General features: G+C 37.8%; 2 protein-coding genes and 1 pseudogene across 2 annotated transcripts; 2 read left to right on the forward strand and 1 right to left on the reverse strand.

The window, feature by feature from the left end:
• The first annotated feature begins 5,641 nt into the window (after positions 1 to 5,641).
• LOC149184611 (mitotic checkpoint protein BUB3.1-like) lies at positions 5,642 to 84,138 on the forward strand. The gene is made up of 9 exons (XM_089417623.1): positions 5,642 to 5,966; positions 6,080 to 6,210; positions 52,750 to 52,832; positions 78,876 to 79,142; positions 80,200 to 80,275; positions 82,530 to 82,610; positions 82,720 to 82,798; positions 83,528 to 83,628; positions 83,850 to 84,138. The coding sequence occupies exons 1-9, from the start codon at positions 5,841 to 5,843 to the stop codon at positions 83,932 to 83,934; spliced, it is 1,029 nt and encodes a 342-aa protein (XP_089273749.1). The 5' UTR covers positions 5,642 to 5,840; the 3' UTR covers positions 83,935 to 84,138.
• Positions 53,034 to 71,960, reverse strand: LOC149184612 (uncharacterized). The gene is made up of 4 exons (XM_089417990.1): positions 71,954 to 71,960; positions 71,658 to 71,799; positions 71,287 to 71,548; positions 53,034 to 53,180 (listed from the first exon to the last, which is right to left on the reverse strand). Exons 1-4 carry the CDS (start codon positions 71,958 to 71,960, stop codon positions 53,034 to 53,036), a joined length of 558 nt encoding a protein of 185 aa, XP_089274116.1.
• Positions 84,139 to 91,623: 7,485 nt separating the features above from the next.
• Positions 91,624 to 93,995, forward strand: LOC149184613 (calcium-dependent protein kinase 16 pseudogene; annotated as a pseudogene).
• The last annotated feature ends 50,184 nt before the right edge of the window (positions 93,996 to 144,179 follow it).

Genomic DNA, 144,179 nt, shown 5'->3' on the forward strand with positions numbered 1-144,179 from the left:
AAGTATTAGATGCAAACTTGCAAGCACATACAGATATTTTGCATCTAGTACCCGAAAGGAGAGTGTACCCTAAAGGTAGGAAATGGATCCATGACATGGTCTATACAAAAAGTAGAACAGATGCACTCCTTGCAGAAGATGCCCTTAAAAGTGATTTCCACGACATCACTATGATCTGGTCCCATGGTGGAATTCAAAGAGGAATCTATAACAGATATATCAGTATAAATCGCACTAGAAATCTTTCCTGGCCAATAATGACACATAATGCAGCCTTATGGCCTGGAAATGATCCTAAGCTTATTTTTCCTGACACGGTCTATGACTTTGCAGGATATAAGAAGCTCTGGTGGGACATGCTAAATGTTGATGGAAAAGACGAAACCCACTACACCAAATTAAAATTTGGGACAACTGGGATCATGCAAAGAAATCAACAGTGTGAATGGTTCCAAAAATGGTGGACAGATTACGGGGTTAATAGAACAGCTATTGATCCAATGTACCATGAGGCATACATGAGGCTGGGTTGCAACATATGTTTTGAACATAATATTCCTGCTTGCTTTCACTCTCCCTATAACACTGTTAAAGATATAATGCCACTCTCTGATAATGAAATCTTAAGAGAATATATGGGAAGGCATTATGAATGGCTTGTCCTGACAAAAATAAAACATCAAGTTATTTTAAATAAACCCATGATTGTCAGGAGGATTTTTACTAAAGCATGGGATGAAAATCTATACAAAAGATTTCGGTTCCCCGAAATCATAGTCTTTTGAAGGTTCCCGTGGGCCTGTCCTTAAAAGGTTCCACTTTGTAATAATGATGTTCAGTCATGAGGACTATTCATGACCAATTTTCTCGTGGGCTTTTCTGTACAAAAGCATCCACCTTGTAAATATCTTGTTAGAATATTTTCCGTGGGATTTGATAAATCATCCACAGTGTATTCCAGTACAAAGATTCTTTAGTCATGAGACTCGGAGCACTTCTCCGACTTTTGGTGTGCTTTGAGCCACATCTCCATGACTGACAGAATATTGGTACAAAAGTTTGTCGGCCCAATGTCTGGATGTTTGTCCCCTCCTTTTTCTATATAAGAAAGGGGTAAGGCTCATTCAAGGCATTCGGAGTTTGAGAGTCTTAGAGATCTGAGAAGCCTGCGGATCAGTGTGCTCGACACTGGTAAGAATCTAAAGTGGCCAGATCTAGTGGAGTTTTAGAGTCTTGAGTCTGTATATCCTAAGACAGAGTTTATGTGTTGCCAGGAAGCCTTCGGTAGTGCTTTCTCCTCTATGAGAAGCCGAAAGTCCGATAAATGCAAACACAGTCAATCTCTGGAAGGGATACTTTTTAATCAGTTCCATTTTCAGAAATAATACAAGAAGAGTGTTATCCTTCATTCCGCATCTGAGTACTTGTGAGCTTACATAAATGTTCTGCTGTGTAGTAGTTGTTTTCTATTTATCTTTGCCTTGAAGTTCGCCAAAGGATAGAAGGGACGCCAGACCGTTAAAAGGTGAGGGAAGCCGTGTGAAAGGTCGACAGAGCGTGAAATATCCAAGTAGGTTCGTGTATGGGTTCACGTTGGGTTCATGTAAAGGAAGATAGTTGAAGACAAGCGAAGAGACACAACAAGGCCAACGGACAAGCAAGCTTGTGTGAGAAGCCCCTGCTACACTTATATTAATAATAAATTTTGTGATAAAGAAAATAAACAACAAAATCTTAGTATTTATACACTTATATTAATAATAAACTTTGTGATAAAGAAAATAAACAACAAAATCTTTTTTGTTCTCATGGAACATGGACGTAATAAATAAAATATAAAAAATACAATAACGCTTGGATATTGCCGAAGTGAGCTTATGAAATGGAAAAGAGTTGAAGGGAATGAAATATACCTTTATCTATATACACAAGTTTTCAAATACTATTTTTGAATATGTATTTTAAATCTATATCACACACATTAACTTTCTTCAAGATTATTTAGTGGTTACAAATTGTTATTTTCTCTATAACTAGAAAAGTGTTTGAACAATACTTTCCTTTTGAGTATTTATATTTTATCTATAATACATACATTAATTATTTTAGGGGTTTTTTAGTTTATGTATTGTGGAGGGGAATATTAAAGAGTTTTATCTCTCACACACAGATGGAATGAAAGTAAATGAAACAGGGAGTACTTCTCCACATTTCGTGGATGCTAAATTGGATAAATTATCGGCCTTGATTATAGAGCCTCGCCCCAAGGGAATTGAAGAGACTCAAACTAATAATCAACAACAACTATAAACAATATCAAGGCACTAACCCTCTCAAACTAGTAATCAACAACAACTATCAACAATGTCAAAGCATTAACCCTCTCAAACTAGTAATCAACAACAACTATCAACAATATCAAAGCACTAACCCTTGGGGCTAGTACTTATCTTACATATATACATAGGTTAAATATTTTCAGGTTTCTTTTTAGCTTATGCATTGATGAACAAGAAATATTCGAAAATTTAAAAATTAATAATACCAGAATCGATAGATATCATTCCAACATAAATCTTTCTAAAGTGAACAACGGAAAATTACTCATTTTTATTGCAATAAATGTTCTATTTATTATAACTAAAAGTAATAAATATAATTTCAAAAATAAAATAATTGTCTCTAACTGTTAAAGGATATGCACATATTTACTAGAAATATCAAATTTTATTTTCATGGAAATTTTATTTCTTACCACTAAAATTAACAAATAAAACTTGGAAAAAGGGGAAAAAACAAGGATCTCTAACACTTAAAAGTTTCATTCAAAATTATAGAAAATGTCAAATTAAGAAAGACAATATTATATATTAAAAATTATTTTAAATTATAATAAATATAAATATTAATACATTTTAAATTTTATTTCAAACAAATTCAACACCCATTACAATTAATTTTACTTTCTTATTACGAGCTATAATGGTTATATAGTATTTATATGCTTACATTAATCATAAAATTTGTGATTAAGAAGATAGACAACCATTTTTTTTGTTTTCATGGACGTAATAAATAGAATATCAAAAATGAAATAATGCTAGGCAAAATTAAAAGTTTCGTCATTGAATAAGAAAGAAAGAAATAAAATTATTTTAACGTCCACGAGGCTAAAGATAGCCTATTGGACAGATTACTTCTTCATCTGGTTGATGTATTCGGCCCTTTTCCCACGAAGCCTCACAATAAGCGCTCCCAACTTTTCGACAAACCCCTCACTAAATAAATTATCCCAAGAGCTAGTTGCCATAATATCTACATAACTTTCCCTGTTGTCTTTAAAGGCCTCACATTCTAAAATTTTATTTTATTTTATTTTTTTGCTTCAGAAGAACAAAAAATACACACTCTTTCCTCCCACACTTCTTTTGGCCTTTTCCAGCGCCTTGTTTCACAACGGAGTTGATGAGAATTAGTCCTTAATTGAGCAATAAGAATTTTGGCTCTCCAATGAATATTGACCTCTATGAACACTTTTTATCGATGACTATGAGTGAGATTAAACACTTCAATATAGTACTTTTTCTTTCTCCCCAACTCCTTATCCCAAGTACGCTTGTGGAACTTATCCATAACAAAAGCTTTTATCCTTTTACTGTTTATGGGACATGTGTTCAAGCAAATACCCCATTTACTAAACCATTTGTTATTTTGCTGCATCCAAGTCTTTTTTCTTTTGCACAATATGTCATTAAAGTCCACCTTGGGCCATCTTCCCTCTTCCATTTGCTCAATTTTTTTTAAATACCTTATGACTCGCACCATAGCAATTGCTTCAATAGGAGCAACCCTTGTTTCACTTAACAAGATAGCATAAGGAACTGGACTTTTAATTTTGAATTTGTTTGTAATCAAACACTTTTAAATTTTCTCAATTTGTTTCCACTGCATGTCAGATGTACTGTTAGCCCACCGTTCACAACCATAAAGAATCACCAGAATCACTAGAAGCCCAAAAAAGAGTTTGAGTGGTTTTCCAATCCCATAACTCTGCCTCTCTACACCTATTTTGAAAAACACAAAATGCTTTCCACCCCCCCAAAGTTTTTTCTTTCTACATCCATCCCAACTTAAATTTTTGTTGAAGTCAATTCCGAGGTATTTTTAATCCGCAACTTCTTCCAAAATGCTGCCTCCAAAGTATAACTTATGCTGGTTATGTTTTCTTTTTTAGAGAAAACCACTACAAATATTGACTTGCATCCCCACCCTTTTACAAAAATGATTAAGGGATAGTAAGTGCTCTTGTAAACCATGAGCAGATTTATCAATCATAATAAGGTCATTTGCATACAAAAGAAGCCTTATAACAAACTTGCCCAAATAGATACCATCACCCCCTTGCAAATTTAACCACTCCTAAAGCTTGTTGATATATAAACCAAAAAGGGTAGGAGACAGTGGGCAACCTTGCTTGACCCCGATATCGCTTCTAAAACTTTTAGAAATGCCTATTGAAGTTTTAATTTTGACTTTCACTTCTTCATACAACCTATGCACAGTTGCTCTCAAATGTTTAGGAACCCCAAGTTCCTCCATTTTGTGCCGAAGCTTATCCCTAGGAACCGTGTCAAACGCTTTTTCTGAAATCAACAAAGCAACAAAAGACTTCTTCCTTTTTCTCCCAAACATTTTCAATGATGTGTCTTAAGGTTATATAATGGTCAACTGTGGAATGTTTAGGTCTAAAACCTACTTGCCCTTTAGCACATTTATCTCTTTCTTCTACCCACTTGCTGATTTGATTTTCTGGCACGCTTCCACATAACTTTGCAAACAAAGGGTTTATCATTATGGTCCTATAATTAGAGGGATTATTGACGTCACTGCTCTTGAAAAGAGGTATTGCTAGAATAGTTGTCCAATCTATGGAAACCCCTGTTGTATGATGTTATTGTTTTTTTTTTGTTTTTTGTTTTTCCAGCATCCAACTTCTTGATACCCATCTCTACCTCTTGCACCATGAAAAGTTCAATATCAATGTTGACCAAGAGGAGAGGGTCAACCTTGGGATCCTCCTCATAGAGTTGTCTTGCATAGTCAAACCATTTCGAAGTTGTAATACTATTTTTAGTTTGCATCTTTCTTGGTTGGAGCTCATTCTAAAATAATTTGGGATTATTTTTCCAAAGGATGATTAGTTCTCCCTTCCTTGAAACCATGAAATTGACCTTTTTCTTTCTTAATATCTACTTATAAGCTTTGAGTTTTATGTTATCTTTATTTGGTTCTTTCCACATTCTCCTTGCCTTTTTGCATTCCTCATCAAACCAAGCATTCACCCGAAAACAATTTGTTTTAGACTTCTTAATTTTTACTCTTTACAAAATGCCAAGTTATAGAAATCTTTACCAAAATAAATGGTTATTATTATTTTTTAACTTTTTACACAAGATTTACATTTCACTAAATTCAATTGAAATTTGTTTCTTCACTCCACTTGATAATTTTTAAATTACAATACATTCAGATTGCTTTAAACCAAATCCTACCAAAATCTTAAACTCCTCTGGAAATAAAATAAATAAAATAAATATTTACATCGAAAACACATCATTCTGCTGGGTAATGGGGGGAAGTGGGTTCGTATTCAAATTGGTGAGCTAGCAGGCCCGCCATTTGTTGATACATGAGCAAGGTCCGAGGGTATCAAAACTGGAGCTACAGTGTTAAAAATCACTTTTTTAAATATTTAAAACAGTTCGGCTTATATTGGCCAGCGATCAAAGTCTGCGAGAAGAAGCGTCGATTTAACCTCAGGAGGAAAGGGGGAGGAAATCATGGCGGCAACGTCTCCCGTTGGTGCCGGCTCGGGACGGGAGCTCGCGAATCCTCCCACTGACGGCATTTCTAACTTGAGATTTTCCAATCACAGCGACCATTTGCTTGTCTCCTCATGGGACAGAGTGAGTAAATCGTTTTATTCTTCTTCTTCAATGGCTGCCTTCCCGCATTATCGGTACCTACAAGAAACTCACATTTTTATTATCATTAACCCTTTTATTTTTAAATTTGACAGAAGGTGCGATTATATGATGCAAGCGCGAATTCGTTAAAGGGTCAATTCGTACACGGAGGTCCGGTTTTAGATTGCTGTTTTCACGACGACGCATCGGGTTTCAGTGGAAGTGCTGACAACACTGTGAGAAGGTATGGCTATTCAGCTTCGTGTTGTTTCTTTCTCGTCCTCGAGGGATACTAGGGAAATTTCAGTGGGTACTTAGACACAAATACAATGCCCAGATTTAAATAAAGTTAGGGTATTTCAGCATGTTCCGCGAGGGTTTTAGCGAAGCTTAGGGTTTTTGAGCAATTCCGCTAAAGAATGTGCCGAAGTTCTTCAGGTTATCCTGGTGGCTGTACGTCTACCACAGAGCTTTAAGTACATTTAAGGCCCTTAGGTTCAAATTGAATTAAATTTTGGGTATTTTGGCAAGTGTCTTTGAAGGCTTATGTGAAGTTTAGGGTTTTTGGTAACATCCACTCGACAATTTGGCGATGTTTTCCTAGGTCATCTTGGTGATTGTATGTCTACCACAGAGCTTTAATTACCGAGCTCGGTTTGCTCATAGGCACGGCGTCGGTGTTTTCATCCAAGTTTAACCTGACAGCACTGTGTGCGTGTGTGTGTACGCGTCCGTGAGCACAATTCCTTGTGCAGTTTAAAATGCATCTGTTGGCAATGGCATAGTGTTGCTGTAATTATATTGGCAATTTCATCATCACTTAACTAGTTGACTACCATTTGCAGGCGAGTGGTAACTACTGCACGGAACTCAAACATTGTTAATTAAAATATAGTATAAGCCACGTAATTTATAGCTACAAATGTTCACTTTTCTTTTTCATTACAGCGTACAGCCTAATGACATTCTTTCTTTGTCAACCAGCACTGTTTTTCCACAATGTGACAAAACTAACTGCATTTGATTAATGAATAACTCAACTGCAGACAATTTTCTTGTTTCAGCATACTTCACTTCCAAATGCATGGGATTAAATGACGATCTATAACTACACTAATTCCTTGTAATGGCAGAAACTGAAGTCACGTTTGGAAATGGCCAGCCTAGCTGCTGTCCACTCCATCTTATGTCTAGAAGGGGAACGGATATGCTGTAACAGCTTCATTTCAGCTGGCTGCTCAATCTTTCATGTGCACGGACTATAAAACTAGTTCCACCTGTGTTGACAATATGCCATTCCATTTGTCTAACTAAACAGATAATTTGTGTGATTTGACATTTAACCATTGTATTCTTGTTAGAACACTTGTCTAATGCTCAAGAAGAGTATTTAGTGGCTCCTTCTCTAAGCAAGTATTCACATGTATACTAGGACACTCTTAGTTGAGAGCTTGTGCCTTTTACTATAATCATCAAGAGAGTTTGTGGTCACAAGCAGTTAATGCGAATACTTGTTCTGGCATTTTAGAATTGTTGCATTTTGTAGCAACGATTGAATTCTATGCAGCAAAAAACCCTCTGAATTGTATAGATTCCATCACACCAATAGTTTGCAGCATTCCAGTATTTCATCACCATAAGAAAAGGTGTTCTCTTTTTTTTCATAGCTCACTATATTGAAGTGTTAGACGTTTGCATAGGCACATTCTTTCAAATTTAAGTGTGTACAGAGTTAAACACGTGTTCTAATTAATGCGTGCCAAGAATTTTGTATAACAATATAGTGTCTGTAAAGTACAATAGACCTATGTTGCAGGAACTGCATCCTCGGTCCTCCCCCCACTCCCTCCCTCCCCCTGCCCGTCCTGGTTCTGGAGCCTGGAACCTCACTCTGGACAGAACCACTCTTGAGTCTGTGGTTCCAAATTTTGGGACCATGGTCCCTTGAAATTAAGACGCTCCCTGGTTCAGTATTGCAATGTTTAGGCTATGTTATGATCTGCAACATCTCATGATGCTAAAGGCAGGTGAACGACCTAATGTTTGGGGGAAACTGATTGCATTCTTAGCACCTAAACTCATCTGAAGTTTGACGTCCAGGTTCAAGTTTACTATTTCAGATCTGAGTTCATCACTATGGTTACTGGTATGATATTTCACCTTAACGCTGCACATAACACATGATCACATCATCTAGTGAAGCATTGAGTAACTTGACACACTGTTTCATCTGGTTTTGGGGTCTTAACTCTGTGACTGCATCATTTATGATGAACATGTGAATTCTGTTGTCATTTCTTTGGTCCTAACTTATGTAGAAATACACATGTTTTCATATATTGTGCAACTAGTTTGAAATTTTGGATGTTTTTTTTCCCGATTATATATATATATATATATAATGTTTTTGGAAAATGACATTTCCGATGCTTCTGTTCTCAAAAATATCCCCGCTCCATGCAACCTTGCAATAGACACCACTTCTGCAAATTATTGACTTGAATATGAAATGATAGCAAAAATAAACTCAAAAGAAATAAAAGAAGGAGATATTTATCTAATGCATTGATCCAGGTGGATATTGGTGGCCACTTGCCAATTCCACTTGGACCCCCACCATTACTTCTTTCAATTTTTTCAGTTTCCTTAATTGTAGCACAATTTACTATTTTTAGCAGTGTTTCGGGTCCTAAACTTCCGGAGCTGTTTTGAGGCCCTAAACGACGTTTTTTTGGAAATCTACCACCAACAATTTTTTGTCTAAAATCGTCTTTTCCGTCGTAGTCCTTGGAGAGATCTTTCCAACGGGCTATCATGCGCGTTAAACGAAGATAATATGACCAAGTTGCGACGCTGGGAAGTTGGTTGTCCAACTCACCCCAATAGGGCCCATAAACTCTTGGTGTTACATCTCCTCGGGTTAGGGTTTTGGTTGTTTAAGGTTTGCTCTTATTGTTCAATAATAAAAAGGTCCTTGAGCCTCATTGTAAGGCAGTTTAGAGGCATGTAGCTGCCACATCTCTTCTCAGAGATAAGCTACTATCGCCTTAGCTGGTTTATTTCCATTCCTGTTTGTAAGCATATTTCAGTATTTCACATTAATGAAATGAAGTATTATTTCCGCTGCATCTCTGTGTTTATGGTTATCTTTGTAATTTGTTGCGTTCTTGTTTAAATCCTAATCAGTGGTATCAGAGCGGTTTGCTTTTCTTCTATGTTTTTCTTTGCATGTCCTCAACGAGGTTGGGATATAAGGAGTCAGGGCTTGAACTGGTTGAACCTTTGTAAGACTAGCCTCACAAATCCTGACAGCGTCCCATGGTGGATGAAAAGAAAGACGAGGGGGCATGAGATCCTATCAAAATCATGCTCGAAGAAGCCCTTGAGCGACAAAGGAATGCGATGATGGACAACTTTGCCCAGATTCTTCAGCGGCTACCCAGGGGCGACGCATCGGCTTCCAACAGCTACTCTGGAAACACCACATTGTTTAAGGTACATGTTAATTTTGAAATCCCCATATTCGAGGGTCAGATAGACATAGATGCCGTCGATAAATGGTTAAATGTGCTAGAGGGTTATTTTTTTGTTCATGATTTTTCGAGTTGGGAAAAGATTATTTTCATTCTTTTCAAAACAGCCCCCATGTCAAGGACTGGTGGGAAACCTACTGCGAGTAGAAGGATGAAAGTACATGCTCACTATTTTCAGCTGCACCCACTTGGAATTCATTCTGGGATGCCATCAAGGAGCAATACTACCCTATCGGAAGCTATGAGGATCAATACATAAAGTGGACCACGCTGCAGCAGGGGAGGGACCAAGACGTGTCTGAGTTTGCGAATGTTTTCCATACCCTTCGCACAAAGATGGGTATTAAGGATTCAGAGCAGCATTTGGTACTCAAATACCGCGGCTGCTTGCACAAGTACATGTAGGAAGAAATAGAATTCCTGAACATCTCCTCGCTTGGCACGACATACTAATAGGCCGTCAAGGTCGAGCAAAAGTTTAAATAGAAGAAGTGAGACTTTGGATCTGCGAATCCGAAGTAAGGGAAAGGTGCCCCCAAACTGCAGAACAAGGACAAAGCCAAGGCGGGGCGGTCCAACATACTAGACACTCTTGGAGGGTCAGCATGTTCCAGATTTTCACCTCCAGGATGCCCTGTTATGCCACTAGTGTCACCTTTGTGTTCCTTCAAGCGAGCGTGCCAAGATGATTTGTGAAGCACACTTTAGTTGGGTTGCTGGGCATCTCGGGTTGAGAAAACGGTGGGAGTACTGCAGAAGTATTTCTATTGGCCAAATCTTTGACAGGATGTCGGGAAGTACATCAGATCATGCACTACCTGCACCATTGCCAAACCAACCATCAAAAAGCAAGGCCTTTATACCCCGCTGCCTACCCTTAGTCGACCTTGGGAATCCATCTCCATGGATTACATGTCAGGCCTTCTTTCCACTAAGCATGGGAATGACTGTGTTTTTGTGGTCGTCTATAGATTCTCGAAGATGGCCATTATGGCGGCCTGCAAGAAGAATATCACAGCAGAAGCCATAGCTAAACTCTTCTTTGAACGAGTGTGGGTACAATTTGGGATCCCATAGCCTATCATCTCAGATCGGGACAGCAGGTTCCTCAATACATTTGGGTCCTGTCTCTGGTCGATGTTGGACACCAAACTCATTAAGTCCACAGCCTTTCATCCTCAAATTGATGTCCAGACAAGGTTGTCAATAGGATGATCGTACACATTCTGCGCATGTACAACTCAAAGCATCCACGCACATGGGACGAGAGCCTCCCCTATGTTCAGCACAGCTACAACTGGGCTCTCCACAGCTCGACTGGCAACAACCCTTTTTAGGTGGGCTTGGGGTTCTAGCCACTATGTCCCATTGATGTGGCCATGCCATTTGCAGCTACTCACGTAGATTTAGCTCATGTCCAATCGGAAACAAATAAGGAAAACAACTTCATTGGGCACATCCAACATATTCGCCAGCAGGACCATGACATTCTGGAGAAATCAAATGCCAAGTACAAGCAGTGACATGATCAACATCGGGTGCCACACAAGTTTTAGGTGGGAAACAAAGTCTGGTTGCATTTGCAAAAGGAACGCCTTACTGGAGCCTATCGGAAACTCAGACCACTCCGATATGGTCCTTACACCATTACCAAGGCTGTGGGAGACAATGCATTTGAGCTCAGCATTCCCCCATTCCTTGGCTTGCACCCAGTGTTCAATGTGGACCGCCTTCGGCCATACTTTCCACCATTACTAGACACATCCGACATTGCAAAACAGCTCACACCCACAGAGTTAAATCCAGATTGCATGGAACAAGCTGCAACTGATCAGATCATGGACACACAGATCAAGCACACTTGCCAGCAGAATATCCAACTGTATCGAGTTGTCAAAGCAAGCCAACTCCTTCACCAGGGCAAGTGGCTCACCAGGGACCAAGTTCAGCAGAAGTTCCCTCCTCTCATGGAGGAACTCAACACAATGGGGACCATTGCTTTTTAAGAGGGGAGGAATGATCTAGGTGGATATTGGTGGCCACTCGCCAATTCCACTTGAACCCCCACCATTGCTTCTTTTAGTTTTTCAGTTTCCTTAATTGTAGCACAATTTACTATTTTTAGCAATTTTTCAGGTCCTAAACTTCCGGAGCCATTTTGAGGCCCTAAACGATGTTTTTTTGGAAATCTTCTGCCAATGTTTTTTTGTTTAAAATCGTCTTTTCTGTCGTAGTCCTCGGAGAGATCTTTCCAACGGGTTATCATGCGCGTCAAACGAAGATAATATGACCAAGTCGTGACCCCAATGGCTGTCCAACTCACCCCAATGGGGCCCATAAACTTTTGGTGTTACATCTCCTCGGGTTACGGTTTTGGTTGTTTAGGGTTTGCTCTTATTGTTCAATAATAAAAAGGCCCTTGAGCCTCATTGTAAGGCAGTTCAGAGGCATGTAACTGCCACATCTCTTCTCAGAGATAAGCTACCATCGCCCTAGCTGGTTTATTTCCATTCCTGTTTGTAAGCATATTTCAGTATTTTACATTAATGAAATGAAGTATTATTTCTGCTGCATCTCTGTGTTTATGGTTATCTTTGTAATTTGTTGCGTTCCTGTTTAAATTCGGATCATGCATACAAATTGCAGAAGGGTTGGGGGTACTTGCACATTGAAGTAGATTGCACTTGCAAATCCAAGTATTGGAGGCCGAGTTTTCTAAGAGATCTCAATGAAGAGTCAAAAGTAGATTTCATTGATTGATTGGTAGATAAAATCGAAACAATGAGGGGCAAATCCCAATACAAAATAGAGTGTTCAAGCCTTAACTTATGGCCCAAGCTACCTTTATGGGGCAATTAGTCCTTTGTTCTAAACAGATTAATTATCCATTCTTCAGAAAATAATCCATCAATTTTTTTTGCATCAATTTATACCATGCAAATTTTATAGAACTATAAAAGAATTAATGATTGTTAATTAAATTTGCCAATTTTTTTTTCATTTAACTCTCAATTTTTAGTTACTTTAAATAGTTTTCTTTTAGTATTGAAAAAATATCAAAACATGACAAAATAATTTTATGTTATTATAAATCCCTAAGTTGTATTCACTATTGCATCCCATGGCTTACCATTTTCTTGAGGATTTAACCATTTACTTGCAACTTGGTGACTTTGCTTGATGCCATGCTATTAAAGACTTTTGATACTGTTGCGGCCTGCAACCTTCATGCTTGAGCCTCGACTATTTGAGTTGCAGTTTGTGTTATGTGTGTTGTAGCCAACATGTGCCCAGTCCTCAACAAGGGGCACGATTATTCTAACTTTTGCAGGTTGCATGATTCATATGAGTTTGGACAAATTGTTTTGCACTTGACCCATGACTCTTTTGCAAGAAATAATCTCTTTCTGCCATTGGATTCTATCTTAAAGTTATATCATGTGTAGAATATCATATAAGGTTTCTTTTCAAACTTAGAAATTTTACCTCTTTAGAGGTTCCATGAATCCAATACCTGTGAGTTATCAGCCCATTGTCAACAAGTTTCAAGTTTCAACCCTTTAGGACAATCTTTTCATGTATAAGCCAAATCTGAAATCTCTGCAATTAATGCAGATTTACATCAGTAAATTTGTCCTATTATTGTTCAATATCAATGTTAAATTCTCTAACAATTTTAACCTTTGCTAATGTTACATCAACGAAACATACAAGTGTTGGAAATTACCAAACCATGAAGACAATGATAGCCAAAACTCAAATCTATGATAAGACAATTTGGACCGCTGAAAGCTTCATAAGAGATGAAGTTCAAATACATCCTCTTAGCTTGGGCTTTTAAATACATATTCTTAGCTTATCCCAAATTGGCATGGCCCTTCAAGCTCTCAAAACCCTAGCTAGGGAAAACTAAGAAAAACCCTAGTTTCGTTATAAATACTTCAACAAGCTAGAATCACCTACAACAAGTCCTCCTTGGCCTCATGTAAGGCATCTTGTTTTCTCTTCCTCAGCAAGGGTCTATCACCAAACTCTAACTCCAATGCCTTCTTAGGGATTAAAACCTAGCCCTAGACTTCAGATAAAGATTGTTAAAGTACAAATAAGATTTTGTGTGTGTGTGTGTGTGCGAGAGAGAGAGAGAGAGAGAGAGAGAGAGAGATTAATGATCCTCTTACATATCTAACCCAACTGTGAAAAATAATAACCATAAGTGAATGACTGCACATGATAAAGACTCTCTTTTTCCTCTATTTATACAAGAGGTAACGGATGTCTATAATGACAAGTGGATGTAGCCCACTACAAGCAACCAACATGTTACGAACAAAGTTCGTACTCACAAGTTAAATACTCCAGAACACTTGGAATATGAAGATGTCTGTTGAAGATATATATATATATATATATATGAGAATATGATGATGAGAGTGTCACAATGAGGGCCCGCTTATATACCTAGGCAAACACCCCTTCATGAATGGTCATGTCCTTATATATATATATATATATATATGAGAATATGATGATGAGAGTGTCACAATGAGGGCCCACTTATATACCTAGGCAAACACCCCTTCATGAATGGTCATGTCCTTAGAGACATGCCTCTTCTATACTAATCACTAATTAATCATTATTATGATTGTTTATTGTTATTTATATTTACATTATTTTTATATATATTATATTCATAACATTGCCTTCCTTTCTAGAAAACTTTGTCTTCAAAGCTTATTGCTGATAAGACTTGTCATTTGTTTCTTTGTCTTGTAATCTATTCACATTTTTCAGATTTTTTTGAGTTGTCATCTTCGATGATACAAGATGTGTTGAAAATGTAGCGAGCAAGGTCTTTTGGCGTGTGCCTTAGACAATGAAGACCTTGAATTGTCCTTAGGAGTTAGACTTCAATTACGATGAGTTCTTTCCAGCTTACTAGAATAATCATCAAGTGAACATGCATAGAGTTGGAGCTTTAGTTAAGTGGAGTCTTCATCAGTTTGTCTACAAAATGAGGTGGCAATTAAAAGTTCAGTTAAAACGAGTTAGTCTTCAGTCTTGATTGAAGGATGAGCGAGTTATATCTCCAGTGTTGATTGGAGGGAGCACAAGTTAACAACTGCAATGATTATTGGAAGGAGAGGGATTAACACTCTTAATTAACTTGCTATTAGAGCTTGAGTTCTAAATTTGAACTAGCCTAATTTAGCATGGATCAAATCTATAAAAGAAGGACGAAGACACAAGGAAAATACAATTGTTTTGTGCACGAAGGATTGTGACAAGACGACGCTCAGGAATTAGTGTGAGAGAGCCTTGATTGTGGAGCGCAAGAATTGTGTCCTAAAGAATAGGAACACAAGTGCACTAGAAAATAGGAGATTGATTGTGCACAAAGAAGAGGAGTCAGGTCCTAAGAATAAGAGGTAGGAAGTGCACAAGGATATAGGGATTTTCCTTATAGAATAGGAGTTGATCCGCGCTAGAGAATAGGGCACATGTGTGCTAGGAAATAGGGACCTAGTGCACAAGGATTAAGGAGCCTCTAGTGAACAAAGATCAAGTTGAAGAAAGTAGGATTTGCAAAGCAAGTCAAGGAGGCAATAAAGGAACAATTGTGTGCTAGAGGGCCGAGATCAAGTAGGATCAAGGCTAGCCAAATATTGTATCAACTGAGAATTGTGTGAGAAGCAGAATGCTCTCTCGAAGAGAGACAAATTGCTTTGTAATAGATTCAATTGCTCCAAGAACAAATCAATAAAATAATCACATCATGCAAGCAGGTTTTCCTGAGAAAAGTATGTCAATTTGTGTGATGTGTTTTTATCTCTGTGTTTTTATTCTGCTGCATATGAATTGCTAAGAAACTTTGTATCTTGGTGAAAGTTGACTAGTTTCAGTGTTACTTGGGAGCGGGAGCGGGAGCGGGGAGCGGGAGCGGAAGCGGGAGCGGGAGCGACCATTTTCAGAAGCTCCCGGTTTGGGAGCGAATCCCGGAGCGATTTTTTAAAAATATATATATTTTTTATATTTTTTAATTTTTGATACATATATGTCAACAAAAACATGTAGAATGATGAAATAGACATAAAAAACATAAAAAAACATAAATTGATCATTGAACCATATCACATCAATCATCTAGAAATTATAATCGTCATCAACCTTAGTAAAATAATAAATTAAAATAACATTCAATTCAATAACATTTATCATCATTGATCACCAAAGTAACAAGTTGTACTTGTAAGCCAAGTTTAACCATTACAAGAAGTAATATCGAAGATATTTCTAAGTCCTAACTTCTAACTGTTAACATGATATGAAATGTTAAAAATTTATAAAATGAAACATGAATAATGAGATGAAATGAAACAACTTTAGTCTTTCACAAAGCATCATATTCATAATTCACAATCATTACCAATGAGTTATAATTGCCAAGGCCCAACTTCAAACTTCAAATTTTCATTGTCACAGTGATATAATGTTTACAAAAAATATCATAATGTCATAATGATATGAAAGAGTCAAGAGTCAAGAGTCAAGGACTCAAAACTCAACACTGAACAGTTATGAAAACTAAAGTGACAAGTCTAATAGAAACTAAAAAAGACAAGTAAACTGTAAATCTACAAGTGGCCCTTGCCACGAGAGTCTCCAGGAGTAGAAGTAGGTCTTGGCGGTCTTCTAGGAGTCTCCCGCCCAGACCGACGACCAGAACTAGAGCCTCCACGCGAGGGTGTCGATGGAGGTGGTGACAGCAATGGAACAAGACTCGGGCCCCGAGAACTGCTACTGGATGGTGGAGGTGGAGGTGGCATGGCTGCTGCAGCTGCTTCAGCTTCATCTCGTACAAGCTCATCTTCTAGTTCTTCCATATGTACAATGCCATCCTCTAAATTGTCGTCCTCAGGGTGATTGTCCCAAATTTTATATGTGGGATCTTCATTAGCCCGATCACAGTAATGGCTCAACGACCTCAAATTGTAGTGCACATAAACCAAGCTTTCTGCTCGGTTTTCGTTGAGCCTGTTTCTTTTCACATTATGTATATAACTGTAGGTGCTCCAACACCTCTCTGCAGAAGAAGAATTTACAACCTGTGCAAGAACTTTCAATGCCAATTTTCGCAAAAGTCCGTCGCCGCCATATGTTTCCCACCATGTGAGAGAATCAAATTTATCTTTGTCGTCCATTGCATGGAAGTTACCATACAAACCACTGCCAGTGAAGTATCTGCCTATTTCAAGGCGCACAGCTACACATTCCTCCCTGTCAGGCACCAACTTTTCTAATGCATCCAGATATCCTTTAGTTACCTCTCGATCTAAATGGGGTTTGGTCCTAACACCACCCCCTGCTGCAGGTTTGCCCAACCAAGAATCTGAGTAGTATTTTGGCGTAAGGATATACGCCAAGCAATGTAGTGGAAGGTTAAGCCTTTTCCACCGTTCACACACACAATCGTGAATCAGATTGTACAAGTCGGGATCTCTGTTATTAACAATGTCTTTTATTTCCCCCAACATGGTATCCATTTGCTCATACACCTCGCCAATCACTGGTTTGTCTGTATCTGCAAACCGAATCATGTTATAAATTGGCTTGGTGAAATCCAATACCTGTCTCACAGCTGTCCAAAACTGCCCATCAAGAGCGGCCTCCTCCACCGTTTCAAAACCTGCAATGTCAGCTACATTTGTAGCCCTTTCCTTTAGCACCTGCCAATTTGGACTTGATACCATGCTAGCTAAACCCTCTCTTACCTTCAAAAGGCGCCTGAAGGTGAGGTAATAGCTACCAAATCTAGTCCTCGCAATCTTCAGCAACTCCAATCTCGAGTGACTGCGGAAAAGGCCATGGGTATTGCTATGATTTGTAATAAATTTTATCATTTTTTTTCCTCTCTTGTACAAATCCCCAATCCATTGGTATTGTTCATTTTTGTTTTTGACAATATCATGCAACAGAAGGTTCAATGTGTGAACCAAACATCCAGACCAAAATATGTTCGGGTATCTATCCTCAATAATTGCTCCCGCTGCCTTACAATTAGGAGCATTATCAGTGATGACTTGGATGACATTGTATGGGCCAATACGCTCAATTGTTTCAAGCAATGCTTCTGCAATGTTGAAAGCGGTCTTGAACTTGTCTGAGTAATCATGTGCAGCTAGAAAAATGGGACCACTTCGGGACACAGCAAGAACACTTATCAATGGCTTGCCTTTTACATTTGTCCATCCATCAGATACAATGGACACCCCATTGTCAGTCCAAGAACTTGTCATTTTATTCAAAGAATGTGATATTTTTGCTTTTTCATGATCAAGGCCAACTGTTCTTGCCTTGTCATACCCAGGGCTCTTGTATCCTTTAGGGGCATCATTTATGGCAGAAACCATTTCGTGCCAATAAGGTGAGCGTAGAACATTGAATGGTATCCCATTTGCATAGAGGAACCTGTAAATTTTTGAATCCACATCATTCCTACACCCCTCATCAAGGAAATCTGATATGGTTCTACGGCGTAAAGATGATGACCCTGAGCCTCCATGTCCATATCCACTACCTTGGGAGGATGCTGAAGGAGTTCTTTGTGAGCTTGGTTCAAAGAAACCCCTTGATCTTTTTGCTTTGTATTGGGCGTCCTCCTCTTCCTTTATGTATTTGGCTCTATCAACTGTTGACACCGCGTCGCAAGTTCTGATTCCTATTTGTTTCTCTCCATCCCATGCCCTTTTCCCGCAAAGGTGTCTTCTCAAACGGGTGTATGAGCCTGTGAAATCAGTGTTGCAATGGGGGCAATGAAATTCAGTGGTTCCACCCCCTCTCCCTGTTTCAGGCCTCTCAACATATTTCCACAATGGAGTTTGGTCTTGTTTAGTTTTTTGACCCTCATGTTCACCCTCCACATCCTCCTCACTGGGGTTTTCACCTATTTGACTTCCTCCGGCTTCTTCATCCACCTCTTCAGTTTCAGGCCCCCTCCGTTTCCTACTCTCCACCACCATAATAACCAGAAAGGGGACCAGGAAGAGGAAAATGCCAATAAAAATGCTCAGGTCCATCGTGTTTGATGTTGGTAGGGTTTGAGTCTTGAATCTGCAAATTAATTTAGTTTATTGGGATTAATTCATTTAATTTATTAATTTAATTTAAATTAATGATCTTTAAACTCAAACAGGTAAATGAAACTAACCAAATTAACTACCTAACCAGCTAAACTAACTAAATGATTAAGTTACTTACCTCTGCAAGCTTGCTCCTCGCTCCTTGGCACTTGCTCCTCGCTCCTCAGCTCTGGCTCCTTGCTCCTCAGCTCTTGCTCCTTGCTCCTTTGCTCTCAAACTCAAGCTCAATCTCATTGAAATGATTTTGTTTTGGCCCATTGGGCTTATAAATCCAAAAAAATTAGTTTAATTTTTTGTTTTTTTCGGGTCCGCGGAATTTTTTTCCGCCGAATCGCTCCCGGAATTTTAAAATTCGCTCCCGGAGCGTTTTTTAATGCCCGGGAGCGATCAGGGAGCGATCGCTCCCCGATCGCTCCCGGGCATTAAAAAGCGCTCCGGGAGCGCGGGAGCGATCGCTCCCTGAAGCGCTCCCTCACAGACCAGGGAGCGCAAATTTTTTTACGGGAGCGCGCTCTCGAAAATCGCTCCCGTCCGGGAGCGATTTGGGGAGGACGGGAGCGATTTTTGGGAGCGCGCTCCCGACCCGCTCCCGCCCGGAGCGCGCTTCGGGAGCGGGTTCGAAGGGGGGGGGGGGCGCTCCCCCGCATCACTGACTAGTTTCAATTTTCAGTTATTCATCTAAGTAGTTGCAGAGTTTCATGGAAATTTTAAGAAGATGATAGGATCCTCTGAGTGATAAACAAAATTGTCGCACTGAGAAGGGATTTGACCATCCTAAATCAATATTCTGTGGAACTTTGCAATTATTTGATAGCTGGGATAAATTGTTATAAGAAGAGTGGATTATGCAGACATCAGTGTTCTTTGGAACATAAGTTTGTTGTTTCTATTTTGAGGGACAACAAGTTAAATACTCCAGAACAGTTGGAATATGAAGATGTCCATTGAGGATATATATATATTGTATGAATGAGAATATGATGATGATATTGTTACAAAGAGGGCCCACTTATATACCTAGGCAGGTGCCCCTTCATGAATGGTCATGTCCTTAGAGACATGCTTCTTTTATACTAATCACCAATTAATCATTATTATGATTGTTTATTAGTATTTATATTTACATTATTTTTATATATACTATATTCATAACATAACAAGACCCAAGTAGGTCAATACATTAATGAATATGAATAAGTAAGGCTCCAAGGCATGAGTGCCACTCCCCAAGGTTCAACTCACTTCCTCTAAGGTTCTAAAGCTCCATGGATCTCCAAGATCATGTGCTTCCTTGGGGACCAACACACCTACATGTCCACTTCCTCAACCCAAGCATCCTCAAGTCTAGTGCAAGCCTCCATGCAAGAAGTCAAGCTACCCCATATTGTCTAGGGCCGAACTCTCACCTTTGGAATCCTTAACACTCCTCCAGTGAAAGGTGTTCTCCAAGTAGGTAACCTTCCTCCATGTGCCAGCAAAATAAAGAAGTCTTCAAACTACTTAAGTCTCCAACGTTCTTAGGAAAAATGTCATACAAGCATCCATAAAAGATCTAGCATCTAGCAACTCAAGGGTTAGCCACCTCCATTATATAATTCCATCATGAAACATCAAGGGTTAACCATACACTATGCACCCCGCCTCTCATGAAGTATCCCCAAACATGGTATAAACATGACTTTTAGAGTGACCTTTTTTTGTAAATAAGATAAGTTATATTACTGAATAGAAGAGGTATTTACAAAAGTTGGTTTGTGCGAGACTATCTCTCCAGCACAAGAACCAACGACCCTGGCGATTCTGACAGTTAAATTGACAGACATTGAGACTTAACAAAAAATAAGCTCTGTTTGCTTTGAGAATTATAGTGATTAGAACAAGGTAGACAAATAGAGACCAAAATTGTTGTTGACTCCAAAAAGAGACCAGCAGACTGAGTTGAGTCGAGACTGTTAGCACTAAGGGCCTTTATTTTCTGCTCTGTAGTCGCTGCCGCGTTCTTTGTTGTGACCTTGCATCTAAAAGGGAGACATATCAAAAAGGATCTTGCTGCACTCATTAGGGGTTGGGACTTTTAGAGTAACCTTGAATGGTAACAATATATGTTTTTAAAATTTGAAAGTTTTGAAATAGTTATCATGATGACCTTAATGACAATTTTTTTCATAGATTTTTCCATTATATATATATATATATATATATATGAATTTCGTTGTTATTGAATTTGAACATGTATGCAAACCCTTGTACAAATTTGTAATACATGTTAAGCACACAGTGCCCATGACCTATGACCCCGCATTAAAAATAATGAGCTTATTAACGATAGCTCATTTACATATGACTTTGTTTTAATAACAAAATTGGTGTTTTTGGAGACACAACATGCTCTTCCTCTTGGGAAATTTTGTTTCCAAAGGTCGAGTCTTTGGCCTTTTATTAGACAAGTTCACTTACATCAAATCTTAGGTTGGAAATTAAAGAAGCATCTTGTGAGTTAACGTGAAATGATGTTAGCTTGAAGGTTGATTTTCACTAAGAAGTTGAATAGGATGGTAATTTGCTCAATGTTGGAAATGTTCCACTTTTCCAAGTGGTTGTATGGATCTAGGTATGTCTTAGACATTTTGTTCAATAGGTCCGCATTACACATGTACTAGGATGCTTCAGATGAAGAGAAATACAACTCTTGTATTTTTCCACCTGAGAGCTCGATGTGCTACTATTCTTCGCCACCTGAGCCAACCATTGTGCACCCTTGCTCATCTGTTATGATTGTATGTTTGATAGTGGGCCATCCAACCCTGAAGGTACGATCTTCCATTATGTAATTGGGTGCTTATGTTTGCTTTTCTTGGGCACATTTGGGCATGGATTAGTGGGGGGATTCGGTGGAAAGAACAAACTTTGAATGTACTCTTATTCCTTACCTCCACCTGGGGGTTAATTTTGTATCCTAGTCCTGTGGGATCTCTTTTATTGGCTATTAGCTTTAGGAGTGGCATTACATGGGAAACCTTGATTTTGAATGGTCCTGCTTCTCGATACCATTACAAGCCCTTTTCACATTTTCCCCACCTGGGTCACAATTTGTCCATTGGGTCCACAAGGTGTTAGCCTCCTCTTCCCCTTGTCCACACTTTGAGTTGGGCTTGGAATGATGCCCCCAAAGGTTGATGCAGCTAAAATGAAAGATAAACGCATAATATGGTCACATACTACAAGAAATGTACCACAAAATGCAAAAGATGGCCGGGACAATAAAATTTAGCACGTGGACAAAAGCCAAACATGAGCTCTAGCCCTTATCATTATGGCCATCACCTTGGTTCCTAGGGCCCCTATGAGCGGTCCTTGTATCATTAAGGAACCCATCAATATCCCAACCCCTTGTGGGCGATGAACTGCCCTACCTTAAGGGGGTAATCGCCACTATACCTTACACATCATGCTCTCATCCCCTTGAGCCTCGAGCAGTAAAATGAAGAAAAATCAATAAAAGGCAAAAGGCAAATGAAGAAGGGTGTAAAAACAAAGGTCGAGGTAACTTATGCACCACGATTGCTCCCTCCTTGCCTTCATACACCCAAGGTGTGGGCCTCCTTCATCATAGTTACCCTTGAACCATGGCATGTGGCTTGGAGCCTCCCCTTTTGCCCCCACTTTGTTCCATCACTATTTCACATGACATTTGCCATTTGATGGATGTACCATGGACCTGTCACTCCCTTAGAGGTTGAAATCTCCTAATAGGGTCGTTCATTAACCATTCCTACCAGGACGGTAACATTAGTACGTGCTCAAAGCCCAAATTTGAAAGGGCATGCCACTATGAAGTGTACACTTTTGCCCTTGATTAACAAGATTATTTAATCGATTGCACTAGTGAATTGTGTTGGAGGGTGAGGAGACACATTGGATCTTATACAGGATTGCAGGTGGATTTTCTACCTGGACTTGGTCTCCCTATACGGGATCCAAGCCCTCCAGATGGGCATAATGGCACTTGTAGGGTGAAAGTTGAGAGCTAAGGTTCTCCAACCATGCATAGCATTGATTGACACACAATGGTCTTCTTTAGCACCACCACATTGCTTGTTCATGCCCTAGTTATACAGAGATGATGATGCACTTGGATTACGTTGCCTAGTCGACTACACATTGTACCCAGCATATGGCAACTAATCCAGGGCCTAGAGGAGGTTTGTCTTTTCTGGGGAGACATAGGAGGGCATGTGTTCTCTTCTAGCCCTCGTTGATTGAGCGTCGACTTGATTATGAGCCCTAGGAGACGCATTAGCCCATTGCTTTTGCCCTAGAGCCATTTGGAGCACCACATGATGTTTTGCTTGGAAATTAAGGGGCCACCCCCTTGATCATCATTCATGAAGCCCTTTTCTTCGTTATAGCACTTTGAGGACTTATTTAGGCTGTCCAACGACCCTCCTACCCCATTGTTTCATCATTGCGACTAGTTTTGGATGGCTTATCATTCACTTTTTGAGCTATTTGGTGGGCTTGTCACCAAAGAAATGTTATTTTTGCACACTAAAATAATATTAGGGGAATTCTTAGGTTGATTCTAACTTGAAGAGGCTCATATAAATAGAGCTAATCCTCATTCATTTGGATCATCATCACTTGAACTTAGATATCTCTTCTTGAGAATTCCACACTTCCTTTTTGGTTGTCTATTGGAGATCTCTTGATGCATTTCGATATTTTTGGAGTTGAAATTTCGTTCTCTTGGAACCATCTTCTTGATCTTGGATTGGATATATCTCTTGTTGTCTTGTAAGTAATCTTGTTGAAGATGTTTACATGAAAAATGTCTAATGTGTGGAAATTTTGTAACTAGCTCTTTCTCTTGTGTCCTAATAATTGAATATCATTGTAAAGGATTGTTAGATTGCAAATTTATACATGTTACTCGTTGATAACAAGTAGATGAATGTTCCTAGTGGAGTAGAACTTGTCTTCTTTCCATGAAAATCCGTTAATATTGGGTGGGTAAATGCTAGAAAGTGCTTGCTAGGGCATCATTTTCTTGCCTCCTTGAAGGCAATTTTGGCCAAATTTTGAATCACATAGACTCCATAGCCCAAGGACAAGGCACTAATCTAAGTAAATTTGGTGATCATCCCTTCTTCCCTTCTCTTTTTCTCCTCCAAATGTTTCTGTGTCCAAACCTTATGACCTAGCTAGGGCTTATTGCGAAATTCTTTATGGAAGGAATTTTTCACATCCACTTGGATAAAGTACTACGCTGGTGTCTCCCTTAGGATTCCTCAAGGTTTCATGAAATTTCCACAGTTCATTTGCAAGAAATCAGAAGCCATAGCTCTAACCTTGGAAACTCATCTTGAACGTTTTAGTGTGTTGGCTTTCTTGAGGGTTTTGGCGCATAGTAGTTGGTGGAATAAATCATTCAAACCCTTTCTTTCATCCCACCTTGACCTAGAGTGTGCTTTGAAGAGTCTTCTCCCAAGATTATACATAAGCCATAGGTTTCGTGTGGTCCTATTCTAGGTCCTTCTCAAGAATAGCGTAAGCTTATGTAAAGGGATATAACCATCTTACAAAGCTTCTTGAAAGGTCCCTATCATCTTTGGAGCCTTGAATTTAGGTCTTCTTCTCATCATTGAATATCATAAGCCCTAGGTCTAGGTCTCCTCATAGGTCTTTCTTGGAGAGCCCTTTTGCTTCTCTTGAAGCATTGAGGCTTTATTTGAACTTCTCCTATGAATGGGCCTTGGAAATCACATCATAATTTGTTATTGATTCTATCATTGTTGATGATTTCCATCATATCGGGACTCCTCCCATCAGTGAAAGTCTGTAAAGAGTAGGGGACACTGACTGAGGTGACAGTGGGTCTTTGTCTTGTTGTTGTCACTTGGCCTAGTAGTTGTCCCTTAGGTACCCCTCTTAAGGCCCTTGCTAGATTGTTTGGCAACAATGCCCTATCTACTTTGAGATCGAGTGATGGTTCTATTGCTTCTTTAGGGAGTCTTAGAGTTTGATTCTTACTTCATGGAGAGCCAAAACTGAAGTATATCTTCACTACCTTTTCTCTTTCTATTCCTTCCTTGCCCATGTGGGTTCCATGCTTGTGTGAGCTTAGCTCCTTGCTAATGTTTGTGCCGAAGGTTCTCCCTTACTTATGGATTCTCACCTCCTTGCACGTGCCTATGTGCCCTTCTGTGCATGGTTACTTGTACATCCTCCTTCTCTTGCTAACATGAACTTTTGCACGGTTCTTATGCAAGGATTCTCCTCACACTTGCATCTTCTTCTCACATTGCGCCCTCTTCTTCATAGCTTGACAATCCTCCCTCTATTTCTCTATGACTGCTTTCTCCCACTTGTCTTCTCCCCCTTCTTCCCTTCCCAATCCACGACCCTAACTCCCATGTCGCCTCGTCCCTTTCTCCTTTCTCCCACTCGTATCCTTATCCTTGTGCTTCATTCCCTGTCCTTCCTTATTTGCGCAAACCTCCCTTTCCTACTCATTATCTCTCGGATTCTCCTGATACAAAAGAGACTTAAGGACACAACAGGCAGACTGCCCACTGTCACCTTGGTAGCCTTGCCTCTCACTTTTAGGTCTTGAAAGATGGTTTCCTACCTAAGGGGGGTTCCCTAGACTAAATCCTAAGCCTACCATTTTAATACAAGTGAGTGAAGGTGGCTAATATTTGATTATATAAAGGGAGTTGACCTAAATATTTGTTAATTTGAATGCCTCAAATGGTAGTTTTCAATAGGTATGAGTAAAAAGATTAACCCTTAAGCACTATTTCCAAGGTCATGCATATTCAAGTACTTGTAAAATGAAGGTGCCTGGGCAATACGCAAGAGAAGAAAATGGCTTTCAGTCAAAAGGTTTGCCTGGTGCTACAACCCTCAAGTATATTGACATGGCATGAACAATAGTACTTGGCCCAATCTCTCAAAGCACCAAGCAAGGAGATTAGACCATACCCTTGGCCATACTAATATATCACCATGGTACGAGAGGGTAATCTTTTTGAGTGTTATTTTTGATGCACTATAATGGTTTGATGACTGAAGGGATAGTTTTAGAATACTTAGGGGAACTTTTGATGCACTCAAGTTATGTGGAAGCAATGTCTGTGTTTAGGTGTGTCTAATGCAATACTACTTGAAAAGGTACCAACAATGGTTACATGGACCTCTAATAAGGCTAGTCTTAACCTCAATGAGTAGCCTTCTAAAGTCTCTGTTATCCTTGCATGTGTGCTTCCCAAACTACAATTTTAAATGCTTAACAATAGATCTTGTTGTTATTTAGAGACATTAGAACATATCTTATAGCCTAAAATTAACTAATGAACTTGTCCAGGAAAATATTCATATCCATCACAACTTGCAGTGTAAAAGAAATGTTTACAGGTAAATTATCGGAAATTAAAGTGCATGAAAGGAAATTGTTGTTAATTGAAGTTAGAGATGGAAGGGTTTTGCTAAATTTAGTTGTGCGCTAAATTTGGCAGTGGAATCCACAAGTGAAGCTAAGGCGTAGTTATGAGGTTATTTTCAGCAGAGGAAAGGCCTTCCTTAGGCCCCTAAATTCTGGAGCCATGAAGTAGATTGGAGTTAGTGTGAAGAACCTCTACAAGTTACAGTGTGAGACAAAAGAAACTTTGAGTAGTACAAAGATTAGTGTGCATAGATCCGACCTTGGAGAACTTTGGCATAGGCATATGGGTCACTTACACCATGGAGCATTGAAGCTTTTGAGGGAGATTGCCACAGTACATCGTAGATCAACATGACGTGTGCAAGGGCTGAACACTAGGCAAGTATGCCAAGACATCCTTTTCTAGTAGAGACAGTAGGGCCAAGATCATCTTGGAGCTGGTACATTCAGATGTATGCAGACCATTTTCCTCTCCATCCATAATGGAGTATAGATACTATGTCGCCTTTATTGATGACCACTTGAGAAAAACATGGATCTTCTTCATGAAGAAGAAAGATTAGGTCTTCTTGAAGTTCATGGAGTTCAAGGCCTTGGTGGAGAACCAGACTGGTAGGAGGAGTCAGACAATGTTGGGGAGTACATCTCTAACTTCTTCAGAGACTTGTGTGCCAAGGAGGGCATCAGGAGAGCTCACGACACCTCATAACCCCCAACAGAATGGGGTGGTTGAGCGCGAGAACCAGAGCATTGTTGGAGTGACTAGGGCTATATTGCATGACCAAGGGCTACCTATGTTTCTTTGGGCAGAGGCATATAACATTGCAGTCTTTTTGTAGAACAAGAGTCCACACAGAGTGCTAGGCAAAATCCCTCTAGAGGAGGCTTTCACAGGCAAGAAGCTTGACGTGTCTCACTTTTGGTTCTTTTATAGCCTTTTTTACTGCCATGTGTCTTCTGATAACTGAAAGAAGCTGGAGCCACAAGAAAGAAGGGCATTTTTGTGAGCTACGATAAGTCATCTAAGGCATACAGGGTTTATATTCTGGCACTTAGGAATACAATGATAAGATATGATGTGAAGTTCAAGGAAGAGAGGGCTCTTAGGAAGTCCTTGGAGTGTGAGTAGGGTGCAACATAAGAGGAGGAGCGACATGCTCCCAAGAAGGATGCCCAACCAGGAGGATTTTCAAATGAATTTGGATGAATTGAAATTTGAATATTTGGATGATTGTGGCATATTAGTGATGTGGCAAGTTTGATGTGGATTTGACATAGTGGATGATGTGGTGTGACACAATCTACATGTTGATGACATGGATCTGACTTCAAGGATGATGCAGAGTCTGGGATCCAAAAATTTGGTATTTTATAGAAAGGGGACTTTTTGAGAGATCTCAAATTTGAAAGTCGACTATTGATTGAGCGCGAGCTTGGATTCAGAGGTATCCAGATTTTTGGAAATCCGGAATACCAGAGGTTCAAAACTTTTGTAAAAGGGGCCTAACATGGATTTGGATGTGACTTGGCAGCTCATGTGCTTGTCCTGTAGAGGTGGCATAATGTAGTGGTGACGCGGGTTCATGTAGACCACATGTCAAGATGATGACATGGCATAGTATGGAGTGACATGTAGGGAGGATTGCCACATGTCAACTTTATAGATGCTAATGTGGCATATAGTTTCAAATCTTTTGAGAGCCTAAATTTGTTACCAAAGCTTGAAATGATGCAATATTTATATTGTTCGAAAGTTATTCATTAGTAGTTGAGGACAATTATCTTAGAAAGAAGACTGGAGATGGTAAAAAAATACTTTTTTTTTACAGGCCACCTTCGTAAAATGTCCTTGGTGGTTAGGTATGCTACATGAGCCTTCTAGTTGTTCATTGGAGGAGAGGTTTGATATGTTGAAGAGGATGATGCTAAGATATATTCTAGAGTTGTTGATGGGAGTATTAAAGAATATAGAGCCAAGGATGATGGGTTTCAGGAGACCTTGTGAGTGTTAAAATTGACAAACAGGGAGAAATTCCCATTGAGCCCCTTCCTGCATTTGATCTGGAAATTTAATTAGTCCAAAGAAATATTGATGATGCTAAAGTCGACTCCAATTTTAAAAAGGAAACTTAAAAAAAGGGAATTTGAATTTCCCTCCACAAGTCGACTTTATAATGTCAGCTTGCTCCAAGGTACTTTTCCCTCTATATGAAGATCAACTATAAAATCTCCATTGATGTGCCTCATTTGAAGAAAAACAGTGGCATACATCTCTCTGTGATTCGTATGGCTCAATATAGTGTTGTGGAGGCTTGCATAATTTTCTGAGGCACGCACTGTTCTCTTTGTGGCTTGCTCATTAGTGACTCTCTTATTTTCTGAGCTCGCATGTACATCTAAGGTTCACATTTCTCTAAGGTAACATCTATCTATGGTTTGTTGTGGATCGAACACAGTGGCACGTAGAGCCCGTATACTCTGTTTTATGGCTCACTTTTATTTGTAGTGGCTCGTATAATCATTTTTGAAGCTTGAATAACTTTTGTGGGTCACAACTTTCTTGAAGCCTGCATTACATTTTCAGTGTTGGCTCACACATATTCTTGAGCTCGCATGACTAGTTCTGACTTGCTATATATATAATCTCTTTTGTACAATGATTCACTATTTTTGCTCTATGGTGCACACATATTGCATAACGTATGGGTTAGATCATTACAGGGACGAATAACTCAGATGATAGATCATTACAGTGACAGATCATTACAGTAACACATTACAATGACTTACAGTAACATATTACAGTGACAGATTATTACAGTGACAAATCATTACAGTGATTGATTATTACAATGATGTATGAGTCAGATCATTATAGTGATATGTGGCTTGTTCTATGGCTCGCATTACAGTGAATTAGTTCTATCATGCATATGGTTTGACTTGATTACATAGCTCGTTCTTTATTGCAAGTCAATTTTAGTTCAGGTATGAGACTCACATATATTTCTGTGGTTTGAGGTTCAATATATGTCCCTATGGACTCTTGATAACTATGTATCATGATATATGATATAATAAAACTAATGTTCTTGGTATTGCAGTCAATTTGTTACATAATAGTGATCTTATGAACAATGCGTCAGTGACCTAGTTGACAGTGTGACAATGACACCATAACTACAATGGTGATGTGTCAGTGATTTTGAATATGGTAGTGACCTATAGTAATAGACCCTTTGATGAACATAACAAAGATCTTCATGCATATGATACGATGACTTTGCTCTGTATCAATGATTGATGTAATACATGTAACATTGACCTTAGTGAGGTATGATATAATGATATGCTCTTATGAGATATGATGCCAACGCTCTTACTCTTGTGATTCATATGAAAATGTTCTTCGATACATATGACAAAGGTCTTTTATGTTTCATATGGCAGTGATTATGATATGACTCATGTGATAGTAACCTTGCACTTATATGATGGTAGTGACCTTGGACAATGCTCTTACTCCATGATAGATGATGACAATGCACAATGGTGATGTTACGTATGATGCCACTCTAGACAGTGATGTGATAACAATACTCTCTTGGACTTGTTTCGTCCAGTTCACAAATGAAGTTGTGAACTGACTTGGGTTGGCCTTAGGAGGCCTGATGTAGTTGATGAATCTTGTTATGGATGTACTATGTATCTCAGCTAAACAATTGATGAATATCTAATAAAAGAAGAATCTGGTTGGGTTTTCCCCCTTGTGGGGTTTTGTCCTCGTCTTTGACCTAACTCCCAGTGTCTCTATTTGTGTATGTTTTTCTTCTACTGTCCTTTATTGTTCCGCTGCATTGTTGATGTTATTGTTCTTTCTACATAATTGCTAATGATGTTAAGATGTTAGGGGTGAATGTGATAAGTAAATGAATAAAAAGTTTCAAATGTGATTATTTACAACAAAGAATAATCCAACCCTAAGAAAATTAACATGGGATCATAGTTGGGCTGAAGAAAAGTCCTTGAGAACACCCCCTTAAAGACACCGATGATGGAAGCAGATGAAGATGGCTGAGACCTAAAAGAATGCTAAGGTTTGAAGGAAACCCTAGGGAGACCTTTTGATCTTGCAATTACAGGCTAGGGTTTGGGAGAAACCCTAGGAGTGGCCTTCCTATGAAAGAGGCCTGGTATGATTCATAATTATTAATGATATGATATGAACTTTAAGATGCCATTCAATTATTCAAGTACTTGATAGACTCATAGAAACCCTAGTATGACATGATTAGTGAGAAGCCCATGATAGATTCATAGAAACCCTAAGAGAGGGTATGATGCAAATTCAATGGTCATCATATACATTGATAGTTGAGCTTGGTTGCCATTGTAAAAATCAAGGATACAAGTGAAGCATTTCTTCTTTTGCAGATGATATTGACACATGGATGATAGTCTGTGGTGCAGGATCAACAGGGAGTCGATAATCCTCATTAAAGATAAGTACTTTCAAGACATGTTATTTTTGCTCTTGTTTAGATTCATCATTTTAAACTATTGTTTATTCTTCTTGCATGATTATTTGAATGCTTCATTCACTAATCTATTGGATGAGATCAAGGAAAGTGGATCCCTCTCAAGAGCATTGTAGGAATTGTTAGCTCCAAGAGGGAGATGGTGCAGGAAGAGTAAACTTCAAATGGGGGTTGGTGCCGGAAAATGAAGGAGCCACTCTTTACATCTAGAAAAGAATGACAACCTTGCCTCATCACGAGGTACACTTTCATTATGATTATTTACTTTGCCATTATTGCTCGTGCTCTTGTTTTGGGGTCACAAGTACATTTAATGGACGTGAGGATCAAGCCCTCCATATTAAAGATTGAGGATGATATAGAGCCATCCCATGACTTATGAAATGGTCAAGAGCTCAAGACCTCAAAGGAAGGATTGTAGTCTCATTGGTTGATTGAAGAAGCTTCCTATTCAGAGGGAGTAGATTGAGGGCAACAATATGATATGATGTTGAGAGAAATATGTCCTTCATGAAAGTACTATTCTTGATATTTGAGATGTAGTAGTGTCTGATGCTTTTGCGATATGGTTCAAACTATGATAAGTAATATGCTCTCAGAGAAAGAAGGCTATCCTAGCTCCTATTGCGTGGTACCTTAGATATATATGTAAAGTGAGCTTCCTCTATGATGTACTTGTAGAACTTTAAGGTGCATGAGTAGAGGACTCACAATTGTAGATTGAGGAAACCCCCACCTAGACTCTAGCAAGTTCCTTGGGTGTGGCAGGCTAGAATGATGAACATTTGATGCGACCTTCGATCTCTCTTATTGAAGGTATGCATTTGATATTTGGTTTTATAAGCTAACAAATTATTTCTGATAGGATTAAGATTATTTCAGCATTTAGTGCCAAAGGGAGTTAACCCTTGATGATCCACTTCCTGACATTAGAAGCATAGCAAAGAGATGATAAGGACTTCCTTGTCAAAGGAAGCACACTGCCAAGGATGGTTTACACTTAAGCAGTTGAGAGAGCCTCCTCTTCAAATACAGTTTTGATGGAATCCCATGATGAGCCGACAACTAGATGGATTCTTGATTTCTAGTATGTTCTTTGAGCCATACAATGCATGGATATGTATATTGGAATGTTGCACAAATGGTATTTGGATACCTAGACAATGTAGTCTTTCATGAACTGGGACACACTAGCATATATGTGAGACTTTATGGATACATTGATGCTGAGAATGTTGTTGACCAGAAAAGCACATCTGAGTGTTGTCTTAGATCTGCCCTGGTTTCTTGGATGATTTCTCGATGTAGAAATTTGTTGCTTTGAGAGGCAGTGTGCACTGTTGCTAACATGGCTGATTGCGAGATAGTATGGTTGAGAAAGCTCTTTGGAGAGTTGTTTGAGCATATGCTGGGCACGACTATGATATATTGTGTCATATTATGAGATCCGACATTCAAAGAATCCTGTGTTCCATGACAGGTTCTAGCACATTGAGATCAGATATCACTATATCAGGGATATGGTGAAGAAAATAGCAATGAGACTTGACATTTTGATTAATGAGCAGGCAAACAATTGGATCCTTGTGTTGCAACATGTAAGCTTGTGGTTGACTTGATATTCTCTAGGTGTCATGCACTATGGCTAGGACTAGCAGCTGTAAGCCTAGTGAAGGCACTAATGAGAGGAAAGGGTCCCGACTAATCGAGAACACTGAGATATGCTCTTCCCCCTTGTTTGAGTTCCCAGGGAGATGAATTGGGCCTTATAATTCTTGGGGTTGAGGGAACTATGGATAATAGGATGGGGTGTGATCCTTACCTTGATGGTAGATAGATCTCACCTATTGTCATTGTAGGGCGTGTGTGTGATCCTTGTCATTAATGACAAGTGGGTATCTCCTCCTACAATCAAGTCTAGGACTTGGCAGAGTATACCCCGGTTGGCATCCTACCCTCAAGCTGGGCTTGTTGGGATTGTTCCTCCCCATCTAGCCAATGGGTTGAGGTTACTTGAGATAGGGTGTGATCCTTACCACTTATGGTAAGTAGTATCTCGCTCAAGTGATGGGATGCAGGTGTTCTACCACTTGACTCTTGAGGGTCTAGGTGGGAAGGATCAACAGGCAATAGGACAGAGTGTGATCACCTCTCATGGTAAGTAGATCTTGCCTATTGTCATAGGTCAATAGGATAGAGTGTGATCCTTACTTGTGTGATAAGTGGATCTCACCTATTGTCCTTGGATATAGGGTGGTAGCTGAATCTCACCTACGATGATTCTTCTTCTTTAGATCGAGACATCATTGTTCGACTGATGATTCAAGGAACCAAGTTATGTCGAGATATGATGAGATGGATGGCTTGTTGATATAGCTGAGATGAAGGTCATGAGATTTGACTTTGAGACTAGTAGGGTTTGAAGGATTGATGGACTACTCTTGTTCTATGAGATGAGACGAGATGAGTCGAGACATGTTGCTGTTGACTTGGACATTCGAGATAAAATTTATGATTCAGATGGAAATTCCTCCCTAGCTAAGAGGGAGTGTTGAAATCAACAGCCAGGGAGAAATTCCCATTGAGCCCCTTGGATATAGGGAGAAATTTCGTTCAGTTTAGAAACGAAGTTGTGAACTGGCTTGGGTTGGCCCTAGGTGAACTGATGTAGTTGATGAATCTTGTTATGGATGTACTTTGTATCTCAGCTAAACAATTGATGAATATCTAATAGAAGAAGAATCTAGTTGGGTTTTCCGTGTCTCTTGTGTATGCATTTCTTCTATTGTCCTTTATTGTTCCGCTGCATTGTTGGTGTTGTTTTTCTTTCTACATAATTGTTAATGATGTTAAGATGTTATGGGGTGAATGCGATAAGTAAATGATGAAAACGTTTAAAATGCAATTATCTACAACAAAGAACAATCTAGCCCTAAGAAAATTAAACAGGGAGGTGTTTTACCCCCTTCAACAAGACCCATTTGGAGCTATTTTCTCAGATCTTAGGATAGGGGTCATCCTTTCTATATATAACCATTTGATTCTAGACAATAGTAACAAGCCCCTTCCTCGAGACAATGAGACATTTAGTAGATTTGATTCTTCTTTTAGCACCTCTGGACAATCCTCTATTGGGTGTTTCTTCTTTTCGACCTTTGATGCTTTGAGAGATACATATACAAAGGTGGATAGCCTACAAAGCTAGGTTGGCTTCTTTTCTTTTATCGATAGGGTTAGGGGTGATTGATCTTCTTCTACCCTTCTTGACATCTCTCTAATGATTTTTTTTTTACCTTGAATCCTTATCAATTCTTGTATTTGTACAAATTTTCTAGTAGCATTTTTACCCTTGTTTATAGATTCGAGATCTTAGATTAAATTTGATTCTAGCTTTTATAAGAGTGACCTTAGACTCCTAATGTGTTGATACATTTGTACTTAGTAGATTGATTGGCCTATTTACGTTCATTTGTTAGACTTAAATAAAGTTTTCTTATCTTATTATTCTTCCATTGGATCCTTAATTTTTATGTGAACCACTCTTAGCTCTCTTTAAGGCATCAATGGGGACTACTTTTGTTCCCAAGGTGGCTTGATAAAGTTCCTTCCCAATGAAATCTCCATATTGGATTTTTAGGTGAAATAAATTATGTTTATAAAGAAAATCTCACTTGTTTTGGCCATTGTACAATTTGTAAATAATATGATTTTAAATTAGAAATTGATTGTCCAAATAAAAAGGGCTAGTAGAAAAGGTAAGCAAAAATAACTTTGGTACTGTGTTCGAAAAATAGGGCATATTCATACAGGTGGAATTTTGATGTTTGTAGCTCGAGCATGTACTTTTGCACAGGCCCAAGTGTCTAGGCATGTAGAATTTGTTGATTTGGGGTAGCATCAGATGCCCTCTAAGCCTCAAATTTTGCAGGGAGGCTTGGGCACAAGTATTCCAAAGAACCCAAAAAGCGTTTTGGGAAATTCCACTCAAAATGATTTTATTAAAATAATTAATATTTTTAATGGGGTTCCTAAGTCTAAACTTAGGAAAAATAAAATATTAATGGGTATTAATCTAATCAGGGGTGAAACTTCTAGAAAAAGCCATGGATTAAGTCAAAACAATCAGAGCCTTTGATTATGTTTTAATCTAGGCCGTTGGTTGTCCAACAGGAAGATATAAGAAGGGGCTTGAGGGTCATTTGGAAAACACACAGAGAGATTGAGAAAATCAATTTTCTGAAGTGAGAAGTTCTTAGGAGGAAAATCAATTGAGATCTTGTAGCAGAGGGGCAGTGAGAAACCGGGAGAAGGAATTTTTGGAGAGTACAAGGCAGAGAGAGGATAGAAAGATGTCCAGAGGAAGGCTAACGCTGGCCTACGCAGAGGCAGTGCAGTCAGTGAGGGGAAGTCAAGTTTCTGCTGAGGGAAGTCGAAGTTCAGTTGCTGGAAGCAAGGGTGTGAGTCTGGGAGGCAGGAAAGTTGATTTCTCAGCCAATAGAGGATCCAGAGCATAGAGGCAACATAATACCTAGGAGGGGTGACATAGAAGCTGCCCAGGGTAACGTAGTTTTGCGCAGAAGCCATGCAGAGGGTGACACAGAGCCTCTAGAGCTGAAGGATTAGTCACTGATTCTCCAATGACAGGGTGAGATCATTTCAATATTCTCTTTGTATTGGATTACTAGTTCAACATCCTAAGAATTGTACTTAGAATTTTCTCCTACATAATAAAAAACCCTCAGAGTTGTTGCATCGATTTTCCCGCATTGGGTTTTTCTGGGGATTATTTGTCCAAAAATAACTGTGTTCTGTGTTGTATTTTTTTTCTTGCTCAGTATTTTGTTCCGCGTATATGTAAATTAAGTGAAGGTTGTAGATGTATTTGCTTTGAAATTTACCGTAGAAGACGGTAAATAACTTGTTTGATTTAATCAAGTAGTAGAAGTAACATCAATTTGCTACAATAGGGATTCCAGCTTAGGATTTTTCACAGAAGTTGCCCAAAGTCTCCTTAGACACTTGCTCTAGTGTGAGCAAATTGCATTTGTAACTTGGCCTAAGTCTAAGTTAAGAGAAGCACGTCATTGTTAATCTTTACTTTAGTCATTATGTTTTTAATCTTTGCCCATGATCTCAAGTGAGGTGAGGTCTAATCTTGGCTGTGAATCACCTTGGAGATTAGGGTTAGGGATTTAGTTCAATGTAAAGTTGTAAAAGCAAAAGGTTAAGGAGAGGGAGAAGAGACACCATACAACAATACAAGTCTAAGAGAGGCATCTTAGTGAGGCATGTAATTCTCTAGTGTGTTGGGGGCGCAAAAGGGAGGAAACAAAGAGATCCAGACCAACCAAGGAAGGCTTTATTCCCTGGATTAGATCCAGTGTTGTACATGTATTTTTTCAGTTGGGCCATTATCTTAGGACTAGAGCCCATGTAGGTTCTGTATCAATTTAATGGTGAATTGATTTGATTGGGTAGAATAGGTTGTGTCATTTATTTTGTGGGATTGGTTCTGTTTTACTTCCTCTAATTAATGTTAGGAACCTAGCTATGCAATTCATTTAGTAGATTTGTAATCTACTAGGTTAATGGCTCTTCTGCTGTTTTGCTTCTGCTAATTAATGTTAGGAATGAATATTGAGGTGCTAGTGTTGTATAGGATCATTGGGGCTAGGATTGGTAATGATTGTACGGAGCAATTTTTTTTTAAAGGATGAAAGGATTTTGGTCACACAAATTCGTACCAATGTTTGAACACAAATTTGTTTTTTGCAGGCCAAGAAGGCCATATGAAGTATAATGTAGAAGCTTTAAGCAAAAGTCTAAAAATTAAAAAAAAAATGATTTGGCTTGTGTAAAAGTTCATTTAAACAAAAAGGTAAAGAAAAAAATATAAAGGGGGTTGGCGGCTATTAGGCTCGCCACTAGGCGACCCATCCTGGAGCCGCCAACCACGGTTGACTGACTCGGTGGACACTACAACATTACCTTACGAGAGCCCAAGTCAATGGATTAGACAACAAAATTTTAGAGCACAAAGACTACCCACAAGTGCGTTGGCCTGGTCAGAGAGAGTGCTAGCAGCTCATGTAGGTAGAAGTGAGCGGTTGAGTTGACATCTAGGATATCAGAAACGTTCCTCCCAATCCCCAGAAACATTGTTCAACGTTTTAGAAACAAATACTTGTACGATTCAACATTGAAATGTCAAAAATAGATTTCCTGGGCGTTTCATTTTTTTGGAAACGATAAATCTCTGTTTAGAAATGTTTCAGGCCATTCTTTAAGAATTTTGTATATGTTTTGGATACAAAAATAGTGATACATATCCGGATTTCCCGAAGCATATTTATGGAATTTCCGAAGTTGGAGCTCTTGAAGGTACCTAAACTTTAAAGTTTATTTCATAAATTCTAATCTCTATGACTCTAAATTCAAATATGTAAATTGGATTCTCAAATAAGTCATGATTCGTGAATTAGAATAGGTATTAAATCAATGATGATTTTTAATTTATTGAAACATAGGCACTTCAGGTCGTTGAGACTTGTTTTGCTTCTCACAACATAGTTTTAACAAGGCTTTTGCAGGTGAAAGAAGCAGTACAATCAATGGTATGCAATTCTCTTTGGAATCAATGGAGACAATCTCAAACTAGAAGAGCACAAGCAATGAAAGGTTGGGTTTTGAAGATGAATGGTGGGTAGGATAGAGTACAACGTGGCATTTACTAAGCCAATTGTGGATTTGCTACACATGTTTGACACATATATGCCTAATTTGGGAGAGGTGTATGAGGGCATTGACTGCATGATAGAGAAGATAAGGGTGGTTATAAATGCCAAGGGGAATGACCCAGAGGAAGTCTTTTACAAAGAAGTAAAAGATATATTGACCAAAAGGTGGAACAAGATGACCAACCCATTGCACCTTTTGGCCTATGCAATGAATCCAAAATATTATTTTGTAGAGTTGCTAAGTAATCTAGAAAGAACCTTACCAAACAAGACCTAGAAGTCTCACAAGGATTTAAGAAAGATTTTAGAAAGCTATTTGTAGATCCTAATATTGGGATTCAAATTTGTTTGGAGTTTGCTCATTTTGTGGGATCAGAGGGTTTGGGTGCAGATCTTGATTCTATGTGAGACAAGACCATATAAAGTCCAATTAATTGGTGGAACTACTATGGTGGGGAACTTACCCATATCCAAAAATTTTGGCCATAAGGATCTTGTCACAGGTTGCTAGGTCTTTTTCAGCAGAGAGAAATTGGAGTACATATGGCTTCATCCATTAGGTGAAGCGAAATTGATTGGGCTCCAAAAAGGTTGAGGAACTAGTGTATGCTCATTCGAACCTTCACCTTCTGTCACACAAGAGTGACAAATACAAATTTTCGCCCACCAAACTATGGGATGTGGAGTGAGAGCTGCCTGACTTGGATATGATATTGAATGCCATGTCCAATATGATTTTGTTTGATGAGGATGCACCAATAATTGCATCTTCAAGTGGACATGGCAACAATGCTCCCATTCTCGGAGAGGGTTCAAATGTTGATGTGGATCTTAATTACATGGATGAAGACATATTTGATGATATTTTAAACTTTTAAACAATGAACATTGAATACCATAATATGTCATATGACCGTAGATTGCCAATCATAGATCATTTTGTAATTTGTACAATGTAGTGTGCATTATTAATTTTGGTGATGATGTTGATGATTGAAATTTAAAACATAAATTTGATAATTGTTGAATGTTATAATAATCATTGATGATGATGACACTGTTTATGTTGAATTCATGATGATGATTATGTATTTTTTTTTTTTGGTAAAGTTAGTCATTCCCCATTCCATATTATGAAAACAGATTTACATCAAACTAAAGTTCAGGTGGCAAGTTTGCCCGAAGGAAACCAGACCGCCACCTATCGACCTTGTAGCCAGACCAAAATTTGAATTTTTTTTTCTCTTTCATCCTGTCATAACTATGCCTTTGACTACTTTTAACTATACTAGCTACAGAAGCAGTTCTTAACATACAGTTGGAGTCCTGTTTTAACAACATATTTAAACAAAATTTAAAGACACAGCTTAGTTAATCCTCGTCAGACGAGTTGACCGGGGCGGGCGTTGAGGCGCTGTTCCCAGGTTTTGCCGTCTTCTGCTCAATGGTCCATTTGAGTTCCAGCAGCATTTGTTCCATGTTCTTTAGCAGCAGGTGGTTTCTCACAGCCTGGACTTGGACGACAGCGAGCTCTTTCAGGAGGGAATTCTTCAGATTCTCTAATTCCTCTGTTATCTGACTTTTGAACTGTTCCTCTGCCTGCTTGCGTTCCTCTTCCTCTTCTTCGCGGACTGCGTGGTTCATCTCCATAGCCCGAGCAACCACATGTTTCATTATCCAGTATTGCTGGAGCGTTTTGTTGAATAGAGAGTTTCTGCTTCTAGTTTTTCCTGGGTTCGGGATCAAATCCTCCCATTCCTCGCGAGGGATTTCCTTGTTCTCGCTGATGGCCCTCAGCTCCCTCTCCCACCCATGGATTTGGGTGCGGGTCTCCGGGGTATTTCCTGCCATATACGCATTGATCATGTACATGCTCTTGTCTGAGTCCAACTTCCTGCCTCTTTTCCTTGGTTTGCTACTGGTGCTAGCTTCCCGAGCCTTGGTTGGTTTTTCTTTTTTCGGTGCCATCTTGTTGCGGTCTTGGGATCTCGTTTCTGTAGGGGCTTTACTAACTATTATAATAGCAAACCACAAGTTAGTTCCTTTTAAATGTGATTCAGCTGAAATCCTCACGCTTACTGCCCAAGATTTGGCAAGTCGGTCCCGGGGGAGGTTCCGACTTGCAATCCGGGGCCATAACACAACTTTACCAGCTAGGCAGCTCGTGTCACTCCGCCCTCTCTTTACAGTCCTGAAGGTTCCATGCTGACCAGCATGGCTGGGCACAACTGATCTATCCATCTGGTGGGGGGGGCAACCGGGAAGAGCATTACGGGAGATATCCTGAAAACTGACATGGGTTCGGCGCCAGTCTTGAAGTGCAACAGGGCTCAGCAAAGCGACCCTCCCTTCCCACCTCTCTGCTCGGGGCGTGGGCTGAGTCTCCCGATAGGAGCCCAGATTCTTGCCAGCCAAGTCCCTCTCAGCGCTTGAGGGAGAGAGGTATATTAATTTATTGCCGGTGTGGCCTCTGGCTATCCTACTATAGGGATACTGTTGACTGAAACGGGGCATTTTAGTGCAGGCATTGACAATTTGAATGCTATCATGAGAACAGGGACAAGAGAGAACATACCACCTTTCCTTGCCTGAGACGGGGACGAAGTCTGGTCGCTGAGTCGCGCTGCCACCTTTCCTCCTTCTTTCATGCTTCTCGCCAAACTGCATGAACTTTCCATCTGCCACCTTTGGTTGATGTTTGTTAACTTTCTGTTGTCCTTGCAGCCAGGCCTCCACTTGGCCATTTAATTCGCCGGCTATCATCCCCGCATCCCTACCTCGGGATGTGGCAAAACTTGTCCTTCCTTCTTTATGCTTCATTATTCCTATGTTCTCTCGGCTGCTCCTGCCGTATCCCTTCTGTACCCCTTATTCCACCTGTCGTCCTTTCTCTGCTGATTATCCCGACTTCCCAAACGAGCTCCAGATCTTTCCTTGATGACGTCTCGGTTCTCGCTTCTTCTCCGTCACCTCGGCCAGTCCTCTCTTGCCCCGTCATCTGGCCAGCGTCATCATTCCTATTACTCCTGTCCTTTCCCGCAGATGTGCTGTCCATTGCCACCCGTTGCAATCTTTCCCCACAGTTGCTTCGTGCCGCCTGATCCTGGCGGTTCACCTCGGGCATGCCAATATCACCCTTATCGACGTCCAGCAGCTGTTGAAGGTGGTTGTGCTCCTCCGGGAGTAGTTGAACCAGGCCTTCGCTATCGATCCCCTTACCTCTATTCCGACTGCCCTAGTTTGCCAGCCAGTCAGCCGGTTTATTTCCCAATCGCCTGACATGTGACGGGATTAGATATTCAATTGTGTATCAGTTTCCCTATTTCTCCGACGAGCCACGCCGTTCTCCAACTCTTACTGATTTTGTCTATTGGTTTTTGTTGTTGTAGTTTCCTTACCATGTCGACCACGAGCTTCGAGTCTCCCTCGATTTGGAGACTCTTGAATTTTACCTGTATCGCGATTTCTAGGCCTCGTTTTAGAGCATGTAGCTCCGCCTCGTTGTTGGTGGCCTCCCCGCAGTCCATTGCAAAGGTTCTCAGGGTTTTTCCATTGTCATCTTTGAAGATTCCCCCAATACCAGCGTCACCTGGGTTATGTTTAGCGGTGCCATCGAAATTGAGTTTTATGAACCCCTGCGGGGGGTGGCGATACCGGTTTCTTTCTGCCACCCCTCGGTCTTGGACTTTACTTTTGACACCCCCACTTACCATATTCTGGTTTACCCCTAGTGTTTTTAGAATTTCCTCCTCTGTTTGCGATGCCTGCCAGTCTTCATCCTTCCAGCTTTCCGTTAGGATCGTTTCTCTCAGGTTCCTGGTGGTTTGTTCCCATATATCTGCTGGAGTTCTGTTTTCTGTCTTGAAGATTACGCCATTCCGGGCCTTCCAGATGTTCCAGAGCAAGAAGCCGACGGAAAGCAGCCATGCACGATTGACCACCGGGTTTTGGTAAGGCTTCCTTGGCCAATTTTCTATGGTGTTGACGATGTTCTGATAATTTCTGTGGTGGCGCTCAAACAATTTGAAGTGGCTTTCCCACAGGGTATTGCTTACTGTGCATCGGTTCATCAAATGTTCCATGGTCTCCTCCTGTGAATTACAGAGCGCGCAGTGGGAAGGACCGTGGCGCCCCTTTCTCTGCATTTGGTCCCAGGTAAGCGCTCTGCCATGTAGCATAGTCCAGATAAAGAATGAAACTTTTGACCAGTGTTTGATTTTCCAAAGATTTCTCCATTTTTTTGTCTCCACCTGTTGATTCTATTTAGCTTTTTGGTAATAGGCTTCTGCTATTGAGAAATTGCCTTGAATTCGGTTGCCCCATCTTAGAATGTCAGACCCTGTTTTCCTTGCCACTTTACGGGATGCCATCTCTTTGTTGTATTCCTGCCATTGGTTTGATTTGGGGGCCCTTTCCCAGTCTTCTTTTTGTTTCCATTTGCGCTAGTATCCTCCTTCACTTGGTTTCCAGAATTTGCCGACAGTTGCCTCCTCAGCCTGGGTCGTGAATGCGCGGATGGCTTGGAGGTTTTCTTGATGGATAAGCCTTTCACGTTGCTGCCATGATTCTTCCCAGAATCTGGCTTTATCTCCTTCTCTTATCTCCCAGAAACTATGTTCTTTTTCTTTATTGCCTCTCACTAGGTTCCAGATTGCGGAACCTCTAGCCTCCATCTGGCTTCTCAATCTCCCTATGCATTCCTTTGCCGCCTCATATTTCCTTTCCCAGATCACCTTCCACAAATCATTGCCTCCCTGAGTCCACCTCCACCAGAGCTTCGCCCCCATTACTTGGTTAAGAACGAAGGGGTCGCGTAGTCCTAAACCTCCATCTTTGGAGAGCCTGCTTAGCCATTCCCATGAAATTAAGGCCCACTTTCTGGTCTTGTTGGTTCCTTGCCAGAGGAATTTCTTGAATAGGGCAACCAATTTTTGGCTTGTAGACTTAGGGATAGCTTGGCACGAGATTTGGTAGATTGGGATAGCCTGTAGAACAGCTCTCAGAAGAATTAACCGACTTGGGGCATTCAGCGAGCGAAAGGTCCAGTTTTCCATCTTGTTCCTGATTTTTTTAATTAAGGGTTCCCAATTAGCTGTCATGAATTGGTGCTCATGCAGCATAATACCTAGGTATTTTGATGGGAAGGTACCAATGCTAAAGCCCATAGTGCGCACCAAGAACCTTTGGGCGACCAACGAGGTGTTAAAGAAGAACACTTTAGATTTATCCTTATTAATCTCTGTCCTGAAAGCTTGGTTGAATTCTGATAGAGTTTTAATGACTCTTTGGGCCTCCTTCAGCATGGCTTGACCATATAACATCACGTCATCGACGAATTGCTGGTGCGTAACCGGGAGATCATTCCCACAGATTCGCAATCCCTTTAACTGGTCTCTGGAAACTTGGGCCTTGATCAACCTACCCAATCCTTCCATAGCTAGGATGAAGAGGAAAGGAGACAGGGGATCTCCCTGCCTTAGCCCTCTCGAGGGGTTGAAGGCTTCGGTGGGGGTGCCATTTAACAAAATTGACATCACTGGGGTGCCTACCATAGATAGGATCCATTTTATCCATCTTTGTTCGAAACCATGCGCTTTGAGAATGCCTTCCAAGTACCCCCAGCTAATTCGATCAAACGCCTTAGCCAAGTCTAGTTTGATAAGCATACCTGGGTTGCAGGAATTTTTCAGGGAGTGTATCACTTCCTGGGCCACAATAATTCCATCTGTAATCTGCCGCCCTTTGACGAAGCCTGTTTGCTCTGGTGCAATGAGATCTGGCAGGATCGGCTTGAGTCTGTTGACCATGACTGTTGCTAGAATTTTGTAAATTACATTACAAAGGGATATAGGCCTGAATCCCTACGGTTCGTCTGAGCTGCCATTCTTTGGGATCAGGGCCAAGAAGGTGGCATTCAGCCCCTGATGCATACGCTTGGAACACCTAGATTCCTCCACTAGGTCGAGCAAGTCATTTCCCATAAAACTCCACGCAGCTTGATAAAACTCGATTGTAAAGCCGTCGGGACTCGGGGCCTTATTTTTCGGCATTTTGTTGACCACTTCCTCAAGCTCTTCTTTGGTGATAACCCTGAGCAGAGCCAGATTTTGTTCTCGGGAGACTTTCTTAGGGATATGTTGGTAGATCTTGTCTATTTTCGCGGTTCTGTTGGCATTTGGCTCTGTGAGGATGTCTTCGAAATGTTCCACCAGGAGGCGTTCCATTTCTTTCTGCTGCGTTACTCTGTTTCCCTGACTGTCTTCCAAGGAGAAGATTCTGTTGTGGTGGTGGTGGTTCAACATGGCTTTGTGGAAGAATTTGGAATTCTTTTCCCCCTCTTTTAACCATTAGACACGAGATTTCTGTTTCCACAGGATTTCTTCCTGTTTTCGTCTTTCCTCCAGTTGATTGATTACCCTGCCTTCCTCCGCGGCCAGCTCCTCGTTTCGTCCATCCGTGATTATTTGTTGCTGGATTCCTTCCAATCTGGACTGAAGTTTTCCTTGCTCCTGCTGGATATTACCGAATTCTTCCCTATTCCATTTCTTGATTTTGCTTTTTATTTCTTTGAGTCTGAGCTGGAACGAGTGCATTTTGTTGCGGCCTTCCGTTCCCCTCTTGCTTTCCTGCCACCAGCTCCTTAGTTTATCTAAGAAGTCTGGAGCTCTAAGCCAAAAGGACTCAAATCGGAAGGGCCTCTTTTTATTTAGATCGTTCAAGGCTATTTCAAGCTTGATGGGCCAATGATCAGATCCTGTTGAGGGGAGGATAGAGGCTTCATAGAATATATCCAGCCCGATTATGTGCTCCGAGACCAGAAATCTATCCAATCTTGACGCAATTTGTTTGGACCCTCCTCTTCTATTGTTCCAGGTGTATTTCCCGTTTATAGTTGGGATGTCAACCATCCTTAATTCTGCTTGAACGTCTCTGAATCGTTCCATCTTTGGGGCTTCTTTGTTTATTCCGCCTTTTTCTCTTCTCTGGAGGTTATCAAGTTGAAGTCACCTGCCAGAATCCATCTCTGCTCCTGGTGCATACTTCTTAGCTTTTCTAGTTGGTTAAGGAACAAGCCTCTATCAGCATGGGTATGGGGCCCGTAGACAGCCGAGACTGCCACCCATTCGCTTTGCCCGATGAGCTTGAATTTTCTTGTCAGGGTTCTTGTCGTTCCTATCCACCAATCTGTTAGGACCTCTACCGGATTCCAAATAATTGCTATCCCTCCTGCACTTCCTCTGGCGTCTATGGTTACCTGTTCATATCTGGGTTTTATTTTATTGAGTATTTCCTCCATCCTTTGTCCTGATATTTTAGTTTCTTGGATAAGCATGATTTGCGGTTTATCCTTCCTCAGTCTTGCTGCCAAATATCTCTGTTTACCTTTGCTGTTTAAGCCTTTAATATTCAAAGATGTCAAAATCATTGGTTAACTTGGGATAGGTTGTGAAACACCGCTGACAGCGGGACCACTCTTCTTGTGTTGACCAGCATTTCTTCCATGAGTTGTATGGAGTCTTTGAGATTTTTCCTGCCTCTTTTTTTCTTTCCCCCCTTTCTTTGTCCTTGCTGATCAGTTTTGTTTTCCTTCTGGCTCTCTTGGGGTTCTTCTAGTGTGGCTTTTCCTTTTTCTAGTTTGGCTTTGTACTGCTGAAAGGTATCCGCATACAGCCTCTTTTGATCTTTTGGGATAAATCTCTCGTCTAAGTTTCTCCATTCGTGCAATAGCTTTCTTAAGACTTCTTCCTCTTGATTTAGATCTTCCCTGCTTGTCTCCAAGTCTGTCTCCATTTGTTCGGCTTCTTCGTTTTGTTCCTTGTTTTTCTCCGTTGGCTCACTCGGGGCTTTCCTTTTTGAGTGGGTTCTTTCGCTACTCTCACTATTGTCTGATCCCTTATCCTCTTGGTTTTCCATGGTTTGGTCCTCCTCTTCGCCCTCTTCCTGTAGTACTGCAAAGCTGTTTGATTTCTCTGGGGATGATTGTTTTTCCTTCCTGTTTTCCTGTGGGGGTTCCTTATTTGTTTTCCTTTTTCTTTTCACCTCTTGGTACCCTTCTTGGTCTGTTGGCTCTTTTTTTTGCAGGGGGCCCCTCCTTTCTTCTTCTTCCCTTGTAATCGGGCATTCCTTAGCCAGATGGCCATGGACATGGCACCTACGGCATCGAAACGGGATGTGCTCGTAGTCTAGGTTTTGTTGCCAAACTTCTTCATGATATTCTAGTTCCACAGAGTCTGGGATGGGGTTTGCTAGGTTCATATAAACACATATCCTAGCGTACAAGGTGTACCTTCCTTTCTTCGTGGTTTCAGCTATTTTCACAAAACTTCCTATTGAGTTTCCTATTCCTTCCAAAATTTCCGGGTCCCAGAAGTCTATAGGTAACCCAAATAGACGGACCCAGACAGGCGTTGCTAGAAATGTTTCTTTATTCGGGTCGTAACATTCCTCCTAGAAACGCATAAACAGACCAGCATTATAATAAAAATACGGGCCATTTTCAAATACCTTTTCCTTATCTTGCAGGTTTGAGAAAATCACTGTGAAGAAGCCTTTCGCTCCTAGCTTGAGCTCGATGTGGCCTTGGGGCTGCCATTTTTGCTGAATCCACTTGGTAAGATCTCTTTCTGACGGCCAGACTCCTACGAACATGCAGATAAGGGCATGATCCCTCATGTAGCATCTGTACTTCTCTAGTTTATTCGCTGGAATCACGAACCTGGGTCTCTCCACTGGACATGGCAGGCATTTTCCCCTGCGGCCTGCTTGCCAGGTTGCTCCCAGCACCGGTCCTGCGTTCTGATGTTCCTTTGTCATCTGGGTGTTCTAGCAGTCTTCTGTCACCGTATCCCGATAGGAGGGGATCTCTCCCCTCCTGACATCTTCTGTCATGCCTTTTGTCTCTTAGCTATATGCTGTTTCTTGCGGGTCCGATCTGTATTCTACCCCTGGCCTCTCCCTGCGTGCCTCCTGAGGGTTTTACTGCTTTGCTGCCATTAGGGTTTTAGTTGTAGAGCTCATCCCATAAAAACTCCCATTCGATGATTATGTATTTTTAAATATAGAATCTAGATTCTAAAAGATGAATGGCGATATGAAATTTTTGTCTTATATATATATATATATATAGTTTCTTAGGAACCTAGCTCTGCAATTAATGCAACAGATTTGTAATCTTCTATGTTAATGGTTTGCTGGGTTCTAGGTTCGTAGGAAAAACTAACATGGAACACACACACACACACAGACACACGTGTGCGTGTCTATATATATATATATATATATAGTCTCTTAGGAACCTAGCATTGCAATTAATTCAGTAGATTTGTAATCTTCTAGTTTAATGGTTTGTTGGGTTCTAGGGTCTTTGGAAAAACTAACATGGAACACATTTAGACAATTGTTCTTTGATTAGAGATAACTACATTAATGTTTTTATTTCTTAAAACCCTCAAAGAAGAAAATAGTCCATGGTCCCAATTAACAGAACCACCTGAGGCAATACCTTAATGCAAGAAAATGAATAAATTACATGAATATATCTTTATATGGATCAACAACAAATTACCCTCTATGCTCTTTAGACATATATTATGGACTAATTAGGTGCTAAGCTATGGGACAAGTGTTGCTAAGATTGAGGAGATGTTTGAATCATACTTTATCCTAACATTACATTAGACCAAGTTGACATTAACTATTTCCTAGTGTCTAGATATCCAAACAAAATGAGAGGGTTGACCTATTGCTCCTATTTGTATGTCCTAGTTGCAAATGCCCTTTGTTACCTCCATGATGCATAAAAAATGTATAGATGGGTAAGAGGAATTGCCTTACATGGCGGGGTGGTGTGGGGGCGAGAGGAGGGGGGGGGGTGTGGGGGAGGATATTGAACAACTATTTTGTAGATGGATTTTTTTACTCTCTTGAAGTTTCTCGAGTATTTGTTGTTGTGACACTAGATTTTTTGGATGTGTTTTGCTCTTTGGCTAGGGTTGTTGTGAGTGACTACAATTCAATTTTTTTGTAGATCATGATAGATGGGAAATTGGAATGGCTTAGTTTTCCTTGGGAGTGTATGAGGAATTTAGATATTGTTATATATCTTGCAATCTTATTTGGAGTTGATGTATCCCTTGGCTACATGTGGGAGTCGTGCCTCCAAAAGTTGCGCCAAGAGTGTTGAAAAAGGTACCAAGGAGAATACTAAAGTTTGTCAATTCGAAATTTGAGGAGAGATTCCTCATCTGGAAGCCCAAATTTTGGGGTGATATTAGCAGACCTGTGGCACACAGTTTGAGGAGAGATTCCTCATCTGACAACGCTGAAATCAAGGGGTTAGTCTGTTGAAGGTGACACGATTTTCTTAGCAGTAGAGGTTTGGCAATGGCACACAATTTGAAGTGTAGAGGTCATAACAAAGGCACCAGGCCCAATCGGCCCGGGGTGGCGAGGGGCCGATTGTCTGTTGAAGGTGACACGATTTTCTTAGCAGTAGAGGTTTGGCAATGACACACAATTTGAAGTGTAGAGGTCATAACAAAGGCACAAGGCCCAATTGGCCTGGGGTGGCGAGGGGCCGATTCCAGGAATCGAATCGGCCCCTCGCCACCTTGGGCCGATTGAGCCGCGGGGTGGGCGGGGAGCAAATTACTAGAAAGTTGACACAAACTTCAAGGGAGAGATAAGTACATGAAGTGTATTTAATGTTGTGTAAATTTCTTTGAGATCAAAAGCAATATAACTCCTCTTCAAATTGTTTTTCCCCACAGGGGTTTTTCTAGGGTCTGAGATTGACCAAAGTCAAGTGTTCATTTGTGTGCATGCTTGTGTTTCTTATGAGCTGAATGTGAAATGAAAGAGTAGTTGTAGCCTAGTAATGTTTTAGTTGCAATTTTATATTCATGTTTTAATGTGCAAATGAACCATGGGGTTGGGCATTAAACAATGATGTGTAAAACTAATTGAAATCAGAGGGGTTATAGGGACCTAACAATTTTCTACAAAAAGTTCAAAGGTGGAAGTACAAGTTTCTTCTATTTGTAGGGAAATAGTCACTAGTCAAACCCTTGGATTCTTTGTACTTGCTAGTTTGCGCCTTGGAAAGACTTCAAAGGGGGTTTTCATTGGCTATTGGTTTGATGGCGATAGATCACTTTTCATTGCCCCTTGGAGTGTCTATACTTTTCCAAAGCAGGATGGTTGCTTGGGCTTGACTGATCTTAGTCGACAAGGTCCTATCTTCACAGTGAAATGGATTGTTCAATGTTTTGTTGGTGATGAACTGTGTAAAGTGTTCATTAGGCATATAATTGTCCATGAGAGACATAAGCCTAGTATTTGAGGGCCATTTCAGATTTGCAATGCGATGAATACACTAGATGATTTTAAGATTGGATGCTCACCCTTTCTCAAAGTACTTGGCAAGCTTGGAAAATAACTATATCATATCTTTCTTGCTAGTGGTCTAGGCTTGAGTGGGTTGTTGATATCCCTTTTTATTTAGCAAGGGATTGGAAGGTTTAGAATTTTGTTGCTTCTCACGTCAATAGTTTCCTTCCTCAGATATTGTCTAGGAAGGGACTATTTTCTTGGAAGGATTTGTGGGATGATGGCTAGGAAGGACACTTTTCCTCTTGCTAATCATTTGTAACAACCCATGTATAAATACAAAGAACGCAAGCATAATAGCAGGTATACGGTACATGCATATGATCGCTACATATGCATGTGTCGCATACACCGCTCTAGTATTTTATACTAAATTGATTATAAGTGCTAAATACCATGACACTTCTTGGAATAGAAGTTCTACTCATTCATCAATATTGCGTAATGCATGGTTAGATCTTAAAAGAGGACTATACATATTATATGTTCCAGATTATTGATAAAACTATATTAATAAATTAATAAAATAAAGGTTAATTATTAATATAAATAATTAATTAAAAAAGGGTCCAAGTATAAAGTTTATAAATGTTATATTAAAACAAATATAAATAAAACAAAGTGTTATGTTAAAAATGTATATATCGTTATAAATGTTTTAATGGTACGTGTATATCCAAATGTCATGGTCATATTAAAAGAATTTAATATGAACATAAGGCATTTAAATTAAAGTAAACCCTAAATATAAATACACTTGTAAAGAATTATGACTCACGTTCATAAAGGAAAAGCTGTCACTACGATGGAAAACGGTGGGATCGCTGGTGAAGTGGGCGGTCACCGCCACGAAAAGCTACATATAGAGGTAGATAGAGTTTTTAGAAGGGGGTTGAACTGGGAGAAAATCCAGAAGGAAGAATTCGGAAGGGAAGGGAATCAGCCATTGGAAGAGCTTGAGAGTTCTGAGCTTCTGGGAACGGGGGAACGGTAAGCTTTTGTTGAGAAGCTTACTAGATTGAGCAGCAAGGCTCTGCTCAGTCTGGCTGGGAGGATTCAGTCTTTTAGTAATTGTAGCAGCATAACCGGAGGCATCTTCAACTGCAGCAGTTCAGGTAGGTACCTCAACAGTCCCGTTAATTGATTTTGTCAGGTCCAATGAAAATGTTATAGGTTCATGCTTTAAATTCCTTATTGTTTTTTGTACATCTGTTTATCTGTTCTTACCTACCTGAACTGCTGCAGTTGAAGATGCCTCTGGCTATGATGCTACAGTTACCGAGAGACCGAATCCTCCCAGCCAAACTGAGCAGAGCCTAGCTGCACAATCCAGTAAGCTTCTCAACAGAAGCTGACCAGTCCCCCGTGCCCAGAACCTTAGAACTCTCAAGCTCTTCCAATCGCTGATTCCCTTCCCTTCCGAATTCTTCCTTCTGGTTTTTCTCCCGGTTCAGCCTCCTTCTAAAAACTCCGTCTACCTCTATATGTAGCTTTCCTTGGCGGTGACCGCCCACTTCACCAGCGATCCCACCATTTTTCATCGTAGTGACAGCTTTTCCTTTATGAACGTGAGTCATAATTCTTTACAAGTGTATTTATCTTATACTTAGGGTTTACTTTAATTTAAATGCCTTAGGTTCATATTAAATTCTTTTAATATGACCATGACATTTGGATATACACGTAGCATTAGAACATTTATAACCGTATATATATTTTTAACATAACACTTTGTTTTATTTATATTTGTTTTAATATAACATTTATAAACTTTATACTTGGACCCTTTTTTAATTAATTATTTATATTAATAATTAACCTTTATTTTATTAATTTATTAATATAGTTTTATCAATAATCTGGAACATATAATATGTATAGTCCTCTTTTAAGATCTAACCATGCATTACGCAATATTGATGAATGAGTAGAACTTCTATTCCAAGAAGCGTCATGGTATTTAGCACTTATAATCAATTTAGTATAAAATACTAGAGCGATGTATGCGACACATGCATATGTAGCTATCATATGCATGTACCGTAGACCTGCTATTATGCTTGCGTTCTTTGTATTTATAGATGGGTCGTTACAACATTCTAGTTGGTTAAACATATGTTCTAATAATTGCACTTTATACTCCATTGGCTAGATTGGATATCGTTTTAGGATTAACCCATTTGGATTTACAACTCTCATAGATTGTATGAATCTCTTTGCATGAAATATGCCTTTAAAGGAACACTTAGCAAGAGATGGGGCCTTATAGATGAAAAAGCTAATTGGGTTGATTGTCTAGGGGCATTGTTATGTTTTAGATTCTCTTGTTGATTCAAGAGATTTTCATGTGTGTTGTTTTATTATGGACGACTCTCGAAGGAGAGACTGTTGAGTGCTAAGTTTATTGATCCTTCATGCTTGCATTTTGGGAGGATAGAAATGGTTTGCGACATTGTTTGGAATTGTAAGCATTCTTAATAGTGTTAGAATTTTGTATGGGCCACTTGGCAACATATCTTGTATAAGAATATTTTATAGAATGCTAGCTAGTTAGGTGTTATTGACTTTGTTGCTTCTTCTCACTTCCATCCATTGTGGCATTGGATTATATACACGACCTTATATCATATATGATATTTGAAAGATTAGGTGTGAAGTTGTATTTATAAGGTCTAACTTCTCTATTCTTTTGCTTAGAAAATGCTTTATTTTGATTACTTGGCTTAATATAGATGAGAGACATTCTTTCTCCTTAAGTTGTTTGAAGTACTTTTAGTTTATATTCTTTTGTTGTAATATGGTGTTTTCAATATATTAATATAAACAACATCTTCCCCCCAAAGAAACCTTGTAGTCTTTTGGGGATAAATCGAATTTCCCATAGATTCTCATATGTGGCTTGGAGGTGTAATTTTTTTTAGGCATGGACTACAATCAAGAATGGTTAGGCTTGCTAACTAAATATAAATGCTTAGAAAGAAAAGAAGGAAAAACTAAACCAAGAATGGATTGTGAACATAATCAACATTTTTGTAGAAAAGTCTTCTACATAATGGGAGAAAATTACAAAGGTGTTATGGCATACCCATTGATCACAGTTGACAATTGTGAGACTTGTATTAGGATCCTAAAAATTGGCCAAGCAAAAGCCCTTGGTAAAGGTTCCAAATTCCCCAGAAAAGTGAACCATTTGGATTTAATAGATCCTTCATGCATGTTGTAATCATGTTTTCATAGGAAATCATTCTTACAGAGTAATTGAGTAGGGTACATTGGGTTCGTTTAATTTGCGCAACTTTATATTTCTTAACACCTATGATGGTTGGAGGTTCAATGTGAGAGTGAAATTGATATCGTTTTGGCATATCTTGGGAATGAACTTTTTAGATTGGTTGGGGGTACTTTGAGAACCTACAACATCGCCATCATGAGTGTGAGCTCTATAGGTGATACTATTTGATAGGCAAGAGAAATTTGGGTTGCAAGCAAATCTTAATAATTATGAACTTTGGCTACAAGCATGCAACATTTTTTTCCAAAAATGGTTGTCACCAATCTTGAACATGATTGCAAATCTGATGGGTTAGCGTAAATGTGATAATAAGGGTAGTATTTTAAAGATAATATCTTAGATGATATTACTTTTATCAATGCATACTTTGAAAGCATTTCAGTTGTAGCATATTTGTTTCGCTTTCTGATTGTACTGCATACATCTGTTGTAGTGATTATGAATGGTTTTCCCTACTTGTATCTTCTCTCTTAGCATTTCAAGTTTGTCTTCTACAAGATTGTTGCTTACTATAGATTGTTTCTTTCTCTGGTGTACCTAACATACTTTACATTGTGTCACATATTTGGTGATGTCATGCATTTTCATTACCAGTAGGTTAGTACAATCATAGGAGCAAAGAGCAGAGATCAAAGAATCTAATTTTTATTTGATCTGAGTAGAATCTAACAGAATAAGAAGGTATTATTTGACATGCTGTTAAATGATCAGGTATGATTTCAGCACCAGGAAGGAGGATATATTGGGCAGGCATGAAGCTCCTGTTCGTTGTGTTGAGTATTCATATGCAGCAGGTAAGAAAAGCCCATGGCTTTACCTTGCTTCTACTTTAGATTTAAAGCTTGTTAAAAATATCATTTACATTCAAGTATGAAACGGTTGAATAAAGGCATGATTGAACTGGTATAAAGACTGAATATTCACTATTGAATGTAAATGATATCCTTAGACTTGCATTCTGATTTCAGATATGCAATTTTCTACTTTACAATTCCCTAAAACCAGTAAAACAAGTAAAACCAACAATGCAAAGAAGCAATTGTACAGTAGAACCCATCCATCACAAGCTCAATGCCCATTGGCAGCATCATATCAGTGTCTCCCTTGGAAATGTGAAGGGAAGTGACCCTTGATAGGTTAAACTGCAACACACAACCCATTCAAATTCTAAACTGCACAACTATAATCACAACCAACTTTTTGATTGTAATATCCTTGTACTTACTACTTATGAGTGACCACAAGTATAAGCCCACATATGCTTGCGTGCTTCAATTCTGGATCCGGAAATAAAATTTTTCTGTACGACAGCTTATGCTTTTTTCATATAATCTCATAGCAATCACAAGAAAAACACCTTAGCGCTTGCATCTTCATTAGAGAATTTTCGTTTTTATTGCTTCTGCTATTCAGGTGCAATAGTGTTACTGTTTTCTGGGCTGTAGGCCATCCCTTTATCAATGTCAATGAATACAGGGACCCATTTTTGTGTTCTTGTCATTGCTCGATGGCTTTGTTGTCCTTGCTCGACGGCTTTGTTGTCCTTGCTGACCGTGTTCTATTTTCTTTGAGTTGAATGTCTGAATGTGCTGGAATAGGTGTACCTGAATGAGTTGCTGCAGGACACTTCTCTGCTTCAAAATGTGTCAGCCATTTTCAGTAAAACAAGTAAAAGTTAAAACCAACATTTCAAAGAAGCAATTGTACAGTAGAACCCATCCATCAAAAGCTCAGTGTCCATTGGCAGCATCATATCAGGATCTCCCTTGGACATGTGAACGAAAGTGACCCTTGACAGGCTAAAGTGCAGCACACAACCCATTCAAATTCTAAAATGCACAACTATGATCACAACCAACTATTCTTGTGTGCTTTAAGCTCACATATGCTTGTGTGCTTTAATTCTGGATCCGGAAATAAAATTTCTCTGTATGACAGCTTATGCTCTTTTCAAATAATCTCACAGCAATCACAAGAAAAACACCTTAGCGCTTGCATCTTCATTAAAGATTTTTCTTTTGTATTGCTTGGGCTATTCAGGTGCAATAGTGTTACTGTTTTCTGGGCTGCAGGCCATCCCTTTATCAATGTCAATGAATAGAGGGAGCCATTTTTTGTGTTCTTGTCATTGCTCGACGTCTTTGTCGTCCTTGCTCACCGTGTTCTATTTTCTATGAGTTGAATGTCTGAATGTGCTGGAATAGGTGTACCTGAATGGGTTGCTGCAGCATACTTCTCTGCTTCAAAACAAGTAAAACCAACAATGCAAAGAAGCAATTGTACAGGAGAACCCTTCCATCACAAGCTCAGTGCCCATTGGCAGCATCATATCAGGATCTCCCTTGGACTTGTGAAGGAAAGTGACCCTTGACAGGCTAAACTGCAACACACAACCCATTCAAATTCTAAAATGCACAACTATGATCACAACCAACTAGTTGATTGTAATATCCTTGTACTTAACTATGATCTACTTATGAGTGACCGCAGGCATAAGGCCACATATGCTTGTGTGCTTTAATTCTGGATCCGGAAATAAAATTTCTCTGTATGACAGCTTATGCTCTTTTCATATAATCTCACAGCAATCACAAGAAAAACACCTTAGCTCTTGCATCTTCATTAAAGAATTTTCTTTTGTATTGCTTCTGCTATTCAGGTGCAATAGTGTTACTGTTTTCTGGGCTGCAGGCCATCCCTTTATCAATGTCAATGAATAGAGGGAGCCATCTTTTGTGTTCTTGTCATTGCTTGACGGCTTTGTCGTCCTTGCTCAGTGTTATATTTTCTACGAGTTGAATGTCTGAATGTGCTGGAATAGGCGTACCTGAATGGGTTGCTGCAGAACACTATTCTCTGCTAGAAGGTTCCCAAATTTCCTCATTTCTTTTTTCACTATCTCACCAAGACTGGGCAGGCATGATGTTGTGGGTTTTAATTACTATAGCACGAGTCAGTCATTGTCTATTTATTATAATCCTCTTCCTCTTCCAGAGTTGGCTAAGTTACAACTGCTAGCTCTCTGTCTTTGATACTCCTCTTCTGGTGTTGGGTAGGTGGCTTCTGCTGCTTCTCTGTCTTTGATGGCATCACAAATTCTTCCTTAGTCTTCAACATCTCTCTTTCTCTCTGCGATGGCAATGAGAATCCTTTTCCTTCTTTGTGATGTTTCAACTTTTCTCTTAATAAAAATCTTTAAAGTATATGGCTTCCTAAGATTTAAAAAACCGTTCTTCAATAGGTAAAAGTTTTTTTTTTTTCAAGATGATTGCCTTATGAATTCATGTCTCTTTGTGAACCTTAGTGTCACAATCACAATCATATTGAACTCAAGATCTTACTGTTGAAAGTTTATACCTCTCACAGAATGCTAAACTTTTGAGCATATAAGAAAAGCGGAAACGATCTAAGAAACAGACTTATGTAAAATATTTGCCTTTATTACAATGAAGTCAGCTGATACAATGGGATTGATCGTCCTTTATTTCTTTGGCTAGATAGTTGAACCCATATGATTAATTGATCTCTATTTTTTTAATTGGTCACTTGTGTTATTGTTACTGTTACATTAGATTGTCATTAGATTGGGCATACTGTTCGAGCATTGTACTCCAATCGGGCTGTAAGTCCCCGTGTCACTTTGACCTAATTAGGAAGAATGGTCCTGTGGACAAACATTTTCTTCTGTCATTGTATAGTGACCTGATTAGGGCTGTAGTCCCTGTGTCACTTTGACCTGTATAGGAAAATTGGTTCGGCTGAGGATAATCATTCTCTCTGTCATTGTATAGTGATCTGATTAGGGAGGTTATCCCTGTGTCGCTTTGACCGGATTAGAGAGAATGGTCCTAGAGGCTGTAGCCTCCCAGCATCGTGCTCTGATCTCTTTCTAGAGTAAGCTTGCTTATCAAATGATGCATTTGTGCCATACATCGGGGATACTGACTGGGTTATGGCAATGTGGTTGATGCCGTTGATGATATTGTGATGATGCTTATTGTAATCTTGATGATCCTTTCTTATGTAAGTCTTCAACTTGAGAACATCCTGATAGTCATTATGAATACCTCCCCAGTTAAGAGGGAGTGTTGAATTTTGAAACTAGGTTCAGTCTTCATAATGTATGATGTTGTAAAGAATAAAAAATAATTTATTTGAGATGTAAAAGAAAATGAAAAATTAATTTTTTTATGTACTTTTTGGTCAAATTCGAACTGCCAAGTCGGCCCTCCAGAGGACAAGTCGACTCAATCTTAAGAGACATCTTTTCAGACATGGAAACAACTATATATTGACATCTATTGTACGCCATTTGGAAACCAATTCAGTCTCTCTTCTGTGGAAAAGAATTCAGGCCTGTGGCATACAAATCTGAGGCACATTCTTTTGGTTAATGCGAGTTTTCTGTGGCACCTTCTCTCTATAATTATGCAAGCTTTGTGTGGCAGATCCTGAGAAACAGACCTGAGCTTTGAAGCTGGTATTTATGTGATGAAGTACAAAGTTCCTGAAACATATTCTCTGTGCTTGAGCGAAGTTCCTGAGGCACTCTGTTTCAGTGATATATTTCATCCTAATGACAGATTTGTGGACAGTCTAGTAAACAATATTATGGACAGATGGAGGGCTGACATGGCACTTGGGTTACTGGTTGGTTTGACTTGGATTTCTCTTGTTGACTAAAGATTCTATAAGAAAAAGATTGTTGGGTTTTCCCCTTGGGTTTTTCCCTAGCCTCCGGCCTAATTTTTGGTATCTTGTCTTTTTGTGCATTATAGCTGTACAATTGCTTGATGACCTAATGAATGAAATAAGTGCTAAATGAAAGACATAAAAATAGTCACAAGTAATTATCTTGATTAGAAATTCTAGTTTGCACTTGAATTTCAACAGGCCCAAGGGCTTAAGTATAGATTTTGCTAGAATGATTGGAGTCCGTGAAGAAAGGTTGTATAGACTCTTGAAACAACCAGCGTAAGCATTAGTGCATATTGACATCAATCCATGTGAACTTTGGCATATAAGATATGCACACCCCCACTATGAGCTTTTCTTGCTTCAAAACATATGGTTATAGGTGTTCCAGATTTGCAGGTAGAACATGAAGAAGTTTGTAAAGGTTGTGCACTGGGGATGAATGTTAAGAGCCCTTTCCAAGCGGCAAAAGTAGGACCAAGGAAATTTTAGATCTAGTTCATTTTGATGTGTGTGGACCAATGCTAGTGAAATCTCTTGGAGGCTCTTTGTACTATGTAACCTTTATTGATGACTTCTCTTGCAAGACATGGATTTACTTCATGAAGACAAAGGATGAAGTCTTCAACAAGTTTAAAAAATTTAAGGCTGAAGCGGAAAATTCGAAGGGAAAAAAAAATCAAGATCTTGAGATGTGATAATGGAGGAGAATATACATCCAAGGAGTTCATTGCCTTTTGTAAAGAAGTTGGGATTAAGAGGGAGTTGATAGTTCCTTAAGTCCACAGCGAAATGGAGTTGATGAAAGAAAGAACAAAACCATTGAATAATCTGTTAAGACAATGATGCATGATTAAGACTTGCCTATGTTTCTATGGAGTGAAGCATCTATGAAAACCGTCTATATTCAAAACATAAGTCGTCATTGAGTTTTGGAAAACAAGACTCCTAAAGAAGCGTTCATTGAATAGAAACCATAGGTTGGACATTTGAGAATATTTGGTTGTCTAGTTTATATTCACATACCCAAAGATATGAGAAACAAGCTAGAGCCTTTAGGAAAGAAAGGAATGTTAGTTGGATACAATGAGTCATCAAATCCCTATAGAAGCTATCGTGTAGGACAAAAATAAGTTGAAGTCAACAAGGATGTTATTTTTTATGAAAATGTTGCCTATTGGAAATCTAAAGAAGTTCCCATGGATTCTGATGAGGACAAAGAACATGAAGCCCCTAGGGAAGAAGGTTTTGGTCCATCCAATTCTTCAGAACATGCTGTAGATCATCAAGAAGAGCCAAAAGGGCCTAGTGATTCATTGGACCCAGTTGTTGTTCCTGAAATTAGGAAAAGGCCAACCTTGCTTAGATCCACTTTGCGGGAAGCAAAAGGACATGCAACACCCTGTGGCACCTTCAAGGAAAGCAAGAGACCAAAGAGGTATTCTAGATATGCAACGTTGATGACTAATCTCATTGATTCTAAACCTTCCACCTTTGAAGAAGCAAACTAGCCAACAATTTTGGAAGGATGCGATATTGGAAGAATACCAATCGTTTATGAAGAATGATGTATGGGGAATTGTGCCGAGACCTTGAGGGAACTTTTTGGTAACCTCCAATGCAGTGGATGGAAGTATTGACAAATACAAGGCGAGATTTGTGGCTAGAGAGTTCTCCCAGAAAGAGGGAGAATATTATGATGAGACCTTTGCTCCAGTTGCCAGGTACACTACCATTAGATCCATTATTTCTATTCCTTTTTCTATAGTTTGGAATTTACATTAGATGGATGTAAAGACTACTTTCCTCATTGGTGTGATTGAGGAAGAAGTGTACATAGAACAACCTAAAGGTTATGAGTTTCATGTGTTGATATGTGTAATCGTGTTTGGTCTTCATAATGTCTATTATAATCATGATTTTATTTATTTGATGAAAAGAGAAAAAGAAATTTATTATTTCATTCCCGATGCATGGGTTTCATGCTCAAGGTAAATTTATTTGTAGGTCAAGCACCCATTGAGTGCTTTTAGGTTTGTCATAGAACTACGAAGTCAAAAGAGTTATTGTCATACATGTAAGACCCCATTGGGCATCTTGTATTATGTAATTTTTTTTATTTGAGTCATAAAAGACCCTCCAAGACCTTGTCAACGAGCTACAACAAGTCGACCTACATGAAAGATAAAGTCTGCCTCATGGAGGCAATTCGTACCCCCGAAAAGCCTATATATAAGAAATAACTCCACCACATTTGGACACACAACAAGCAAATTTGATCTCTAGAAGAAAGAAGCAGCAAGACTAGAAGAAAAGGACGAAAATGAAGGATAAGAACAAAAGAAGCAAGATCGGAGTTCTGGACCTCTCTCCCTTGTGTTAGGGTTTGTAAAGTTGTTAGAAGTTTGATAGGCAAGGAAATTGTTGGAAGTTGTTGGGCAAGTCAAAGTTGTTGGAAGTTGTTGGGCAAGTCGAAATTGCTGGAAGTTGTTGGGCAAGTCAAAGTTGCTGGAAAAGTTGATCGGGTCGAAGTTGTTGGGGTCAAAGCTGTTGATGGAAAGGTCAAAGTTTGTTGCTGTAAGCTGTGTAAGGAAAGCTCGTCAAGAAGGAAGGTTGACTTGGTCTTGGAGGGGACTTTGTCAAGAGTCCTAGGTCTTGGAATTCATCATTTGGAGATTCGATAAGAATAGAAGAATTCTTGTGCGTTTTCTTCTCAAAAGGAGAGGTTTTGGACTTGGCTAGAAACCAACATTTTGTGTCCTCATCTCATTGATCTTCATTGTTTGGTAGTTGTTTGATGATAGAGAACACTATAATAATCAAGTGAAAGAAGAAGTTAATCAAGTTAAGTAAAAATACATCACAAATAGTTATCAAAGAAAGAGAAATCACCTAATCTCGTTGCCCCTAGATTTCTCAACATGGTATTAGAGCTAAATTGACAACAAGGAAAGGCAGTTTGAAGATCACATCATTGAAGAAGGATACATAAGGACCGAGCACAAGGAAATCATTAAGGAGGACTAAGAAGCACAAAGGAGAAGTACTCATCTCAAAGATCACATCGTCACAAGGAGAAGAAGACCTCAAGGACCCTACCTCCACTCAAAGAAAGAAGGACTGCACTTTTGAAGCATTTGAAGTCTCCATACTCTACATTTCTACATCCAAAGAAAGCAAGAGGAAGCATTGCCATCATCATCAAAGAAGTCAAGGTGATCTCCCTCTCATTGAAGAATGGGTCACATTTCAAGCATACTTGAAGGAAAACATCTTCATCAATAAGGCATCTTTTATTATCAACATCATCAAGAAGGCATCTAGTTGAAGATATCATCATCAAGGAGCATCTTCTCTTGACAAGTAAGTATCTTTATAATTATATCTGAATCTACTATCAAAATGACGTCATTCTGCAAGGAAAGCAATAAACTGGTTGGGTCATCAAATTTCCTTGCATGGATGAAGAGGATAGATTTGATCCTCATAGAGAATGAAGTTATTGAATATGTATAGGGCTCCATCACTAAACCTTCTCAAGAACAAGCTCAAGCATTATCGAAGTATATGAAAGGGGAAATAAGGGCTCAAAGAATCTTCATAGAATCAATAAAGGATTCACTCATCCCTTATGTAACATAGTTGGAGAAATCAAAGGATATCTATGGAAAGTTGGTAGAATTGTTTTCTATAAGCACTACAGGAGAAGTTATATTATTGAGAACCAATTTATGCAAGATGAAGGTATCAAAGGAAGAAGGGATATCCTCATACCTTATGAGGGTGTCACAAATAAGAGATCAACTACAAGAACTAGGAGAAATAATGTTTGATAAAGAGATAACGACTGTTGTGCTCAATGCACTACCTGATTTAATGGGGCAACTTTGTACCAAGTATATATGGAAAGAAGCAAGCCACTCTATTCAGTGAACTTTGGTCATTATGTAAGATTGAAGAAACTAGATTGAAGGCAAAGAGCGATGTTGGATCAAATGAACAAGTTCAAACATATGCTGCCATGACCAGGAGAAAAGGAAAGTTTGGAAAGTTTGGTCCTCATAAAAATAAGAAAATCGGTATGTCAAAGATATAATGCTATGAGTGTAATGAATATGGGCACTATAAAAGGAATTGTCGCAAACTCAAAAAGGACAACAAGAAGAGAAAGGAAAAAATGAAGCCCGTGTTACCGATGAAGTGGAAGAAATAGAAAAGAAGAAATCATGGAGGAAGTGAAAGATCTCTACTATGAATGAGATAATCTTCTTCACTTAGTTCTTTTCAGTTATAGAAGATGATAGAAAGCATCACAAGTATGATAGGGTGTATTATAGCAAGAAAGGGATGACATCATCATAGAAGCATGCAAGGATAGCTGAAGTAGAAAGTCTACATGGTTTAGCAGTCATCCTAATAGAAAGGAAGTAGCTCATGTCATCTCCATTGAAAGCATATAAGGACAACCGAACTAGAAGTACATATGGCTGGAAGAAAGTCATCTAGCAAGATGGAGGATAAAGAAAGGTCATCATCATCATTATTAGAAAGGAGCATTTGTAGAATGAGGATCATCGAGATCCTCCACTTGAATCTTTATGAGAAGGTTCACCTCTACTTGGAAGAAGCAAGTGTCTCGCTTATTGTCTACATTTCACCTTTTGCGGGATCCATTGTTTAGAAGAATGATGATATGGTGACATAGGAGTGCAGCATATCAAGTTGGTTGAAGAAATTTCATCTTCAAGCAAGAAAAGGAAGCTGCTAGAAGGAAGTCTAAATGACCAAAAGGAGGAAGAGGTATGTATATACTTAATAAATAAAGTCATGTCATCATATAGTTCCAGATAACATGATTGAATGCTTTATCTCATGAGCATGATCGAAGAAGAAGGATCTCTTCCATTAGAATGATGCATTAAGGCATATACACAAGGTACCTTGAACTCTTCATATCGATAAGATGAAATGAGCATAATATGACCTCATATGGAATATGAGGTGGTTGACAATCATGGTTCCTATGATGAAGATCCTAAGGTGAGCAATATGTGAAGAAAGGAAGGAGAGTTCATGAAAGATGCAACTATAGATGAGATAATTGATCAACATCCCAGAACAAAAAGAATTACCTATGACACCTGCATAGTAGAAGAAGGTATGAAGACCTTGATAGATATGTTGGAAAAAGAAAACCTTGGTAACATGTGTCTTGGAGATAGATTCATACGTGTGTAGGATGTTGATGTGGCAAGAAGCTGATGTCATGATGAAATGCCATCATAAAAAGGTAAGTTTGACTTGATGTTCATTTTGATTTTTTGAAAACATTTGGTTGGGTTGTTACATGGCTATCGAAAGAAGGTTGTAGAAGTCACCTACAACTAATACTCGTGATTGGATGGAAGATCCTGAAATAAGCATGACTTGGAAGAGGTAACTGTGTAAATAAAAGCTAGATGTGGACTAGAAGATCACTTTCCAATGAAGAGAAGGATGAAATGACTATTGGTTCAACACTATGGTTCATTGAAGGGAAAGTGATAAAAAAGATTGCCGTTTCCCTATGATAAAGTGATTCTGAAGAAGGCTCCATGATGAAGAAGATGAAGTTCATGACATGATGATGAAAGGAGGAGCCCTACAAGCAGATGATAGTACCATGATCTCCATCGAATAGAAGATAATTGTTGTTGGTAAGAAGTCCCCAGATAAGAGGGAGCTTGAGTATATTCCTTTTATAGGAATGATTAGATCCTCCTTGGTTGAGAGGGAGTGACGTATATGGCTCTCTACTTCATGTGTCATGCACTAGACCAAGACTAACAACCGTAAGTCTTAGTGAAGACCATGTGGAAGAGATTGACATCATTCTTGCCTTCATGTTATGAAGAAAGAATGGAGTATTGGGTAAGCATTTGGTTTCCGATACTCTTTGAGGATGTGGTAGGGCATCCAATAGGTAAGAGTAGTCGAAGAGGAAATTCCCTGAGGATGTGTTATTCTAAGACATGAATTGTTCTAGAAGGACATACCTTGTGAACATCTGGATGGGGTATGTGCTTTGAGAGATAATGATTATGGTGTCTATCAGTCATTTTCTCACCAGCATTGTGCTCGAATATTATGGAGAGATAGAGCTGTTAGTCAAGGCCTTGCTATGTGATAATTCTAGTTGGTATGATGAGATGCAATGAGATAAGTTGAAATAATAGCTTATGCGATGGCTTACCAATCTGACTCTTCTTATGAGAATTCATCAGTATGAGAATGTCCAAGTACCATGTATGGATTATGAATACCTCCCTAGTTAAGAGGGAGTGTTCAAATGTGTAACTAGGTTCGGTCTTCATAATGGCTATTATAATCATGATTTTATGTATTTGATGAAAAGAGAAAAATAAATTTATTATTTCCTTCTTGATGCACGAGTTTCATGCTCAAGTTAAATATATTTGTAGGTCAAGCACCCATTGAGTGCTTCTAGGTTTGTCATAGAATTATGAAGTCAAAAGAGTCATTGTCATACCTATAAGACCCCTTTGGGCATCTTGTATTATGTAAAAGAAATTTATTTGAGTCATAAAGGACCCTCCAAGACCTTGTCAACAAGTTGCAACAAATCAACCTACATGAAAGATCAAGTCAGCTTCATGGAGTCAATTCGTACCCTTGGAAAGCCTATATATAAGAAAGAACTCGACCTCATTTGGACACACAACAAGCAAGTTCGATCTCCAGAAGAAAGAAGTAGCAAGACCAAAAGAAAAGGACAAAGATGAAGGATAAGAAGAAAATAAGCAAGATCGAAGTTCTAGACCTCTCTCTCACTCTTGTGTTAGGGTTTCTAAAGTTGTTGGGCAAGTCGAAGTTGCTGTAAGTTTGTTGGGCAAGTCGAAGTTTTTGTAAGTTACTGGAAGTTTTTGGGTAAGTCGAAGTTGCTGGAAGTTGTTGAGCAAGTCAAAATTGTTGGGCAAGTCAAAGTTGCTGGAAAAGTTGTTAGGGTCTAAGCTGCTGGGGTCGAAGCTGTTGCTGGAAAGGTCAAAGTTTGTTGTTGTAAGTTGTGTAAGGAAAGCTCATCAAGAAGGAAGGTTGACTTGGCCTTGGAGGGGTATTTGTCAAGCGTCTTAGGTCATTTGAAGGTTCTATAAGAAGAGAAGAATTGTTGTGGGTTTTCCTCTCAAAAGGAGAGGTTTCGGCCTTGGCTAGCAACCTACATTTTGTGTCCTCTTGTCTCATTGATCTTCATTGTTTGGTAGCTATTTGTTGATAAAGAACACTAATAATAATCAAGTGAAAGAATACGTTAATCAAGTTAAGCAAAAATACATCATAAGCAGTTATCAAAGAAAGAGAAATCACCTAATCTAACTGCCCCTAGATTTCTCAACATTATGGAAGAGAATCTTATGTCTACAAATTGAAGAAAGCGTTGTATGGACTTAGGCAAGCACCTAGAGCTTGGTACTCTTGGTACCCAGAAGTGATGTCGATTCAAACTTATATATCAAGGTTGAGAAGAATGAACATGTGATTCTATTATTGTATGTTGATGACTTATTTTTGATAGGAGTGGAGCATCTCATTATTCGGTGTAAGAGGAGGTTGTCCTCTGAATTCGATATGAATAATCTTGGTTTGATGCACTATTATTTGAGGCTAGAAGTATGGCACAAGCTTGGCAAAATCTTCCTTGGTCAAGGAAAATATATTGGCAAGATCCTGCAGAAGATTGGGATGATGGACTGTAAATCGATGGCAACTCCCATGGTGACATATTTGAGAATGTAGACTCTAAGTCAGATTTGGTAGATCCATCCATGTACAGATAACTGATTGGTTCACTAATATATTTGGTTAATACCAAGCTGGATATTTGCTTTGCAATAGATACTCTAACCCAGTTCCTAGTGCAACCAAGACGTGATCATTGGATTGTAGCAAGGCATGTATTAAGATATTTGCGTGGTACAATTGGTTATGGTTTGAGATATGTCTCAAAAAATGGTGTACAATTGCAGGGTTATACATATGCAGATTGGGCAGGGAGTGTTTAAGACAGAAAGAGTACGTCCAGAGGTTGCTTCAGTTTGGGCTCTGTTATGCTTTTGTGGATGAGTATGAAACATACATTTATCACACTCAACACTACTAAGACAGAGTATATTGCAACCAAATTAGCAAGTTTTGAAGTAGTATGGTTTCAAAATTTACTCGCAAGACTATTTAATTAGGTGCTAGAACTGACCATGCTATATTGTGACAATCAAAATTGTGTGATGCTGACAAAGAATCTAGTTTTCCATGACAAGTTGAAGCACATCAAGATCAAATACCACTTCATCTGTGACATGGTGTAGAAGGGAGCAGTGAAGCTTTGGTATGTTTCTATTGATGAGCAAATCGCTAATATTCTTACAAAGCCTATGTGTAAAGCAAAGTTTGTATACTTCAGAGACAAGCTTGGACTTGTTTGCTTTGCAGAAAATACTTTAAGCTAGTTCTAGGTGGAACCAAGACATGATCATTGGATTGTAGCAAGGCATGTATTGAGATATTTACATGGTACAAATGGTTATGGTTTGAATGTCTCAAATGATGATATACAACTATAGGGTTATACAAATGCAGATTGGGCAGGGAGTGTTGAAGACGGAGAGAGTACATCCAGAGGTTGCTTCAGTTTGGGCTCCCCTATGATTTCATGGATGAATAAGAAACATACATTTATTGCACTCAACACTGCTGAGACAAATTATATTGAAGCCAATTTAACAAGTTTTGAAGTAGTATGGTTTCAAGTTTTACTCGCAAGACTATTTGATTAGGTGCTAGAACTGACCAAGATATATTGTGACAATCAAAGTTGTGTGAAGCTGACAAAGAATCTAGTTTTCCATGTCAGGTTGAAGCACATCAAGATCAAGTACCACTTCATCTGTGATATGGTGTAGAAGGGATCGGTGAAGCTTTGGTATGTTTCTATTGATGAACAAATAACAAATATTCTTACAAAGCCTCTGTCTAGAGCGAAATTTGTATACTTCAGGGACAAGCTTGGACTTGTTGAGAATGCCTCTCTTAGTGAGAGGGAGTGTTGATGAGATAGCATCATGGACTGACATTCTCCTTGTGTCAATTATATTGACCCGAATTAGGGAGAATGGATTGGTAGAGGACAATCATTCTTCCTGTGTCTAGTATGTTGACCCGAATGAGGAAGAATGGTCCTAGAGCATCAAGTTCATTTAGCATCATGCCTCAAATTACTCAGTTAGAGTGTGGCCTTTGGAGATTCACCATGTGTCAAAGATATTGACTTGAATGATGGTGAACTGAGAGTAGCCTGGATACCAAGTGTATGGTACTGACCCGTATTATGTTGACAAGTTGATGCTAAATTATGTACCATGTGTTTGAAGTATCGACTAAGACTATTGTGAGGATATACCATAGGTCGGTATTGACCTGAATTATGGTAACTTGTTGATGTTGTTGACTTACCATGTGTCAAAGTTGTTTTACCAGATTATGGTAATTGATTGATGCTACTGGTTTACCATGTGTCACATTTTTGTTGACTTGATTATGGTGATGATTTGTTATAACCTTTTCTTAGAGAATTTTGTCAACAAAAGAACAACTGCCTAGTCATTATGAATACTTCCCTATCTAAGCGACAGTGTTGAATTTTTGTAGCTATGGTCGGTCTTCATAATTTATATTTTAGCCCTTGGAATATATAATGTCATTGTAAGACATGTTTTTCATGTAATTTTCATTGATTAGCCCTTGAAATTTGTTAAGTCGGCCCTCCTTCAAGTCAAGTTTGCTACAGTCTAAGTCATTGCATTCGTGTTCGTGTTCGAGTTTGGTAACCTTGAAATTCGAATAAAGTTCAGCGCTTAAAATTTTGTTGATAAAATTCAGCATAAATTTCGACATATAAAATTTGAAATATTATATGCAATTTAAGTTTAAGCAGGCTGAAAAACACATTTAGCCATAGTTCTTCTCAAATAAATCATGTAGATTAACCCCATAAAAAGAAAAAATTCACCATTAACTTTCACTAAATCCATACAAACAATTACAATTTATTTCGCCGACAATACATCACAATGGAATTATATGCTGATTAACAAAACTATAAATTGACAAAAAAATAATTGTTGTTTTAGTTGGTGAATTCTATTAACTGAACTAGACAAAAATTCATTATTCATTTCGATGATTCAACCCTCTCAATGTGTTGGTTGACAAAAACATCAATGAAGAAGATTGATTATTGTTCCCATTAGAAAAGTTTGTTAATTGGATCAAAAACCTTTCTCGTTTTTTCAATGATTCAAAATGCCCCAGTGGCCCAGCGACCTAGTTATCCAACATCTCGGTGGCTAGTTATCCAACTGCCAAAGGCCTGATTATTTCAACGGTTGGTGGTGGGGTGAGCGAGTGTGACTGTGAGTGAGGTAGATTTTTGTGTGTCGCCAAGTTTTAGCCTCAAGTTCATTAGGGTTACCAAACTTACCATTTTTTTTAAATTATAAATGATGGAAAAATGTCGAACTGCAAAACCCTGAAATGAACTTCTTTTGGCAAATTTCAAGGAATTTGTTTGTGTTCATGTTCAACATAAAGTTCGTGTTCGTGTTTGGCATAAAGTTTGGCTAACATAAATGAATTTGTTTGAATTGTTTTTGAGGTTTGACAAATTTCGAATTCAAAGGATTAAATTCGCTGAACCCGGTGACTTAGGCTGCAGTGAAGAGACACATCCATTCAGACATGAAAAAACCATATATAGAGCATTCAACCTCCTCCATAAGACACCTTTCTACTTCACACAAGACAAGTAATATTTTAGGCATATTAGCGAAGAAGAAGGACGAAGGAGGACACATTCATCTCTCTCTCTCTCTCTTGACTTCAAACGTGTGACTTTCTGGGTAGTTTCTAGGACACAAGTCAAACTTTTGGGCAACATTTTCTGGGTAGTAGGGCCGAAATTCTGGGCATATTGTTTTGGGTAACAGGGCCAAAATTGAGTTGGACTCATGTCTGATGCATTTACTCCAACTACTTGACCAGGCAATATACACGTTGGGAAAGAGCTAGGGGAATCTGAACCACTGCAAATTTCATTATGGTCAAGACTATCCACTACACCCGCAACTTCATCCACATTAAGATCAACTTCATCTGGATTCTCATCTTGATTTGTATTCTTTTCATATTCATCCTTTTGATCAAAATCTTCTTCTCCTGCTTCACCTTGTTTCATTTCTTCACTATCACTATTATCTTCCTTACTATCGATTTCCTTCCGACATGATTTAACTTCTGCAAATGATTTTTTTAAACGCTGAAATGCTTCTTTAATTTTACTAAACTGCTCCATGAATTCAGGACGTGAATGTAATGGCATATTGTGTGGAGAACAATGTTCAAAGACTCGCATGATTATGTTGTGCGCCATGGCTTTGACACCACTGAAGCAACAAAACCTATAGCTTGTTGACTTAAACATAAAATACAAAAGAGGTGTATATATATACAAGTGATATAAAATGTTACAATGAGGATATGCATATATACCTAAGAAGGTGTCTTTTCGTGATTGGGCACGTCTTTTAGACATGCTTTTTCACTTAAGTAATCACTACTTAACATCATCATTACTTGATTATTTATTATTTACATTTTTTTAATTATTTTTATTTTTTGAATTGACCGGAGAATCCACAGTATAAACATTTTTGAACCAACGTTTCGAATCCCAAGTGGGATCCATCATCAGGGTTGAAGAATGATGATAAAAGAAGAGCAAACAGGAAGAATAAATACTAACGAGGAAGAAATTTTAAGGGAAGAACATACTGTCGGCTAGAATCCTAAATTTATATAATTTTTATTTTTATTATTTTTATTTCGAATTAATATTATTAATAATTATTATTTAAAATAAATTAATATAATAATAACTTATACATTAATTAATATAATATTAATATGATAATAATCAATTATTATATAATAAATAATCAATTATTATTAAATAATAATAATTAAATATTATAATAATAATTATTGATTAAATTAATATGTTTAAATCATATTATAAAAGATTAATATTTACAGCTAACTAATATAATAAATAACTAAATAATAAATTTAATTCATACTCACTAATTAATATATTAATTTAAATCATATTAGAAAATATAAATAATTAATAATTAAAATAGATAAATATAATAATTCATATATTAATTAATAAAATAACTAATATATAAATTAATATAAAATTAAAATAATAATAATCAACTATTTAATAATAATCAACTATTTAAATTCTAAATAAATTAAATTAATAAATATTTGATCTTATTAATTATTAACTATTAAAAATAATTACTTATTTATATTAATATAATAATTCATATATTAATAAAATAACTAATATATAATTTAATATTAATAATAATCAATTAATTTATAATAAATAATTAATTTTTATGGAATAATAATAATTAAATAATATGATAATAATCGATTAATTAATATAATAATTAATATATTAATTAAATATAATAACTATATAAAATAAATTAATATATTCATATTGGAAGTTATAAATGATTAATATATATAGTAAATTAATATAATAATTAATTATCTGAATAATATATTTAAATTATATTAACTTATTACTAAATTAAAATAACATTAAATTATATTATATTATATTTATACTTAAATTATATTAACTAATTAATAACTATAAATCAAATAAGTAAATATATAAATAATTAATATTTATAGGAAGCTAGAATAATAATACAAATGATAATTAATATAATAACTAATATATGGATAAATAAATAAATAAATAATTAAATAAGTAAATAAATATAATATTAATATAATAATAATAATCAATTATTATATAATAATTGATTAATTATTATTATATAATAATAAAAATTAAATATTATAATAATAATTAATTATAAAATAATATACTATTAATATATTAATTAATATAATAATTCTTATAATAATTATTATATAAAATAAATTAATATATTTATATATATATATATATATTTTATATATATTTATTTTTATATATTTATTAAATTATATTAGTAAACATAAATAGTTAATATCTAGTTAACTAATGTAATAATGAATGTATTAATTGATAGCTATATATAGAAAGAAATTAAATTATTATGGAATAACAGAGGACAACATACCTGAGGACGCATTACTTGGGGATGGGTTGGCGACTTTTAACTTCTTTGATCAAGGGCAGCCAGCTTCCGCTAATTTCCAAACCATTGTCTCTGTTCAGATTCTGAGGATACTTCATAATTTCAAGAGCTTCTCTGATCTTTCGTCTTTGATGGTGTTCCTTCATATTTTTATTTTTATTTTTATTTTTTATTTTTATTTTTTATGAACATAAATTATGTAAAAATAGATAATAAATAATAGTTATAATCATATAAATATAATAATAAATAATAAGTAAATTAACTAATGGTTAGTTAGTTAATAATGAAAAGGCATGTCTTAGAGACATGCCTATTCGTGAAAGAGTACTTACTTGGCTATATATACAAGACCCTCATTCTCAATTGTAATCATCCTACATCAATTTTTTAATACAATATATAATTTACACTTACTATCCTACGATGGATGTATTTGTATACGAAGTATTTTAATATTTCCACTGCGTATACAACTAGTGGTTGTTACATTGGTATCAGAGATGTTTGATCCTTTGGTCGCTCAACCGCTACACAACGCTGTGTTCTCCGATCCAAGTCTTTGACCGTACAAAAGGAAAAAAAAACGCAAGTAGAAATATATAAAAAGAATACAAAGGAGTTTTGAAGTATTAAGGATAATAGGAAATTGGATTAGAAGAGTTTTGAAGAATTATAGAAAAAAGATATATCAAAAATACACTTTTAAAGGAGGCTTGAAGCAATGTTGTGAAAATCGCAATCGGGATTAAATCGGCGTGGGGAACGAATCGGAAAAAAATCGGGAAAAAATCGTTTGGTACAAAAATATTCATTTTTTTTCAAATTTTTCAATATCTAAACCATCTACAACATAAAATAAATACATTGACACATAAATATGATAAAAAAACTAATATATAAGATGTTTAATATCATTTCTAGCGCTAAAATCACACATAACATTGAATCATGTCCTGAATAGTAAGTCCTGACTCCTGAGTCCCAACTCAGCCTCAAAATATCAACAAAAAATATGATAATGTATCTCATCATGTCATAATGTCATATACAATAAAATGAATGTCTAATCCTATTGATTTCCTCTGCCCCTCTTGCGAGAAAATGCCACAGCTTTCCCTTTCCCTCTAGGTGTAGATGTTGGTGCTCGTGCCGGTGGAAATGGCAGTGGAGTCTGATGTGCTCTAGAAGCTGAAGAAATAGAAGTAGGAGCTATAGGAGGTAGACCACGTCCTCTACTGGTGGCAGTGGTAGCCCGGGCAGGCGGTGTCACCTCCTCCTCTTGTTCCTCCTCCTCCTCCTCCACCTGCTCCTCCTCCTGCTCCTGCTCCTCCTCCCCCTCCACTACATCCTGCACTAACCAATCATCAGCAGAATCCATGAGAGGCCTCTCGGCCTCAACCCTCCATGCAGCAGTGGTGTCAATCCCATCCAATGAGATGGCATCCACATCAGGTGTCCTCTCAAGTTGCCTCACCCACAATCGAAGATTGTAGTAGACGTAGACCATGTCATTAAGTCGCTGGGACTCCAACCTGTACAAAGATCATGAAATAATAATTAATAATTATAAAAAAAATATTGTTTAATGAATTCAAAAATTTATTTGGAAATTTGCAATATTTTAAATGTTTAAGTGTTAACCTGTTGCGCTTCTTGTTGTGTATTTTTTCAAATACACTCCAGTTGCGCTCACATCCTGAGGAGCTGCATGTTTGGCTGAGGATGCGAATGGCAAGCTTTTGCAAAAGGGGTACCCTGCCACCATACATTTTCCACCATGCATCTACAACAAAATTACAAATAAAATTTTAAATAAACATAAGGAAAAAATGGAATTTGAAGAGACAATGAAATTTGAAACAAAGTTACAAACTAAAAAATACCTGGCATTTTAATCGTCCTATCAATGATAGCCATTTCAAAGCTAAATGTGCCACCTGCCATCTTATATGTCTCAATTTGTTTAGAGATATCTATACGTTGTTCTGGAGATCGCACCATCTTTTGGACACAGGATAAGAATCCATCCATGATCTCAGCATCAAAATCAAACCCACATGCATAAGAAAATGCAGGGTTCAGGAAAAGCCCAACAACATGAATGGGACGATGGAGTGTGTTGTTCTATCGCTCATCAATCACTCTCCATAGGAGTTGTTTCTGAAACCCATCATCTCCCTTATCGTCATAGTAGACCCGAATGGCTTCTTTGGCCCTATCCATGGCTTCATACAAATAGCCCATTGTGGGCTTCTCACCATCAACCAACTGAAGAACCTTTACCAAAGGTTCAGTAACGACGCACACCCCCTGCACTCCCGCCCACAAGTCTTCTTGGTATGAAACTAGTCTGCATACGGCTTCTCCTTCTGGTTTGCGGCTCATTGACAAAGCACGCCACTCCTCTGAAAGAAACATTCTCTTCACATCCCACATAGAATTCAAGAGGGATTGAAGAGATATGAAACTCGTGGCAAACCGTGTAATGGCTGGGCGCACCAACTCTTTGTTGTTGGTGAATCTTCTCATCAAGCTAAGCACAGATGTATGATTATATATAAATTTTATAATGCTTTTTGGTGAGTCAACAATATCTTTGACAAAGGGAATTTTCCCTATGTCCTCTAACATCAAATCAATACAATGGGTAGCACAAGGTGTCGAAAATAAAGTAGGATTCCTGTCCATAAGCATCTTATCAGCAACAACATAATTTGCAGCATTGTCCGTTATGACTTGGACAACATGTTGTTCACCCACCTCCAAAATAAACACATCCAGCAAATCACATAAAGTTCTTGCATCTTTGATTTGTGCAGATGCATCAACAGATTTGATAAACATAGTCCCCTTGGGATAACTAACCAAGAAGTTTATAAGGGTTCCCCCCTTTTGGTCAGTCCAACCATCTGACATAACAGTGCATCCTGTTTGTGCCCATGATGCCCTAAAATCCTCCAATCTTTGGGTGCAGTGATGCTTTTCATTTTGAAGAATCCGGCCTCTGAAATCATGATAAGAAGGGATTTTGTACCCTGGGCCAACACTGGCAATAACATCAATAGTAGGTTGGAAAAATGGATTATTCCTTACAATGCTGAAAGGAATATCACTCCAGAGGAGAAATTTTGCCATCAACCTGTCAGCTTGTTCTTTATCAGTTCTTTTTAGCATTGAACCAATAGATGGCTGTGAACCAGGTGTGGTTCGAGGAACAAAAGATGATGATGCAGCTACCGGATTAACTGATGCTGCAGTAGAACGAGTGCCACTTGGCCCCCTTCCTTCAGCTGACCTTTTTAGTTGCCTTTTGAGTTCTTCTTTGGCCTCTCTAGTATGCTCTAATTCTTCCAATGCTCTCATGGCTCTTTGGATAAGTTCAGCATTTGTATTTGTACAGGGCCCCACATCATGTCTAGGGATTTGTGCAAGGTGAAACTTCAACCTGTACACCCCCCCGTACATCTCCTTTCCACACAACTTGCAACTCAAGTTTTGTCTATCATTCGGAGCACGAGGTACAACATATTCCCAAAAAGGATCCAATTTCCTTGGCATGTTTGTTTTTGAACTTTGAAGTTGCAAACTTGAAGTCTTGAATGGTGTTTTGGTGCAGTTGTGAACCTATGGGAAAATAACTTAATAAGGATTAGGATTACAATTTAGCATTTACAAAATTACAAGTTACAAATTTACAAATTACAATTTAGTATTTTAATTTTTAATTTTTACATTGATGATTGAATGAAAATCCAAGTTACCCATAACCCAACCTAAAACAACCATTCCAAAGTTCAAAGTTTCAAACACAAATTACCCAACCATTCCAAACCCAAGTTACCCAACCAAATGGCAAAAACAATGAAAAATTAAAAAACATAAACAATGTTTAAAAAAAATGAAAAAAAAAAAATGGTTCCCATAGTCATACCAAGTTACCCAACCCAAAACAATGAAGAAATACAAAAAGTTCTTTAAAAACAATGAAAACAAAAGAAAAATGGTGCCCATACCAAGTTTCCTAACCAAAAACAATGAAAAACATACAAAAACAATGTTTTTAAACAATGAAAACAAAAAGAAATTAATCCTCATACCGTTTCTATGGAGAAATCGGTGGTCTCCTCTTGATTTTCTCCTCTAAGAACATAGATTTGGCTAAAAACCCTCTTCAGCTTTGTCTCCAACAATTCCTCCTCCTTCTGCGCGCGACCGTCCAAATGAGCGCATGAAAAACCCAAAAAAATGTTATAAAACCACGCTGCCGCGACCCCCCATGATTTTTTAAGAAAAAATCTCTATTTTTTTGTGTGTTTTTATCGCGATTTTTTCAAAAAATAGTGATTTTTCAGTAAAAATTGGCAAAAAGGATTATCGGCGATTTTTTCGTATAAAAATCGCGATTTGATGGGCAAAAAATAAAAATCGCGATTTTTTCATTAAATTGCGATTGGATCGCGATTTTCACAGCAATTGCTTGAAGTACAAAGTCCAAAGGAACTTTAAATATATACCTAAAGTCATCTCGACAAAACAAAATGGGATCAATCATTGAAAAAAATGATGGAGCTCAATTCTAAAGTGACGAAGGAAGAAAGGTTTTCCTATAATGGTCTTTCAATTACAAATCAAAGAGTAATTACATTAAAAGGAAGTATCCATGGAAGAGAAGTTAATGTCGCCAACATCAACTTGGCAAATCAACTATTAATTCTAGAGCTAACGAAAAAACTATATCAAAGAAGCAAAAAGAGCTTGAAGAAGTCATCTGCAGCAAAGACAGAGAAATTTCGTGCCTCAGAGATCACCAAGAAAAACTACTTGAACAAGTCAAGAAAGCTAAAACATCAAAGAAGGAACTCAAGGAGCATTTATTAGAACAAGATGAAAAAAATTTACTTTTAAAGAAGACTTAATCAAACATTAGTAGAACAAATCAAGTGTTTAAGAGACGAAAAGTGTGAAGGCCAAAATAAAGTTGACTCAGAGAATGAAGAATGCTTACGTCTCAAAAATCATGATCAAAATCTGCTCAAACAGATTAAAAAATTGAAGGACGAAAAGAAATCATTGACGAATAGGTGCAATGAACTTGTCGCAAAGGAAGTATCAAAATCTCCAGATGTAACAATCCAAACTGAAGAAACAAACATCAATAACACTAATCTCGTAGTTTAGGCAAATCCAAACCCTATTGAAGTAAAAATGTACTCAAAGGTTGTCGTTCAAACAGAGGAGACACCAAATAAGGATTCAGTAGTTAAGTCAACAACAACAATGCCTGATGGAAATCAGGAAACTTCCATAAAAATGTTTAAGGAAGTTCAAACAAGAAAAATTCGTTATCTACATCCGAATCACAAGAGTAGACACCTTAATCAATCTACAAAACTATATCATGCAGAACATAAACAAACTTATGTTCCAAAGAATATTGAAATGTGCTCAATTTGGTCATACGATAATTATTCACCACACATCTCCAAGGATCAGAAGATTCCCCAGAAGATTAATCTAGGATGGTCTGATCCGTTTTTAGTACGACAATTTTGTCGATCACTCAGAACATCATATCGTCTTGTATCAACAAAGATAAAAGCTCAGAAACAAGAAGATATAACGAAGACAGAAGGGATCCGATCCTTCATCAGTAAGCTTTGAGGACAAAGCTTTTTTGAAGGAGAAGGCAATGTTATGAACATAAATTATGTAAAAATAGATAATAAATAATAATCATAATAATATAAATATAATAATAAATAATAAGTAAATTAACTAATGGTTAGTTAATAATGAAAAGGCATGTCTTAGAGACATGCCTGTTCGTGAAAGGGTACTTACCTGGCTATATATACAAGACCTTCATTCTCAATTGTAATCATCCTACATCAATTCTTTAATACAATATACAATTTACACTTACTATCCTATGATGGATGTATTTGTCTTCGTAGTATTTTAATATTTCCACTGTGTATACGACTAGTGGTCGTTACAAAGTTCCAAGTGACCACCGAGATTATTGGTGAATTGGTCCAAGTGATGACTTGTTGAACATGATGCTAATGCAGGATGGTTTCCAAAGATAGTGGATTGACACATCAACATAGCTAGCTCATTCAACCTTTCCTTAGAGAATTTTTTCAACAAGAGAACATTTGTGGAAGTCATTAAGAATACCTCCCTAGCTAAGAGGGAGTGTTGGAGTTTTTGTAGCTTTGGTTGGTCTTCATAATTTGTATTAGCCCTCCAAAATTGACAAATACAAATGTACTTCAAGTCGGCTTCATAAGAAGAAAATTTGAATTTCAAAAACATGAATTTTGCCTCTAAAATGTAAAGTCGGCCCTAGTGAAGCGAAACACCCATTCAGGCTCTTGAAATGCCTATATATAGGCCATTTGTTATTCTCAACAGAGCAAGAATTCAGATCACTTTTGTGACAAAATTAAGACCAATTTGAGGCAGAATTTCGGGCTAATCTGAGGCTTAATCTAGGGTTGGAAAGAAGGACGAATCTGAGGCTTAATTTAGGAATGGAAAGAAGGACAAATTTTCTAAGGCTACTCTTATGTTGGTTGACCAAGTTGGACTTGGGGCTTGATTTTGATTATTCCTGTTTCTTATTTTGACTAGAAAGAATAGATGTATTCCTTTTTGAATGGACAAATTTCTTTACAGTAAAGGTTGTTTGGGTTCCCCCCATGTGGGTTTTCCCAGGGTAAATTTTGTGTCCTCTTGTTTGGCTCTCTTTTTGATCTTATCAGTGTTATTGTTTATTGTTGAAGATTTTCTACATGTAATTACTTAATGATGAATATGAGATAAATTAATGCATAAAATCGTTGGAAGTTATTATTAGTGTAGGAAATCTGGAAAATCAACAATAGTTATGTTTACATGATTCGCCATTAATGCAACCTCCACTAATGGTATAATATATGTCTAATAAATTTGATAAGTAGAAGTGAGCAAAGGAGCATGAAAAAATGATACTGCCAAGTGATCTCATAGTAATGTCACCTCGGTTGGCGAAGGGGTTAGTTAAACAATGGAGGTAACACAAAATAACATGTGCAATAACAAAGCCCCCTAGATCTATAACTGATTCATTGATTGAGATTGGAACACTATATAATTTTCCATCCACCTTGATGCTTTCAAAGTGGAAAAATTGAAGGAATCAATTTATGGGAGCAATTTTATTGGTGGGGCTGGTTTGGAGGTTTGGGGTTTGAAACCTTTTGGGGCCAGTTTGAGGCCTTAAACGACTTTTTTTGGGGGGTTAAAACTTTCCTGCTTAAGCATCAAACCTTCTGATGTTCTATATGTGAAGACCTTTCCAATGATGGAAGAATCATGTCAATCAGAGTTCAAATGGAAAAGCTATGCCTCATGGAAGCTGATCTATCGTGATTGACCACCATAATTTGAGAGGATACCATGTTAGCCCCTATTACTCGTGGAAAAGGGGCAAGCCATGTGGGTACTATGAAGAAGATTCTAGAAGGGTCAAGTTGGTTATTGAGTTGTGATATGTCAAGGTACTAGGAGGAAAAGGAATTCCGTTTTATGTGCTTGCATTTTTTCCCATAGTAAAGTAGAGTAGTTGAATGTAGATAAAGAGAGAGAGCATAATAGAGGGAGTTTGTGTTTTGTTGCAGTCCATGGGCCACAAGTCTCAGGAAACTCCATAGAGAATGCCTTCTCCTTTGTACTTGCATCATTTCCATTCTAGAAAGAGGAGAGTGGAGCAGCCTCACCTTATAGCTGGGTTTTCTCCCGTATGGATTTTCAAGAGCATATCGTGGTGTTCATTGTGGTTTGTGAGTCATCATGTTTACCTGTTTTATAAGCAAAACAACAAAATTGAAAACAGTAATAACAAATCTGGAATTATTCCTTGCATAGTATAGATTTCGGTTTATTTTAATAGATCTATTGTGATGAATTGTCCGATGGAATATCCATGGCAGTTTACATACCATTCATAGCAAGTTCATGGGTGTCATCTTGCAAGGTGTCATGAATTGGTCCTTGGACACCCACATATAATATGTGGTGTACAAACCAAAAAATGAAAATGGAAGGATATATACAATGGTACCTTGTATCCTCAGCATAAGAGCAACTAGGGAAACAATAAACTCAGATTAGGCTAAAGTATCTAATTCTTTCGCATTTTTAACCAAGGGATAGCCTTTGCCAAAAGTGACAAAAATATTGGGTTGAACTATCCTCATCAGAAAAAGCATACTTGCATCCTAGCTTCCAGATTGCAATAAGGCTGCAATCTGAAAACAGTGCCAGATGCCCATGAAGTGACTAAGGATACCTGAGTCACCAAAAAGAGTTGCGTGACAATGAAGTTGTCCCTGAAGCACTGAATGCTGATTCCGAACATATATCCGGTAGCATCTTCAGCTTTCCATAGCATTGTTAATGATTATCCATTTTTCTAGCTTATGGTCTAGGTTCTACACTTCATGTTTCCTTATACTCTGTTGTCCATTCTTGTATGGTTCTTGTAGATGTGCAGTGTGCACCCATTTTGTTTGACGGCTTTGTTATCCTTGGCATCATATTTTTGTTTATGTTGTCATCAATACCTGTAATTTTTACGTCTTGATTTATTCATTTTGTTGATGCTTGAGGTTCTCAAAGGGATTGATGCATTGAACATATGCTATCTAAACAATGGCTTCAAGTTCAAACTGTCTAACTTACACATTTTTGTTTGGAATTTTTTGAACATGTATGTTTGAAAATTGAAAACAAAGTGGGGAAATTGCTTCATTTTTTTTAACATTTTATGAATTGAAGGTTTTTAAATAATCTCAAAACTTGTATTTTTTCTAGGGCAAGTGATAACGGGGAGTTGGGACAAGACATTGAAATGCTGGGACCCTAGAGGTGCAAGTGGGCAGGAGAAGACTCTTGTTGGTACATATTCACAACCGGAGCGCGTGTATTCTATGTCACTAGTTGGTCACCGGTTGGTGGTAGCAACAGCTGGTAGGCATATAAATGTTTATGATCTCCGTAACATGTCACAACCTGAACAACGAAGGGAATCGTCCTTGAAGTATCAAACTAGATGTGTACGTTGCTATCCAAATGGAACAGGTAAATATAATTTGTATGGACTTCGATCTGTAAGAATCTCATCCTTTTCCTGGGTATAAGCCAAAATGATGTGGTTATGTTAATGTATTCGATATGGTTTTAAAAATAAATGTTTGAATATCTGAAGCAGTGTTCAAATTATGTGAAGTCTGTAAAATATCATGTTTGGATATTGCTTTATATTTAAATTTCAACTGGTATGGTGATACAGAATTCCCAACTTTACTGTCTTTCAAGCACATGCATAAAAACTTAAAATGAAACTATTAGAAGTTAGAATTTATCTTACATCTTTATTTAATAGTAGGTAGCCACATATCTGAGTTGATTTCTTGTGACATATTTATTAACTTCCATGATTTTGGTCTTAAAGATCATGCATGGATACTGGTTTTTATTGGACTTGTAGTTCATATGGTATTTTCTATTGTCTTTAACATCAAAGAAGTGGATGCAAGCAAAGTATTAAAAATTGTGCATTTACAGTATTTAGCAATGTTCAGATACAGATTTGAGTTTCTTTTGTCTTCCCATCAGTCTGAAATTTGAATATACATTCAATGATGATTTAAAATGAAAATTGCATGCTCGTTTGTGGTTCTTCTAGTAAGGCCATAAATAACACCTCATGGTTTCTTGAAAACGCTTTAAATTTCTAGCTGATTTAAGTATTAGTTGCTTCTATGTATGTATGTTTAATATATTCCTTGAGGACAAAGTATGAAGTTATGAACTGCATGCCTAGTATGAATAAAGCTCAAATAACAATGTTAATAAAAACATTTCTACATAAGTTTTTGTTCTTCCTTTGCATTATTTCGTTGTTCTACATATTATTCAATTGTGATTCTCATAGTTTCAGTAAAATGCCATCTAGAGTATAACCCCTTGCATCTGACCCCCCCTTCACTTCACAGTAAGAGGCTTGGTTACTGGGGATTTGTATATGGGCCTGTTTTGATCTTGGTGTTTAGTCTTTTTCAAGGATAAGTAAACAATATAAGTTTTGAATACTGGGTATCTCATAGAACACTAAACTGAAAGAACATTGTTACAGGTTTTGCCCTTAGTTCTGTGGAAGGTCGCGTGGCTATGGAGTTTTTTGATTTATCTGAAGCTGGTCAAGCTAAAAAGTAGGTATTTTTTTTTCCATATTTTACACGGTGTAAAGTTTATTTTTATTTTTTATTTTTTTAAAGAATGGTTACATTATTTTGCCATATTGGAAGCTTTGACGAGCTGTTGCCTTTTTAGTACTCTTTTGGAAAAATGGGAGTCTAAATTTGAATTGTCTTTTAAGTGCCATATTTAGAGTACTGCAGCATTTGACTCTGTTTTATTATGATTTGTTTTTATTTTTATTTTTAAATGAAACGGTTAGGTTTTTTCTATTAATTTCAATCTGGTTTCAAGGTCAGAACCTAACATCTGCAACAGTATCTTCATCTACTAAATTCAAAAACGTCCAAAAAAGACTTGCTTTCTTCCTACAATGTCTACATATAGCACTACTAAACTGATATTGCCTATAAACCCTACAAAAGACTCCTAAAATTAATACATATTTGCAATACATGAATTAACACAAAAGACAAACTAGCCTGCACTGTTTGAATCAGATTCATGGTTAAATTCTTCATTTTTCTCTTCAGACTGCCTTGGTTGCAATGGAGCAGGATCCTGGACCTCTTTTGCCACCTCAGCATCCCTCTTCAGCATACCTGCGACTATGACCTGCTGTGCCTCCAGTGCTACACTGCTGACCTCTTCCACTCCTACTGTAGCTGCACCATTTTGACAGGAGGGTTCCATTGTTGCCAAATGAAGCTCCAGTAGATCAGCTTCTGACTGCAGTCTGTCTATCTTGGTCTGTACCAGGCCAATTTTCTGATTTAGTGGAGCAAATTGAGCTTGAACCTCAACGGCCCCCATTTCCCCTTGCCTGGTTAACAAAGTCAAAATGTATTCCATTGTTTCTGTGTGATTGTCCAGGTGCCGACCGAAATCATCCTTTTCAGAGTCAGACAACCTTTTCATGTTGACGCCAATGCAACAATCCTCCTTCCCTGCAGAGACTTTGATGAACCAGACCCGAACTGCGGATGAAATGGTGTTGAATGCCTGCGACTTATAACCAGAGATGTCTGCCCCCACCATGTCATCAAATCTCTTGCCATCTTTAATGCAACTAACTGCCCTGTACATTTTCAGACTCAGACATCCGAATTCTGTTTTAAATTCATTGTAAATTCCTTCCATCACCATTAAAGCTCTGTACCCTGAGCATGCCCGCCTCTCCTTGGATTTGGAAACAACGCTCCTTCGCATCCTCCCACATTTATTGAAGTTTTGAGCAAACATCCATCTGCCCCAGGACTTGCATGTGATCTCACATGGACAGGCCAGGTGTACGAATGGACCCGGATCTCGTCAGCAAGGAGAGGCCGCCAATATGCCGAGGGAAGAGTTTGGAAATTCGAAATACATGGCTGTGGTCAGTCATAAGGCCATCAGACTGCCACCCAAATAATTCTCCCTTTTTTACTACTTGAAAAATTTAAAGCACCTAAACTCTGATTTATGCTTAGAATTTTCATGGTAACCATTTATACACAACACTTATATCGTCGTGAGCCAAGATCCCTTGTTCAAAGGAGGCTCCTTTATTTGCTAATGCATCCGCTTTTGAGCTGAGATGCCTCTTGACATGGTAGATCTCAACAGCCTCAAATTTTGCTATTTGTAAGCTTATTCCTTGCAGAATAGAGGATTGGACCTGGTGTTGATTCTCTTTGAGTTTACACACTTGTTGAACGACAATCATCGAGTCTCCATACACTGTTAACTGCCCAATTTTCCTTGAGATAGCAAATTCTAATCCCTGCCACAAAGCTAGAAATTCAGCTTGATTTAAGTAGCATTCCCCAAGCTGCATGCATATTGTATCTCTATTTCTTTATCAGGGCGATAGATAACCTTTCCTGCTCCCGCATCCGCTCTGTTATATAGTATGATTTGTTATAAACCTACTTTTAATAATTTTTTGTCCAAAATCATTGTCTTAGAGCCATTGGTATACATAAGTATTTACTGAAATAAATCTAACATCTATGGTAATGCAATTATGTAAAGCTCCGGAATGTGTATTACTGTTTTCAAATTTATGATAATATGTTTATATGATTGCCTCAGGTTCTATATAAGAGGTAAACAACATTGATTAAACATAACTTCAAGTCCTGGATAATCAGTGGCAAACATTAAACCTAGCATTATGGCTGTACGCCATTGAATATTGAAATGTTATTATTTTCCATCATAACCTATATAAGCCACTCAATTTCTTCATGTTAATTTACTGACAAGACATTGATGTGGAAATATCAGATATGCCTTTAAATGTCATCGCAAGTCAGAGGCTGGCAGAGATACTGTTTATCCAGTAAACGCAATTGCCTTTCATCCCATGTAAGTTGCTTAGTAGTTTTAGCTTCTCCCTCCCCTAATGCCTATTGCTTGCTTTTTTAGTTGTATTTTATTTTCTTGTAGGAATGTTAGTTTTATAATGTTTTTGCAGCTATGGTACTTTCGCCACTGGGGGCTGTGATGGCTATGTTAATGTATGGGATGGCAACAACAAAAAGAGGTTATACCAGGTAATTCTTTCTGTTTTGTTTTCTCTGTTTGGTGCCTATAAATTATTATGCCTTTATCAAATTGTATGTCCAATATATCTGTAACTTGTTATTTGACATTGACTGTTGTATATAAAAATGTCACTGGCACATATAGTTTTTGCTTTATCAACCTTTGATCCCGATGTTACAAATTTGATACAAGGTGTGATAGGATGTTACAAATGGTGTACATGCCGTAAACTAGATGATTTTTTTAGCATTTATACCTGTCAGATTCTGTAAATGGCTCCATTTCTTTAGGTTTTTGGCATTGGGGTCCATCCTTTGTAAAGAGGAAACATGCTGTCTGGTTAGTATTAGCCAGTGTACTATTGATTATGCAATCCAATTACTGTGTTTTTGCTTAAGGGTGTACTGAATTTTTTGAGATGCACATGGCCTAGAATAAAGACCCATCTGTATGCTTTATTAAAATATATCTTGAAGCCCCTTTATACTTATGATCTAGACAGGATTCATAAATTAGAAACCTCTTTTGCATCCATGGATATATGTATATTTACATTTAGGGTCAAAATGCACAATTCTTAAGACCCTATTCACACTTACGGGCTTTTACGTTATGTTTTCGTAGAGGAGAAGAGCTTTTATGGTTATGCTAAATATTATTTACATTTTTTTTGGAAATGTTTGTGAATTCACCAGGGTATTCAATCCAACTGACAGGTTTTTGATTGTTTTGATCAGTATTCAAAATATCCTACAAGCATTGCTGCTTTATCATTTAGTAGAGATGGTCGTTTGTTGGCTGTGGCATCAAGCTACACATTTGAGGAGGGTGAAAAACCGTAATTTCTACATCCCTTTATCTTTTAAATTTCACGTCAGATGGTTGATTTCTGTGGGAAATGTCTTGAACTACCCAGTCTAATAACTTTTTAAAGTTTCTTGTTACATTGCGCTTTTTTCTTCACTACTGAACTTCATTTTCTATATTTTTGTGACATGACTCACTGGAATAAGTGAGTTTCAACAAAGTTGTCTTACAGAATAAATTTCTATTTTGCAGGCATGAGCCAGATGCCGTTTTTGTACGAAGTGTAAATGAAGCTGAAGTGAAACCAAAGCCCAAAGTTTATGCTGCACCCCCATGAGGCCCGTCTACATTAATATTCTTTCATAGAGTATGCTTTCTAGTACATCTGTCCTTGTCTTCCTGATGTACTTGATTGTTACATTGTTACGTTACATTGTTACTGTGTTGGGTATATAAGATACGAGATTCTCTGCTTTTGTTGGCTGCTATGGTGTTTCTTTTATAATTTAATACTATGGATTAATCTCTTGATTCTAAACTACTACCTTGCGGACATGACTGAGCATCTCTCTAACAGCTTGTGTGGGATGCCTCACTTTTTTAGGGTTTTTGTTTGTACTAAATTGTACAGTTGAATTTTCTTACATTCAAGCGTCTTTTACATTTTAATAAATCCCAAGTGTCAGTCAAAGTTACCATTGAAATAAAAAGCTTGTGAATCAAGAGAGAGGCCTAATACTTATGGTTGGAAAGGTAACGCACATTTCTTTTTAGAAGGAGCATGCTGGTTTATCCGAAATCCTTATAAGATTATGGAAAATGAATTTATGGTGGCATTTTAGGGTTTAACAGCAAACGATGGCTAAATGACAGATTGTTGTAGAAAGCCGAGAAAGGTTTTAGCTTGCAGGGATTAGATGGGTCACATGGGGATTTAAATTGACAAGTTCAAATAGGGTAACAATGTCAAGGTAACCTTTATTTCAACCTAATACCGATTAAGTCTGCCTTGTTTTCTGTAGTGAAGTAAAGTGCTTTATTGTGATATAGGTTCATCTGCAAATCTGTTTTGTTTGATTAGTTTTCATAGCTACCTGTCTATTGGGTTCATTCTCTTTGAACACATGTCTTGATGTAAGGTGAACCAAAGCCTTGGAATAAGTCTAGCAGGCTGTTGCTGATGGAAATAATACATTCACTATCTGTGCAGATTCTACTAAAGTGTACACTAAACAATTGTGCAGCATGCTGGTGTTTTTGTATCATTCATCTCCTTTTCTATAGTGTGTGATTGCTAAGTCCCCTGACAAGGGGATTCGGGATTCAGGATTCGACGGATATAGGGATTCGAGTGTCGGATATGAACACATTGACCCCCCGGAACACGATAAGTTCGGATACGTTATATATATATATTAAAAATTAGATATTTCTTACACAAATTCTCATTCATGATACAAATTCATTGATTTCAACATAGATCTTCGTCTAGATGTAAGCTTTTGTTAAGTTTAGGTATGTTCTATGCTAGGGCAATTTATTTCAATTTTCACAGTTAGCTCAATATCTTTTCGAGATTAGCAATCACATCAGCGTTAAAGTAAACTGCAGATAGAACATAAATATAAATCGCAGAAGACAAGCCAAGACAAGAGGACACAAGATGTGGCGCTAGCCAGGGACAAACCCCAATGTTGGGAAACCCTTGATCAATTCTTCTTATATGTTGTTCAATAGTTCAGCACAGAGAGAGAGATAGTACATTTACAACAGAAGTCAACACTTTGACTTATCTAGACAAGAGCATAGATCATCTCCTAGGATGATGATACATGAGATCAGTTGAAGACATGCTGCTTCAACTGATTCTCCAAGGTGATCTTGTCATCATGCTGCATCCATCATCACAATGCTGGACCTCATGCTGCTGCTGTCCCAGTGTTTAACACTACTGTACATAGTGCCACTGCTGCACCATGCTTACTGCTGTCCATGCTTTACCGTGCTACTGCTGTCCATGATTCTTCATGCTTGTAGCTGTCCCATGTTGCAGCTGTCCCATGTACTATGCTGCTGTCCCATAATATGTCCAGCAACACTGAGTTATAGAGTCTACACCAACATGCCCAAATATTCTACAATTAGGCCACGCTGTCACCTACAGCAGTGTGGTATTATTACAGCAGCTAAAGTGACTGCAACTAGGTCTCTTTGGGCAGTGAATAAGAGTCTTTACAAGACTGATAATGGACCTCTCTTAACAGCGGATTGGGGCTGCCTTCAAACTGTATATAAAGCTTATATTCCACTGCTGATCAACCCTCCCTTTGCTGCGGATTATGGCTGCACTTTACAACCATCAAACTGACTCAACACATACAAGACTCATTCCAAGATGTGTGCACTAGCTCACTGTTCTAGGGTAATTAGGCTGCTGCAATTCTGGACTGGTTAGGGCAACCAACCACAGTCCTCAACAACCCGCAAGCTAACCCATAATTGCTTCCTCTTGCTGCGGCTGTCCTTAAATAGGATTCTGCCCTTCACGCTGCACCTTTTAGGGCAGTTCCAAGCTCAACGTATGGACTTGTCACCCCAAAATAGTTGTTGCACCCTCCAGCAAACCCTCCTTGCCTTGGCCTCCAAGAACAGTCACTTTGTCCTCTAAACGGACCCCTGAAATAGCCCTCAAATGACCTCGCTGTCCAGACTTCTCCTTGCTGTGGCTAGGGCTTGCTTTAGCTGCAGTTAAGGGCTTCTTCTACCTTTCCTCTTGCGGCAGATGTGGCCTTTCCTTGCTATGGAATTATGGCCTCCTTTTTGACAGCGAATAGGGCCTCTTGACAGCTGATAGATGACCTTAGATTAGGTCTCTCTAGACTGCATTTTAGGCCTCCTTTAGACAGTGGATTAGGACTCCTTTTGGCTGCGAATTGGAGCTCCCTTTGACTGCAGCTAGGGCTGCCTTCTTTGACTGCGGCTAGGGCTAGATCTCCAATCTAGGATTGCGGTCAGATCCTCCTCTTCATCTGCGGCTAGGTCTCCTTCCTTTAGGACTGCGGCTAGGGCTCTTTCCTTTCTAGACCTCTCTTTCCACCTAAACCCAAACGAGTGGAGAGAGATCACAAGAGATGAGTGTGTGAAATGACTCTCAAGTCATCTCCTTTTATACTAAAACGTTGAGCACTTGTGGGGTTTATTTGGTTGCTGGCCGACCTTGACGATTTGTCCAATAACACAAATAAATTCAAGTCTCCATGAATACTTATCGGAATCGGATGATCTTTAGATCAATCCTACAACTCTCGATGAGAGGGATCCAAGAAAAATATGAGCTGATATAAATAAGATGACCCACATGGAGTTTGGCCCTAGTTGCCAATTTTAACAGTTTTACAAAGTAACATTATGGATATAAAATTACAAATACAATTGTGACATAAATGATAAATGATAAATTATAAATTTATAATACATATTCAATTCATCAATGATCCAATAGGAGAAAGACAAGATAGTAAGATAAAGATATTTGTAGTTTTCTCATTAAGTCATCAAAATCAAAATGTGTTACTGTTTACATAGGTAGTGCAATGCCAATGGCAAATAGCAATAGCAAATACAAAACAACCACAACTACAAGTCTACAAGCCTCAAGGTAGTAGGTAGCTCGTGACTCATGAGTCATCAATCCTCATTGTCATCATCAAAATCAGCATCACTGTCCTCATCATCATGGTCATCACTGCTCTTCTCTGCTGCATCCTCCTCCTCTGTATCCAAAGTCAACTCTGCATCTACTGGTGTGGAGGATGACCCCTCTATACTATCACCATCACCAAATCTGATAGGATCTAGCACGCACTTGTTGCTTGAGTCTACTTGAAAATGGTCCCACACCCTTTGCTCCTTGCTCCCAAACACCCACAACAAACCCACAACAAACTAAACAAGTGAATGTGCAAATAGAATGGGGAAATACGCCTTTATAAGCTGCATGGGTTCTTGATTTCCAAATTCTTGTTCGAAAATCAGGGCATGTTCCAGATTCGAAGTGTCCTGAGCGGGACACGTTCCGGATTCGAAGTGTCCTGATCGGACACGACGTGTCTTGATTTTCGGACACGAATCTGCCCGATCCGTGTCTGATTCACTAGATTCGGGACACGTAGGGCCTGGGGAACGAATCTGGTTTCATAGTGTGATTGTAATAATTTAAATCTGTTTTATTAAAGAAAAAATAAAAACAGAGACATTCGGGGGTAGCGTCAATGTTTATGGGATTTATTTTTGGATATGTTGTATTTATTTTTTAAATTCAACATTTCAGTCTAGTGTGCCATCATTAAGTATGATTCTTGAAAAGAAAATCCAGTGAAAGTTTGTAATAATATGTGATTAACTAGAATTTTCATCTATAATGAAAGTTGGATTAATTAAATTTTCTAAACTCAAGGTTGGGTTAATTAATGGTTTTTTATTTTTATCTTAAATTTTAAGTTTAGCTTTGATTTTAATTTTAATTTTTACATGTAGTAATAATAATAATATGTATTTTTAAAACTTTTATTATTATTATTTTAAAAATTATATTCATAATTATAATTTCACATTACAATTATGATACCTAATATGACTCACTTGCATGGTGTAATGTTGGAATATAGTATTTGTTGCTTTTTCAGCAAGTATAATGGTACATGTTATGTTATTGGGATGTTTTTCAATCTCAATAGCCTTTCTAGATTTACATTTCGAGTAGTGTTGATGTTGGCTAAGACCTTGGTATCTTCAATGTAAATTGGTACATGGTCTTGTTTGAGTGTTAGTCAAGGTTGAAGCATGATCATGGTTGTGATTAATGCTGATCATGTGATTTTTTTACTTTGATGTTGATGGAATAACCCATTCCATCAATATAGTGTGAATCACATGGACAAGAAAAATGTAAACACCTTTTGTTTTGTCAGAATGATGGAATCCTTAACAAACTTGAGGAAACGGAAATTCCTTATTGTTGTTAGAGGTTTAAGAGTATTCACAATAATATTCTTTTAAAAAACCGAGGTTTAAGAGTATTCACAATAATATTCTTTTAAAAGACCGAGGTTCAAGAGTATTCACAATAATATTCTTGTAAAAAACTTAGACAATCATATGAGTAGTCTCTTAAATGGAGTATAAAAACACTACAAAGGTGCCTTCAAGTTCAATTTTTACTAGATGCGTTTTACATGCATTTTGGATAGCTTTCATTACTTGATGTTCTTTGTAACTATTATCCTTGGAAATCTTAAGATGGATTTCCTTTTTGTATAAATGCTCATCATTTGAGATTTATGTGCTCTTGTAGTTGTTGAGGACCCTTTGTTTCTATGATGGATGATGATTGGAATTGACATGAAGGACATCATGTCCATGAACACAACTATTAGCATTTGTGTTTGATGGTGATTGGATTTTGGCATGAACAATATGTTCATGGACATTGCCATTGTATTTTTACAATTGTGCAATAGTGTCTTGTAATGAAGTAATAAAAGGATTATGAATAGGTTGAGTTTAAGAAGCATAGCTATAAATGACTTTTATCATCTTCTTTATAATGATTTTATCGTTGAATTGTTAAAGTAAGTTCCTTGATTTATCATTGTTGTATAATTAATGACAATGTAACAAAAATAATGTTTTGTGATAATGACAATGTTGTCAATTTGGACCCAAAAGAGGGGTTAATATGACCTAAATTCATTGTATTAACCAAAAGAAAAACAAAAACAATGTAATACAATAGATTATGTAATATGTCAATAAACGATGCCATTGTTGATTATGGGGGGGATTTGAGGGATTAGGGATTTCATTCATTCTCGATGTAAAATGAAAGGTTAAGGTTCAAATAAATAGGGGCAAGTTTTAGAGTGTGTGTAAGTTGTTTTTATTTTAAAATAGAGGTTTATAGTTTATGAGAGATTTTTCGGCGTAAATCACATGATATTTCATTTGTCGACGCGTTTCGATCCAACCAGTGTGGTTCATCGTCAGGACAAGTTGAAGAATCAGATCAAGCATTGCATGTTAAATAGTCTGAGCAGAACCTCCAACGGCTACAATTCTTGACTAGGGAACGACTATATTGACTAACGACTAAATATGATTGGGGAACAATCAGACGGACCATGGGCATAAAAATAAGTTAATTTCATTGCTAGTTAGTTATATTATTATTAAATTAAATGTCAAAGGGACATATGAATTTTCTTAGGGGTTTTATATATATATATATATATATTAAATTAATTTTAAATGATTATTAAGTTAATAGTTAGTTATAAAAAGTATTAACTATTTAATAAAAATATATAAATAAAAATATTAGAATAAGTCAAGTGTTAGAAAAAATAATAACTTGATATGGATCACAAAAGCCTCAATTCAACAAGAGGTTTATAGTGTTATGTATCAAATTCTTTTAAGATAAATTACAAATAATTATTTAAAGGGAAAATGCTCATGGTAAAGACTTGCTCAAACGAAAAGGGCGGGGGGCGAGGAAGGTGTTAGTGGATAATGAGGTTAAGGTTCAAATAAATAGGGGCAAGTTTTAGAGTGTGTGTTTTTAAGTTATTTTTCTTTTAAAATAGAGGTTTATAGTGTTATGTATCAAATTCTCCTAAGATAAATTACAAATAATTATTATAAGGGAAAATGCTCATCTCAAAAGAAAAGGGCGGGGGCGAGGAAGGTGTTAGTGGAGGATGAAACAATAATAGTGGAAGATAATGACATGAAATAATGTACATGAGTGGAACATGTTTGTCATTTTCCACTTGTGTGGTAGTTGGTAAGGGTAACAAACAAAGAGTGGGGGGTAATGACATTAATAAAGGAAGATAGTGGCATGAAATGATGTACACGAGTAAAATTTGTTTGTCATTTTCCACTTGTGTGGTAATGGGTAAGAGTGACAAAAGTATGCAATATTTTTGTGTCCATGATTGTTGAGTTAGATGAGCTCTCATAATATCATAAACTTGTGTTTTTAATTGAGTGTAGTTGGTGGGAAAATGGGACATATTAGATTTGTACTTCTAAGCTGTTGTTCTTTTAGCTAGTGGAGTTCCCATGTTATTCTTTAATGTGGATACTATTTAATCATTGCATGTTAAAACAATAATAGGTGAAGATAATGGCATGAAATTATGTACATGAGTGGAACATGCTTGTCATTTTCCACAAGTGTCAGTGGGTAAGGATGACAAAATGATGCATGGGGATGGAGAAAGGAGAGGTTAGAGGAGGGTGACTAGTGTAGAAGGGAAGGCTATAATTATGTAATTAGGGCAAGGAGAAAGGAGGATTATGGAAATATATACATAGAAATTTTCATTAATAGAATTTGTTCTAGTTTGTTCAATCACATAGAAATTGTAGTCCAATTTTTTTAGTTACATTGTCTGGTATCAAAGTAGGAAGATGGTTGGGAGAGGAAGAATAAGTCTTGCTTAGGTGCGTAGAGATATGCATAATCTCTGGTGACGAGTAGTAGGTATTACAAACATGTTGGCAAATCAAGGAATGATTCCAAGAGGAGATGCATCTAATGAATAGATAAACCACAAATATGTAGATGAACTTGCAAAACTTGAAGAAGAACAGTTAGAGCGCTTGCCCTTTCAAGAGAGATTACTCGAGGCTCCAGAAGGAAAAGGTGATAGGATCTAAATGGAAGTTTGAGAGTATGCATGTAGTCTTAAACTAGAGGAGTTAATAGATTTGTTGAACAACACGGGATTTTTCTTTTGAAAGGAAACCTATGACAAATGAAAAGAATGTAAAATTCGCATGCACCAAGTTGAAAGCTCATGTAATGATCTGGATATGGAAAGAAAGAACAAAAAAGGTAAAAGACAAAATTAGGATATGGAATAAGATGGAGAATAAGTTGAAATAGAAATTTCTTCCTCGGGACCATGCACAAACCCTGTTTTGTAGAATTCAAAATTTGAAGTAAAACGATCCTGCCATGGAAGATCTTAAGAAGTTGTTTTATGAATTGTCCATTCGTGTGGATCACCAAGAAATTGATGGGCAATTGGTTGCAAGGTATGTGAACTTTCTAATTTTTTCTATCCAAGATGAATTGAGCATGCACAAGTTAGGAACATGGAAGAGGAATACTAGTTAGCCTTAAAGGTTGAGGAAAAACAAAACTGACAATAATTTCAAAGGAATAGAGGAGCAAGGAGGGGTACATCATCTCTGTTGCGAGGTGGGTTCAAACTATATTAAAGGAGAACCATCTCAAGGAGTAGAGAAATCAAAAGATGCTCGATAAAATAACCCAAATCAACAAAGAGGAAGAGTATTTCGAAGGGGTGGAGGTTACAATGGTGGAAAAGGATTGGGAAACCAACAAAGACACTTTGTTTCTTTTAGGTGTGGTGAAGAGGGTCATATAGCATGTGAATGCCCAAATTATAACATGCAAGAGCATGAACAAGGAAAGCAACCAAGATTGAACTTGGCCCAAGTTGAGAATGAAGGAGGAGTTGAATGTCAAGTTCCACCAGACGTGGGGGAGAATCTCATGATGAGGAGAGCAAGGGTGGTTCCAGAAAAGGAATAATGACAGGCTGGCAGCAATGGACATTCTTGTCTTCAGATGAATATCTTTCCAACTAGGTGCACTTCGAGGGAAAGGTATGTCAAGTTATTGTTGATAGTGGTAGTTGTGAGAAGATGGTTTCTAGAGAGATGGTAGATAAATTGAACCTACACTGTGATAAACTTCCCCATCCTTATCGAATTTCACGATTTAAAAAAGGGAATGGATTCATTGTTGACAAAAGTTGTTTGGTCAGGTTTTCTATATAGCATGATGTCATCCCAATGGATGCATGCCATATGTTGTTGGGAAGGCCATGACAATATGAGAGAAGAGTCATGCATGATGGTGAGCAAAATACAAATACATTTTGGAAGGATGGATCTAAAGTCATTTTATTGCCCCTTAAGGATGAAGGGAAAGTTAAGAATATGTTGTTTGAAAGACAACTTGTTAAGGAAGTGAAGGTAATAGGATTTTGTTGTGTTAATTGTGCAAACGGAGAAGAAGAAGGAGAAAGTGAAGGAGAAGGTGAATAATAATGGTCGGATTGCCTTGCTGCGGAAGCAAACCTATTTTGGTTATGAGAGGGATTTTGAGAGCAAATATTAGATTGGGAAATTGCTTGGGCATGGTTAATTTAGCTACATTTATGTCGCTATAGACAAGGCTACAAACGAAATAGTTACAATTGTAAGAGAATTGAAAATTAAAAGATGGGTTTTCCCATTACTATTGAAGATGTTAAGAGAGAGGTGAAGCCTATTGCAAGCCTTGATTGGGCATGAGAATATTGTTTAGTTTTACAATGCATTTGAGAATGGTGATTTTGTTTACATTGTAATGGAGTTATGTGAGGGAGGGGAACTCCTAGATCATATATTGTTATTGAAGGATAGTAGGTAGAGTGGAAAAGATGCAACAAGAGTTGTATGATAAATGCTAAAAGTTTTCGCTCAATATCAATTATATGTCGTCCATTAGGACATGAAACCTCAAATTGTTCTTTCTAAGGATACACAAAAAGATTCACCTCTTAGATTTTATAAAACTAGGCACAAAATTTCAGGACATTGTAGGTAATGTGTATTATGTTGCATTAGAAGTTCTAAAACACAAACCTAGGCTTGAATGTGTTGTTTGGAGTATTGGTGTCATAACATACATTTCACTTTGTGGGAGGCGTCCATTTTGGGACAAGATAGAGGATGACATATTTAAAGAGATTCTAAGGAAGAAATCTGAATTTCGTGGAAAGCCATGGAAAAATTTAGCAATAGCGCTAAGGATTTTGTCAAGAAATTGTTGTAAAGGATCCTCGTGCTAGGCTTGCTGCAACTCAAGCACTATCACATCCATGGGTGAGAGGAGGATTTGCTTTAGAAATCCCACTAGATATATCCATGTGCCAAATGTGTGGTTTTGTTAAATACATCCACCTAAAGCAGCTTGCACCCATGGCATTGGCATTTACACTAGCACAAGAAGAGCTTGCAGGTCTTTGAGATCAGTTTGATGCAATTGATATAGACAAGAGTGCATCAATAACTTTGGGAGAAATCAATCTTACACTTGCAAAAGATCAACCTCAGACCTTAAAGGAGTCGCGTGCCCTTGAGATTCTTCAAGTGATGGACAACAACATAGATGGCCTTGTAGATTTAAATGAATTTGTAGCTGCCACACTTCATGTGCATCAACTTGAGGAACATGACTATGAAAAATGGCAGTAGCTATCTCGAGTTGCTTTTGATAAATTTGATTTTGACAAGGATGGATATATCACTTAGTTTGAGGACAACAACTTGCAGGAGCTACGATCTTTTCAACAAGAGGAGAATGAGGCATGGGTACGGGGAAACGAGATGTCAGAGGAGGAGGGTGACAAGGGCAGAAGGGAAGGCCATCATCATTGTGTAATCATGCCAAGGAGAAAGGAGGATTACGTAAATGTATACACATAAATTTTGATTAATAGAATTTGTTCAAGTACGTTTAATCCAATAGAAATTGCAGTTCACTTTTTTTTTGGTAACATCACAAAAGAAGGGGGGGATAATGAAATAGTAATAGGAGATAATGGCATGAAATGATGTAAGTGAAACATGTTTGTCATTTTCCACTTGTGTGGTAACGGGTAAGGGTGAAAAAAGTATGCATTATTTTTGTGTCATGATTGTTAAGTTAGATGAGCTCTAATAATATCATTGACTTATGTTTTTCACTGAGTGTAGTTGGTGGAAAAGTGGGACATATCATATTTGTACTTCTAAGTTATGGTTCTTTTAGCTAGTGGAGTTCCTATGTTATTCTCCTAATATGGATACTATTTAATCCTTGTCCTTTGCGCTTTCATTTCCTTTAAAGAGAGGAGGTCTTCCATCACTCTTTATGTATGTTTGTGCCTGTGTTGTATTCGTATTCATGGATGTTACCATTTGTATGTTGATATTATGTTGTACCATGTGTTTTATGTTGAGAGAATTTTGGTTGGAGTATGATGTCTTAGAGGAATAGAGATTTTTAAGTTTGGGAAGGATGGTTATGCAAAGTGAATCATAACTACGTTGGGCTGCAAGAGAGCCAAAATTTGTTGGATTTGCGAATGGTTTTCTTTTTTGAGAAACTCCAATAGTTGTATCAATAGACAACCATCTTTGATGTAATTATTTGTGCATAATAACCTTCCTGCTTGAACTACTAACTGGGTAAATGCGGGATTCTAGAGGGAGCATCAATATAATATGGGTTCCTTGAGGTTTAGAGAATGGTTGAGAGGAAGGTGTCGTGATGTGTAGATGCATGAAGATTCATAGCGGATATTCAATTTTCATTGAACTTTGTAGCATTGTGTGTGGGTTTGGGTTGAGGTAGATAGTTGTTGGTAGATTTCTTACTTTCCATTTCATATCTTGGCTTGTGGGTAGTCTCTTAATTGATATCTATGTTTGGGTGTTGGATTATTCATTTCTAATGGGTCACCACCTATATATATATATATATATATATATTTTATTGTATACAAGTATCATCGTTTTTTTATCCATTGTGTAAAATTTTCAATATAATTCTATTTATAGATTCCTTGTGTTGTCTTTTTAAATTTTTGAGTAAGTCTTCACAAAGTTTATATAAATTATAATTGCATTTCCCTAAGTATTTGTTGAAAATGGTTAAAAACACCAAATTGGATTGTGTTTAGACTTAGATTGTATTTGAATGAATCATGATCAATTTTAAACCTACCCAGTTGAGCACAACAAATAATATTTGATCGATTGGTAATTCCAATTAATGTTAAATTTTGTTGATGTTCAGGGTGTACTCTTTAATATGTAAATGGAATATAATTTAAGTCACGTAGACGATATATTAGAATGGTATCTTGAAAACATGTTGAATATGGTTTCTACAATTTGGTTTAGGATTTTGAATGGTGGAAGGAGGAAAATACAATATTCTTTATGTTTTGTAAGATGTTTGAAGTCATTTGGTGTTAGTAGATTTCACATTTACAAATAAAATATTTTTCAAAAGTATAATACCCCTAGTTAGTAATCTTTTGGAAGTTTAGAAGTGATGTTTAAAAAAAAATTTCAAAATTGTAAATCTAACTATATATTGAGCTCTAGAAGTAAGATATTGTCTTTTATTATAGGAAAGGAATTTTATTGATATGTTATATAGAGATAATTTTATGACCACATTTTTTACATACTATTTTTAAAACATTTTGACAATTTTTGTTAAATAAGATGTAAAAACACAACTTCAATTCATTATTATTATTATTATTATATATTTACGTTTTATTCCTTATTCATCTTTTTGTTAATATAAACTTGAGCACATCAGTTGTGTGAGATTATGTTCACTTATGTAAGTGATAGATACACACATAGGAATCACTTATGTATGAGTGATAGATACACACATAGGAAACATTTAGTTGCACGAGTGTGTAAATGCGTTGCTTATACATGCACGAGAGTTGGTCATGTTATTGATCATATTAACAATGTTGTCAAGGTCGAAGCAGCTTTGCTAGATCGACACACATAGGGCAAGGGCCCACCATTACCTCACGCCAAGCTCTTGCTATTCAGGGCCAACATCTTCTAAACATAAGTGATCATAGACTTCGACAATTATTCATATTGTTGGAGATTTCCGGAGGAGAAATTCGTAATTGATTTAGTCCATCCAAAGTTTCAGATGGTACTCTATCCATCATCAAGGACCAAAGGGCTTGTGAATGAACGAGTGTTGAGGAACCTTTTTATAGGAGATAGAGAACCAAGAATCTGTTAGAGAATCAACATGGTCAGGGTCAAAATGGTAACAAATTAGCACAAATAATTATTCAGTACACTGATTTTTGACTTAATTGATATTTAAGCAACTAAAGAAATATATTAAAATGACAGTTTAAGTTATAATTTGACCAAAATCATAAAAGAATGTTAATTAATTTCGAAAATATGAAATATGAATTAATTAAAAATAATAATTAATAATAATTCAAGGAATAATAAAAAAAATTGGATTAAGAGTTAAAAATCAAATAATATTTAAGGAACTAAAGGAATAAATTAAATTCATAGTTTAAGTTTGAAATTTCTGATTTTGCTCAAATTCAAACTTAAACTGTCAACTTAATTTATTCATTTAATTTCTTAAATATTATTTGATTATTAATTATTAATTCATTTTTTTTGATTATTCCTTAAATTATTATTAGTAATTATTTTTAATTAATTCTTATTCCATATTTTCTAAACGATTATTTTCACTAATTTATTACGATTTTGACCCGACCATGTTTATTCTCTAACGAATAATTGGTTCTCTATCTCCTTTAAAAAGGCTCTTCAACAATCGTTCACTCACAAGCTCTTTGGTCCTTGATGATAGATGGAGTAATCATACCAAACATTGGATGGAATCAATCAATTACACAATTCTCTTTCGGAAATCTCCAACCATCTTCTAAATAGTTAAGGGAGTAGTTCTTAAATAACCTCCAACAATTATGATGCAAGATTAGTGTCTTATATGGAGTCAAAAGGGGTGAAGCTATTCACTTTATACTTGCTGCCTACCCTGTAAATCGTCACTATAATAACATATTTCTAAACAATAGATATTAGTAGCCAAAACTTAATGAACATAGCACATGCAATTTATTGATTTTGGTCTACTTTAAAAATCCTAACCAATTTTTTTTGGTGTTAATATTAAATTTAGGCTTTTTTGCTGCTGCGCGCTGATCTACATCGACGAGCAGTTACAGAGCACATCCGTGTGTTGCTTCATCGATATGGCCCCAGGAGGGGCCCCGAGGCCGATCCATCTCTTCTGCCTAAGCTGATGGCATTCAGGAAACTCGTAGCTGCCTGCAACAAACGCCCAACCAATGAGCACCAACATAAATTCGTCAAAAGGTTGGAAACCATCCCCATGGTTGCCCTACCGACTGAAGAACCATGTAGATCGGCTCTAAACCTAGCAGAACGAGGGCTCATAGGCCAGTTCACCGGGCTCTGGCCCTCTCCCAAATCCGTGGATGCCTGGGTGCAAAGGAACTGGAGATCTCTGGTAAAAGAAGGAATCAAAATCCATTTAGTAGGCAAGGGCTTCTTCGTGTTTGTCTTCGGCTCGATAGAGGACAGGAATCTCATATTCAGAAATGGCCCGTATTTCATGGGCCCTCAGGGACTGTACTTGAATCAATGGACCCCAGATTTTGACCCGACTCAGGATGTTCCCTCGGCTGTCCCCATTTGGGTACGCCTGCCTCACTTACCTCTACACTGCTGGAACCCGAAATCTCTAGAAACCATAGGCAATAAGCTCGGAAAATACATAGATCGTGCAGAAAGGAAGGATTAGTACTCCCATGCGAGAATTTGTGTAGAAGTCGATCTGGAGGAAGGCCTCCCTGAAGCTATAAAGCTTACGGTGGCTGATTGGTCCCACATTCAAGTGCTGGACTACGAGAAACTCCCGTTTAAATGTAGGCATTGCCACAACTACAGACACTTTGCCAGACATTGCAAAAAGAAAACAGAGGAAGAGGCCGAGAACTCGAAGGGAGAACAATGGATCCAGGTCCAGAAAACAACACCAGCTAAACATAACAACAGAACCAAAGGGAAAGGAGTGCCCACGGGGAGCAGAGCACCTCCCTTGGTACAAGGGGAGGGAAGCACAGGCCCTCCAAGAGTAGAGATCTCCAACAATCCCTTTGAAATTCTCAGCACATCAGAAGAACCCCTAGTCCCAACAGCCGAAGAAAAGGTCGAACAACAACCCATTACTATGGTAGAAGATAAAAGAGCGGAGGAAACAGATCCTCTACAAGCTGGACCTCCAAAAGGTGCCTCTAGTTCCCCATCCTATGCAGATATGACAAGGAAGAAGCTTCCAAAGAACTCTGGATCCTCGGAAGATGAGACAATCGAGAGGCCCTCGAAAAGAGTTGGGAGGAAATCTCACAAGGAGGCAAGGGAAGAAGAGGTTGAGAGACAAAAAATGCAAGGCAGCCAGCCCACGATTGAGATGTCCATCGACATAAATACTAGAACCAGGCCTCCCAAGGGAGGGTCTGCTCCCCCCTCTGCCAGTAAATAATGCGATTAGTCTCTTGGAATTGCAGAGGCCTGGGGAATCCCTTAAAAGCCGAAGCAGTGAAGAACCTTTTGAAATCAGAATCCCCCGAGATCCTCATGCTCCAAGAGACTAAAATAGAAGGGGATGCCCTTCTCGATCTCTGTAAAGCAAAATGGAAAACAAAAGTTGGAAAAGCAGCAAGTGCAAGGGGTACATGTGGTGGGCTCGCCACCCTCTGGGAGGAAGACAAATTCCAGCTTGAGAGCTCCTTCCAAATGCAGCATTGGATCTACACCGAACTTCGTCACCTTGCAAGTAAGATCACCTTCGCCCTCTTTAATCTCTATGTCCCAGTCCTCTATGCAGAAAAGAAAGATTGCTGGCAAACCTTGTCCGATTTTCTAGATGCTTACTCCCCCAAGAACATAATTCTAGCAGGAGATTACAATCTAATCCTTGAGCCAAAGGAAAAAAGAGGAGGAAACAACAGTAGAGACCATTTCCTTCCCTTCGTGGAAGATCTGATTCAACAATGGGATCTACTAGATTTCAAGCCAAAAAAAGGGCTCTACACTTGGTCAAATAACAGAGCTGGGGCGGAGCACATTTCAGCCCGGTTGGACAGATTTTTACTACAAAGCACCTTCCTCTCTGAAAAGAAGATTATCTCCACTAAAATTCTGCCAAAGTTGACATCAGATCACAAACCCATTCTTTTGATGTTCGAAGAAGAGGAAAATCTGGGGCCCATCCCCTTCTGGTTCAGCCCCCTCTGGGCACAAAGGGATGGGTTTATGGACACAGTCTTGAAGGCTTGGTCCATCCATGTTCTTGGTTCGCCCAACTATGTGTGGGAACAAAAACTAAAGGCCACCAAAACAACCTTGAAAGAATGGATAAAAAAGCCCTCAGACTCCCCCACCAGTCTTAGCAGCGGTTCGATCTGCAACTAGATATGGAGCAGCAAGACATTACCTATTCAGAAATTCAGAATGAGCAAGAAGCCCAACTCAACACTCTTTGTTCCTTTAGAGTGGAGGAAGAATCCTTGAGGCTCAAATCTCGTAATCTATGGCTCCTGTCTGGAGACAAAAATACTGCCTTCTTCCATAAACAAATTCGAGCTCGTCTTTCCAGAAATCACATTGCTGAAATTACCTCCCCTGATGGGACTGTCCTCAAAGGCACAACTCTGTTAAAAGAGGCTGCAACCTCTCACTTCCAGCAGTTGTACAAAGAAGAAGGTTCAAATGACGATGAGGAATCAACAGACTTCCTCTCCCATGTTCCAAGAATGGTAAATGAGGAGGATAACTCAAGACTTCTGAAGCCCTTCACTGAAGATGAAATCAACAATGTCATCTGGATGATGGAACCAGACAAAGCTCCAGGACCCGATGGGTTTTCCATTCATTTCTATAGAATATGTCGGGACATCATCAAGGTTGATTTGTTCTGAATGATCAAAGGCTTCCTCCAAAAAGCCAAAGTGGGAGGAAGCACAAACTCCACTTTCCTAACGCTAATCCCAAAAGAAGCCAACCTGGTGGCTTTTGATCGATTTAGGCCAATTTCGCTGTGCAATTCATCCTACAAAATTCTCTCCAAACTTCTCGCGAATAGAATCAAGCCTCTGCTGGAAAAACTCATCTCTCCCAACCAAGGAGGATTTGTTAAAGGTAGACATATCCTGGATAATGTGATCCTGGTGTAGGAAATCATCCATTCCAGCCATCAACGCAAAGAGCAAGGGATGCTCATAAAGCTGGACATGGCGAATGCCTTTGACCGAGTAAGGCACTCTTTCCTCCTCCAAGTTCTTTCCGCTTTTGGCTTCAGCTCTGATTTTATAAAATTGATTAAAGCATGTATTGGAGAGCCATGGATAGCCCCTTTAGTAAATGGCAGGCCGACCAACTACTTCAAAGCTTCAAGGGGCATTAGGCAAGGCTGCCCACTGTCCCCCTTCCTGTACATTCTGATGGTAGATTCCCTAAGCCGAAAGCTGACAACAGAGAAGTTAAATGGGACACTTCCAGGCATCAGGGCGATGAGAGGAACAGACTCAATTAACCATGCCTTGTTCGCCGATGACTCTCTGCTCATGGGAGGTGCCTCCATTAAAATAGCAAGGGCGTTTAACGATGTTATACAAAGTTTCTGCAGAGTTTCTGGAGCTCTAGTCAATAGAAGGAAAAGTGTTGTGTATGGTTGGGAAATAGATCAGCACACCGTCCTTCGGATTGCTCAATCCTTGGGCTTCATGGGCTTCGCCTCTTGGGATAAACTCAAGTACTTAGGCCTGCCTGTAACTCTGGGAACCAGCAAGGCCCCTCATTGGCTGGAAATTATCAGCAAAATCAAGGCAAAAATGACTGCTTGGGGCGGCCAGTGGCTCACCACAACTGGGAAGCTTATCCTTGTAAAATCTGTCCTCTCCTCCCTTCCAATCTACCAGGCTTTGTTTCTATTGGCTCCAAAAATGATCACCGAGCAGCTTTCTAAGTTGATTCGAAACTTCTTGTGGCAAGGAGGAAAGGGGAAAAAAATTCACCTAGTTAGCTGGGACATAGTGAAAATGCAAATATTAGAAGGTGGTCTTCAAGTCAGAGACCCCGGGTTGGCCAATGTGGCTTTGGGAGGATTCTTTGGAAAATATTCTCAAATCATCGTCATCCAGTAAGCCAAGTTCTCATTAAAAAGTATATGTGTGGACTCTCAATGTGGCAAGGAGGAAAGGGGAAAAAAATTCACCTAGTTAGCTGGGACATAGTGAAAAGGCCAATATTAGAAGGTGGTCTTCAAGTCAGAGACCCCGGGTTGGCCAATCTGGCTTTGGGAGGAAAGATTCTTTGGAAAATATTCTCAAATCATCGTCACCCGGTAAGCCAAGTTCTCATTAAAAAGTATATGTGTGGACTCTCAATAAACAATATGGATGAAGGAGCCTCTTGCAAAGGAACCACTCTATGGAAGCTTTGTAGCCGTGGCTGGGAGTTCTTTAAAGATCACCTGTACAGAATCCCTGGAAATGGGAAAAGAATCGGGTTGTGGGAAGACAAGATCATGGGCCTCCAACCCCTCAAATCCGCCCCTGAAATTGAAGATCTGCGGGACTGGCTCATTCAACAAGGCATCCACAAGCTGGCAGATATATCTTCATGGGACTCTGATGGGAATTGGACCGGATGGGCTTTCCACCGCCTCCCAGATAGGCTGCTTCCTCAACTTCGCCTCTTCCTTGCTGCGATCTCGGGAATGGCTCCTGTGCACCTCCGTTCAAAGGACATTTGGGGTTGGGGGAAGACCGGTGCTTACACAACATCACAGGGCTTTGCAGCACTTCAAGAACAACATCCGCAGATCCATTCTCCTTCGCTATGGAAGCACGTCTGGGATCCCTTTGGCCTCCCAAAGATAAATTTCTTCTGCTGGGTTCTCATGCACAGAAGGGTCCTAACAGGAGATAACTTAGCGAAACGAGGAATTATTGGGCCCCATAGATGCCCTCTTTGTTGCTCGGCTCAAGAAACACTTGAACACTTGTTTATCGACTGCCCCTTCACCCAAGAAGTATGGACGCAGGCTATGCACGGGCTCAAAGTTCAAACTCCAACGCAGCTCACAGTGGTTAACTTATTCGCCTCCTGGAAAGGGCGTTCCCCTCACGCGTTGAAGAGAAAATCCACGTGGGACAAGATCTGGTATGCAATACCAAAATACATTTGTTGGGAAGTGTGGCTAGCAAGGAATGAAGCCATATTCAAGAACAGTTTGCGCACCCCCATTGTAGTGGCTGCCAAAGCAAAAGCATTTTTGTTGGAAACTATCGAGAATCGGCCACATAAGCCAGACAATGAGCTCCTCCTAGAAGAGATTAGCTGGCTAGGTGGACCTCTGAGACGTGCCAGCAATAAAAAGAACCCCACTCGACCTTGCTCCAACCCAGAGTGGAGGCTCCGGACCTCTGAACTGGATTTTCAAAAGTGGTGGAAGAAACAAGGCAAAGTCACAATATTCTTCGACGGAGCCTCCAAAGGAAATCCAGGAATATTAGGAGCAGGGGGAGTAATCTACTCCCTGGACGGGCACAACAAAGACAGCTTCAGCTGGGGTCTAGGACAGAGCTCTAACAACCAGGCAGAAGCCTTAGGATTGCTCAAAGCTTGCCAGCTTGCTCAAGGGAATGGAGGAAAAAACATCCAAGTCTTTGGGGATTCGTAAATACTGATAAAATCCTAAATATAGGTGGCTACCTCAACAATCCAGCGCTTAATAAGACCCTACAGAGAATCAGGAAAGTGCTGCAGAACTTCACCACCAACTCCTTCTACCACATCCTCCGAAATCTAAACAAGGAAGTGGATATAAGGGCAAACATGGGCTGCCTCTTAGCCCAAGGAGAAATTTCTAAGAATGAAGAAGCACCTGTCTGGAAACCTATTCCATAAGAGAGAAGATCCCTGAGCTGTGAAAAACAGGACAATGGCGGCAATGTTCTCCCTGCAGAGCCCTCCAATCGGCAAAGCACCTGTCCCCATGTTCTTCCAATGCATGCTACAAACAAAACTCAATACATCCGATCTCTGGTGATTGTCTGGCCTATGTATTGGCACTGCTACAACATAACAAACAGGATCTCATTCCCTGTTCGTCCCTCTCAGTTTGGCTACTTCTTCTCGCCCAAGGCATTATCTATGCATACAAAAACAAGAATGTTCATAAACTAGTGATTTAGTCAAAAAATTTCCATGAAGGAAGACGTAGAACAACGCTGACGCGGGGAATGGATTTGTCGTTGGATGCCTTCAGGTTTCGCTTCTCGAAATTAAATGCTTTTGTGTAGGGTAGCCTGTGTAACACAACAACACGAATTCGTTGATGCGGTGTTGCTTGGACTCATCGCTGGACGCCTTCAGGCTTCGTCCCTCCCCATCACAGTGAAATGAAATTAAATTTCTGTGCAAGGTGTCCTGTGTAATACAACAACATTGATTTTTTGCTGATGCTGTGTGGATTGGGAACAAACTACAAAAGGAATGTAATAGAGGTTGTTTAGGCTCCGACCCAACCCTCCATCTCTAAATAAAAACTTATCCGTTCCTGTTAAAAAAAAATACTAACCAATGAAGGTTTTTTCTTTCAATTTGGGTGTCAAATTAGAGAGATACAACTTAGAACAATGTGTTGTCTATGAAAGGCAGTAAAACCTACGTACGTTGTAGGAACAACAATATGAAGCAATTGTTTTAACCACCCTACAAGTTCCTAGACACTTATAAATGATTATTTTGGGGGCTGGAAAGGTTAGAGGTTTAATGTAGAGATCTTTGGGTCACTGCCTCTACCAAAATGTGCTTGAAAACTCAATTTTTAGTTGGCTAACAATTGAATTTCATATCTTTGGGTGAATTATAAATGCTTTTATATGCCTAGAGATTTTGCTAGTATGATATGCCTAGTTAGTAATCTTTTGGAAGCTTAGAAATGATGTTTAAAGATATACTTCAAAATTGTAAATCTAATTATATGTTGAGAATTAGAAGTAGGATATCGTCTTTTATTATAGAGAAGAACTTTTATGGATATTCTATATAGAGATAATTTTATGACCACTCTTTCTACATACAATTTTTTTAAACACAACTTTTAATTATGTAAGATGTAAAAACCTAACTTCAATGTATCAATTTTTTTATTTATATTTTATACTTTATTTATATTTTTGTTAATATAAATTTGAGCAAATCAATTGTGTGGGATTGTATTGTCACTTCTGTGTGTAAGTGATAGAAACACACATGCAACACTTAGGTGCGTGAGTGTGTGAGTGTATTTCTTATGCATGCGTGGGTCATGTTACCAACCATACTAGCAATGTTGCTAAGGTCCAAGCAACCTTGTAAGATGGATACACAAGGTAGGGATCCATTGATACCTCGGCCCGACCCCCACTATTTAGGCATTTTACCTTCTAAACGACTAAGGGAGGAGTCCTTCAATAATCCCCAACAACTCCGGTGCAAGATAGGTGCCTTATATGGAGTCAAATGGGGTGAAGACATACACTTTGTACATGTTGCCTAGCTATACAATCGTCACTATAGCTTTTTAATCCAAAAGAATAGATATTAGTAGCCAAAACTTAATAAAGATATAGCATGTAGTCTTTGGAGCTTGGTCTACTCTGAAAATTCTAATTATTGAAGGTGTTATCCTTCAGTTTGGGTGCGTAGGCATGAATATACAACTCATAAAATTTTGTTGTCTTATATGATACACAATAAAATCTGTTTAAATTTCAAGGACACCAATTTGAATCAATTATCATAACCACCCCGCAAGTGCCTAAACACTCCTAGAGGGTTAGTATAGGGGATTGAATGGTTAGAAGTTTAATGTAGAGGCCTTTTGGACCTTCCTCTACTAAAATTTGTCTAAAAACTCAATTTTTGGTTGGTTAGAAATTGAATTTCAGATTTCTGGGTGAATTATCAATGTGCTTAGAATTTTTTCTTGTATGATATCCCTTATTAGTAATATCTTGGAAGTTTAAATATGATAATGTATTACTATAAAGAATGAATTTTATGGATATGTTTTATAATTTTTTTGTATCTTGTTTTTTGTTTTTTGAACAAGAATTGAGAATAACTATTATATTAAAATACATGGAGCTAAAGCTCAATTTAGATACATGATTTACATAATCAAGTTGAAACCAATGGACATGGTCATAATGGAGTATGTATCAATGACCATCTATAGAATTATGACCTTGAAGCTTTTGAACAAAATGCTACAATATCTACATTATTCCACTTGTACATTTGCTAATTCTTACCTAACAAAAAACAAAATTCGCAAGGCATCCACGCCCTTTTACCCCTTTTTCCCCTGCCACCAAAATTCACCTTGGTTTAGCCTTGACCCCAAATTAGTCATGCGATCCGCTTTGGAGTTGTTTGATCTGAGAACATGGATACATTTCTTCTTGAGGATAGACTGCTACAATTGATAAATCTTCTTGAAAATTTGACTTAACTTTGTATTTGTGGGAAGAGGTACTAAATATAAACGATGAATTATATTCAAGGAATCACCAAAAATAATCACCTCCTGAAATCCCAGATTCACAATTTTTGTCTAGCCTTGTTATATGGCATAGGCTTCAACAACGTTGCTGGAAGCATGAATTAAACCCCAAACATGCCTATGTTTTTGTTGATTCCCAGGAAAAGAATTTATCCCCCCCGTGCCCTCCTCCCCACTCGGTCTTGCCACCCCTGTTATATAAAGAAAAATTTATGATCACTTTTTTTACATATTGTTTTTCAAACATTTTGACAATTTTTTATTAAACAAGATGTAAAAACTGACTTCAATTTATCAACTTTATTTTATTTTATTTATATTTTATACTTTATTTCTTTTTGTTGATATAAACTTGAGCATGTCAGTTGTGTGAGATTGTGTTGTCACTTATGTGTGTGAGTGATATATACACACATAGGGAACACATAGATGGGAGTAGGGAGGTTTACAAAAGACAACCGCTGGGAGGTCTAACCCTTAAGGTATTTCAGCTGCGGCGGTTTTTTCTGGCAGTTATTGGAACTACGGGAGATCAGGGTCAACAACTTGGGAATCAAATGGTGGAGGTTGTCGGTTAGCTATGCTGGGGCCAGCATTTGTCGGGGGGGTGGGTGGGGGGGGGGGGGAGCTTGAGAAGAACAACTTATGGAAAATAAAATGGTGAGCAATAAACACTGTTTGCATGGATGAGGAATTAGTGGATTACTCATCCGACTCCATGGAGCCATCCCAAACATGGGTAAAAGAGACACATCATCTGAAAGAAGGGGTTCCACAGGAACCATACCTTTCACCAGAGGCCCAGGTTGTAGCTTACAACTCAGAAATGGAGGAGATGGAGGCTACCCTAAATGGCTTAGCGTTTACACAACTAGGCACGTCGGTAAATGAGGATTTACTCAACCTAAGGGAGGAACAGGCTCAACCGTTTTTGAACATCCCTTCGCCAACATAACTGCAGTATTGGGCACACGAGCAACAAGGTTTTGTGACGAATATACAAGGGGTATCATTCATGGCAAACAGAGGCACGAGCAGTTCGGGTAATGACACTTATGGCTTGGTAAATCCGACATTTAGCGTACCAAGTGCATTCAGAGTTGATCCCCAAGGTTCGAGACCAGCTCTTGCAGCGCGCATTTTTGGATGTTTCGATGGAATCACTCGACAAGAACTGGGCCCCGAGGACAATTGGGCTTCAGATGATAACCAACAGGTGGAGGATGAGCAACAACTGATAACACATGCTCAGAGGCCAGGACGGAATAAAGAATCAAATTGCTCCTAGGTTCGCGAACGGGGGCATCTGTTGGTTTTTGGTGAAGGAATCAGCATGGCCCAAGCTGCTTTCACGGAGAGCACAATGCTGGTTGGAAGAGTTTGGGGCTGAAACTACACCCTTGCGCGATTAAAAAGGTGGACTGTGGAGATCTAGGGTCATTTAATGGACCAGTTGCTAGTGGTTATAACCATGACTAGGGGATGGTTTGCACTCATCTTCACGCAACTGGAACTAGTAAGCTGGGTTCTAACAAGATACTTGCATATTGAGATGACACCAATGCTTCTCAAGAAGTGGTCGCTTTGTTAGACCCGGAGAAGGAAAAAATGGGTGTGGCGCTGATTTGGGTTAGACTCCCAGGGCTGTCATTACAATTCTGGTCTGAGGAAATTTTCAGATGCATCATGGATGATCTTGGAGTCTATTTGGACCACGATAGATCCTACATTGATTCCGGATGTCTGGCCATAGCCAGGATACTAGTGCACTTGGACACGAGAGAAGGTCTGGTGGAGAGTTACCGGCTCCAACTGGGGGATATTATTCATTGGCAGGTTATGGATTATGAGGGGATACCATTTCGATGTAGGAGGTGTCAAGAGGTGGGACACTTTTATAAAGATTGCCCGCTTATCACCGGAATCATCCTGAGCCCCCGAGAAGATTTGTCTTTGCGGGTACCTAGGCAACTTCGGAGGCCGAATCAACTCTTGTACCGAACACTGAGGAACCCCGGTCGAGGCAAAGAATGGATGTGGAGGCCTCTGAACAAGCGAGCTCCCAGACTCCTGATGCTTGAGTCTCTCGCTCACGTTCAAGGGACCTTGAATTATTTATGGGGAAAGGAATGCGGTCGCTGATTTTCTTTCCAAGGAGGCCGCACAACAGATCAGGGGGCAGTGGTTGATTCAAGAATTCCGAGATCAGGAGTTCTATCAGTTTTTCCACGACCATTCATTGAATTGGATGGGTTTATATCCGAATGATCAATGGATCTGCATTGATCATTCGTCATTTTTGCAGTCTTTTTGATCTATCTCTATGCTCTAATTGGACAACTATGTTGTTTTTTTTTATATATGTAAATATTATGTCTTTTATTGTAAATATGGACTTATATGGCACTACACTAGATAGAATGGTTAGTCCATTTACCGGTGATTTTTCATTTCACACATGCTGATGATGCAATATGTAATTTTCTTATTTACTAATGAAAATTATGCTTTTTTTCTTGGGAAAGAAAAACACTTAGATGCAAAAGTGTGTGAATGGATTACTTATACATGCACGTGAGTGGGTCATGTTACCAATCAGATTAGCAATACTGTTAAGGTCCAAGAAATTTTGTTAGATGGACGCACACAAGGTAGGTACCCACTATTGCCTTGTCCCAAGCCCCCCACTATTTAAGTCCAACACCTTCTAAACAACCAAGGAAGGAGTCCCTAAATAACCCTCAACAACTCTAGTAGAAGACTAGTGCCTTATATGGAGTCAAAAGGGGTGAAGGTATTCACTTTGTATTTGGTGCCTAGTTTTAAAATTGTCAATGTAATAGCATAATTCTAAACAATAGATATTAGTGTCCAAAACTCAATAAATAAATAACATGCAACCTAAGGATTTTGGTTTAATATGAAAATCCTAACCAAAAAAGGTGTTATCTTTTAGTTTGGGTGTCTGGTTAGGAAGATACAACTCATAACAACTTGTTGTCGTATCTGACAGACTATAAAACCAGCATAAGTTGCATGGACGACAATTTGAACCAATTTTTATAACCACCCTACAAGTGCCTCACACTTTGAGAGGGTTGGTCTATGGGGTGGAAAGATTAGAAGTTTAATGTAGAGGCCTTTGGGGCCTCTCCCTTATACTAAAACGTTTTTGAAACTTAGTTTTCAGCTGACTCGAAATTAAATTTCAAATTTCTAGGTGGATTATCAATGCGTTTATGTGCCCAAAAATTTCCAGATTTATGTTGCACGCTTAATATTGGTTGGAAATTAAACGAAATTGAAAATATTGCTTTTAAAAAGAATTAGGGTAGTTATGCAAAGTTCTAGAGTGAGATGGCTTATTTGTATGGCTATAGAACTTGCTGTAGATGGTTGTAAATAACATATCAAATGAAGTATATCTTTGTAACCTTGTAGACCTGTAACAAACATAACTAGATAAAGTGTAAACAAATGTGTGATAAAACTTGTATGAAATCTTAACTAGATGTATCAATTATGACACTTGTTCTTAAGATTTTGGCTTGTTAAAATTATGTAACAGTAAAACCAACAAACAAATTTTCTAGTCTAATTGTAGAAATTAAAGATAAATTTCGATCTTTAAATTTGAGATGGTTGTTGTAATATACCATTGTCCTTTTGGAGTCTCACCTCTTGCCAAAGTGAAGTAACTATTTTGTCAAGTCGCTATGGTGGCTTTGATCAAAGGAATAGGATCGTTGTTCATCATTCTAGAAGAAGCATTCAATAAATTAATGTCAGACGTATTCTCATGAAAGAAGACATTTCTTTTGATAATGATTTTTTGTTTGATAAGGTAAAACAATCGATAAACTTTCTGTTCTTTAGAATATTCCATCATAATGCAAGCATGATTTTTTGCATCCAATTTCTTTTTATAATCATCAAGAATATGCACACAAGTGATGTATCCAAAAACTCAGAGATAACCAAGGGCTTCTTGCCACACCAACGTTCAACTATTCACATAATTAATAACTATATTAGAATCCGATTAAGAAGATAATTGGTAGAGTAAACAACTTTAGCCCAAAACTTTGTTGGTATTATTTTGGCTTGTAAAAGGCATTGAGCAATTTCAACTAAGTTTCAATCCTTTCACTCAATGACACAATTATATCGAGGAGTATGAGGAACAAACCTCTTCCAAGAGATACCCAACTAAGTAAGGTAATCTACAAATGGTTGATTCACATTCTACCATTATCTAATTGTAAGAATTTAATGGGTTGGCCACATTGTTTTTCAACCAATACCCAAATTTCTTTGAATATTTTAAAAACATTACTCTTATTCTTCAAGAGAGTTATACCCAATAAAATATTGAAAATTCGTCAATAAAGGTTTAGAGTATACCTTGATTCTACCAACAAAGTCTTATTTATGGAACAAAGATCATTATGAAAAATTTCTAGTGGTTTCTATGCGAACATGCCTTCCCAGATCAAAGGGTGTCTTGTGATGCTTTCCTAATGCACATCCCTCATAGACTCCATCATGTGAATAACTTATGGTAGGACATTAGCCATACTCTATGTTTCCATTGTCTTGATGCTTCGGAAATTCAGATGTCGAGGTCATTCATACTGTAGTTGATTCTGATTATTGGTATGTGCCAAAAGACTAGTTGGTTCATAGTCCTATCAAGACACGTTACGAAACTTATACACTCCATCAATTGAGTCAAAAATTCTTGTGGTAACAATTGACTGATCCCTCTTGAGATATTTAATAATGAATTGATTTGGCCATAATTCAACAACTTTACTAGTCCTAGTCAATTGAGAAACTGACAACATATTTGTGTTTAGGCTAGCTACATGATAAACATTCAGTGTTTTTCCACATCGACAAAGGAAATCACTATGCCCAATAATGTTAAGAGAAAAATATTCTATTAGGTAGATATTTTTCTTAGTATCCATGTCCATGGAGAAAAATAAAGAAACATCTTTCGCCATATGATGGGTGAAACGAGAATCGACAACCCATTCATTCTTCGCAGTGTGAGCATGCAATACTTGAGTTTTGACTGAAAAGGTAAAGTTTTCAATACATCGACTGATTTCTTTTTTAGCTAACATGTTCTCAAACATTTTAACTTTTGTTCCGAGAGATCTCTCTTCTTGAAACATGTTTTCTCTTCATGTCCTTCCTTCCCACAACATTGACATGTTTTCTTCTTTCGATTCTTATTGGTTGATTTAGATCCATCATGTTTTCCTTGATTTTTTTGGTTGAGACACTCAAGTCAATTTCAAATTTTCTTCTACATTAGCTTTCACTTTCTTTTATCAAGCAATCTCTTATGCAATTTGATCAACAAAACACAAAATGTAGAAAATGTGTAATCCAAATCATCTTCTTAGTGTGATCTATAATTGGTGGAGAAGGAGGAACATAACATATCATAACTTGTCCTCACATTCATCAGGGCTATTTCAACGAGTTTCCCAACTTTCTTTGGATAGTTCTTTCCATAATCACCCAACTTCGACTGCGTCTCTTTGACATGATCTAGAAATTCAATATTTTCGAAGGAATATGGATTGAGGGAGATCAATACTTTTTCTAATTGCATGAACTGACTTTTGTCAACCTTTTCAAGTAACAAATTCAACTTCTTCTAGACCTCATGATGGTAGTCAATCCCACTCATATGCAAAATGGATTTCCTGAGAAATATAGGTCACGATGACCTTGACAACCTCATCCTTAAGTTCCATCAATAACAAACTTAATTTGGTCATCCTTTGGATTTGGAACAATACTTCTTGTGTACTTCCAGATACCATTTCTCTTCAAAGCGATTTTTATATCTAGCGGCCAAATAACATAATTTTGTTCATTCATAATAACAATATCAATATTGGAAGGAATCTTCAAATTTCTAGTAAATCTAATCTATATCAAACTCAATTCCACTCGACAAATCGATCATCCTAGAGTTAATTATGATAAGATTAGACTCAACACGATTTTCAAATAACAGGGCTATGTTTAATAAACCATCAACTTTGATCCATGTCAAGGAATGAGAGAAATCGAGAAAATATAGATAATAGATTCTAAATAGAAATTGAATATAAGAGAAAAAAATGCTTCAAGATGATGGGTGGTGTCTAGAGACACCATTATAACATTTAAGGACATGTTGTGGCCACAACCACCACCCTATTAAAACATGCTCTGGTAGCAAATTTGAATGGGTCCCCTAGAAGTTTGATCCTTCAATTCTCCGAATGATCTGTTTTATCGCAGGGATTGTAACTCTTTGCCGATTCAAATTTGCAATTTTTAATGGTCAAGGCCCCCCTTTAATAAATCTCTGCTGCATGATTCATCCACAACCTAGTCTAGCCCTTCATTCATATCCTTCATCGAGACTCCTTCAAATCCTCATAAACGTTCATGGTGCCCTATGCCCGCACATATAATCACCCCTCTCGTTACCCCTCAAAACCTCCCATCGCATCTTTATTCCCATCATAACCCTTTTCGCTTCGCAAAGCATCCTTAACTTACCCTTTCCACGCTTTTTTCCAGTCTTTATACATTTCTCAATGCCCGCCTCTATCGCTATCGCAATTGCTCCATTTCCGCGGTTATATTGCACCTTCCTCTTTCACATCCGCTAAGCCAAAAACTTTCGGATTTCAAATACAATTAATCGTATCCATATATATATTGGGTCCGTTGTTACATTGCTTATCGCAATCGGCGAAGTCCATGGCATATACATAAGCACGATGCGATATGGTGGACCCGCCGATGTTATTAACTGCAATGCATTTGTTTATCGGGTCCACCTCCCCAATCGCAAATCACGATTGGCGGAACCCGAGGTCCCATACACTAGGCACTCCCCGATATTATGGACCCACCGATTTTATTAAGCACGCCATATACATTTTTGGGTCCGTAGCCCACTCGCAAGTCGCAATCGGCGGAGCCAGGGCTTATATATAAAACGCGATGCGATATGGCGGACCCGCCAGCATTATTAACCGTGGCACATATATATTTCTGGTCCCCCCCCAATCGCTTATCATAGTCGACAAAGTTCAACATTTAAACATAAGGCGCGATGCGATTAAGCGGACCTGGCGATAATTATACGCTCAATATATATATTTTTTTGAAGTCTGGCCTTATGGGTCGGCCACGGGTTTTCCCGTGTATTTCGATAAAATGTTGGGGCTAGGGTTTTCAAAGGGAAGTCTTATATTGTAGAACCGCCAGGACTATTAACCGCAGCATAATATGATTTCGGGTCCGCCTCTGCCATCGCAATATCGGAGTTCGGCAGTCCAATAAGCCCAGGTCCTCTCCACTGAAACGATGCGATGCGATAGTGTTTCGCGGACCCGATAGGGTATAGGGTTCCCATCTATAATATCTCAAGTCCGGATTTTGGATCCGGTTTTGTGTTATGCGACGGTTTTCAATGTAAATCGGATTTACGCTGGTAGGACTTATTCAATGCATGAATTAAAAACCAGGGGGCGATTCTTTCACACTTGTTCCTTTTGATGTTATAAACGTTTTAATGAAGGCAAGATTTGTGTTTTAAAGAATTTTTATCATGTTTTCATAAGCATAGCTGATGTTGGTTATCTCTGTAGGCGAGGAGTAAAAGACGCATGAGCAGATACAGAGAGTTCATGTATGCGGATGCGTTCTGTTTAAAGATCTAGCCTTAGGCGTTCTCGGGCATAATGGAAGGGAAGACCGAGAGTCATTTCCAGTGGCATAAGTATTGCCTCCAGATAGGAGAGTAGGGCTTTTGTTGGGGCAGAACAACTTTGGATTTATTTTGAATAAAGAAGACTGTTTGGTCGAGAAAGAGCCTTTTTAGATTCATTTGCCTCTTCTTTCATGTGTTTAGAATCACACTGTTGTTGTTGGCATAGAAATAAATGTGATTTGTTTCGTGCATATTGATAACAGACAGTTTGTGACTAGTCTTGGTTGTTCAAATATGATTTGTTACCATGGTTAACTCTTGAGCGATTGATGATTCGAGACCTTGTTAAACATCAGTTGCAAGTTTTCTTTGTATGGAAAGGAATGTGTATTCCTGTAGAAGTAATTAGATTGCAATTAGGATTTAATACAACCTTGTTCTTATGTGAACCAGTAATTGATTCATTTGAACTTGGAATCTATATATGATGTTTAACCTCTTTTTGTTATGCTCCTGCAAGATAGATTAGGATAGTTAGGACTAGACTAGAGTAGTTAGAAGTAGTGTAGATAGGATTTGATACATATAGGTTAGTTGTTTCTTTTGTTGATTTAAATTAAAGTCTTCGTCCAGGAAGCAATCTCTCAACACCTTTAACGGTGTACGAGATCCTTTATAACATGTTGGAGCTAGCCATCCCAAACGAAAGCAGATCTAATTGGGGTCTGTGATCGGGTTAGTTCCCCTTACTGTCATAGCGAAAATTCGCCATGTCAACAAATTGGCGCTAGAAGGAGGGCCTGAACCGCCATCCACAAATTTTTATGATTTGATCCATAAATGTCGCGCATGGACTCAAAAAGATTAATGCATGGATCGTGAAGGTTGAAAAGACCCTTCCTCCCATTTGGAAAAGCCTCATTTCGAAGAAGAGACACTGTGGGAGTATACTGTCACTCAGGAACAACCAGTGAGAGTACTTACTCGGGCTTACACTCGTTCCTTCTCTCAGCTCCCCATCTTTCCCTCTTTACCTCCGACAAATAAAAGAAAGCCAAGGATCTGTTCCATAAACGAAGAGACATTTGCAACCCCGTCTCTTGAAGATATTGTGCTAGAGTCCTTGCAAAGTATCGACACTCCTTGGGAAGAAATTCCTGAGGATCCATTCTCTGAAGGTAATCCCTGGCCCGATTTGGGAAATCCTAATAAAGAAAGCCTCGAAGAAACCTTCAACCAGAACATCCCTATCCACAATATGGCTAACGTTCCTCTTCCAGGTGGGAACCAGCTTCAATCGGGTGGGAACCAACTCCCACCTCCTCCGGGAGCACTCCCTCCTTGGCTCGCTTAGGATGCCGTAGCGGTACCTGGGCAGCAACATCCCTTACCCAAGAATGTAGAAAGAGTATTGCCTAAATTTGACCCTGAGCGGGGAGACACCGCTGATAACCATATTCACTCTTTCTTCCTAGCCGTGCGCATGTTGGGGGTAGTCGATGAAGATATAGTATGCCGCCTATTCCCTTTTAGTCTGATTGGTGCGACCTCCACATGGTACTTTAGCTTGAGAACATGATCGATCACCTCGTGGGTTGCCTTTCAACAGGCCTTTTTAGACAAGTATGGCGATGACAAAACACCTGCGCCTTAGTTTTAGAACTATCCCGTTTGAAAATGGAAACCAAAGAAAAGGTTAAGGATTTTAACATCCGGTTCAACACTTTGTTTAACAGAATCCCAGCTAACGCTAGACCTACTGAGGAGGTGCTCATGGAATTCTACATCACTGCTCTCCCTATCCCTACTGCGATGTGGGTCAAAAGGAGTAACACGCAAACCTTACAGGGTGTTATCGATGAAGCAGTAAAAGTCGAGAATGAAATGATCAGTCTCACAGCATGCCATCATATAATCGGAGAAAAGAAAGCCTCTCAAGCATCCAAGAAGAATAATGGGAGTGATAACAAGGGGGCTGAAATCAAAGAAAAGGATATCGCAGATGTGGAAGGTTTGTATCAGATCATTAAGAAGTTGACAAACACAATCATTGATATGAAAAGGAATTCTTGAGAGAGTACAAGCGGGAATGGAGGAGAGTATAACAATAGAAAACCTTTCAAACCTTTCTATCATAAGAAGATAGAAGGTGGTCATGGTCAACTTGCATTCCCTGCTCCACCCAATGAAGGGAATTTAAATACAGAAGAGCTGGCTCTTATCGGATTGCTTCTTAACCAAGAAGAACCTATAGTGGAGCTGGAGCCAGAACAAGAAAATGAGGAAGAATACCAAGTAGAAGAGCCTGTGGATGAAGAATCTCAAATCAATGTACTATGGGATTTCTATACAAATGAGAACGATGACTATGAAGGAGATAGTACGATAGAAATCCACACTAATGAAATCCATACACGAAGTAAAGGGCCACTTGCGGTCGTGATGAAGCCTATAGACCACACAAAGAAAGATGTTTGCCTTGTGAAGGCATCCGCCTCCAAAGTTCTTGTTGAGAATGGTAGACTTAGTGGTGATTCCAAGAATACTCCAATTGCAAACTATCCAAAGAAAGAGAACACATCTCCGCTTGTGACAAAGGTGACTCAAAATGGTAAGCTCCCACCTAAGAATGGAAAAACCAGTATGTTTACCCTACCCTACCCTGTTTATAACATTGATTACAACATTGTGGATGATCTTAAGAAATCTAGGGCTAATATCACATACTTCGATTTGTTGAAGTTAACACAACAAAGAGATTTGCTGTTGAAAGCTATGAATGAATGAAATTGCAAAACCCCCACCATCCCGAGCAGCCAAACCAAGAAGTCGGTGTCCAGACCTATCAGTAGCTCCAGTACAGCCCAAACACCATCAGCTATGGAAGCCACTCTGTCAAAAATGAATCGAACCCCCCAAGATGTCAGTGCGGCCATGATAGGAAGGAAATCAAAATCCATGACTCCACCTTTCCTTATCACATTTGAAATCTTCAACATGAACGTACACAATTGCCTGGTAGATTCTGGTGCTTCGTCCACTGTTATGCCTTATGCTGTTGCTAAAAGACTTCATGCAATACTCGAGAAAACTGGAACTCGAATTATGCAATTGGACAGAACGAATGTGAAGGTAATTGGGGAATTGAAAGATGTGTTGATTTGGATGGCTACCAAACCACAATACTCACAAGTCATTGACATAGTGGTAGTCGACATACTTGAGGCTTATGGAATGCTGCTTAGTAGGGACTGGTCAACAAAACTCAATGGATATTTCTCAACTGATTGGTCCCATCTCTTGCTACCTCAGAAGGGGAAGGGTGATATGCTGAGAGTTGATCGAGAAAGATACATGAAGTATGTGGTGACGGAACTAAATGGCCCCAATGAACTTGTAATGTTTACCAACTCTATCCTTGGGAATTATAGTTTCGATATTTGTGCCACGAAAACCTGTTTTGGGGAATTCCATGCAGAGATAATTGAAGAAACTGCAATAAACACACAGTTGGAAGCTCTTCCCCGTAGTCCAACTAATGAACCATCCTGTAATATAGTAGATGATAGAACTAATTGCGTAGGAAGCAGGTCATTTAATGTAACATTAGACTCTATATTTTGGACACTCTACTTTGATGGCTCTAACTGCCTTGAAGGCGCAGGTGCTGGGAGCATTCTCATTGACCCGCAAGGGAACCAACATCTGATGGCCAGCTGGTTGGAGTTCGCATGCACCAACAACATGGCATAATACAAAGGCTTGCTGCAGGGCCTGAAAAAAGCCATTGATATGGAGGTGAAAAGTCTTAAAGTTGTTGGTGACACACAGATAATTGTAGACCAGGTAAGGAAAAGGATACATTGCAATTCGCCACACCTGGTAAGGTACCAACATGAGGTATGGAGCTTAATTGACAGTTTTGATTCTTTCAATATCACATACATACCTCAAGGGCAAAACCGAGATGCCGATCTGATGGCTGGTATGGCTACAAAACTTTTCCCTGATCTTAGATTAAACAAGAATAAGTATTACGTTGAATTGATTTTCAGACCATCCGTGCCTGATAACATGTCGAATTGGCAGGTGTTCGAAGGTGATGAACAAATCATGGAGTTCTTGCATTACGAAAAGACATTAAAAAATGCACTCATTGATGAAAAGGAGCATGACAAGCTTATGAACAGGAGTGAAGATGAGGAAAATGATTAGCCCAATATAATCCCCAAGTCAGTTGTCAAGCTGAAACACTTTTATGACTTGCATGACAAATTTAAGAAGCCAAAAGGTAAGCACACGAAATTCAAACACTTATGGCTGGGCTTGTTCCAAATTGAGGAGAAAATTGGTCAGGGGACTTACAGATTGAAAACTTTACAGGGAGAAATTGAAAAACTCCCTGTTAATGGCCAACATCTTAAGAGATATTTCCAGTAACCACCACATGGTGGTTACCTCCTGAGTAGGTTAGGATTTATTTTTGTTTTTTCTGTTAGCTTAGTTATATTTCCGTCATTTCCGTTCTTGTTATTTCCGCAGAGTTTATTTTCCCTCTGTTTTTCAGCCCTTTTCAGCCAGCAGATTCCAATCCTCCACTCTCATTTTCACTTTTATAAACTCTCTTCAGGTTGCCCTCATTTGCCACCTTCAACTTTTGCCTCCCTCATTAACCTGTTGGTGAGTCTGTCGATCTTAGATTCATCGTTGCCTTGCAAATCAAACAAACTTTCAATGAGCCTACGAAAACTTGAAAATCAGCTGTGAAATTCAAATCGAAGCCACTCATTAGCATTTGTTGGGAACTAGGTAAGATCTGTCGACAACCAGGATACCTGGAGCATGTAGGGGCATCTTTATAAAACAAAAAAATGTGTAACCACAACTGGACTGGCATGGCGGAACGCTGCATTTTAAAATCCCACTCAGACCTAGCCTATACTTGCCTGTAAGGTTTGCAGCTATTCTCCATTCAGTCTCGTCCACCACACTAAGTTTCCAATACCTGTCATCTACAAGTAAACCTCCTTTCATGGGCTAAGCTCACTGTCATATACCCTGTGGCAAGTCCAATTGTGCTCTAGTCCTTGTGCCTGAAACTAGAAGGACTTATGTAAAAGTAAATGAAATGTTGAGTCCTTGTGCCAATCTAGAAGGATAGGTTGTTTGGGAAGCCGGTTAGAGTAGGGACTGTTGCTGGACTCAGAGTACCAGTTGACACAACAAATCTAACCTTGCTTAAGCGGTTTAAAAATATGGCATGATCCATGATTGCGCCCCATTCAATCATACAAAAATATAGCACTGAAATTCTTACAAAAAGTGCAGATAAACATATCTACATTAAGTTTGATGAGCGATAAAGAGCCGAGGTACACACCTAAACATGTATTGATAGACCAGTGATGGCCCCGAAAGGATTTTTGAAAGTAGAAAACAGGTAAAGGAAGGCCAATAAATCCCATAATACTACCGTTGGAGAATGTCTGTCAAAACCCTATCAGTAAGTTGAAGCTATTTGTCTTTATCCCACCTGAAGCAATTAATGTTGAAGTGGAACCCATGTCTGTCCATCTATACAGTTTGCATTTCAAGTTTATCTTAACACCCTGATGTTCTATTGATTTAAGGTTTATTTGGAAACATAGATCACTGGTTCACCTAGCGATTCGCCATTTGTTGTGGCCACAACCACCACCCTATTAAAACATGCTCTGGTAGCAAATTTGAATGGGTCCCCTAGAAGTTTGATCCTTCAATTCTCCGAATGATTTGTTTTATCGCAGGGATTGTAACTCTTTGCCGAGTCAAATCTGCAATTCTTAATGGTCAAGGCCCCCCTTTAATAAATCTCTACTGCATGATTCATCCACAACCTAGTCTAGCCCTTCATTCATATCCTTCACCGGGACTCTTTCAAATCCTCATAAATGTTCATGGTGCCCTATGCCCACACATATAATCACCCCTCTCGTTACCCCTCAGAACCTCCCATCGCATCTTTATTCCCATCATAACCCTTTTCGCTTCTCAAAGCATGTTTAACTTACCTTTCCACGCTTTTTTCCAATCTTTATACATTTCTCAATGCCTGCCTCTATCGCTATCGCAATTGCTCCATTTCCACGATTATACTGCGCCTTCCTCTTTTGCATCCGCTAAGCGAGAACCTTTCGGACTTCAAATACAATTAATCGCATCCATATATATATATCGGGTTCGCTGTTACATCGCTTATCGCAATCGGCGGAGTCCATGGCATATACATAAGCACGATGCGATATAGTGGACCCGTAGATGTTATTAATTGCAGCGCATTTGTTTATCGGGTTCGCCTCCCCAATCGCAAATCACGATCAACACAACCCGTGGTCCATACACCAGGCGCTCCCTGATATGGCGGACCCACTGATTTTATTAAGCGCGTCATATACATTTTCGAGTCCACAGCCCAATCGCAAATCGCAATTGGCGGAGCTAGGGCTTATATATAAAACGCGATGCGACATGGCGGACCAGTCGATATTATTAACTGTGGCACATATATATTTCGGGTCCACCCCCCCAAATTGCTTATCCCAATTGGCAGAGTTCAGCGTTTAAACATAAGGCGCGATGCAATTAAGCAGACTCTACGATAATTATACGCCCGGATATATATATATATATATTTTTTTTTTTTTTTTTGAAGTTCGATGTTATGGGTCGGTCGCGGGTTTTCCCATGTATTTCGATAAAATGTTGGGGCCAGGGTTTTCAAAGGGAAGTCTTATATTGCGGACCTGCCAGGACTATTAACCGCAGCATAATATGATTTCGAGTCTGCCTTCGCCATCGGAATATCGGAGTTCTGCAGTCCAATAAGCCCGGGTCCTCTCCACTGAAACGATGCGATGCGAAAGTGTTTCGCGGACCTGATAGGGTATAGGGTTCCCATTTATAATATCTCAAGTCCAGATTTTGGATCTGGTTCTATGTTATGCGATGATTTTCAATGTAAATCAGATTTACGCTGGCAGGACTTATTCAATGCATGAATTAAAAACCAAGGGGCGATTCTTTCACACTTGTTCTTTTTGATGTTATAAACGTTTTAATGAAGGCAAGATTTGTGTTTTAAAGCATTTTTATCATGTTTTCATAAGCATAGCTGATGTTGGTTATCTCTGTAGGCGAGGAGTAAAAGGCGCATGAGCAGATACAGAGAGTTCATGTATGCGGATGCGTTTCGTTTAAAGATCCAGCCTTAGGCGTTATTGGTCGGGTTTCCACGCGTTGTGTGTGTGTTCCAAAAGTGAAATTTTCCCAGGTTTCATCATGAAGAGATGACACACAACCATCCTCTTCTAATCAACATCTATTCATTTCCCTAGGAAATGAAACGCTTCAGCAGATATGCCTTCTACGTGTCAGCGGTCACATCGACTATTCTATGTCCGTATATTCTGACTTGTATATTGAAAAGAACACGGGGTAGGCGAAAAGGGAAGGGAAGACCGAGAGTCATTTCCAGTGGCATAAGTATTGCCTCCAGATAGGAGAGTAGGGCTTTTGTTGGGGCAGAACAACTTTGGATTTATTTTGAATAAAGAAGACTGTTTGGTCGAGAAAGAGCCTTTTTAGATTCATTTGCCTCTTCTTTCATGTGTTTAGAATCACACTGTTGTTGTTGGCATAGAAATAAATGTGATTTGTTTCGTGCATATTGATAACAGACAGTTTGTGACTAGTCTTGGTTGTTCAAATATGATTTGTTACCATGGTTAACTCTTGAGCGATTGATGATTCGAGACCTTGTTAAACATCAGTTGCAAGTTTTCTTTGTATGGAAAGGAATGTGTATTCCTGTAGAAGTAATTAGATTGCAATTAGGATTTAATATAGCCTTGTTTTTATGTGAACCAGTAATTGATTCATTTGAACCTGGAATCTATATATGATGTTTAACCTCTTTTTGTTATGCTCTTGCAGGATAGATTTTGATAGTTAGGACTAGATTAGAGTAGTTAGAAGTAGTGTAGATAGGATTTGATACATATAGGTTAGCTATTTCTTTTTTTGATTTAAATTGAAGTCTTCCTCCAGGAAGCAATCTCTCAGCACCTTTAACAGTTTACGAGATTCTTTAAAACTCGTTGGAGCTAGCCATCTCAAACGAAAGTAGATCTAATTGGGGTCTGTTAGGTCCCTATAATACTAGTGATTCCCCCATTACTATTGTAGTTGTATCCCTTATTAATATTGTTGTGCCCCTATTGTCCCCATATTATTATTATTGTGCCCCATAGAATCCCTCTATTGTTATTTTTGTGTCTTTATATTATTATTGTTAGGTTGGCTTGGTTACATTGTGACCGCTTAGACTCCTATATATAGAAAGGAGGTTTTGTCATTTGAATAATCCAATAATTGTTCATTTGTGTAATGTAAAGGAGGTTGTTTCCTCGACGAGGCTTATTTCTAAGGCGTTCATCTATCTTTTCTATCTTTTTGTGAGTTGGTTTCATAACATTTAGTATCAGAACATTGGATTCTAGGGTTTCGTTGCTCCAAACAAGTCATCGTGGCATTTGCGCTGTAACTTTTATTCTACGACGTTTCGGATGCTAAAAAAAAAAAACCCATTTGGGCCGAAATTGTTATGAATCTCGGGTTTGAATTTTAGAGCTTTTTGCGCTATATTTGCGGAGATATGATCTAAGGAAGTTGGACTTTTTGCAGACTCCCAAATTTCATTCCAAACAGGTGACCTGGGGAAAATTATCATAACTTTTGTTTTGAGCATTAGATTGAAATTTCGTAAGAAGTTACAGAAAGAGGACGAACTATAGTTTATTGTGTATATTTTTTAGATCCGAAGGTCAAAACAGTGAGTGATCGGGGTAGTTCCCCTTGTTGTCATAACGAAAATTCGCCATGTCAATAGGACAATGCATTATGATCTAAACATCACAATACGTAATAAACAATGCAATCTCCAACAATATTTCCAAGTACATTCATTTGTATTTGAGCCATATGGTACTCTATTTATAGTTATCAAATATGACCATTTGCCTTGGATTGTAGAGGATTTGTGTGAAATTTCCTTGAATTGCAGTAACTGCAATTTACTCTTATAACTGGTTAGTAGTTTATTAATTTTCCATTAATACTGAATAAATCACACTACAATTATTCACAAATAAATTCTACGAAAGCTATATAAAATGCTAGAATTGAGAAGATAGATGCACAAACATAATAAAATTGACACAATTATTTTTGGATAATAGTCCTCGGAAAAACCCCGAAGGAAAAACTAGTGTTACAAATGAGCGCTTATTTTATTAATATGCAACAGTAAAAAATTGAGTACAATAATTTGGATGCCTTACTGGCAATCCTTTAGAAATAAGATAACAAAAATAATATGGAGAAATTATCTCCCTTCTATAGCCTCCCTCTGGCCTGCTCGGTCGATCTCCCTAGCAACTCGGCTTGCCTGGAACTTGCACTACTGGCTTGGGAAATTTGTACGACATGCTAGCTGGTTTATGATGAACCGTCTTGCCTCCCTCTTCCACTGGAAGAAATTCGGTTGGCCTCTTGCAACTCAATATTACTTCTGACAACTCTGTAAATCCTCTTTTGAGAAATCTCATTGGGTTTCTGGCTGCTCACACTGGCTACTCAGCCTCTCTGTAGAAATATTTCAGCGTCCCTACTACTATTGCTTTGCTGCTGGGAATCTCTTCTAGAAATGTCACTGCTGCTCCCTCAATCACTAATTCTCTCCTTCTCTGGCTCAAATTCTTCTTCTTGCTGAATCTCTGCAACTAGATAGATTGATCTGCCAAGGAACTCACTCTCCATGTGCCTTCAATGTTACTCGATATATATATCTCCAGTGCTATTGAATTTCTATTTATAATCTCTCATTGGAGCACCAACGATCATGATTAAATTGTTATTAGCAACTAAGATAATCTTAGACTCGATCCATGATAGTCTGTAGAGCCTTCTCGTTCTTTCTCAATTAATTGCTGTTAGTTAATCAATTTTCCTAGGTTAGAAACATTTTTAATTATTGATCAATTGACTTAATTGAGTTGTCTCTAGGTGTTTCTTCTAAAACCTTTTTTTGGGTTTTGGAGATCTTGTGTTCCTTAGCCTCTCTCGCACAGATCGAGACTAGAACATAGTTACTGATCAAACGGGGACTATTACCTCAAAACTGGTATTCTAGCCCAAAAATCCAAAAAAAACATGAAAACACAACCCAACAATTGAAAATTGTGTATGTGAGAATGATGTTTTTTTAAGGGTAATTTTTCAACATTTATTTATTTATTTTTATTTTTGTGTTAAATGGAAGTAAACACCAATTTTTTTTTTTGCAAAATGGATGGAAAAAACACCCTTAAAAAAATAAGTGTTGATTATGGAATAACCAAAAGAAATCGGGTTACAATTTTGATTTTTTTTAGCATTGGAATTAAAGATAAAATACCCAGACTTTGAAAAATTGTAAATTTCCAACTATTCTCGGATATGATGTTAAAGATAAAATATCATGTCTCAAATCCTGATAATTCCAACCATTTCCATCCATGTAGTTAAAGATAACATATCTTGACTCTAAAAAACCCTGAAATTGTAATTGTTTTCAACCATTGCATTAAAGATAAAATATTATGACTCAGAGAAACATTAAAATTTTGACAATTTTTCAACCATGCAATTAAAACCAAAGTTTATGACTACAAAAAAATCTCAAGCTTTTAAAATATTTCAAGCATGACATTCTGGATATTTTTTATGACAAAACTATAAAAATAAACACCTGAATGAAAGAGTTGTTATACCAAGAGTAATTTATTCTTTAAATGCTAAATATATAGCGATTTTAAAATCTTAGCCTAAGACAACTTGATACATTGCAAAAAAAATTTAAAAATCAACTATCAAATTGACACGTTGTGTAGGGGAACTCGACCCGTTGTAATGAAAACTTGAAGACCAACCATAAAATTGATACATTGTGGGGGCAGATTCGATTCATTGCACATAATGGGACCGGGTTGCTATATGAGCATCGACACGGACCGTGTAGAAAAAAAAATAAAAATAAAAACCAAAATACAAAATAAATATATAAAGAAATAAAAATGAAAAATACAAAAGAAAACAAAAATTCAAATATTGAAAAAAAATAAAAGCAATAAAAAAACACACAAAAAATAATACAAAAGAAGACAAAAATTTAAATATTGATAAAAAGAAAAAACAATAAAAACACAAAAAAATAATACAAAAGAAAAAAATTAAATATTGAAAAAAATAAAAACAATAAAAACACACAAAAAAATAATACAAAAGAAAACAAAAATTCAAATATTGAAAAATAAAAAATAAAAAAATACAAAAAATAATAAAAAAAAGCAAAAATTCAAATATTGTATAAAATTAAAAACAATAAAAAAAGACAAAAAATAATACAAAAGACAACAAAAATTCAAATATAGAAAAAATGAAAACAATAAAAAAACACAAATTAAAAAAAATAATAACAAGAAATGAAACATAAAAAAATATATTAAAAAAAACTATAAAAATGTAAAAAATAAAATAAAATAAACTTATAAATGTAAAAAATTTAAAAAAATTGAAAAAAAAAAAAGATATAATTTAACAATTTTTTTTTTTTTTGAAATTAACAAAATAAAAATAAAAATAAAAAACTTTTTTTTTTTTCTAAAAGTAAAAAAATAAAAAAATTAAAAAAAATACATAACTAAAAAATACAATAAATTATAAAAATACAATAAAAAATTAAAAAAAGAAGAACAATCAAAATAAATAAATAAAAAAATTCAACACAACAATTAAACAAAAACAATTAAGAATTAAAAAAAACAATTTAAAAAAAAAGGAAAACAAAATCTCAAGGCTCTAAACTTAGCCTACCCCCTGCCTAAACTTTGGAAAAGATATGTAAATGACACTAATGTCATCTGGTCTCATGGCCAAGAGGAGTTAGATCTATTCGATCATCTCAATAGTCAATTCTCGGCCATTAAGTTCACCAAGGAACAAGAAGTCGATGGCTGCCTCCCTTTCTTTTATATTCTTATTTTGAAAAATAGTGACGGTTCCCTCTCCCACCAAGTGTTTCGAAAGAAAACACATACAAAACAATATCTTCATGCCAGTTCCCACCATTTCTCGGCTCAGAAGTTGGGTGTTCTCAACACCCTTGCTACGCGTGCCCTGAGGATCTCTGATGGAAAGAGCTTCGAGAAAGAGAAGTCCCATCTCCTTGATGTCTTTGTTGAGAATGGTTATAGTAGATACCTGGGTCAGAAAGCTTTCCTCAAAGTTGCTAAAATTCGTTAACTAAAAGAGAACCGAAAGAGCGGGTCCCAGGTGTCCATCTTCCGTTTGTGCAGGGGACCACTGATAGGATTGCAAGAATTCTTAAGAAGCATAATATCCCCTCGAACTTTAAACCCCTTAACACCATTCGTAAGTCCCTCAGATCTGTGAAGGATCCTATCGACTCTAAGGACATGAAAGGGGTATATATTATTCCTTGTTCCTGTGGGACCCCCCTATATTGGTGAGACTAGACGCTCCATTAATCAAAGGATTAGTGAGCACGCATCTAACCTCAACAATAGGAGAACCAAGTCTTCCGCTTTAGCAGAGCATGCAGAGAAAACCAAACATCATGTTTGTATCGAGGATGCCAATGTTATTGTTAGAGTTTCACAGTTCCATCACCGCAAATTTAGGGAAGCCCTTGAGATTGAAAAGAGACCAAGCAAGCTCAATAGAGAGGACAGATGGAAGATCTGTAGTTACTGGGTTCCAGCCCTCTCTTCCTAGTGGTTTTCTTCCCTTCCTCACCTCCCTCATTTTTAGCTTGTTTTTGTTGTAGTATAAGTTAGTTTCCCCTTGTTATCCCGTGTCCTTCTCTCTTTGGCCTTTAATCTTTGATGAGTTGTTTATATAGTATGAGATATTATATTAGTATTTAGTTTATGCTAATAGTTATATACTATTAATTTTAACTTAGTTAAATAAAACAAAATTAACTACTAATTTATAATTAAAATAATTAAGCAATTTACCAATTAATAAAACAATTAAACAAATATATAAATTTAATATATTATAGTTTTATTATATTTAATACTTAAATTATTATATATATATATATATATATATATATAAATTAAAATAAATATAAAATAGTTAATATCTTTTATAGCTAACTATTATTTTAATTATTTTAATAATCATTTAATTTGATTTAATATTTATATATATATGTATTTATAATAAAAATTAAATTACTTATAAAATAATTAAAACTTTTATGTAAATTCATACCAACTATTATTTTAATTAACTTATTTTAATTTTTAATTTAATATGGTTATACCCCGGGTCTTGTCTAACTAGCTGTTTCCTTGTCATAGTTAGTCGTTAGTCAATATAGCCGTTTTCTGGTCAAAGATTATAACCGTTGGATATTCTGCTCTGAATATTTAACATGCAGATTGGATCTGATTCTTCAACTTGTCTTGCCGATGAACCACACTGGTTGGTTCGAAATGTGTTGACAAATGAAATATCATGTGATTTATGCTGAAAGATCTCTCATAAACTTGATATGAATCATAGAAGTCTCAATTCAACAATCGAAAACAAAATCTTAAAAAAAAATTAAAAATTAAATTAAATTAAATTAAATAAATAAAAAAATAAAAAAAATCCCCCCATGCTTGGGCTGCGTGGCTCGTGGCTGATCCCGCCTAGGGGTGGAGGGGATTATTTATTTATTTATTTGATTTTGTTTTTTTAATTGTTTTGTTTTAATTTGATTGATTTTTTTTAATTAATTAATTAATTTTAGTTAATTAAATAATTTATTATTATTATTATTATTTTTTTAATTAATTTTTTTAAATTTAAATATTTTATCTTTCAATTTTATTATTATTATTATGTGGTTGTATTTTTTTTTATTTTTTTTTAGTTTAAACAAATCGTTATAGATGTGTTTTTTTTTGGTTAACTTCTAATTTTTTCTTTAAATTATATGTTTTTTTGATATACATATATATTTTATTTATTTTTTGATATTTTTATTTAATTTAATTTATTTGTTATTTATTATTTTTTTTACAATTTTATTTTGTATTTTTTTTACATTTTTATGGGTGTTTTTTTTTATTATTTGAGTTTTTTTTGGTCATGTTTTATTACTGACAAGAAAGTAAAAACCATTTAAAAAAAATATCCACACTTAATATGTTAGAAAAATTGAAGTGTAAAAAATAAAGCCTCTAAACAAAAATGGTTGATGTTGCATTAACACTTTTCAAAATCAAGATGAAAATCACTAACATTTAAAAAAAATGTTCATACTTGATACATAAAAAAATTAAAGTGTCAAAAATAAACTCTTTAAAAAAATGTGTTGATGCTCCATCAACACTTTTTAAAATCAACATGAAAATCACTAACATTTAAAAAAAAATGTTCATACTTGATACATAAGAAAATTTAAAGTGCCAAAAATATGCTAAAAAAAAGGTGTATTCTGAATCACCAATTTTCAAAATCGGGTGATTTTTTGCAACCTCAAAAAAATGGGTACTAGGTAATTTTCCCATTTCCCATTTGTTCGGTAACTATGTTTAGAACACCTGTCTGATACTACCGAAAACCAACACTCCCTCTTAGCAAGGAAGGTGTTCTGTCTTCTCCATACTACCACTGTACCGATAAATATGATGAATATCCTATAGCTCGTGGCTAGACTACCTCACGCTGTTGAAGTCTAACAACTGTGATAGAACTAGCTCTCATTGCCCATCAACACTGCACATACTTTGATTCATTTGCTAACCCTGTAGTTGAACCATTTTTCATCTATGCTGCTGCTAACATTGCACTGTGCTTCCCTGCACTTCTGCCAATACTGCTTGTGTTGCATTTGATCTCATGTTGTTGTTGCTGGAACTAAGAATTGATCTTTGGATGCAATATGCCCCTGTATTGGCTTTACAATTTTCTTTTGATTCTCTAACTGCAACTAGTCTTTGAACTGTCTACTAAGTATCTGTGTGCGCTCATCTGTGTTTGCGCCCCTCTAGTAACTGACTAAACTAGTCTATGCACTGTCTCTCAATATATAATTGTGTCTACTGATACTGATCCTCATGCTATTGAAAATTGTGGGCCCCTCTAGCCAGGGTAATGATCCATGAGATGAGTATACTATAATTATTGCTCTTCTTCCATCGACCTTGCCCAAATCTGCAACTCTGAAGCATCGTGCTTCACCTCCATATGGAGGTATAATCATTATCAATGCAAACTCTTCAAACCTAGAGGTTAATTCATCTATCTCTGCCGAAGCTATTGTCTGCTGCTGCCCCTTCTTGTCCTTCTTCTTGGGACACTGGGTTGCTGTAGTGACCAAACTCACCACACCCGACGCATTTGATCTTCGATAGATCCTCCTTTTTCTTCTCTCCTCCCTTTGAGCCTTGTCCCTGACTAGGACCTTTCTTCGCCTTCCCTTTAGATGCAAGGGCTACCTTCTCTTCTTCCTACTACTATAATCATTGTTGCTGCTAACTAGTTCCTTTAGAGAATCGAGCTGCAACTTGTACAATTAGTTGCTACAAAATCCAATTTGCCTCACCTTCTTCCATTTTTTGTGTTTGATGAATGCCTTAATCCCTACAATTTTGAAATTCTATCCCTTATCCTGTACCTATGATATTGAAATACAATTCATACCTAAGCTAGGCACATGCAACACATTTGTAACACTGGTGCTTGTTCCTAACTCCCTCTGAATCTTGATGGTACCTACTCCAACTAGAGTACATTTACTTTTGTTTCCCATCTGAATCTGGAAGTACATCTACCTCCTTGTAGTTGGATAAGTATTCTCTAACTCTCGTCATATGAGCTGACGCTCCATTGTTTATATACCAGAGTTTCTGCGAAGTTGAGCTAGAGAGGCAAGCTATCTGAGCAAATTCGTCCTATAATTTGGAAGACAAATCTGTAGCTTCTTTAATTTCAAATATTTTTGTCGATGTATAAGAGAAATATGATAAATCTACTGAAGACATTATGAGTAATTTCATGTGCTTTTCTCTTCCACCCAACGCTGATCTGCGACTGCAAAACCAATTGCGTCAATATCTGCTCAACAAAAACATTGATTTGTTTACCAGATCCCTCTATTAAGAAAATCTATTGCTTTTGAACTCGGATTTTGAGGTTGTTCAAATTTTCCTCCAACCCGAATCTAGAAATCGAACCCTTTGCCTCTGCAAATTCGCACTTCTCGGTGGCCTGTGCACATCTGAGAAATTTGTGCTCATGACTCCCTCTTAAATTGTATAATTTCTCCTTCTCGCTACTAAGCCTCTGATCTATTAAAAATCACTCTAATACCATGTGAAATTTCCTCGAATTGTAGTCGCTAGAATTTACTCTTCTAATTGGTTAACATTTACTACTTTTTTGATTTATACCAAATAAATCACACTTCAATTCTTTTCAAATAATTTATGCGAAAGCTAAATAAAATGATGGAACTGAGAAAATAAATGCACACACATAATAAAATTGACATAATTATTTTTGGACAATAGTCCCTGGAAAAACCCTGAAGGGAAAACCGATGCAACAAGTGAGGGTATTTTTTTTTTAGATCTAGGATAATCGGTAACTGGTGAGAGTTATCATGAACAGGCCCAGGATCAAATCCAACTGGCTGCCACTTTAAACCTAGGCTAGGTGCAACAAGTGAGGGTATATTTTATAATTATGCAACAATAAAAATATAAGTACAATAATTTGGATTCCTTATTGGCAATCCTTTGGAAAAAATATGGAAAAAATAATATGGAGAAATCATCTCCCTTATAGAACAATTCGACCTTCCTCTAGTCTGCTTGTTTTCTCTCCTTGGCAACTTGGCCTACTTGGAACTCGCACTACTGGTCGGTGAAATTCGTATGACCTGCTAGCTGGCTCTTGATGATTCGTCCTGCCTCCCTCTTCCACTAGAATAAATTCACTTTGCCTCCTAGAACTTGATTTGACTTTCGACAACTCTGCAAACCCTCTTTCGACAACTCGCATTGGGTTTTTGGCCACTCGCACTCGCTATTCGACCTCTTTGTATAAATATTTCGCCCCCCTGCTACTGTTGCTCTGCTGCTAGGAATCTCTTTTGGAAATGTGTATGCTACACCCTCAATCACTAATACTGTCCTTCTCCGTCTCAAACTCTTCTTCCTGCTGAATCTCTGTAATTGGATAATTCAATCTACCAAGGAACTCTCTCTCCCTGTGCTTTTAATGTTACTTGATATATCTATCTCCAACCCCATCGACTTACTCTTATAATCTCTTGTTGGAGCACCAACGACCATGATTAAATCATTATCAACAGATATGATCATCTAATAATTCATGTGAGTCTCTAGAGATTTATCGATTTTTCTCAATTAATTGCTGTTAATTGATCAATCTTTCTAAGTTACACTAAGGCATTTTTAAATTATTGACCAACTTAATTGAGATGTCTTTAGGTGTTTTCTCTTGAAACCTTTTCTGGGTTTTGGAGATCTTGTGTTCCTTAGACTATATGACATAAATTGAGGCTATAAAACTTGTTCGATTATCAAAAACTAAAAATTTGGTCCACCATTAGCATCGACTGTTAAAACTATTTCCAACAGATCTGTGCTCTCATCATCTAGTCAACGGTCCAAGTTGACCACATGATTTCGCTGATCCCTTTGACCATTCAATCAATGGTATTTCTAGTCATCCACTCAACTATCTCGACGAATAGTCAATCAATTTCTCAGTTAGGTGATCATTTGATTGATAGTTGGGTGTTAGTCGACCCTTCGATTAACTATCTTCAGAAGCTCCATAGGTGTGAACCAACATATCCTTAGGTTCCAACATAAAGTATGAGTTATTTTTTTTAATTAGAATGATACACATATAAATACAATGTTCTTGACATTTGGATTCATCTTCCAAGAGGTCTTTTTGGCTCCTGATGATAGTTCATATTCCTTACCATAACCCTAATGGATTAGGTTTCTAACATTCCCTCACTTAATTCAAAGGGGCTTGATTCCCAGAAGAGAGATGAGGACAAATACTAATAGCTAAATGCACTTTTTGAATTTGGTGGTTTTGGGATGAACAATGTAAACTTTGAAACGGGAACTCTGGCCAAAAAACCCTTAAAAAACATGTAAAACAGTGTTAAAAACGAAAAGTGTGTATATTGGAACGATGATTTTTATTTTTATTTTTATTTATTATTATTTTTTTCTTAGGGTCAATTTTGAACATGTTTTAAAAATGGCACTGAAAGCAATTTTTTTTTGCAAAAATTGTCCAAAAACACCCTGAAAACAAAAAGTGTTGATACTAGAACGATTTTTTTTTTTGGGGTCAATTTTCAACATTTTAAAAAAATGGCAGTAAAATTGAATTTTTATGTGCAAAAAAACACACTAATGTTTTTGGTAGAATAACATTTTTCTTTCCTAAGTATAATTTTGACATGTTTTAGTAATGACGATAAAAAAAAACTAATGGGATCTGAAACACATTAAAATTCTATTAGTCTTCATCCATGTTGCTAAACATATAATAACATGACACTAAAGATCGCTAAAATTCTAATTGTTTTCAACCATAACATTAAAGATATAAAAAAAATTGGAAAATTTTCAACCATAAAATTAAAAAACCATGACATTATGAACAAATTGCATGACTAAATTAATCAAAATGTTATTATTTGTAGATTGAATGAAACATACATTATATCTCTAAGTTATTGTTGCATTGTAGATATTCTAAACAATAAAAATCATCATAATTAAAACATATAATCCAATAAACATAAAAATGACTCATAACTTCTGATTTAACACCAGATGGAAATCAAAATTTTTATTTCAAGATACGATGCAAACATCAGTTATATATACTGTCTTAGACAATTATTCAATATCTCTTATATTTTCTTGCACACCATTAGAATTCACATCTTCAAATGAATGATTGGATGTAGATGAAGATATTCCATATTTTTCTCTTTCATCAACTAGTGCCCCATCTGAGTCCACATGCATGCCCACCATTTTAGGTTTCAAAATTCTTCTGGATCTATGACTGGTTTCAGCAGATTCCCATCTCAAAACTGTTCTTTCTCGTAACAACCTTTTCAAAATATCTATCGTCTTGAAGTGAAGAGTTCCTCTCTTTGTTAAATTGAAGTCCTAAACAAGTATGTCGACATCCTCCAATTTTAAGAGGTTTGTGCGACCACGATTTATAATTGTACCCTTTCTTTTTCTCTTTCCGCCAATTTTTTTATCAACTACCACCTCTGGCTTATACACACCATTGAATGGGTGTGTATTTGTGGCATACCAATGTACTTCAACACCTGTAACATCTTCATTTTCTGTAATGACTTTTATAACCTTAGTAACCTAGAATAGATAGCCATTGGGATCTCCATCTGCTAGCACGGTGATCATGCAATTCTCCTTAATATCCTGTATTGAACCCCTGTAAAGGTATTTCATGGCTTCACGTTGTGCATGAAATCTTCTGGAACCAATATACATCTCTCTTTTCTCTGCCTGTGAAGAATTAATAATACCTTGAGATTATTGCTGTTCAACAATGTTTATTTCCTTATGTTCATTTGACACATTTTATGACCAAATAAATGGATTTTTCAAAGATGTCTTCATTTGTTGTTCTTGAAATGATATCACTTTTATTATTGAAAAAAGACTCCCAACAAACTGAATCAACAATATCAAAGTACTCATATGTATATCTAATACATTTTTTAATTTATTCTAGGCAATCAGAATAATTTATATCTCTATTCTGTCTGCGTGCATTATGAACTTCAACATCTGATTGTAATAACAATATATTTGATGCAAATATTAGATGATCTGGATTGAACTTTAAAAATTCCAAAACTGATCACTGTGCCCATTTTGCAGTAGTTGAATATTTCTTGCCCCATATCAGTGTTTTCCCATCAATTTTTTTGATACGAAATTGATGTTGGAAGCTAATGTCATTGAGTTGTTCAATGCATTTCTCCTCACCATGCGATCCCAGAATAAACCTTTGCATGTCAATAGTTTCTTCCAACACATCAAAAGTAGGCTCTGGCATGTATGATTTTTTAATACATTCAATTAATTATGGCAAGCTCCCAACTTCCTTCCTCCTCAATGTGACTGAAAACAACTGAACATATGATTAATATGATCATGAGTGTGCCCAACAAGAAGGAAACCAACCTTTTCCATCTGAAAAATTCTCAATTCAACAACCATGTTTAGATATCCAAAAAACAATCTAATTTTTGTTTTCACGGAAAGTGTTGTCCAATTGTAGATACAAACTTCAGGAAGATTACCAGACCAATGAGAAAGCACATCATGAATTGTGGTTATTGTCAGATTTGCATCATTATGAATATTTAGAGTTGTGAAGTACACCATTGGAAACATTTTCCCATTGAAGACCATATAACCATACAACTGACCAAGTGATATTGAATAAAATTTTACTCTTGTAAATTTTTGGGTGTGCAAACAAAATGTGGTAAAAGTGTTTTCTTGTGGTCCATACCATCAATTATCAAACCCAAATATATATTCGGATTATCATAACACTTCTTTCGATGCTTGTACAACTTTTTCCTTTCACTTGTTTGTTGTTCGCGATGCTGTTGAAGTTCTTTGACAATGGAATTTACACAACATAAAAGAAAGTCAGTAAGAAATATGTTTTCATAGTTGATGACTATACAATTTTAAAAGTTAAAGTTATGAATGCTTACCTCTCTCTAACCCTTCACATGTATCCATTTTTTTCTTTAAGAGAAGCACATGTACTGCAAATCCCCATCCTTTTCTTCTTAGGAATATAGACATTGTTGAATTCTTTCTTCCATACCTTCACAAAATATTGATATGTAATAAATCGACCATGTCCCTCAGCACCTTTTGCATATTCTTTGTATAAGTTGTAGATTTCTCGTCCTGAGAAATTATCTGGAATATGTATTTTCTCTATTTGACATACACTCTCCATGCTTTGAAAATAAATCTTTCATCCATGACATTGCAGTATTTGATAATGGCCCAAACTTTCATTTATGACGTAGTTTTGAATAAAATGTGGGATCCTTTTCCAATTTTTCTTGGATTCTTGATAGAGGAAAATTACCCATTGAATGAAACATTTTGAAAGCCTTTCTACATATAAATAAAGACCCAATATGATAATCATAACCTGACAATGTGTTGAAAATAGCAACAAGAAATGCTAAATATAGAAGTGCTAAAAATAGCATTGCTATAAATCACATTTTGGGATACATTCCAATTTTAGTTAGTCCCTGAACTAAAATTGAGAATTAAAATTCGAATTTGATTTTAGCAGTTGTTTGAAAAATAATTAATTAATTCATCTTGAGTTAATTAGTTGGATAAAATCAAACATGAACTTTATGTGAAGACATGCAACACGGTTTTCCCTTAGATTGAGGAAGTTATCCCTTAATTAAAGTGATAAGGATGAGTTGTACTTTGAGTTGTAATTAGTTAACTCAGTTAACTGAGTTAAGTCCAGTTAGATTAGTTCCAACAGTTTGTGGAACTGATTGTGAGTTCAGTTAGTTAATGCATGCATGCATGTAACTACTGCACTTCAGATAACTGAATATTCTCTCATAAATAACTCATGCATGTCAATTCAGTTAGAGACCTAGTTGAGATCAGATGATGGGACAATGTACTATCAGTTGCAGGAATATTCCATTGAGGATATCTCTTGCATGCAGAAGGAATTCATTCCTTGGAGATTACGCAGTTACTTCTGAGTTTGGTGAGTTGTGTGAGAGGTGAATTCACACAGGTGGTAGCCAGAGGACCCAGGAGAAATTGCACAAGGAAATAAGAGGCTTGGAAGACTGAGAGAAGGCATATGTTGTGTCTATTCAGTCTATGCGCAACATTGAGGGATTGTACTAAGAGTTGGATAGTTTGTGAGCTAAAGCTTTGTGTAATCCGGAGATATTTCCACTTGTATGATAATACAGAGATCGAGGTTTTTAACTGAGGCTTTCCCTAGAGTATTCTTCTGTGTTCATGTGTGATTGATTTCTCATTCTCTGTTATATGTGTTCTATTTGATCTTGCTCAAAATCGATTAAGCTTCCGCAAGTTTGTTTGTAGAAGTAGATCAAGTATTTTGCTTTAGTATATTGCATTATCAGGTGATCTACAGTGGGAAATTCTACATGGTATCAGAGCAAAGGTGATCAAAGCGAAGAACAATATACAAAAAAGGGCGAAGTTTGAAGTTTAAAGTTCCTGATTATAGAATTCAAATTCTTATCACATCTCAAATTTCACCAATGGCGTTCAACGGTTTGAGACTCGAGTATGCCCTTGATGGCAGCTCGAATTATATAGCTTGGAAGGATCGCATGGAAGCAGTATTAGAGGACAATGGTTTGAAGGACTTCATTGATCAAGAAGTCCCCAAGCTAGTAGCTGCTAATGCCCAAGAATTGGCAGAATGGAAGAAATGTGTGGCTAGAGCGAGGAGGATTCTTCTAGAGGGAGTTCGAGACCACATAGTCTCGAGTCTCCATGGGAAGGAGACACCGTTTTCAATGTGGAAAACATTGAAGGATCTATATCAGAACAACAACGATTAGAGGAAACTGGTTCTGAAAGACAAGCTTCGGAAAATCAAGTGTGAAAAGGGCGACACGATCTCTACATATCTGAACAAGTTCACCACCTGCAGAGATGAGCTTCGAAGTGTAGGGATCACGATCGCCGATGATGACATGGTGAGTCTTGCTCTCCTTTGTCTTCCTAAGAGCTGGCATAGCTACCAAGACTCGGTAAATGGAAGAGAGAAACTGCCAGATTGGGAATGACTATGGTCGGATCTGATGCAGGAGGAGATAAGAAGAAGCACCAGAGATGAATCTTCATCAAAGCAAGATGATGAAGAAAATATAGCCTTAGCGAGTAAGGTTAGGAAAGGGAAAGGGAAGGCATCCCGTTCCAAATTGAGTTCTTCCCATGGTGGGAAGAATATTGACAAATCGAAAGTGAGATGCTTTCATTGTGATGAGGTGGGCTATTATGCTACGAATTATCCACAGAAGAAATCCAAGAAGGGTTCCTCAAAGGGATCAGATGGTGAGGCACTAGCCTGACAGTTCGAATTGGATTTCACCCTCATCGCATACATGGTTTCATCGATGGTGGGGTGTGTTTGGTACCTGGATAGTGGAGCTTCATTCCACATGACGGACGACAAGAATCTATTCAGTACCTTGGAGGAGAAGGACCTCTAGATGCGCATCGAGATGGGTGATGATAGAAAGTACCGTGTTTCAGGTGAAGGTACGGTTGTGTTTCAGAGGGAGCATGGGGCTCCTCTCACCCTGAGGGATGTAAAGTATGTGCTTGGTCTGAAGAATAATCTTGTGTTCGTCGCTATGCTGGAAGACAAAGGCTATGATGTAGTCTTTAGTAAAGGAAAGGCATTCCTAAGGCATATCGGCACTGGACAGACCAAGAGGATTGGGATTCGAGTAAAGAATCTCTACAAGCTGGAGGTAGACGACTGTGCTGCATTGAGTTCCAAAGCAGAGTTGGTGCAGAGCCAAGATGTTGGCGAGCTATGGCATAGAAGATTGGGCCACTTGCACCATGGGGCCTTGAAGATCATGCATCAGATTTCTACCGGACTTTTCAAGGGAAAACTGGAGTAAATGGATACATGCAAAGGTTGAACCTTGGGTAAGTATGCAAAATTTTCATTTCAGGATCGAGATAGTAGAGCTGGAGCAGTCCTAAAGTGAGTTCATATAGATGTGTGTGGAACATTCTCTACAGCGTCCACTGCCACACAAAGGTACTATGTTATTTTTATTGATGATTTTTCTCATAGATGTTGGATCTACTTTATGCAGAAGAAGGATCAAACCTTCTCAAGGTTTTGTGAGTTCAAAGCCTTGGCAAAGAAAGAATCTGGAAAGAAAATAAGGGCCTTGCGAAGCGATAATGGTGGAGAGTATGTCTCCCAACAGTTTAAGGACTTCTGTGCAACAGAAGGAATTAAACGGGAGTTGACAACACCCCATAACCCACAACAGAATGGGGTGGTCGAAAGGAAGAACAGTTCGATTGTGGGAGCAGCTCGAGCAATGTTGCATAACCAAAGCCTACCACTTCATTTGTGGGCTGAGGCATGCAATACAACAGTATACTTGCTGAATAGAAGCCCGCATCGTATACTGGGAATGAAGACACCAGTGGAGGCTTTTTTCCGGGAAGAGACCAGATGTGAGTCACTTCAGGATATTTGGATAATCGGTTTATTGCCATGTGACCAAAGATGCCCGGAAGAAGCTAGATCCAACAGTTGAGTTGGGGATACTTGTGGGGCACACTGATACACCCCACAATTATCGGGTGTTCTTGCCTACCAGTTAGAGGACAGTGGTACGCAGAGATCTGAAGTTCGACGAGTAGAAAGCCATGCGAGTATCACTCGAGAGGGAGCTCAAGTTGCATGCAGAGGAGGAACTTTTGGTTCCTAAGGAGGAAGAGCCTCACACTGATGCGGAGCAGCCACATGCAGAGGATCCGGGAGTGGAGACATCCACTCATACATAGTCTTCTAGAGATGGGCGGAAACGCTCAAGGGAAGCTGACAGATTAGTGATGGATGTGAGAGAGAATGTGGGACAACCATCCTCTCAACACAGACAGAGGAGATCAACCGAGCAGTACACTGGTTACATGGCCTTGGTTGGGGAGTGTGTAGAGACCGAACCTTCTTGCTTTGAGGAAGAAGTGCAACAACCGGTCTAGGTTGATGTTATGGTGGAGGAGTACGATTCCATCGCTTGGAACAGTGTTTGGGATGTTGTCCCAAGACCAGAGGACAAGTCAGTAGTGAGTTCTCGATGGCTTTACAAGGTAAAGCAAGCAGCTGATGGCAGTGTGGAGAAACATAAGGCAAGGTTTGTTGCCCGTGGTTTCTCACAGGTTGAGGGGATCGACTATGATGAGACTTTTTCTCCTGTAGCAAGGTACTCATCTATCAGATTGATGTTGGCACTATCAGCTCAGATGGGTTGGAAGATCCATCAGATGGATGTGAAGACTGTGTTCCTCAATGGAAAGATTGAGGAAGAGGTGTACATTGAGTAGCCGGAAGGATTTGAGACCTTCGATCGTGAGTCGCATGTGTGCCGACTCAAGAGAGCTTTGTACGGGCTAAAGTAAGCACCTCGTGCTTGGTACACCAGGATCGACAGTTATTTCACCGGGTTGGGCTTCACAAAGAGTGAAGCAGATGCGAACCTTTACCACATCATGGTAGAAGGTAAGCCATTGATCATTGTTCTTTATGTTGATGATCTGATATTGACAGGTGATGATCAGTTGATCAAGTCTTGCAAGGAGGACCTTGCAAGAGAGTTCGAGATGAAAGACATGGGTCTTATGCACTACTTTCTAGGCATGGAAGTGTGGCAGAAGGATGGGGAAGTGTTTGTGTCTCAAGGCAAGTATGCCAATGAGATACTTAGGCGATTCCACATGGAGAAGTGCAAGCGCATGCAGACTACTCTAGCTGGTAACTGGAGGAAGGGGGATGCTACTTTAGGTAAGGTAGTAGCTACTACTGTTTATCGGCAGCTTGTGGGTTCATTGATGTATCTAGTGAACACACGACCAGATTTGTGCTTTGCGGTGAACCAGCTAAGTCAAGCTATGGTTCAACCTACCAAGCTGTTTTGGAAGACAACGAAGCATGTGCTGAGATATCTTAGAGGCACATCTTAGTATGGATTGTTGTATAGACAGATAGAAGGAGTGAAGCTTCAGGGCTTCACAGATGCAGATTGGGCAGGGAGTCCATCAGATTGGAAAAACACTTCAGGAGGAATTTTCAACCTTGGTTCAGTTGCAATTTCTTGGTACAACAAGAAGCAAAGGTCAGTTGCACTTAGCTCAGCAGAGGCTGAATACATGGCTGCCAGTCAGGCATCATGTGAGGCCATTTGGATGCAGAAAATTCTAGTTGGATTGTTTAGTCAGAGGATGGATCCAACTGTGATATATTTGCGATAATCAGAGTTGTATCAAATTCTCTGAGAATCCAGTGTTTCATGACAGGTCCAAGAACATCAATGTCCGGTATCATCATCTTCGAGACTGTGTGGTGAAGAGAATCATATTGTTGCTGTATGTTTCGACTGAGGAACAAGATGTAGATATTTTGACTAAGGCATTGTCAAAATGCAAGTTCGAGTTCCACAGAGACAGGATTGGGGTGACAGAGAATCCCTTTCTTGTTGAGCGGGAGTGTTGAAAATAGCAACAAAAAATGCTAAATATAGAAGTGCTAAAAATAACATTTCGTGATACATTCCAATTTTATTTAGTCCCTGAACTAAAATTGAGAATTAAAATTCGAATTTGATTCTAGTAGTTGTTTGAAAAATAATTAATTAATTCATATTGAGTCAATTAGTTGGAGAAAATCAAACATGAAGTCTATGTGAAGACATGCAACAATTTTCCTTTTGATTGAGGAAGTTATCCATTAATTAAAGTGATCAGAATGAGTTGTACTTTGAGTTGTAATTAGTTAACTCAGTTAACTGAGTTAAGTCCAGTTAGATTAGTTCCAACAGTTTGTGGAACTGAGTGTGAGTTCAGTTAGTTAATGCATGCATGCATGTAACTACTGCACTTCAGATAACTAAATATTCTCTCATAAATAACTCATGCATGTCAGTTCAGTCAGAGACCCAGTTGAGATTAGATGATGGGACAATGTACTATCAGTTGTAGGAATATTCCATTGAGGATATCTCTTGCATGTAGAAGGAATTCATTCCTTGGAGATTGCGTAGTTACTTTTGAGTTTGGTGAGTTGTGTGAGAGGTGAATTCACATAGGTGGCAGCCAAAGGACCCAGGAGAAACTGCGCAAGGAAATAGGAGGCTTGGAGGACTGAGAGAAGGCATATGTTGTGTCTATTTAGTCTATGAGTAGCTTTGAGGGATTGTACTGAGAGCTGGATAGCTTGTGAGCTAAAACTTTGTGTAATCCAGAGATATTTCCACTTGTATGATAATACAGAGATCAGGGTTTTTAGCTGAGGCTTTCCCTAGAGTATTCTTCTGTGTTCATGTGTGATTGATTTCTCATTCTCTGTTATATGTGTTCTATTTGATCTTGCTTAAAATCGATTAAGCTTCTGTAAGTTTGTTTGTAGAGGTAGATCAAGTATTTTGCTTTAGTATATTGTATTATCAGGTGATCTACAGTGGGAAATTCTACATAATGTAGATTGCATGCACCCCACTAAATATGAATTTTGCATGCTTTTATTCATTGACAAATATCTCTTTCTTTTCCCTAATACAAACTTGAAATCCATATGTTTCAAGCAATCTTTTTGACGACATTCACTTGAAATGAGAGCCTTGATAAAACTTCTTCTTGTCAGATATTCTGCTCTTCCCCTTGTATAACTAGAGCATCTTGGATTGATACGAAAATTTCTGCTCCTACTCCTCGATACAATATTTCCTGGCAACATCTCCATCATTGGATCATCATTTTATAAGCATTTTCATCATCATTATGAGGAATATTATCATCATTGCGATCATCTGTGCTTTTGAAATACTGACTTGGAGGATATTCTTCATCTTTCCCTTCTTTAGTGCTACTCTCATAGTCCTTAGAATTAGGACTAAATGGAAATTTTGACTCGATGTTTATTGGATATTCTTTATCATGTGCATTGTCAGTTCTGCTCTAGTAATCCATAGGATTAGGACTACGTCGAAAATGTGACTTTTCACTTACTGAAAATTCTTCATCCCGCCCTTCGTCATTGCTGCTCTCACAGTCCTTAGGATTAGGACTAAGTGCTTCATCCTGTCTGTCATCACTATTGCTCTCATAATCCTTAGGATTAGGACTACGTGGAAACCGCGACTTTTTATTTATTTGAAAATCTTCATCACTGCTACTCTCATAGTCCATAGGATTAGGACTAAGCGGAAACCGTGACACGCCATTCTTTTGAAATTATTCATCATGCTCTTTATCACTGCTACTCTCATAGTCCATAGGATTAGGACTAAGTGGATACTGTAACACTCCATTCTTTTGAAATTCTTCATCATGCTCTTCATCACTGTTGCTCTCATAGTCCATAGGATTAGGACTAAGTGGACACCGTGAAACTCCATTCTTTTGAAATTCTTCATCATGCGCTTCATCACTGCTGCTCTCATAGTCCATAAGATTAGGACTAAGTGGAAACTGTGACACTCTATTCATTTGAAATTCTTTATCATGCTCTTTATCACTGCTGCTCTCATAGTCCATAGGATTAGGACTAAGTGGAAACCGTGACTCTTTATTTATTTGAAAATATTCATCATGCTTTTCATCACTGCTGCTGTCATGGTCCATAGGATTAGGACTAAGTGGAAACCGTGACTCTTTATTTATTTGAATTTTTTCGTCATGATCTTCATGACTACTGCTCTCATAGTCCTTAAGATTAGGACTAAGTAGACACTGTGAAACTCCATTCTTTTGAAATTCTTCATCATGCTCTTCATCACTACTGCTCTCATAGTCCATAGGATTAGGACTAAGTGGACACCATGAAGCTCCATTATTTTGAAATTGTTCATCATATTATTCATCACTGTTGCTCTCATATTCCATAAGATTAGGACTAAGTGGACACCGTGACACTCTATTCATTTGAAATTCTTTATCATGCTCTTCATCACTGTTGCTCTCATAGTCCATAGGATTAGGACTAAGTGGAAATCGCGACTCTTTATTTATTTGAAAATTTTCATCATGCTCTTCATCACTGCTGCTCTCATAGTCCATAGGATTAGGACTAAGTGGAAACCGTAACTCTTTATTTATTTGAAATTCTTTATCATGCTCTTCATCACTGCTGCTCTCATAGTTCTTAGGATTAGGACTAAGTGGAAGATTTGAGTCTCTATTCATAGTGGAAGAATTTCCGTTATATTTATCAATATGAATAGACTTGTTACACAACGAAGATGTTGATGTTTCACAAAGTGAAATTTCAATATCAGAAGAATCCATGCCTTTCAAACATATGAGGTTGAATGATACAAATTCACTCTTTCCTAATGATAATATATAGCTTAAAGAATGAAAAATTTCCTCTAAAGTTTCCCTCCAAAAATTTTCACCAAATTTTTTCCCTCCAAAAGTTTCGTTTCATGTATTTCCCTCCATAATTTTCTTTTACAATTTATTAATTTTTTAAAATAATTTTTCTTATGAAATAAATCTTTTAAATTAAATATTTAAATTAAAATTGTAAACTAAATCTTTTACTTCAATTAATTTTTTACTTAAATTATATAATATTTACTAGACAATTGAATGTTTTTTTTTTTTTTTTTGATATTCTAAAACAAATTAATCCCACATTTACCGTGATGTAAAACAATTTCGTAATGTTCGCTATATCATAGTTTACTATATCGCCATAACAAGAATTATATGTTAAAGTCTTCTGTAATGTTTGTTTTATCATAGTTCCCTATATCGCCATAACAAAATTTACATGTTAAAGTTTTTATAAAAACAAATTAGTCCCACATTAATGGTGCGGTAAAACAATTCCTTAATTTCCGCTATAACATAAATTTCATTATCACAATCCCTCACATCACATCAAGGTTTTCGAGGTTCATTAAAAGACCTGGAGTGAATTTGTGGAGCAACTACATTGCTATCAACAACATATTTAGCGGAAGATTATCACATTTGAAAGGTTAGTTTTTCTTTTGTCGTGTGCAAGTTTTAAAATTCAATACGTTTAATGAAATTTTAATTTTTTTTAGAAATTAAAAATTTAAATGATTTAGATTTACCTATGATGTCTGTAGTGGGCGTGGTGGGCCCGATCATGCTCCACGGAGGCCCAACGGGCCCGTGGGGGAGGAGCGGGGGGCTGGGCGCCAGCCCCCACGCGACACCCTGACGGCCCAACGACCAGCGGGGTTGGGACAGGGTGGCAGGTTGGACGCTCACCCTCCCCCCTGCGCCAACCTAGCCCCCCACCCGATGACCCAATGATCGACCCGAGTGGCGGGCTGTTGAGCCGCTGGGGTGGGGCGGGGGGTTGGGAGTTGGGCCGGGTGGCGGGCCGATTTTCTGGGGTGGGGCGGCAAGGCGCTGTATTTTCTTAATTTTTTTAAATTGTTATGTTTTACAAAATTAATTATTATTTATCGTTTTGTTTGTTAATTTAAGCTATTATTTTTTTGTAATTTACTGATTTATATATGTTTTTTTTTTTGGTAGAA

This window comes from Pinus tabuliformis, chromosome 3_2 (assembly GCF_031772625.1).
Source record: "Pinus tabuliformis cultivar Carrire ecotype Pingquan chromosome 3_2, CPIR1, whole genome shotgun sequence".
NCBI lineage: Eukaryota > Viridiplantae > Streptophyta > Pinopsida > Pinales > Pinaceae > Pinus > Pinus tabuliformis.

Coding starts and splice junctions, on each gene's coding strand:
- LOC149184611 (XM_089417623.1), top strand. CDS start 5,841: ATGGCGGCAACGTCTCCCGTTGGTGCCGGCTCGGGACGGGAGCTCGCG. Junction 5,967..6,079: donor TTGTCTCCTCATGGGACAGA/GTGAGTAAATCG, acceptor TAAATTTGACAG/AAGGTGCGATTATATGATGC. Junction 80,276..82,529: donor GAAGCTGGTCAAGCTAAAAA/GTAGGTATTTTT, acceptor TGGAAATATCAG/ATATGCCTTTAAATGTCATC.
- LOC149184612 (XM_089417990.1), bottom strand. Junction 71,549..71,657: donor CACAACAAGAAGCGCAACAG/GTTAACACTTAA, acceptor ATCTTTGTACAG/GTTGGAGTCCCAGCGACTTA. Junction 53,181..71,286: donor AGGAGGAACAAGAGGAGGAG/GTGACACCGCCT, acceptor TGTGTGTTGCAG/TTTAACCTATCAAGGGTCAC.